Genomic DNA, 126,161 nt, shown 5'->3' on the forward strand with positions numbered 1-126,161 from the left:
ACGTGTGGGAAGGCGTCGAGAACAAGCCCAGGCGGCCGGCGCCGAGGGAATCCCGGGACACCGGCACGGTGGCCTCACAAACTCGAGGAGGAGGTGCTGCGGCTCGTGCCCAGCAGTCCAGCCCATCCGGACTGCCCAGGGATTCCCCGCGGCCTCGCCTCTTGCGGGCCACACAGCTGGCATCCTGCCAGCCACCTGTCGGGGGTCCCTGAGTGTAGGGACCGCAGTGTTGGGGAGGAGTGGTGGTGCACCCGCTTCCTCCGAATTCGTTCACTGAAAAGCTGGGTGCGTCGAGAGTGAAGAGAAATGCCGGGAATAAAGCTCCGGTCTGCTTGGGTAGAATCCGGGACAAGGGAAGGCGGAGACCCGCGGGTTTCAGGTCCCTTCTCCTCCGGCTCTTTTTCGTGGAACAAGCGTGGGAGGGAAGATGTCTGTCCGTCCATCTTCAATATAGTCTCCCTGCTTCCCGGGGGTTGATGCACGTGCACTCGCGCACCCCACCACACACTCCCGCGCGCGCGCACGCGGCCGCACTTCCGAGCCCGCGCGCAGGCTTCCCGCGCGTCGCTGCGCTGTGGAGCAGGTTCCCTGATCCAGCTCAAACACCCCTCAAGGTCCCTGCCTTGACTTTCCCTCCGTCTTCTTGACCCCAACAGCCTTGAGTGCTCGCTAAGTGTGTCGGGCTCTCGGGCTCACACTTGCTTACTGCCTCCCACCCCGTCTAGCACAGACATCCATTAGAAGTTACCAGAGACTCCCGCTCGCACACTTTTGTGACGTCCTGGGAGAATTCCCCTTTCTTCGAGGATTCCCCCTCTGCGCTTAAAATGGATATTTTTTTTCTTCATTGTAGTAAAAGGGGGTAAAAGTTTGCTTTAGAGAGTAGAAAAACAGATTGTGAAACACCAACCCCGGCACCTGTCCCCAGCTTCCTGATTCGGTTCCTTTCAGCCAGCTGAAACTAGACAATTCTGCCAGGAAGGCATTTGCTGTCCTTTTGGGTCCTTCAACAAGCACGATTTTGGAAATAGGCGACAGCTCGGCGCTGAATCCCCTCCCCCCGTTATCATTGCTGCTCCCTCGGACCCTGCGGTGTAGACGTGACCTTAAAGGGCCTCGGAGGAAGTCGGCTTTTTTAAAAGCCCAGCTCCGGGTTCCTGGGGCAGCGTTTGACAGGTCAGCCCTCACTCTTCTCCTTCCACCACCCCACCCCCATCCCCACCCCACCCCCGGCCGGTCCTCCTCTCCGCCCTCCCTTCGGCATGGGACTCAGACACCGATCCTGGGGCGGGGACGGGGCTGACAGTTAAATTGCAGTGTAAGCCGGGGGTGGGGGGGTGGGTAGGGGGGAAGGGACCGTGTCTCTTTAACCGGCGCTCGAGACAAAGCGTCTCCCCTCGGAGCAAGCGGAGCCGGGCGCAGCCGCGCGCAGACCTGTCAGCGCGTCTCCCGCGCTTGGGAGAGAGTTTGCAAAGTCATAATTATATCTCTTAACCTGTCTTGCTCTCTGCAGAAGAAGGTCCCATTATATTGAAATGAGATTATTAGCCATCAAATACTTTCTTTCTCCCTAGTTTTTTTTTTTTTTTTTTAATTCAAATACCTTAACGACTTGGCAATTGCATTTTGATCAGTTTTAGTTGGCGCCCCATCCTGGCGCGGGAGCCGGGGCGGGAGGGTAGCTCGTTGGGGAAGGAAAAGGAGGCCAAAAGAATTTGCAAAAAAAAAGAAGCAACCCCTCCTTTATCTTTCTCCTAAGAGACCTCTAGGCCTGGGGAGGGAACGTGATAAAGGAAAGTTGGGGTATTGAAGACGAGGGAGGTAGATGTCTTAGATGTCTCCAGATCAACGGCTTAAGCCACTTCTCTGAAAAAGAAGTGCATTTCAGGCGGAGCGGACGTGGATCGTGGGGCCTGGAGCAGGATGCAGAAGTTGGAGGGGCGGCAAGAGTAGGGGTGGGTCTGGGATGCCAGGTAAGGCTGGGGCTGGGGGTCGTATGGTCTTAGCTGCTTCCTTTCGAGGTTGGTTCAAGGCTTGCGCCAGGTTCCTGGCGGATGGAATTTCAGTACGTAATAAATGGGGTTTTGCTCACGCCCAGGGTCTGTCTGGTTTTTACTGAAGATTGTGAGCCCCTTGAGAGTGAAGCCCACCTTGTTTTCCAGGAACCCTTGTCCCTACTGCCAGCAGAAGCCCCCATCTCCTCCGGACATGGGGGGGGGGGGCGGGAAGGGGGAGAGTTGAAGGATGTGAAGTGGAAGATTTTCCAGACTCTAATTGTAAAGCCCCTCACCCTGACTTCCCCCTAGTGGGGGGAGGAGCCAGTCTTGTGTTTTCCTTGGCTTTAGCCCAGACTCAAGGAAAATACTGGGAGCAAGACTGCTTGCTAGTCCAACGCCCCCCCCCCCCAACACACACACACACACACGCACACACACGGTCATAGTGGGTGGGTCTGCCCCATCATGGGCCAGATGAACACATCTCCTCAGGTACTCAAAAAGTGAAATGCAAGGGTGCACGAGTAGTTTAGTGGTTAGAATGCCCACTCCATGCAGGAGACCCGGGTTCGATTCCCGGACCATGCACAAAAAAACCAGGTGAAATCCAGAGTCCAGAGCCTTGGTTTCCAGGCCAGGCTGGAACCACACCAACTCCCACCAGTCAACTCTTGTCTTGGAGCCTCAGTTTCCTGCACAGTGAAAGGCTTGGACTTCAGATTTGTAGTCTCTTTCAGCTCTGATCATCTTTATTTTCCTGTAATGAAGTTTCTTAGGACAGACTTTTTCATCTTAAAGATTTCAGAGAGATCATACCACCCCTCTCCTCCCATCTCAGAAAAGCAACTCAGAGAAAAGAAAATCAATTATGGTTTTAAAAGCCTTTAAATAACAAAATCTTTGGGAAACTGACTTCCTACTAAAGCTGAGCCAATGCATACCCTAATCCCAGAAGTCCTACTTGGAGGCATTTCCTCAAAGAAATGCACGTGTGTTCACCAAAGACATGTTCACAGCAGGACTCTTTTTAACAGCCCCAAACCGGAAGCTACCAAATATCCATTAATAGTAGAATGAATAAATAAACTGTGGTGTAGTCTCACAATGGAAAACTCTAGAGAAGAGAGCAAATGAACTATTGTTCCGTATAAAAATGAATGGCTCTTCAAGACAATGTTGAGCAAAAGAAGTCAGTCACAAAAGAGAGCATACTCTAGGCTTCCATTAACATCAATTATAAACCCAGGCAAAATGTGTCTAAGCTATTAGAAGGCAGTATGATGGTTACTTCTAGAGGGGAAGATGAAGGAAGCTTGAGGAAGTCTTCTGGGGTGATAATGGTCATTTGATTTTTGATCTGGTTGCACAAGTGTGCTTGGTTTGTGAAAATTCATTGAGATATATACCTATGTTAAGTTCATTTGTGAATAGATATTATATGTATACCTCAAATTAGGAATTCCATCTCCCCATCCTCAATTTTACATTCTCACAAATCCTAATGCCCCAGATGCCATAATGGTGGGAAATCAATAAATAACGATGTATTGACACCTACCTACCCAGCACTGTGAATATTCACAAATGCATTGCAGTCCCTCACCCAGTGGACTTGCAGTTGAGTTTGGGAAGCAAATGAACAGACAGAAAACAGTTGAGGGCACATCTATCAGGGGAGAGTGAGTGATTTATACTGTGGGAGCCAGACAGCCTGGTTCCAATCCCAGCTCCACTGCTTACTAGCTGTGTGACCTTGCCCAAGTGACTGCACCTCTCTGGGCACCAATCCTCATCTGAAATATGGGGAGAATAGTATGAGTATCCAATCACAGATTTGTTTTGAGGATTATATAAGATAGAATAAGTGCTCTGGAAGTGTTAGCTACCATAATCATCACATGGTGTGGCAGCTCCGGCATGGGCTGCTCAGAGTTCAGAGAATAAAGTGAGGTGAACAGGTTGGGGGGAGATGGGAAAGGCCTAAGGAAGGAGTGGCAATTTGAGCTGAGCATGGAAGGGTTGACAAAGAAAAGATTTTAGGAAGATCCTTGGAGCAGCAGTTCTCAATCAGGGGCAATTTTGTCCCCCAGGAGACATTGGGTGATGTCTGGAAACATTTTTGATTGTCACAAGTCGTGGGGTGGGGAGACAGCAAGGGGGGGTATGTGTTTTTAACACCTAGAGGGTATAGAGGCCAGGGATGCTGATAAATATCCTACTATGTACAGGACACCCAACCCCCAACACCCCCCCCCACACACACACACACATACACATACACACACCCAAACAATTATCCAGCACAAAATATCAATAGAGCTGAGGCTGAGAAATCTGACTGGAGGATAGAGGGGATTTGGTGGCAAGGGGAGGAATCCCAGGAGGGGAGAAGGGTTCTGGAAGTTCTGATATGAACTGAAGTGGGGGTGGTGTTGGGAGTGCCATAGTACCCTGTTCTGGTCTTTATCCTTCAGACTGCAAACTCTTCACTCATCTCCCTAATTCTGGAACTTTCTGGAGTTTAGAAAGCTCATCCCAGGGCTGCCTTCTTTGCTGCTGTCAGACTGGGATAAAGCAGAGAAGATTATCAGGAGATTTGCGACGCCACTGCATCTCACTGGAAACACAGCTGGAGAAAACCCTTAGGGTTGTGGGGTTCAGCCCTCCCCAGGGTGCTCGGGAGGAACACCTCGCCCACAGTGGTGCAGTGGTGCTGGGGATGCGGAGACTAGGCCCAGGGAGCTCGGCTCCTAAAGTACACAAATTAAAGGAGAAGGGACTGTAGTTCTTGACTTAAATAATATAGAAGGAGAAAATATGACTTTTTTTTTAAGTCAAAAGGAATGAGAACACTGAACTACGGAAGTGCCCAAGAGGACACAGGGAAAAGCTATGGGCAAGTGTAATTCGAGGTTCCAGGCCCTGAAGCCATGTTTCATGACCACAGGGTTCCAAGAAAGAGGAAAGTGACTTTGAGTAAACAACAACAGCAAAAAATTTCCAAAGGCAATTTCTGACAGGCACTGTTCTAAACACTGGGAATACAGCAATGAACGAAAGATGCAAAGCAAACCCTCATGGGGCACATATACTGGGAATGAAGTGATCAATAAAGCAATATATAATGTCACAGCAGGTACTTAATTGAGCAGCTACTATGAGTTGGGTGTTCTTCATAAGTATTCTCAATTTCACAAGAAGCTTTAAGTTAGAAGTTCCTTCCCCTCATTTAAGATAGAGAAATGGAAACTCAGGAAGGTAAGTATCTTTCCCAAGGTTGAATGACTATTAAGTGACGGATTTAGGATTTGAATTTAAATGACCCATTCATAATAAAAGCACTTAGTAAACTAAGAATAAAGGGAATTTCCTTAATCTGATAAAATCTAGCTACAAACAAACCCTACAGCAATGGTTATATTTAGTGATGATTGAGATAGTGAGATAGAGACAAGACATGGGTATCAACATTTCTGTCAATATTCTAGTAGACATCCTCACCAGGACAATGAGAAGAACTAATTAAGGATTGGAAAGGAAAAAGTAGAAATATTAGTGTTCATAGAGGGCATGACTGTGCACATAGAAAATCCAAAAGAATCTACAACCTACTAGAGTTGATAAGTAAATTTAGCCTAGTCGCTGAACACAAGGTCAATATCCTAAAATAAATTATATTCTCTATACCAGCAACAAAAAAAAAGTAGAAAATACAATTATCACAAACAATATAATTCACAATGGCAGAAAAGAGCATCACATGCCGAGGAATAAATCTAATGAAAAATGTGCAAGATCTCTACACTAAAGCTATAAAACATTACTGCGAAAATTTAAAGACCCAAGGAAGTGGAGAGAGCATACCATGTTCGTGAATGGAAGATCCATAAAGTTCTCACCAAATGATCTATTGATTCAATATAAGTCCAATCAAAACCCCAGTATGTCTTTCTCTTGGGGACAATGAGATTATGTAAAATTGAGAATGTTGATGGACTGTGGAGTTTGGGCATTATACATGATGCCTAATGAATGCAGGTGGCTGAAGGATGCCCTGACTGAGAAGTAGATTGGCGAACAATGGTGTATACATATGATTGAATATTGTGCTGCTACAAAAGGAACAAAGTCCTGAGGTATAGAACGATGGGAATGAAACTGTGGGACAATTGGTGAGGCAAAATAAGCCAGAAACGAAAGAACAATTATTGTATGGTTTCCTTTAGAAAATGCTTATAAGAAGACAGGGGCCTAAATTGTAAGTTCTTGTAGCAGACACACTTAGTCCGGAGGGGTGATTATTATTTCTGGATTTTGAGGGGATGTTTTATATATCTATAACCTGATATTTAGAGATAAGAATGAAGCCAATCAGGTCAGGATTAAGGTAATTCAGAGCACAGGGGTAAGGAAGATATTGTCTATATACCTACTCTTTGAGACCAAAGGAAGAAAGGTTTATTTTGTCTGGAACCTAAATTTTCTGTAGCACATAATCTAACTCAACCTATCTGGATAGCTCATTTGAACAACTGAAACACAGGGAGCCCAAAATAAGAAAGAGGGCCTTTAATCTTGTGTAGTTTAATGCAATACCTGGATACATCCTAGAACATAGTAAGCAGATAATCAAAAAGTATTGGCAAAGTGCCTTGAGGGATGGGAAAAAATAGATGGAACTATTAAACCTTACTATAAGGGAATCCCCTGATACTGTGTCAAACATTAGGGACACCCAAGTGAATAGGCCAAGCCCTTGATCTTGAGGCTTACTCTTGTGAAGCTTATATAGGTAGCGGAGAAACTTAGACTACCTATACGTATGCCTTAGAATTACTTCTGGAGGACCTCTTTGGTTGCTCAGATGTGGCCTCTCTCTAAACCCAACTCTGCAAGTGAAATCATTGCCCTCTCCACTACATGGGACATGACATCCATGGGTGAAAGTCTCCCTGGCAACATGGGAGATCACTCCCAGGGATGAGTCTGGCCCTGGCACCATGGGATCAACAATTTCATTCTGACCAAAAGGGGGAAAAGAAATGTAAGTAATAAAGTATCAGCGGCTGAGAGAGTTCAAATAGAGTCAAGAGGCTACTCTGGAAGTTACATTTACACAAGCTTCAGTTTGACATTGCTATCTATCATAACTTGTCAAACCCCAACCAAAACCATTCCAGCCAATCCTAAAGAACACTTCAGGCAATATTTAAGATCCTACAAAGGTTCCATGATTAGGGTAACTTTCCAGAAGCCTACAACCTCCAGATGGGTCCCTGGATCAGATAAATCCTGAAACCTAGAGAGCCCAGCCTCTCCAGAACATCAGCTAGTTCCATCTCCCTACCCCATATTATTGACAGCCCCTTCCAACATGAAAAAGTTAGAATGGCCATAGACCAAATACCCCTAAAGAGTGGGATGGAAAGATCAGAGGTGATGGTGGAGTTATATAGAGAAGGTAGGGTTTAACAAGTGAATGTCATTGCTGAATCATTAAATTGATACTTCTTTTAGTCTCCAGTATCTTAGAGCAGCTAGAAGTAACCTAAAATTGTGGAATTGTAACCCATACCAAACTCTGAACTCTGTTCTACAACTAATTGTGCTGTGCTTTGAAATTTCTTGCTGCTTTGAATATATGTTATTTTTCACAAAAAAAAGGGGGGGGGAGTTGATTGTGATGATAAAAAATATATATTTATTCCTTCTAACTTCTTATATTCTGGAGCAACTAGAAGGGAAAATCTGAAATGATGGTATGGTTGCCCACAACAAACTCTGGATCTGTCCTGTAACTACTTGTTGAAGAGTGCTCTGAAAATTATTGTTTTTCTTTTTTCTTTGTTTTGTATATATGTTATGTTATACAATAAAAAAAAGTTAAAAAAAATCCCAGCAGGTTTACCTGCAAATATTGAAATAAGGTGTGTCTGACTCAATGGCCCTCTTTCCATGATACCACTGGATTGTAGATACTATAGATAAAGATCCAAGGGTCACAGAGTACCCCATACACATGGTTATAGGCAGCCATAAATGAAAGACTATAAACCACAAGAACAGGGCCATGTAAAAGCCAAATGGAGTAGATGAGATGAAATATATTCTGAGTTAAAATAAATCCTTACCATATTTTTAGTAGATGCAACAGAAAGAACATAATTGATCAAATATGTTTTAATTTAATCAAGAGTGGTAGATTAAATTAAATCTAATTTAATTTAAATTAAATTAAAATTAGTGGGGAGAGGAGGCCAGAGAGCCAGGAGAGGCAGGGGTATGGTCCTTCCCAGGGCACATGGGACCTGACTCGGGAGCCCTCGCTGGGTCATGCCGCCCATCTGCGGATTAACCTTCACACCTCAGGTGGTCCGAGACTGGTCAGAAGTGGAAGGTTGAGTTAGATTATGTGCTACAGAAAATTTAGGTTCCAGACAAAATAAACCTTTCTTCCTTTGGTCTCAAAGAGTAGGTATATAGACAATATCTTCCTTACCCCTGTGCTCTGAATTACCTTAATCCTGACCTGATTGGCTTCATTCTTATCTCTAAATATCAGGTTATAGATATATAAAACATCCCCTCAAAATCCAGAAATAATAATCACCCCTCCGGACTAAGTGTGTCTGCTACAAGAACTTACAATGTCACCCACTGCGAAGGGCTGGGTGAGAAGAAGGTGCAGGTAAGGGCTGGCAGAGAGGTCTCTAAATGGAGACGTTTCCTGGGAAGCTCTGCCATTGCTCAAATACAGAGGAAAGCCAATGCCCTCCCAGGTTTAGTCATCAGATCCACTGCCACTTAGAAACGTGGAAAGAGCGTGAACATTTGTTTCTGAACACCTAGGTTTAACTTGCTGCCTTTAACCGGCTTTAGACAAGTCCTTTAAAATCTGTGAGCCTCGTGGAGAGGTTATCCTGGAGGTTATTCATATGCATTATACAGACATCTCTTTTTAGTTAGTGGTGTATTGGAGTGGCTGGAGGGAAGTACCTGACACTCTTGAGCTGTGTTCCAGTAGCCTGGATTCTTGAAGAGAATTGTATAAAGATTTAACTTTTACAATGTGGCTGTGTGATTGTGAAAGCCTTGTGTCTGGTGCTCATTTTATCCAGAGTAAAAAAAAATATGGATAAAAAATAAATAACCAATATGGGGGATGAGGGGTGAAATAAATTGAATAGATAGAAATACTAGTGATCAGTGAAAGGAAGGGGTAAGGAGTAGAGGATGTATGAGCCTTTTCTTTTGTCTTTTTATTTCTTTTTCTGGAGTGATGCAAATGTTCTAAAAGATGACCATGGTGATGAATACACAACTATGTGATGATATTGTGAGCCACTGATTGGACACCATGTATATACTGTATGTGTGTAAAGATTTGTCAATAAAAATATTTTTTTAAAAATCTCTGAGCCTCCACATGGGACAGAAATCCTAGAATTACCTAGGTCTCAGCATCAAAGGATCGAGAAAACCTCCTCGGCCAAAAGGGGGAAGAGAGAAATGAGACAAAATAAAGTGTCAATGGCTGAGAGATTCCAGAGTCAAGAGGTTATCCTGGAGGTTATTCTTATGCATTAAATAGATATCACCTTGTTAGTCAAGATGTAGTGGAGAGGCTGGAGGGAACTGCCTGAAAATGTACAGCTGTGTTCCAGTAGCCATATTTCTTGATGATGATTGTATAATGATATAGCTTTCACAGTGTGACTGTGTGATCGTGAAAACCTTGTGTCTGATGCTCCTTTTATCTACCTCATCAATGAGTAAAACATATGGATTAAAAATAAATAAATAATAGGGGGAACAAATGTTAAAATAAATTTAGTAGATTGAAATGCTAGTGATCAATGAAAGGGAGTGGTAAGGGGTATGGTAGGTATGAATTTTTTCCTCTTTTCTTTTTATTTCTTTTTCTGAGTTGATGCAAGTGTTCTAAGAAATTATCATGATGATGAATATACAACTATGTGATGATATTGTGAGTTATTGATTATATATCAAGAATGGAATGATCATATGGTAAGAACGTTTGTGTTTGCATGTTGTTATGTTTAATAAATAAATAAATTTTTTTTTAAAGTTTCATGGGGGCTAGCCCCAAGACGGAGGGTTCGACCTATGGCATTGGTTGTCCCCGCTGCGTGTGAGAATACCAGGAATTCCCCAGTCCCCAGGAATGTCCACATTTTGCCCCAGTCCCTCAGGGAGGCTTTGCAGATACTGATTTTATTCTCCGTCCAGGTTGCTCTGGGATGTATCGGGGCATCACACTAACCCGTACAGTGTTTTGAGCCTTATTCGAGGTTCCATGTGGTTGTAGTGTTCGAATAAATTGGTCATACAACTTCAATTAGATGGTGTGCTACAGGAAACATAATGTTTGCACCAAATAGACAGCTCTTCCTAGGTCTCGCACAGAAGTTGAAGTTTTAAACACAGTCAATAGCATCTGAGAAGAATGCCTTTGATTCACTCTAAAGTTCCGAGGTCCTGACAGTGGCATTGGATTAGCTATCCTACCGTCATGTGGCACAGTAACAGATACATATTACAGCTGCCCTCCGGCGAGCCTGTCTACGTACTTCAGAACCCCTGGGGGCCTTTATCTTTTCTCAGCAAAGTGCCTTTTCTCCTGAGGGCACACTGGAACCTCTGGATAGTGCCCATCCTTCCCACCCCCTTAGAAAAAGAGGATTTAGGGGTGTCCAAAGGGGGGAAACCTAGATCACACTCATTCACGCTTTTTGCTTTGATTCCTGCAAACCTCTAAAACAAGAGAAGATTCTGAGATGCTATAAGATTTTAGCCGAATTTTAAGCCTTTAAAAATCTATCTGTAACATATGCTTCTTAGGCCCAATAAGCCCTGAAACCCTGAGTCAGCAGTCTCTCCAAGAGCATCAACCAACTGCATCCCATAATGTCGACACCCCTTTTCAACACGAAGGCATTAGAGTGGCCCTAGCCCAAATGTCCCGAAAGAGCGGGAGAAGGATCAGAGGAGAAAGAGGAGTTGTATCAAAAAAGATCGGATTTAACAAATGAGGATGACTACTGAATCATTATATTGACATTTCTTTTTAGTCTCAATGTCTTGGAGCAGCTAGAAGGATAAACCTGAAATTGCGGAACAGTAATCCACACCAAACTTTGAAATCTGCTCTATAACAACTTATTAAAATGCACTTTGAAATTTATTTCTTTTTTATACATGTTATATTTCACAATAAAAAAATGTTTTAAAAAATCTATCTGCAATATAATGAACAAGGTAAGATGATATGATATCAGAGATTTGTTTCAAAATCTCTGTGGCAAAGATGGCGTAAATGGGCAGGGGTACAGATGAGATGAGATGGGCCGTGAGTTGTAATTATTGAAACTGAGTGATGGAAACATAGGGGTTTATTACACAATTTTCTCTTCTTTTGTATATTATAAAATTTTCCAGAATAAAAAGTTAAGAAATGAAAAAAAAGATCTCAGAGCCTCAACTTCCTTTCTGCAAATAAGGAAGTCCACCTAACAGGGTTGCTGTAAGGAGAAGATGAGAAAATTCACATTTGCTCTTTGATAATTGCAAAGTCAAGAACAATGGTAGTTATTGTCTGCTTACTATCTGCACTTCCTCATCTCCCACTCTCGAATTCACCTCAATTATTCCCTCAAAACTGGGCTAGTCAAGGTCACCAGTAAGCTCCACATAGCCAAGTCCAGTGATGAGTTCTCGGTTCTCATTGTTACCAATGGAGTATTTTAGGCAGTCTGTCACTTTCTTCTGGAAATACTTTCTGCATGTTAGCTCTGGGCATCACACTCTCCTGGTTCTCCTCCAACCTCCTTGCTTGTGCCTTTTCAGCCTGTCCTGCAGGAACTTCTTTCTCTTTCTGACTTCTAAAGGCTGGAGTTTCCCAGAGCTCCATTCCCTGAACTCTTCTGCCCACTCTCTGCCCTCACACCCTTGGTGATTTCACCTGATCTTATCGCTTTAAATATCATCTATGCACTATTGATCTTAAATGTATATCTAGCTCCAGCCCAGACTTCCCTCCTGCTCCCTGCCTCATATATCCACATGCCTGGGCATCATCTTAGACCTAATGTGCTCTGAATGAAGTTTTGTTCTACTACCATGGACCCCCTCTTCTCTGTAAAGGGCACCACTTTTCAAACAATTGGTCGGACCAAAAACCCTGGGGTTTTCCTCTCCTTCCCTACAACTCCTCCCCTCATGCAATCCATCAGCATATTACATTGGCTCTACTTTCTAAATATATCCAAAATCCAACTCTCTCTTACCACCTCCACTTCTACCATCCCAGTCCTAACTACCACTAACCGAGGCTGTGGGAGCCTCTGACCTCATCTCTCCCACTCCCCTCATTGATGGGATGAAGACCAGGTTTGCACGAAGTCCTACCAGTTAACAGTCTGAACTTATTATCGTGGAGAACTGCACTGCCTCTGACATCACATTTAAGGGACTCACTAAGAATCATGTCATTCAGTCCTCCGGAGAATTATGTTCTCCGGGTTTTTTCTGCTCTTGGAGTGCTTTATTCCCTCGTCATCCAGGCGCATTTATGGGGCACCTGCCTTGTGCCAGATTTCCTCCAAGACGTTAATACAATAAGAATGAATAAGAAATAGTCTCTAGTCTGGATGTGCTCCTAATCTAGTAGGAAAATAAACAGGTAAAAGCATTTTCTTCTCGAGCCCCAGCAAAACGGACACCTAAACCAGCTCCTTGAGATGTCAGAGAAAATGGCCCCAACCCCTCCCAGGGAGGCTCCATCACGTCCCCCCATTCTCTCCTCTTTCCCGCTCTCAGCTACCCAGCGTTTCCTTCCTTCCTCTTCCCTTCTTTCTTTCATTCTTTCTTTCCTTTCTTTCTTTCTTTCTTTTTTATATTTCTATTGAGATATCGTCACGCAGCATGCAGTCCATCCAAAGTACACCATCAGTGGCCTACAATATCATCACATAATTGCGTATTCATCACTATGATCATTTTTAGAACATTTGCATCACTCCAGAAAAAGAAGGGAAAAAAACCCATATATCCCATACCCCTTACTCCTCCCTCTCATTGACCACTAGTATTGCAATCTACCCAATTTTTTTTTATTCCTTATCCTCACTCCCCCATTATTTATTTATTTATTGTCCTTATTTTTTACTCATCTGTCCATAGCCTGGATAAAGGGAGTGCCAGAGCTTCTTTCAATCCAAACACACCTCTGCTGAGATTGTGTGTGTCCTACCTAGTGATAAGGATTACTGTATATTTCTTAAAATGTACCCATACAATTAATATTAAATTTCTATTCAACAGAAATGTAGTGAGATACTGGGAATAAAACAGTGAAGAAGCAAAGTTCCTGTCTTCACGGAACTTTCATTCCTGTGGGAAAGGTAGATAATTAACATATAAGCAAATCTGATTTTAGTGAGATGAATGTTATACAGAAAAAGAAAGCCAGGAATGATGAGAGTTGCTATCTTAAATGAAGAAGACTGTAAAGTCCCACTAAGAAAATGACATTTGAATAGAGTCCTGAATAAAGGGGAGATCACCGTTTACTGGGAGGAAAAGTTTCCAGACAGCACAGGAAGGACCAGCAAGGAGACAGGGGGCTGGAGTGATGGACCTGATGAAGTCAGAGCGGGGAGCAAGGCTCAAATCACAGAAGGCCTTGAGGGTTGAGTGAGGACTTGGATGTTTTATTTAAGCTGAGGTGTCATCTGATTTGACTTATCTTTTAAAGGGACTACAGAGAGGCCAAAGTGGAAATTGAGAGATGGGTTATTAGACCCTACGGTTGTCCATGTGGGAGCCCAAGGTGACGTGGACACAACCCTGAGGAGCTCTAACTTCATCCTGAAGGCTGTGGAGGTCACTGCAGTATTTTGAGCAATGGAGTAACATGACTAGGTTTCTACTTCAAAATAGCTACTCAAAGAATGGAAAATTGACTGAGGAAATCAATATTGTACAGGGCTAGCCATGTAATTTGCAAGGCTCAGTGCAAGATAAAATGTGGGGACCTGAATTCAAAAATAAGTAAGAATTTCAAGATGGCAGCAGCAGAGCATTAAACCAAGCACAGAACTTCCAGATGTTGCCTCCTCTTCCTCTTGAAGATCATCCCAAAGTATAAAGGAAAACAAGAAACACAACTCCACCTAGTTTTTAACAGAACGAGGGGACACCTAAACCACAGAATCACAGTAAGAAATACAGAAAACAGATGACAGAATGGCATATGACCTAGCAAAGTGGAGGAAAGTCAAGCCCCAATGTCTGTGGAAGGTATCAAGGCGAGGAAAACCTATTGGCTGCAGAAAATCTTCCCTAATACCCAGACATGGGAAATACCAGATACTGCAGAAATCAGAGGGGACAGAGAAGGCTAAACACAGGGGGGTTGTGCGAAACCCTATAGAAGGGGTAGAAAGCCCTCCCCAGGGCTCCTTCCCCCACAGCCAGGCAATCACATCTCCCCACCCTGAAGGAGACCTTTAGTTTGTTCTGGAGATAATGAGTTATGAAAAAAGTGAATCACAGAGACTCCAAATTGAGGACATTAAATGTAGAGGAGGACATCAGAGGGCTCTGGAAAATCAAAGAACGGTTCATGCTAGAGAGCTCTTTGCTGGTTTGAATCTGTGGTATATCCCAGAAAAGCCAAGTCCTTTAATTCTCATTCAATATTGCTGGGTGGGAGCTTTTTGATTATCCATGGAGATGTGACCCACCCAATTGTGGGTGGTAACTTTGGATTAGAAGGTTTCCATGGAGATATGTCTCCACCCATTCAAGGTGGGGTTGCTTACTGGAGTCCTTTCAGAGGGAACCACAAGAGCCCAAGCAGCCAGAGATCTTTGGAGATGAAGAAGGAAAACACTCCCAGGGGAGCTTCATGAAACAAGAAGCCCGAAGAGAAAGTTAGCAGACACCGCCATGTTGGTCATGTGCCTTTTCAGTTGAGAGAGAAACCCTGAATGTCACCAGCCTTCTTGAACCAAGGTATCTTTCCCAGGATGCCTTAGATTGGACATTTCTATAGCCTTGCTTTAATTTGGACATTTTCATAGCCTTAGAGCTGTAAATTTGCAACTTAATAAATTCCCCTTTATAAAAGGCATTCCATTTCTGGTATATTGCATTACAGCAGCTTGCAAACTAGAGCAAGCTCCCTAGCCTTTTCCCCACCAATAGGTGGACGGGAGATGGGAGAATCCTCTGGAGAAAAAGACTAACCAATACTGGCATTTGGAAATCTCAATAAGAAAGCTGGCTGGTCAGGATGTGTTAGTCCACAAGCCCACGAGCCCACCCAATGCACTTTCCATTAGAACATTCAAGAAAATCAAGTACTTGAAGAAAGCCTCAACCTAAAAGAAAAAAATAAAACAAAAGCCGGTGAACAAGGAGGAGAAAGAGCTCATGGAAAAAAAGAGGCAATTCTAGAAAAAAGGACAATTCAAAGAAATTGTAATTAAAAGCCTCAGAGAGAAAACAGAAGACATTACATCCATGAAACAAAAACAGGATGCCTTATTTTAAAAATGAAAAGGAACAGAGAGCAAATTTTAAATACCAGCAAAATTTCAAAGTCAGCAGTAGGGTTGGAAGATAACACCGATGCAATCTCCTTGGAAGTAAACAAAAAGATAAAGTGAGGGACAATAAAAGACAATAGATATGAAAATGAGAGGGTTAATCCAAACAAAATGACTATTAGAATTATTTTTAAAAGAAGTGAAAGGAAGAGGAAAATGTGGCAGATTGTATTTTCCAAAGATGACTGCAACAATATCTCCTAGATATCTTTGTAGAACCTTGCCGTACCTTCATCAAGAGGTGGTGTCCAATTCTCTTACTCTTGAATCTTGGAAGATTTTTTTTACTGTTTTTACCAACGCAGTATGATGGAAAGGAGACTATGTAACTTCTGAAGCTTGGCCATCAAAGGCAATGCTTCTTCTGCCTTGCTTGCTGGAAGACTTGCCCTAGAACCCTGAAACACCATGTAAACAAGCTCACTGCCCTAAGGCCATGATATTGAGAAAGGCCAAACTAGCCCACATGGAGAGACCATGTGGAGTTGGCCTTGACACTACGTGAAGACAAAGAAGGAGAAATACACAATGAGCCACCAGCTACCCCAGCCCCACTGTTCCAAATCCAGCTACCGTCTAACTCATAAGAGACACCCCCACCCCCAGCCAGAACTGCCTAGCTGAGCTTCTCCCAGATCCATGAGAGTTAATAAAATGAATGTTGTGGTTTTAAGTCATTACATTTGGGGTGATTTGTTGCTCAGCAATAGCTAACCAGAACTTTGCCTCATAGGTAAAAAGAAAATTCCCAGATTGAAAGGTATGGGTCTCCAGATTAAGAAGACCCACTGAGGGCCCAGCAAAATATATGGAGAAAAGACCCACTCTAGAGCACCACATGTGAAATTTCAGAACAAGAGGATATAATAAAGATCCTAAAAAAATTGGTAGAGATAGAGGAGACATAAAGCTGGGAAATTATATGGAAAGAACAAATGTCAGAATGACACTAGACTTTTCAAAAGTAACAACAAAAGCTACAAATCAATGGATCAAGTCTTTGCATCAGGTGGGATAGGCCGTGGTAACAATAAATCCACAATGAACACAACAGAAGTGTATTGCTTGCTCATGTAATGGTCCTGCATGGATTTTCCAGTCGCTGGGCAGGCTCTCCTCCGTGGGGCCCAGGCTCTTTCTTCCTTGGAGGTCAGCCACACCACAGGGCTGGGACCCCCTCACAACTTTTTTTGTGCCCTGGACCCCTTTGACAATCTGATGAAGCCTGCTGACCCTGTGTTAGTTTGCTAGGCTACTATGGCAAATACCACACAATAGGTTGGCTTAAACGATGGAGATTCATTGCCTCTCAGACTTGAAGGCTGGAAGTCCAAAATCAAGGCATTGGCAAGGCTGTGCTTTCTCCTCAAAGTCTGCAGCATTCTAGAGCCGGCTTGCTGCAATCCTTGGGGTTCCTTGGCTTGCATTACGGTCTCCTGTTGCACGGTGATTCTCTCTTGAGTCTGCTCCTCTGGTTTCTGCTGACTTGCAACTTCTGGTTTCTGGCTCCTTTTGTGGCTTTCTCTGACTTCTCTTTACGAGGCTTCCACTAATAAGGATTAAAGGCCACCTTGATTCAGTGAGCCACACCTAACCAGGGTCTTAGAAGATCCTATTCACAAAGGAGCACCTAGTGCTCCTGATCACACATCCTCAATGGGTCCTATTCACAAATGGTTGCACCCTTGGGATTGCAAATTAAGATTAAGAACATGTCTTTTGTTGGGTCCATGAGTCAATCTACCATGGTCCCTTTTCAGAATATTTTTAAATCTAGAAAATAAAGCACATAGAAGTACAAAGCAAGTGAATTATACCAACATAGCTCTCAAAATATAAAAAGATAATTTATGACATGGTAATATGTGTATTGCTTTATTATTACAACAGATAACAAGACAATACATTTAAAGCATCGGTGGCTTAAAGTTACATTTATTTTTTTAAAGACTTAGCGTGAAGACTGACTAAACTTGTGGGTTGCCTGCCTCTCAATGGTAAGGAGGTTTAGCTTTCGTATTTGAACCATCCAATTTTGCAATCCTTTAACAAACAATGAAAATGACTTCCCTACCTCCACAATATTAATCAACCAACAAATGGTGCAGGGATTACTGGGAAGCAACACAGATGTCTGGTTCACCGATGTGAGGCCATGTGACTTCACCATTTGGTGACTGAATGTCTCCTCTGCTCACGGTTGGCCAGTTGCCTTGCATGCCTGTCTGTCAACAAGAAGCCTGCAATTATGTGCAATCTAGTGGCAGGTCTAATAACTGCCATAATTTCCAAGTAGTGATGAATGTAATGATATTTTGAGATATCTGCAACAACTGTAATGTGATATGAAAATATCTGGGATTTCTATCAGTGACAAAGTCACAGGTACTGCTAATACCACTGTGCTTTGTTGTCTACATTCATAATAGAAAGAAATGTTAAATTTCAGTCTGAGGTTAGGGAAAACAAAGACGTGCTTTTCCTAGTCAAGGTCATAGACTCTCCTGAATTTTTCCCTTGGACTCCCATGGGGTCTACTGGACCCCAGGTTAGGACACTTGCTTTGGAGGTTAGGAACTTGTCAACATCCGCAGCCAGCTGGTAGAAGGGTAAGAGCACAGAGGATGGCTCAGGGGAAGTCTTCAGGAGTTAAGCCTGAAATTGGCACACATCCATTTCTGTTCACATTCCACTGGAGATAATTTATCGGGGGAAGCTGGGGAAAATAACTTATCTGTGTACAGAATTTGGTACCCAGCTTGTCCATTATCTCCTGTGGTCACATCTGAAGTGGTTATTGGGAGTATGCTCTTCTTTGGGGTCCCACAGCTTTCACAGCCCACTTCCTATTGGTGGAAACTTGGGGAGCCAAATGTTGTTTTAAAGTTAACATTGGTAGATTTCTGATCTGCTTGCTTCCCACAAGTTACATGTGCCAGTTACAACATCCACAATTTCCAAAACATGGCCCTTAAGTCTGTATGTTTGTTTGTTGTTTGCTTTTTGTCCAATGCCAATCTCTTTATGTCAAATTAATGCCAGCTACTGCAAGGCCATGTGTAACAAGAGGCTGATTGGGAGCTTAAATCCTTACCCTGGTCTTTGCTGCAGGGCTGAGCCACTTTGTTTAACAGAGAAGACAATTGGTCTTTGTGACTCAGAGAATTATTCCGTCTTACCTTCTCCTCTTCAGGGTCCAAAAACAGTTTGCTTCTTTGACTCAATCTCTGCTTGCAAAAAGCCCAGTTCTTTCCTGAGTTCATCTATTTCTTGTGACAATCTGTTAAATGAAGCAACAGCCAACAAACACTGTTCTGCAACTTTTTCACTACAGGTACAGTCTCCATAAGAACTTAAGTCACTTCAGGTACCAGTTTTACCAAATGCTTCTGTCCCAATGTAATGGGCATTTCCAGCTCTCCAGCCCAGTTTATGTTTCCTTACTATCTACTCCTAAGCCAATGCCACTTATTTTAGTTTTTTGTGAAGGCATCACCACACTCCTGGAATCAATTTCTGTATTATTTAGGGGAGGCTAAACTGTATAACAAATAGACCCCAACATTTCAATGGCTTTACATAATATGTTCATTTTTAGTTCACATAACATTCCTGGTTGGTTGTTCAGGGCAGAACTATTATTCTCCTTGTAGTCATCCAGGAACTGAGTCTCCTTTCATCCCACGGCCCTGCCAACCTCTAGGATTTCACTGTCATTGTCTGCATCCATCTTGACAGAAGGAGAGAAAGCATGAGGGAGCAGGCATAGGAAGTTTTAATGGTCCAGGTCTGGAATTTTAATTTCCATTAAAGATAATGCAATGATAAGGCCAAATCTTACTGCAAGGGACACTTGGACATGCAGTCTGGCTGTGTGCCCCAAATTGTGGTGGACAACTATTGGTCTCTGCCATGTTTATTTTCAACCCAATCTTCTATACCCAACCAATTAATCAATCAAATATGAGGATGATAAAAAGACTTTTTCAGATGTGCAAAATCTCAAAAATGTATCTTCCCTTGACCCTTTCTCTAAAAGCTACTAAGGTGTGCTTCACCTAAAAGAAGAATTAAACCAAAAAAGAAAGAAACATGGGATCCAGAAAGCAAGGAATAACAATTGTGAAGATCTAGAGAACCTCCATTCCATATTTGAGCAGACACTTGGAAGATGCCAGAAAAGTTCTCTCAAAGAAAAAAGAAAGAGTGGAACTTATAAATTACATGACTGTATAACAGAGTAGGAAATGGTAATGAGGTGAATTTTATAGAGAGTTGTTGAAGGATAAGGAGAATTTAGCCAGAATATCAAAGAAAACTAAGTAGGTTTTAAAAATGAAATAATTGATAAATAAATCCAGAAAAATAAACAAATTTACAATAAAGGAGATTTTTGCATAAAGCACTACATGGCCCAGCACTGAGCAATCTTTACATAATCATAAAATTTGAAAATCATGATGGCAGAATCTTTTTAACAAAAAAAAAATTGAGATGGAATTATGAGGGGTTTGGAGAAAAGCATAAGGGAACTAAAGTCCTCATATGAAAATATATATATGTTAGGCTGGACTAAGTTATTGTAGAGTAACAACCCCAAAAGCTAAATGGTTTAATGTGACAGAAGTTTATTTGTTACACACGCTGCACACTGTACGTGGGCTCACCTCACTTGAGCTGTCCCATTTGGGAGGCCCGGCACCCTCAGTCCCATGGCAGAGACAAGAGAAGCCCACACCATGGCTTTTATGGTCTCATCTTAGAAGTGAGACTCACCAGTGACCAGAAGCAGTCACTCATCCCTGGCTAACTGGAAGGGAATTCAGAAATACAGTCTTCCTTGTGCTCAGAAGGGGAGGGAGACCACGGGAAGTTTACAAAAACAGTCTTAAATGAATGAGTCAAGAGGCAGTAGTATATGCATATTATTTTAAATTATGAGGTGAGTACCAGAAGACATTGAAAAAGCTAAAAACAAAAACATTGAAAAATGTGGCCTCCATTGAGCCTCCACAGAACAAGAGACTGCTAGCGTTTGCTATAAGCTTTTCAGCATTGTTTGACTTTTTAAACTATCTGCGTGTATTATTTTGGTTAAATTCAGTGCAACTTACTTTTTTAAGACACTTGAAAAATAAAGACTGGAGCCAGGGACATTATCACAAGCATATTTCCAGTAACTCCATCTGGAATCAAAACTGAGATGGATGTTAGAGAAGCTGGTCAGCAGTTTGCAGAATCCTCAACCTCCCTCATTGCTCCAAGGCCACGGGCAGGTGCGTTGGGGGAGCTTCTTCCTTAGTCCGCTCCCTGCTCCTGGTGTGGGTGACGTGAATTTGCATGGAGAACCTAGACGCTGTCTTACAGCCTCTGAGCCTTTCTCAGGCTGCAGTTCCCTCCCAGCCAGGTCTACCTTAAACTAGTCAATTCAAAGATCCTTCTCCTTATGAAGACAAATGCAAAATATCCATCAAAAGCTCTGGTTCTGGCTATTAACTATTAGTAAAACTCCATCAGTCTTTAACTTTCCTTCTGAAAACTTTACTTAAGTCAGGGCTCTGGCTTTTGACCTGTTATGCATTTTTCTTACCACCTTTTGTAAATGTCCTTTAAAAGTCAGAGCATTCCTAGAGGCTTCTTATGCGAGTTATTTAGATATCTCCTCCTTCCCCTCCTCCACAAAGGTCCAGAGTGAGTGTCAATGACACACCTAGGTCCCTTACAATCTGTCCTTACCCCACTCTTCCACCCTTTCCCTTCCTTGCTCCCTATGTGTTTCATGCTCCAGCCACAGCCCCATATTGCTGTTTCTTGGCTGCCAAGAATCTCGGGACTCCATGTTGGTTCCTGCTGGGCCTCCTGCCTGGAATACCACCTCCTGCTGGGAGCATCTCACTCAGATGTCAGCTCCTTTAGGAACCTTCCCAGATTCCTGGCAGCAGTGGAGTAAGGGAAAAGAGGCCTGTTAGAATGAGCAGTGAGAGTTCAGCATCACTCAGTAACTCTATCACTGGAAAAGTCATTCATCCTCTTTCTTAGTTGATGTATTAGGTTAGGTCTAGATTATCTTTAACATCTCTTTCAGGTTTTATAGTAGGCACCTCCTTCCCATGAACATATACTGAATTTGTTAAATTAATTTTTTAAATAATTTTTAAACATTTTATTGTGAAATACATATGCAAAAAAAAAAAAAAGCAATACATTTCAAAGTACTTTTTTTTTGCATGAGCAGGCAGCGGGAATTGAACCCAGGTCTCCAGTATTGCAGGTGAGAATTCTGCCACTGAGCCACCATCTCACCACCCTCTAAGTATATTTTAACAAGGAGTTATAGAACAGATTTCAAGGTTTCATAAGGGTTACAGTTCCACAATTTCAGGTGTTCCTTCTAGCTGCTCCAAAAGACTAGAGACTAAAAAGAAATATCAATAAATGATTCGAGTCCTAACTTCTCTACTATAATTCCTTCTTCTCCTTTGGTCTTTCTCCCAATCCTTAGGGATATTTGGGTTATGCCTATTAACATTTTTTATGTTGAAAAGGGGTGTCAACAATATGGGATGAGGGGTGGAACTGGTTGATGTCCTCGGAGAGGCTGGCCCCTCTGGGTTTCAGAACTTATCTGACCTAGGAACCATCCGAGGGTTTTAGGTTTCTGAAAGGCAAACTCTGTACGTACAATTTTTATAGGATCTCAGGCAGAGCCCTGGGTGTTCTTTAGGGTTAACAAGAATGATGTTGGTTGGGGTTTGACAAAGAACGGCAATTAACAATATCTAGCTGAAGCTTGCATAAAAGTAGCCTCCAGATTAGCTTCTCTAATCTGGACTCTATTTGAACTCTTAGCCACTGATACCTTATTTTGTTACATTTCTCTTCCCCCTTTTGGTCAGGGGCATTGTCAATCCCACGGTGCCAGGGCCAGGCTCATCCCCTAGGAGTCGTGCCCCACATTGCCACAGAGACTCGCACCCCTGGATATCTTGTCCTCCGGAAAAGGGAGGGCAATGAATTTACTTGTAGAGAGATGCCACATCTGAGCAGCAAAAGAGATCCTCTGGAAGTAACTCCTAGGTGTAACTACAGGTAGGCTTAGCTTCTCCACTACAGAAGTAAGTTTCATCAGAGCAAGCCTCAAGATCAAAGTCTTAGCCTATTAACTTGGGAGTCCCTAGTGTTTGAGAGAGTATCAGAAGCTTCCCAGGTAGGAGAATTTAATAGTTCCATATTTTTTTCTCCAGTCCCTCAAGGGACTTTGCCAATACTTTTTAACTATCTGTCCAACATGCTCTGGGATATATCTGGGTACTACATTAAGCTATACAGAATTACAAGCCCTCATTCCTATTCTGGGCTCCATGTGGTTGGGTTGTTTAAATGAACTATCCAGACAGGTTGAGTGTGCTACAGAAAATTTAGGTTTTGGACAAAATAATACTCTCTTCCTTTGGTCTCATACCATGGGTGAAGTACTAAAATACAGATACTGTCATCCTTTACCCTGTTGTAAATTAATTTTTAAGAATTAATTTTTAAGAACACAGATTCTGGAGCTAGAATCCAACAACCTGGGCTCAAATTTCAGCCCTATCTCTTACTAGCTGTGTGACACTGAACACGTTACTTAACTTTTCTGTGCTTCCGTCTCCTCACTACTCATTGGGGAAACAGTATTTGTCTCACAGGGTTGATGTGAAAACTAAATGAGTTAATACATATAAAATGCCCTATAAATGGTGGCTGTTATTCATTATTACCATCGGCCTCCACTACCAAACTGAGCAATTTGAGAGTCAGGGCCACATCCTTCTCTCTAAACCCGCAGTGCCTAAAACTTTGCCCAGCTTGAAATAAAAACCCAATGAATGTTTCCCGGTGATAGAAGGAGAGAACTGAGAATTGTAATTGTATCGTCTGAGTTAGGTTTTCAAGAGCTTTACCCAGCCTCCTTGAGCTGTCTTCCTTTTCAGAACATTATTCAATGAAATCATGCTTAGCCTTGCACTCAACTTCTCTCTTGAGGGTAGAAATGGGGGAACTTCAGTAGGGGGAGGATGGAGTTTGTTCCTAAAGTCTAGGCATAGTCTCTACTTCTGCAACCTACAGGTATGAAAGTCTACAAATAAAAGAGACTACAAATATAAGGCACCTGCTGTTCCAGAGACCCGGGTTCGATTTCTAGTGCCTGCCATGCAAAAAAAAAAAAAGTCTATAAATATAAGAGAACAAAGAAGGTACATTCTTGGAGGGCTGGGGGGGGCTTGAGCATTTAGGACGGATACCCCAGAGCTGTGCGAAAAATAAGATCCCACTTTGGGGAGATCCAGATTGCACTGGGCCACCGTGAAATGTACAAAAGGCAGGTTGCTTCTTCACTTCAGGCTTATGGCAGAGACGGAGGACGTGGGAAGGGAGATGGGGAGAGGAGAGAGTCTCTGCACTCCCCATGGTCTGTCTGAAGTGCCTTATCCAGGCTGGGACTGATAGGGCCACCCAATTCCAGGTCAGAGCCAAGGAGGATGTGTGACCAAAGGGATAGTGAAGGAATGGGGAATTGGTCCTTGAAGATTCAGTGTAGAAGCAAAGAGAAGGGACAGCTTCCGGGAAAGGCTGGTGAGTAATCCAAACTGAGATGCATACCTCTGCCCATTTCATCCACTGCAGTTTCTTTAATAAAGACCTGACAAAGTGACTGCTATTTAACTGTCAATGTACTAAAGCCTTGCAATTCTGCCTCTTAACCTCATTGCTGGGGCTTGGCGGGAGGGGAGCCCTACCCACCATCAACTCCCCAGCCCAGTGGCCCCCTGCAGCCACTATGGTGGAGCATCTCATTTTTCTAGAATGTCATTCATTTACCAAAGGACAGGATTAGCCATCCCCCCTCCACTTCCAGAAGGCACAGCCCTCCTCTTTCTAATTTCAACTTGGCGACAGCTTAAGTTATTAACCTACTGAAATATCCTCCAGGGTCTTCCTCTCACACCATGCTGCTTCCCCGCATGTTTTCCCAGCATTCACTTCCTAACTCTTCTTCTCTAGGGTTGTGGTACTTAAACTTTTTCCCTCTTTAGAGCTTTACATATGGATAAAAGACAGCCCCTCCCCATTCACCCCAAGGTTGGGGGACGGGGGTGAGCTGATTTGCTGAGGGATTCGGGAAGGGGAAGAAGATGTTGCATTTTTTTAAATTCAGCCTTCATTTTACTCAAGGTAGCATGAAGCCTCAGAGATGACGCACTTTTAATGAGATGTCAAGAAAAGAAGGAGGTGAGGTGGAAGGAGCTTTGAGTCAGGAGTCAGGAAACCTGGATTTAGGACCTCACTGTCACTCACTTAAACTCTGACCTTGGATAGATCAACTTCTCCTTTCTGGAACTCAGTTTCACACAGAAGGACAAATAAGACCCAGGGGTTTGAGGACTCCAACCTCCAAGGGTAGGTCAGGTGGGCGACCCAAATGAGTGAATTGGCCAGTGTAAGATAAAAGTGGTAGGTCCTGTTGCAAATTGGAAGGTACATGTACAGACAAGAGGCATTCAAATTTTTAAATGAATTTCACCAAACATAGATCTGCTAGACAAATTAAGCCCATGAATCACCAGTTTGTGGCCTCTGGAGAGTCATCCGAGGTCCCTTTCCACTGCAGCATCCTGTGATCCAATCACTCTACAGGCGCAGGGCCCAGTGTAAAAGCACACTCAGTAAACACGGTGTGAATTCAGGAAACAGGTCTCCAGCCCACCCACCTCCAACCTCCAACAGACACCTGACTTACCGATATCTGAAATTCCTTGAATAAGTGTGGTGGTTTTAAAACACGCCTACAAATTACTTGACAATCCTGCCTTCAAAAGGTAAAAACTATTCCCTCTCTCCTTGAGTGTGGGCTGGCTTACTGACCCACTTCTAACAAATAGAATATGGTGAACGTGAGAACATGTGACTTCTGAGACTGAATCATAAAGGACATGAGGCTTCTTTCTTATTCTCTCTGTCTCTCTGTCTCTTTCCCACTCTCTTCCCTCTTAGATCATGCTCTCTAGGGGAAGCCAGCTGCCATGCTGGGAGGACATAAAAGCAGCCCTATGGAAGGGCCCACATGCTGAGGAGCTGAGGCCTCTTGCCAGCGGCCGTGGGAGCCATCTTGGAAGTGGAGCCACCAGCCCCAGTCAAGTCCCAGTTGATCTCTTTTTTTTTTTTTGCATGGGCAGGCACCGGGGGATCGAACCCAGATCTCCAGCACAGCAGGCAAGAACTCCCCAGTTGATCTCTTGATCTCTTGACTGCAGCCTCCCATGAGACCCTAAGCCAGAATGACCCAGCGGAGCCACTCCCAGATTCTTGACCCTCAAAAACTGTGATGTTTCTTGGTTTTAAGCTGCTAAATCTAGGGAAAATTTGTTACATAGCAATAGATAATGTACACATGAATGGAACCTTGAATAGGACATGAGATTTTGTAGGTCTGTCCAGGTTAGTATGATGCGCCAATGAATCCCAGAGTGATTTGAACTGTGAATACAGAAGTATTTGCAAAGTCCCCTTGGGGAAATGGGGAGAAAGAGGGAAAATTCAACTTTCCCGTGTGGAGAATTCCTAATATTCTCACAAGCAATGGGGACAAGCAAATCAATAGGCTGAACCCTCAATCTTGGGGCTTGTTCATATGAAACTTATTCCTGCAAAGGACAGGCTAAGTCTACTAAAAATTAGGCCTAAGAGTCACCCCCAGAGAACCTCTTTTGTTGATTAGTTGTGGCCTCTCTCTCTCAGCCACCTCAGCATGGCTCACTGCCCTCCCCACCTACATGTAAACCTCCCTGGCAGTGCGGGACAAAAAGCCTGGGATAAGCCAGGACTGACATCAAGAGATCGAGAAAGCCTTCTTGACCAAAAGGGAGAAGATATAAATGAGACAAAATAAAGTTTCAGTGGCTGAGAGATTTCAAACAGAGCTGAGAGGTTATTCTTTTGCACTATATAGATATTCCTTTTTAGTTTATGGTATATTGAAGTGGCTGGAGGGAAGTATCTGAAATTGTTGAGCTGTGTTCCAGTAGCCTAGATTCTTGAAGACAATTGTATAAAGGTATAATGTTTACAATGTGACTGTGTGATCATGGGAACCTTAGATCTGATGCTCTTTATATCCAGGGTATGGACAAATGAGTAAAAAGTATGGATAACAATAAATGAATAAATAATGGAGGGAACAAAGGGTAAAATAAATTGGGCAGATGGAAACACTACTGGTCAATGAGAGGGTGGGGTGAGGGGTATGGTATGTATGAGTTTTTTCTTTTTATTTCTTTTGCTGGAGTGATGCAAACGTTCAAAAAATGACCATGGTGATGAATATACAACTGTGATGATATTGTGAGCCATTGATTATACACCATTTATGGAATGTTCTTATGTCAAGAATATATGCTAGAGTCCCCTAGGGGGAATGGTGAGAAAGGGGGAAAATTCAATTTCCCCAAGTGGAGAATTCTTGATATTCTCACAAGTAGTAGGGACAGCCAAAGCAACAGGCCAAGCCTCCAATCTTGGGATTTGTTCATATGAAACTTAATCCCGCAAAGGATAGGCTAAGCCTACTTAAAATTAGGCCTAAGAGTCACCCCCAAGAGAACCTCTTCTGTTGCTCAGATATGGCCTCTCTCTCTCTCTCTCTCTCTCTCTATCTCCCAACACAGCAAGTAAACTCACCGCCCTCCCCTTCTCTACATGGGACATGACTCCCAGGGGTATGGACATTCCTGGAAACATGGGACAGAAATCCTAGAATGAGCTGGAATTTAGCATAAAGGGATTGAGAAAACCTACCCCACTGAAAGGGGGAAGAGAGAAATGAGACAAAATAAAGTGTCAGTGGCTGAGAGATTTCAAACAGAGTCAAGAGGTTATCCTAGAGGTTATTCTTACGCATTAAATAGATATCATATTGTTAGTCAAGATGTAATGGAGAGGCTGGAGGGAAGTACCTGAAAATATGGAGCTGTGCTCCGGTGGCCATGTTTCTTGAAGATGATTGTACGATGATATGGCTGTTGCAGTGTGACTGTGTGGTTGTAAGAGCCTTGTATCTGATGCTCCTTTTGTCTACCTTGTCAACAGACAAGTAAAACATATGGATTAAAAATAAATAAATAATAGGGGAACAAATGTTAAAATAAATTTAGTAGATTGAAATGCTGGTGATGGGTGAAGGGGAGGGGTAAGGGATATGGTATGTATGAATTTTTTTCTGTTTTCTTTTTATTGCTTTTTCTGAATTGATGCAGATGTTCTAAGAAATGATCATGATGATGAATATACAACTATGTGATGATATTGTGAATTACTGATTATATACATGGAACGGGATGATCATATGTTAAGAATGTTTGTGTTTCTTTGTTGTCATATTTTTTAAAAAATTTTTTAAAAAAGAACATACACTGTTTTTACAATAAAAATATTTTTAAAAAATAGATAATGTACACATGAAGAAACAAACTTTCAATTTTACAATGACAGGTGAGACTTAATTACATATTCCCTTAGGAGAGCAGATGACCACGAGTGGACACTAAAACATGAGGAGAAAAGGACGACGGATAGTAAACATACTGAAGACGAAATTCACAGTTTTATAATTTGCTCCAAACCAATACTAAAAGCATCAGAAGTAAATCCAGTTAGGAGGTGAGGTGTATCATAAATCGTAACTCAGCTCCACCTAACCCAGCCTGCCTGCTGGACACCTTAGCCCAGATGACCAAATGTCACCTCGACTTTAACTTGTCTCATCTCAGCCAACCCTCCAGCCCAGCCTCCGGCTCTCAGGGAGCGGGTCCACACCTGTGAGGTGGTCCCATGAAGGCAAACAGTGAGCCACGTCAACTCCAACTTCACCAAGAACTACAGATTTTACATCAAATATGCCACCAGGTTGACAGCAAAGAAAATTCTGGAGAATGCTTCTATTTGTTCAAGGACATTGTGCTGGTTTGAAAGTATTCCGTACCCCAGAAAAGCCATGTTTTATTCCGATTCAATCTTGTCAGGATACTTGTTTCTTTTAATCCTGATTCAATAGTGTAAGGTGGAAACTTTGATTAGAGGGAGATGTGACTCCACCTATTCAAGGTGGGTCCTAAGTAGTTTACTAGAGACCTTTAAAAGAGGAAACATTTTGGAGATAGTTCAGAAATGACAGAGCCAACAGAAACTTCAGAGCAGAGCTGACACAGAGGCCAACCCTTACAGAACAGAGACACGGATGTTTGGAGATGCGACATTGCCATGAGATATTAAGCAAGCCAGGACCTGGAGAGAGGCAAGGGAAGCCGAGAGATGAAAGCCAGCCCCAGAGAAGCAAAGTGAGGAACCCCCCACAGGAACAGAGGCTGAAAGCAATGGAGTCCAGGAGCAAGGGACCAGCAAGGCACCAGCTTAACCTCCTATCCAACAGAGGTATTCAGATGCATTGGCCTTTCTTGAATTAAGATATCTTTCCCTGGATGTCTTAGTTTGGACATTTTCATAGGCTTAGAGCTATAAACTTATAACTTACTAAATTCCCTTTATAAAAGTCATTCCGTTTCTGGTATATCGCAATCTGGCAGCTTACAAACTAGTAACAGACATGTGTACACATCTTCCCACACATTCTGGTTATTTACTGCTGTGTGTCAAACCACCCCAAAACTCAGTGGCCCAGAACAATTTTTTTTGCTCATGAATATGCAATTTATTTTGCTCATGAATATGCAATTTGGGCAAGGCTCATGCAGGACAAATCTCTGCTGCACAATATCTGCTGTCTCAGCAGGTTCATATGGCCGAGGCGGGTCAGATGAAGGCTAGCCAAGGTGGTGTGCTGAAGCCTGCCACACCTAGTATTCCTGCAAATATACAGTTTGGTCTATTTTGAGACAAAGACCAGGACATCACCCTCTGTTGTGTTGGACTTGTCTGCTGGACGCAAGTGCTGTTATGACAGGATGCTGGTGGGGTAACTGGCTTCTCTCTTTCTGTTTCTTGACCCAGTGAAGCATTTCACCCAGGCAGCAGTTAGGCATTTGCCAAGAGGTCTGTGGAGAGAGGAAGAGATCAGCTGCTGCCCTTGGCAGGTGCCCAGATGTCTGGCCTTCCTGGAGCTTGACTCTGAAGGGGCAACTCCAGCTGTTTATACTTTCCTCTCCTGCAGTTGGTCAGCACAGGGTGGGAGAGGTGAAGGCAGTAGAAGTGCTGGTGCCTGGACCTCCATCTTCTCAGCCCCAAAGGGCCTTGTCTGGAAGAGGCAGCTTCATGGACACAGCTTGACACTCGAGGGTCAGCCTAGAGTGCGAAGATGTCTGGGGATTCTGGAGCTGTTCAAAATCCTTTTTTCTTTTTTTATTTTTAAGAGGAAATTTTGAAGCATATGTAATACTTAGACTTTAAGTGCCCTTTACAATGTCAAATTACTTTGTCAGTTTAGGAGTGGAAAAAATGTTTTATCTGTAACTTGGTTTGCCCATAAAATCTTCATTTGGGTATATTTAGGGATGAGAGGCCAGAGAAAGGGAAGTTAAAATGTGAGGGAAAACCTCCAGCCCCATGACTTGAAAGAAGAAAACAAATAGACCATTTATAGTATTGGGGCTGGATCCAACCAGGAGATGGTCAGAACTATATGGGCAGGGATTGGGGTTATAGTTCCTGATAGAGTTATTGTGCAGAATGAGGGCAAAGAGTTTAGGAAGAGACATTTAGATAGTAAGCACCCACTGCAATCTTTGCAGGAAAGGCAGTATAAACTGGAGGCTCAAGGTGCTAGAGTCACTGGGTCCTGGGTTCGAATTCTGACTCTCAACCTTACCAGCTGTGTCCTCGGGTATTTTATCTTCTCTCCTTAACCCTCAGCATCCTCATCTGTAAAACAGAGATGGTAAAGTAATAATAATAATGGTGCCTACATCATGGGTTTGCTGCGAAATTTGGATATAATAAGGTGGGTAGAAGGATCAACACAGAGCTTGACATTTAATAAGGGCTCAACAAATGCTACAGTCATTATTATTACTCCCATGGTTTGTGATCCCTTGGAATGATAAGAAGTAAACAAGTCTCTAAACCAGCATCTGCCTTCCTGCCCATAGGACTTCACCTCTGTCACAGAGCTATGTCCAGATCACTGCACCTGACGGAAGCCTCAGCAGCGTCATCCGGGCACTCCCTCCCCCTGGCCACCCACAGCCCTTTCCAGGGCACGGAGTCCTCCGGTTACCAGCGTCCAATGGGTCTCCTTCCCTCATCCCAACTCAGCTTAGGGGGTAAGGATGCTGGCCAGAACCCCAAAAACCTGTCCACAGCTCCCAGCTCCAAGAAAGGGGGTGCCAACAAGGGGGAGCAATAATGAGATGGAAGATTTGGGCTAATCCTGAGCCAAATGAGGGTCTAATTCCCGCTGTAAAAATCTGTCAGCTGCTAGTTAACAGCTCCTCTGGCCCCGGGCTTGCCGGGGAGGAGGCCTCTGCTTGCAGGAGCAGTTGGGCCTGTACCTGGGGTGTTGTTTTTCTCCCTTTTCCTTGTTTTTCGTTTTTTGGAATGTGAATAAAAACTTTATGGAGGGGCCTGGTCTCTGTTCACACCGGGTGCTAATAACCCACAGCTGAGAGCGGAGGTGCAGAGGAAAACGGAATGGCCGAGCGACCAGAGGGCTACAGGAACCCAGAGGGCCGGGAGGTGGTGGAAGGATATTTAATATTGAATTTGCTTTTTTTTTTATAATGTGGAAACTTTTAGACACAAACCGGCCCCTGTGTTTAAAGTCATTAAAACATCTTAAAGCATTTTCTGGTTTGAGTTTGCTCCACAGCCGTCCTGGTTCCTGGAATGTATTTTATTTTTCTTTTAAGTTGGTGAAAAGAGGAGGAGGGGGGGGGGGTGGGGGAAAAAGTGCATTTCCAACAGATTTTTCTTTTTCTTGTTCCTGGGGTGGGGGAAGAGGGCGGAAAAGGAGAGAACAGGGCTCCCAGTGTCTGATCTGTAAGCCCCAGAGGATCGCTCGGCCTTTCATGGCCGCTGCACTTGCGGACACGACACATCCTCCGTCGGGGTCGGGGGCGTTGCCGTTGCCGCCCCGCGGCGGGAATTGTTACAAGCTCGGTTTAAAGTCGTCCCGTGGGGCGCAGCGGCCGCGCGTACCGTCCACGCCGCCCCGCTAGGCGATCCCGGGCCTCGGGTGTCCCACGGCCCAGTAGTGGAAACTCGTGCTTCCTCTCCGTCAGGGCACACCCGGAGGTCCCCGCAGCGAAATCTCCCCGCTTCCGCTTGGCACCCAAACCCGGCATCTGCCTCGGCCGTCTGGGCCGGGCGCCACCCATGGCGGGGTCGGTGACTAATGCAGTCACTCGAGGCCCCGCACAGAATGCGCACGCGGCAGCCAGGGCCTCAGCCCGCGCGCTTGGTACCGGCTCTCTAGGCCCCAAGGCGAAGCAGCAACAGTCCTGCCGTCTTAAAGGAGGCCTAGAAATCGGATTCCTAGGCGGCGGCGATCTAAGCCAGGTCTCAAAAGAGCCGCAGCATGCAGACTGGCCCGGGATATCCACACAGAAACTGCTTTGGCTGGAGACGCCCAGACCAGGAGCTGAGCTGGCACTTAAATGGGGTCCCCAGGCCACGTCTGAAAATTGAGGCAATTATTAGATCTTGGCACTGCTCTGCCCTCGTGACTGGGCCAACATCCCCACGATGGAACCCTAAACAGGGTGGGCAGTAGGCGTCCCATAAGTGACAGATGGGAGTTATCCCATCAGTGACCATCAGAACGGCATGGCCCCGTCAGAATCCCAGTCCCATTCCCAGCTTTTCTGGGAAGACTGCCGCTGCTGAGCCTCTGGGGGTTGTTTGTTTGTTTGTTTTTGTTGTTGTTTTTTTATTGCATGGGCAGGCACAGGGAATCGAACCGGGTCTCGGGAACGGCAGGCAAAAATCTCTGCCTGCTGAGCCACCGTGGCTGCCTTTGAGTTTCTGTTTTTTAGAGTCAACAGGAGGTCTAGACACCTTTTGGGGAAAGGAGGAATGTGTGTCCCACAAGGGGTTCTTTATCACAGGATTAGGACACGGATGAGGGAGCATCTAAGAGATGAGAACTGGACTGATGGAAAGACAGTGATGCACAGCTCAAGGGTGTGATGGTCTGTGTGTGTCTGTCTGTGAGTGAGTACATGTGCTTTGAGAGACAGAGACTTGTCACATTAGGGAAACTCTTCACCTGGGAAAATGCTCTTGTAAGGTGATCCGTCTCGCCCCGGAGTGGCAGAGGGGCGCGGGGAGTGCGCAGACTGCCAGTTTTCCTGCTCAGGAGGGGACTCCGCCCCACCGCAGTCCTCTGCGACCTTCTGGCTCACGGGTCAGGTATGGTCCGGGGGCAAAGAGACGTGTGAGATTGTCGGGGGAGGCGTTCGCACCCAACCTAGGGCGGTGCACATCAGATCCTCCTGGCGCTGCGCTCTGAGCTGCAGAGAAGGAGCGGATCTTGGGGAGGCCGCAAAGTGGGGTGGGAAGGTCGGTTGCGGTGGGCAGAGGGCTTGAAAGACTAGCCCGGGACTGGATCCATTTCTCATTCACCCAACCCAGCAGTCTTCCAAGGTGCCTTCCGCTGCGCTAGGGGCGGGAGGGCGAACTCCTCCAGTTTGCAGCCCAAGCGGGAGGGGGAGGGAAGAGGAAAGAGAGGAGGCAAGCGAGTGGCTCGAAGAACTCGTTGGGAATCTTGACTATGCCATGGCCCGGACTTACCTATGGCCTTATGAGGACCGAACCCATGCTTTGGGGGGTTAAAATTAGAAGGCCTTTATGGCCAGGAAATGGTCAGGGTATGAGCACAGGCCCAGTGCATCTTCGCACCTCCAGCTTGCAGTCAGTTTTTGGGCCTCATCACCTCTCGCCCAGTGCCTGGGCGCATGGCGAGCGTTCCTGTGCGCCCAGCAGAAGGATAGGGCCAACTCGCATTGCTTCGTTCCAAAAAAGAAGAAAAGAAAAATGTCCAAGACCACTTTCCATCTGTGGGGCGCCTTACTCCCTAAAAGACTCCCTCTTGCTCACCTCTCCGGTGGTAGGGAGCGGAGGAGTGAGACCTTGCAGTATGCGCAGGGCCGATGAGTGAAGCCTGGGCGCTCCCTCTGCAGTGTGCCGTAGGTCCCCGGAGCTGGGCCGTGGGACCCGTGAGCGCTTCCCGCAAGGCTGAGGGCGTCCCTCCCGGGAAGGGCGGACCCAGCCCCCGCGCTGTGCGCTGCGCTCGGCGGCTACTTCCGGAAACCCTGGAGGCGCGAACTGCTCTGCCTTCGGGACGCAGCTCTATCCTGCAGACAGGCGGGCCCTGGCAGTAATTTGGCTCTGAAAATTGGTGCCACAGGAACAGCTGAGATCTGGCAAGACCGGCGCACCCGCGGGTCAGCTGCTGTCAGTCCACATTAAGATATGCAAAGCCGAGGCGTCCGCGCAGCCGCCGTCGCCTCTCTGCCCGGTGCGTAATTGGTGTCAACTGTTTGATTGCGATAATTGCTACTGTCTGGGGTAGTGGCTTCCAGGCCCGGGTGGGATGGAGCCCAATCTGCAGGCGGCTGGGTCAGCGACTCGTCCCCCAGGGCCTCCCTGACCCCGCTCTCTTCTGCGGATTGCGCCCAGGAGACCAGGAGGTTGGCAGGCCCCGGATTCCGGTGAGACTCCCCATTTCTCCCTCCCTCTCCCCGCACCAACACCAATTACATCTTATTATGGAGGAAGGAATAAACAAGCTTAGGCCTGCAGGATACACCCTAAATCCCACCGTTTCCCACCCCATAATTGTCACAGTAGTAATTACCTTTGTGGCCATTATCTCAAAGCTTGTGAAGTCCATATGAAACCCTACTTTAGAGATAAGAAAACTGTGGCTCAGGGGGATTAGGTAGCATGCCCTCTGTCGTGTACCTGGTAAGAGGCAGAGGCAGGAAGTTAGAACTTGGTTCCCCAAAGTTCTACTCTTCTTTCCCGGGCAACACACAGCCCATTCAACAGATGAGGAGCTCAGCAGCCTGCTACATTCGGCAATTTGTAGTACATGCACTAGGCACCTTGACTGTGTTGGATATTCTGGGCCAGGGAGGCAGGGCTATTTTGGGGAGCCAGGCCAGCCTCCCCAGCCTCCTATCATTCTTTTAAAGACTTGGGAAAGGAAAGTGGGCATCCAGGGCCTCTCATGATGGAGCTCAGCCTTGAGCTGAGTTTCTCAACCATGAATGGATAATTCTTTGGATTGGCGGTTGACATGTGCAATGTAGGATGTTTAGCAGCATCCTGGCCTCTCATTAGATATCTGTACCACACCCCTCCCACCATCCCCCAGTTATGACAACCAGAAATCCCTCCAGAAATTGCCAGAGCTTCCCAGGGGTGGCTAGGGGATCAAATCAACCCCAGTTGAAAACCACTGGTCCAGCTGGGTCCCTGGTGTCAGGAGCCAGGCGTATGGCATCTGGCAGATGAGCTCAGTTAATTTCATTCTAAGAAAACTTTCCACACACCTACCACCTATTAGAAAGACACTAAGTCCAGGTTCATCAGGTCTACAGAAAAAACCTAAGGAACCCTCTCCCCTCCCCCACCCCATCCCGGCCCCCACACCCAAGCTTAGCTTGGAGGTTAAGTGCATGGAGATGGCACCCAGACTGCCTGGGTTTGAATCTCAGTTCTGCTATTTACAAACCAAATGAATGAAAATCTGTGCTTCGGTTTCTCCATGTGTAAAATGCAGGTAATAAGAGTAACTACCTCACATGAGCTTGTGGTGCCATTTAAAGGAGCTGATGCTTGAAAGTTATTTAGAACAGGCCTGGCACATGGTAAGTGTTCCATAAGTGTTTGTTAAATAAAATAAATATAAATAACGTCCTCACCCCTGTTAGGGGAGAGGACGGAAGAGGGGTTCTTTGGGGTCTGCTCATGAGTATAAAGCAGGAAAGAGTGAGGTAAGGGTTAACCAGAAGTAGGAGCCATGGAGGAAGCAGTGACTGCCTGGGAGACTCCAGGTGGCCTTGCAGAGGGGAAACTGAGTCCTCAGAGAGAAGAAAGAGGTCAGGCCTGAGGCCCACTTAGACTAGGAGCCTACCCGGGGCTGTCACCAAGGCAAAGTGGGTTTCATCTGGAGGAAGAGGTAGGAGGGGGGAGGGTGATGGTGTTCCTGAAGGGGGCCTGCTTTAAAGCCTCAGTCAAGACCTCCCTCCTCCAGGGAGTCCTCTCTGACTCCTTCAGCCAGGCTGAAGTGATCTACTGTCCTCTGAGTGTCTGCAGGGATCACTGCCCTACTCACTGGAGGTGTAATCAAATAAGGCCTTGCATTGTTATTCTTATTAGCTACCTCCTTTGTGCCAGGAATATGCTAAGTACTTCATACTTGTTATTATATTAGCAGAATGGTTATATCCTTTAGAATTATAATAATATTTATTATGCGCAAGACTATATGCCATTAACTTATATGTAGCATCTCATTTAATCCTTGCACAATTCAGTATGTCCATTGGGCAGTGGTTAAGAACCTAGGCTTTGGAATTTCAATCCCAGCTCTGACACTTAACAGCTATATAAGCTGGGTATGTGCAACTTCTCTGTCATGGTCAGGTTCGTGTGTTAACTTGGCCAGATGATGGTGCCCAGCTGTCTGGTCAGGCAAGCACAGTCCTGTCTGTTGCTATGGGGACATTTCATGGACTTAAATCATGATCACGTTGGCAGTATCCACAGCTGATTGCATTTGCAATCACCTAAAGGGAGTGTCTTCTGCAATGAGTGTTGCTTAATCTAATCACTGGAAGGCCTTTAAGGAGGACTCAGAAGAGACAATCACTCTTCCTACTTCAGCCAGCCAGCCTCTCCTGAGAGTTCATTGAGGGCCTTCATTGGAGCTGCCAGCCTGTGGCCTGCCCTACAGACCTTGGACTCTGCATCCCTACGGTTATGTGAGACATTTTTATAAATTTTATATTTATAGATATCTCCTGCTGATTCTGTTTCTCTAGAGAACCCTAGCTAAGACACCCTCCAAGCCTTGATTTCCTCATCTCTAAAATGGGTCCCCAAAATGGTTGTGAGCATAATGGATGTGAAGCACTGAGCATAATATCTAGGCCATGTATGGGTACTCTTATTAAATGATAATAACAATAATAACGATTAAAATGAATGGCTGATTACCTCTGTTTTCTTTACTTGCCCAGATTTGATTGGGAAGAGTTGGAGCTAAGATTTCTGTAGTATGAGGCTGCAAATGTGCAAACCTCAGTGGAGAACCAAGGGCAAGGCAGTGGGAGAAATCTACTTTGGGCACAGGCCAATGTGAGGGTTCATTGTCTGCAGAGAATTTAAAAATAATAATAAAATCGACTAACAGTCTTTCAGCTTTCTTATTATCACCATGCAATAGCAATTCTGTGTCAGGGATAAAATACTATGTTGTCCTATGTTCTAAGCAATTACTGTGGTTACTGTTGAGTTTCAATAGTATATCTGTGAGTTTCAAATCAGCATATCTGTATTGCTTAACCTTTTAGAAAAAAGATTATTAATTTGAAAAACTCTTATGTCTGTGAATCATTAATTGTGCACTTTGGATGATTATATGCTATGTGAATATATCTCAATAAAATTGCATTAAAAATAAAAATAATTTTTAAAATCTCTGTATATGGTCAGCCAGGAACACACAGAACTCGGCTAACTCTTCATTTCATGAATTCTGTGTCATTAGAGAGGCTTTCAGTCACAGTTCTTCTGCAACTCTAATCCTTTAGTTTTACATAATTCTGTTTAAATGATAGATTCAAAAATAAACAATAACAAAACCACAGAGACGGTAAAAAGATCAGTGGCTGCCATGGGTTTTGGGGGGTGGGGGCAGAGGGGTGGGGAACGAACAGGTGCAGCCCAGGGCAGTTTTAGGTCAGTGGAACAATGTTGTGTGATGCCATAATGGCAGATATATGACATTGCACCTTTGTCAAAACCCAGAGGACTGTACAACCTAGGAGAGAACCCTAATGCAAACTATGGGCTTTAGTTTCTATATACCAATAGGGGTTCATCAATTGGAACAAATGTTCCACACTAATGCAAAATGTTTTTACTCGGGGAAACTGTGGGTGGAGTGTGGGGTATATGGCAACTCTCTGCACCTTCTGTGCAATTTTTCAGTAAACCTACAACTACTCTAAACACAGAGTTTATTGTTAAAATAATAAATAATAATAAACAGTGACAGCACAGTGACTGCAAAGGCAAAGAAACAAACTCTGAGCTATTTCAATTGTCATTCTCTTTGCAAATCATTCTCTGAAACTTGTGAAGTTCATTCTTTTGGGAGTGTTCCTTCATGCCTCTACCCCTTCCCCCACCACACATGAATATGATTTTGAAGTATTAATCCATTACTTTTATCTGTGTTGTACTTTAATATTTATAATTTATTTACTAATATATGAAGTTTTTTAAAAACATGGTTTTTTTGTTAAATATGACATATGTACAAAGAAAAGAAAGAAAAAGCAATGATTTTCAAAGTATACTTCAACAGGTAGAAACAGAACAGATTTCAGAGTTTGTTATGGGTTACCATTCATATTTCAGATTTTTGCTTCTAGCTGCTCCAAAACACTGGAGGCTAGAAGAAATTTTTTTTTCTTTTTTACAAAAAGTAACATAAACAAAAAAATTTCAAAGCACATTGCAATAATCAGTTGTAGAACAGATTTCAGAGTTTGATATGGGTTACAATTCCACTATTTTAGGTTTTTACTTCTAGCTGCTCTAAGATACTGAGGCCTAAAAGAAATATCACTACAATGATTCAGCAATCATACTCGTTTGTTAAAGCCTATCGTCTCGTTATAACTCTACCATCACCTCTGATCTTTCTCCCACTCTTTAGGGGTATTTGGCCTATGCCCATTCTAACTTTTTCATGTTGGAAAAATATGTGATAGGAGGATGGAACTAGTTGATGTTCTAGAGAGGCTGGCCCCTCTGCATTTCAGGGCTTATCTGGTCCCGAGACCCATCCGGAAGTTGTAGGTTTCTGGAAATGTTACCCTAGTGTATGGAACCCTTGTGGAATCTTAATTGCCCTAGGTGTTCTTTAGGATTGTCTGGAATAGTTTTGATTGGGGATTGGCAAGTTATGATAGGTAGCAATGTCTAACAGAACTTTACATAAGAGCGACCTCCAGGGTAGCCCCTCGACTCTATTTGAACTCTCTCAGCTACTGATACCTTATTTGTTACCCTTCTTTGCCCCCATTTGGTCAGGATGGAATTGTTGATCCCATGGTGCCAGGGCCAGACTCAGCCTGGGAGTCATCTCCCATGCCGCCAGGGAGATTTTCACCCCTGGATGTCACGTCCCATGTAGGAGGGAGGACAATTGTTTCACTTGCAGAGTTGGGTTTAGAGAGAGCGAGGCCACATCTGAGCAGCAAAAGAGGTCCTCCAGAAGCAACTCATAGGCATACCTATAGGTAGGCTAAGCTTCTTCACTACTACATAAGCTTCACAAGAGCAAGCCTCAAGATCAAGGGCTTGGCCGAATGTTTGACACAGTATTAGGGGTTTCCCCAGTGGTAGAGTTTAATAGTTCCATAATTTTTCTCCCATCCCTCAAGGGACTTTGCCCATACTGTTTGATTATCTGCTTAATATACTCTGGGATATATGAAGTTTTAAGAAAGAACATGATTTCCTTTTCTGGTCATCATTATTATTTGTTATTTATGATTTATTATGACAATTTTGTTATATGAGGGGGTGTTAAAAATGATTCACTCAGGTGTCACATACAGTAGGTGTCCCAGACTCAGAGCTCCCCACGAGACCACCACTGCCCAGACCCTCATTGCTGGTGCCCCAGCCTAGGTGCCCCTCCGAACCCAGGGTCCTCACGGAGCCCAGTGGACAGCCTTGTCCAGGGCCTCCCTCCCCCTGCCTTCCCAAAACTCCCACCCCACTGGCTCCCTCCTGTCCCCTGTCCTCTAAGCCCAGTCTAGGTTGCAGCTCTGTAGGGAAGGCTCCCTGGGGAGACACACATCAGGGTTAAGCACATATCAACCTAGGCCACAGTCTCCCAGCATCCTGTTCAGATCCTCAGCACATGGGGGAAACTGAGGCCCACAGAGAGAAGGTGCCCGGCCTGAGGTCTCCCAGTTAGTTGGTGGGTCGGGGTGGAACTACAGCTGAACATTCCTGAATGTTGTACCAGGCCAGGCTCCTTCCACTACACTCTCAGCCTTAAGCTAATGGAGCATGTGCTGTTGGTGGGCCTCGGTGGATGTCTGCTCTGGCCCGGAGGGTTGTCTTACAACCACTTTCAGAGTCCTCAGCAACCAAACCTCCAGCTTTGGGCTGCTGCTGGTGTTGCTCTTGCACATGAGAAGCAGCTGATGGGGGGCATTTTTTTTTTTATTATTAATTAACGGAAAAAAGAAAAAAAAGAAATTAACCCAACATTTAGAAATCATACCATTCTACATATGCAATCAGTAATTCTTAACATCATCACATAGATGCATGATCATCGTTTCTTAGTACATTTGCATCGGTTTAGAAGAACTAGCAACACAACAGAAAAAGATATACAATGTTAATATAGAGAAAAAAATAAAAGTAATAATAATAGTAAAAAACAAACAAACAAACAAAAAAAAACCTATAGCTCAGATGCAGCTTCATTCAGTGTTTTAACATGATTACTTTACAATTAGGTATTATTGTGTTGTCCATTTTAGAGTTTTTGTATCTAGTCCTGCTGCACAGTCTGTATCCCTTCAGCTCCAATTACCCATTATCTTACCCTGTTTCTAACTCCTGCTGGACTCTGTTACCAATGACATATTCCAAGTTTATTCTCGAATGTCGGTTCACATCAGTGGGACCATACAGTATTTGTCTTTTAGTTTTTGACTAGACTCACTCAGCATAATGTTCTCTAGGTCCATCCATGTTATTACATGCTTCATAAGTTTATCCTGTCTTAAAGCTGCATAATATTCCATCGTATGTATATACCACAGTTTGTTTAGCCACTCGACTGTTGATGGACATTTTGGCTGTTTCCATCTCTTTGCAATTGTAAATAACGCTACTATAAACATTGGTGTGCAAATGTCCGTTTGTGTCTTTGCCCGTAAGTCCTTTGAGTAGATTCCCAGCAATGGTATTGCTGGGTCGTATGGCAATTCTATATTCAGCTTTTTGAGGAACTGCCAAACTGCCTTCCACAGTGGTTGCACCATTTGACATTCCCACCAACAGTGGATAAGTGTGCCTCTTTCTCCGCATCCTCTCCAGCACTTGTCATTTTCTGTTTTGTTGATAATGGCCATTCTGGTGGGTGTGAGATGATATCTCATTGTGGTTTTGATTTGCATTTCTCTAATGGCCAGGGACATTGAGCATCTCTTCATGTGCCTTTTGGCCATTTGTATTTCCTCTTCTGAGAGGTGTCTGTTCAAGTCTTTTTCCCATTTTGTAATTGGGTTGGCTGTCTTTTTATTGTTGAGTTGAACAATCTCTTTATAAATTCTGGATACTAGACCTTTATCTGATATGTCGTTTCCAAATATTGTCTCCCATTGTGTAGGCTGTCTTTCTACTTTCTTGATGAAGTTCTTTGATGCACAAAAGTGTTTAATTTTGAGGAGCTCCCATTTATTTATTTCCTTCTTCAGTGCTCTTGCTTTAGGTTTAAGGTCCATAAAACCGCCTCCAATTGTAAGTTTCATAAGATATCTCCCAACATTTTCCTCTAACTGTTTTATGGTCTTAGACCTAATGTTTAGATCTTTAATCCATTCTGAGTTAACTTTTGTATAGGGTGTGAGAGATGGGTCTTCTTTCATTCTTTTGCATATGGATATCCAGTTCTCTAGGCACCATTTATTGAAGAGACTGCTCTGTCCCAGGTGAGTTGGCTTGACTGCCTTATCAAAGATCAAATGTCCGTAGATGAGAGGGTCTATATCTGAGCACTCTATTCGATTCCATTGGTCAATATATCTATCTTTATGCCAATACCATGCTGTTTTGACCACTGTGGCTTCATAATATGCCTTAAAGTCAGGCAGTGCGAGACCTCCAGCTTCGTTTTTTTTCCTCAAGATGTTTTTAGCAATTCGGGGCACCCTGCCCTTCCAGATAAATTTGCTTATTGGTTTTTCTATTTCTGAAAAATAAGTTGTTGGGATTTTGATTGGTATTGCATTGAATCTGTAAATCAATTTAGGTAGGATTGACATCTTAACTACATTTAGTCTTCTAATCCATGAACACGGTATGCCCTTCCATCTATTTAGGTCTTCTGTGATTTCTTTTAACAGTTTTTTGTAGTTTTCTTTATATAGGTTTTTTGTCTCTTTAGTTAAATTTATTCCTAGGTATTTTATTCTTTTAGTTACAATTGTAAATGGGATTCGTTTCTTGATTTCCCTGATGGGGGGCATTTTTAATGCCATTCACTCATCAAACACATACTGACCCCCTGCTACATGCCTGGCCATGGGCTAGACTCTGGGGACAGAGATAAAAGCAAGACAGGGTCTCTGCCTTCAAGAGAAAACAGACAGACAGGGTTTAAAGAAGATGCCATGTCAGAAGCAGCACAGAATGTTTGGGGGACCCAGAGCAGAGCTTCTGAATCAGGCTGCAGGTAGTCAAGGAGTGCTTCCCAGAGGAGGTGGTGCTTGAGCTCGACTAATAGTTGGCTAAGGGAAGGGCTGGGAGTGGGAATAGCTCCAAAAAAGGATATTACTCAGAGTGCCAGTTTCCTCTTGGAGCCTGTGGGGACCTAGTCACAGAGGGCACCTTCTGCCAAGACTTCCCCTCCCAAATGTAGTTCTAAACTCACCTCCAAGCAACCCAGCCTAGTTTTTCTGATGCCGTTGGTCCCCTTGTACATTTGTCAACAGCAGTGCATTCCTCTGCATGTGGCTGCACTCTGTCCCCTCTCCTAAGCCTCTGGGGTCCCGGCTGTTCTGTCTCTTCCTGCCTACCCCTCTAGCTCCATGCAGCTTAGTTCTGAGCTCAAGTGAACTTTCCTTCTTTCTCTCCTTCCTCTCCCTCCTTTCCCCTTCATTCTTCTCCCCCTAACCTTCTCCCTTGGCCCTGCCCTTCACTACTACCTTTTTGTTCTGCCAGGGCAAGCTAGGAGCATGGCCAGGTGTGCAATGGGATTTTCTAGAACAGGGGCCATGTGGCCTGCGGCCTGGAGGCACTGGCCTCTCCCTGGGGAGATGGGGTTGACTTCAAGTCAGGCCTCTGGGCTCTTGGCCTGGATCTGGAGAAGGGTAGATGGGGGGGGTACGACCCTGCACAATGAGGCCACCCCTGTTTTTCAGAAAGATCCAGATCTGGGTCCCTTCAAAGCAAAGACCTTTAGCTCTCTGCATCTGTGAGTTCTACTTCTCGGAAGCCCCCTCCTCAACCCCCAAGTTCTGCTGCTGCTGAAGCGGCTGCTGCTCCCATTTCAACCAGCACCAGATCCATTAATAGCATCAATTTTATTTGCACCAGCTCCGGCTCCCTCCCCGCTCCCCAGGGACACCCGATCCAGAATGCCAGGCCCTGCTTCCTTTTCTCCTGGAACATGCTGACTCCCTCCCTTGGGCACCCGGGGAGTTGGCAGGATAATAACCTGTGAGAGGAAAACTCTCTTCTCCCTGCCTTCTAATCTTCAGCACTCACCAAATTAGAAAAGGCATCAGAAGCCCATCAGGCCGACTGCCTGCCACAGGGACGTCATGCCATTAACCCCAGGCTGCCTCCTGCCGGGGCAGGCAACTGGGGGAGGATTTTCACGCACAAACCCCCAACCATTTGCAGCCCGTTGCCCTCTCCCAGCCTCTAAACAGGAACGGAACCCACCACCATCTCCATTTTCCTTTCCCCCATGTCCACCCCCACCCTCCTCATCCTCCCCGTCCGCCATGTCACCCTCGAATAGCCAGAAGGGCCCTCTGAGGTCATCTACTCTAGTCCAAGCGCTCATTTTACAGATGAGAAGACCGAGGCCCAGGGAAAGGATGGTTGTCATCCTGTTTCTCTTTTAGGACCTCGCTCGGCCGTTTTGGGTGGCTTGACTACTGGTTCTCCCAGGTGTAGTGCCAAGCCAGGACTGCACTCTAGTTCCAGCCCTGCCGTGACTCTCTGGGTGTCCTGGCACAAGTGCCCCCAGCCCCAAAATTCTGAGTTTGCTGGTAAACCTCAGTCCCCTTTATGGGTTTATGTCAAGCAGCATCTTCTTGCCAGATTCCGGGAAAGAACTATCTGCCGGGACAGGTTATCAAACAAGGGGCACCTGCAAAATGGCCTGAAGAGGACAGGTCACCTCAGAGAGGGCTTTAGGCAGCCTCCGGGAAGGGTCCCTGCGTGGGTTCTGGGAGGTGGGAACAAGGGACGGGAATACCGTGTGCCCCGCCCCACCCCGCTCTGGGTCAGGACCCGACGGGGCACCCTACGTGTTTTCACATATCTATCCTTGCAGGCTTCCCGAGGTGGGTGTTCTGCCCATTTTACAGATGAGGAAACTGCCGTTCCTCTCCCAGGTTGCCCAGCATGTGAGTGAGCCCCTGAGGGGGAACTGGGGAGGTCTGCCGTGGCACAGAGCTGTGTCTCCTGACTGCCCTGGCCTGCACGTGCCTGGACCTGCAAGCGGGGACGCGCGGGTGTGCTCCCCGAGGCAGGGAGGGCGTGGCCGTGCGGGACTGGAGAGCCACCATGCACACGTGCGTGTACATGTATCTGTGAAAGACAGCACAAGTGAGCTGGGGGAGATTGCGAACCCAGAGAGGAAAAAGAGGAAAGACCAGCTGAAAGGACAGAGGGAAGGAAGGGATGACACAGAATAACGAGGTGACAATAATAACAATAATAGTAACAAGGATGAAACCAACCTTGCCTTTTTTTCCAAGCCAAATGTGAGCAGGAGCAGGGCTGAGGGGATTAATCTCTTAAAAAATAAGTGCCGTGTGAGGAGACAGGCAGTGATTAAGGTTTTAACTGATCAGTCTGCTTCTGACAGTGAACCAGCTATTATCTTAACGGAATCAAACGAACATTCAAAGCCAGCGCTCAGCCCCAAACATGAAAGGAGATGTCAACTGCTGGCAGCTGGCAAGCCGAAGGGGGAGCCGAAGGGGAGAGAGGAATGGAGGGAGAGGAGCAGCAGCAGAGAGAGGAAAGAGTGTCATGGAGAGGGAGAGGGAAAGATGGAGAAAAAGAGGGAGTGGTGAGGGGTGGGAGGGATTTGGCAGTGCCCGGGTTTGGCCCTACATCCGTCCATCTCCCAGGCAGCACCCTCAGACTGCAGGAACCAAAGTACAGGTCCAATCGCGTCACTCTCCTGCTCAGAAACCTTCCGTGGCTCCCCATTTCCTGAAGGATAAAGACAGAACATGATGAATACAGAGATCAGGGGTATGGGGCTGTGAGGCTCGGGCTTAAATCTTGTTTCCTGGAGAGCTGAAGCCAGGACTCCTGCCTGTGTCTTTCTCCCACCGCTCCAAGCTTGGCACGTAGCAGTGAAGGATCAGTAAATATTTCTTAAGTGAATGAAAGAAAAAGGGAAAGAAACGAGATGAAAAAGAGAGAGGATATGCCTTGGGCATTGAGACTCCTCTTCCCATTTAATTCTCCCAATAACCCAGCAATAAAAGTTATGATTTCCGTTTGGTAGACCAGGAAATGGAAACCAGAGAGGTGAGGCCCCTCGCAGCAGATCCCACAGCTTTGAAGAAGCGGTGCTGGCATTTGAATCCAGATCCCTCTGACTCCAATTTCTCTGCTTTTCTCACCAGAGAAGGAGACAGAGGAGCAAAGATGAAAGTGGGAAGGGCAAGGACAAGCCAGAAAAGGGCTCTGAGGGGGATTTCCGTTCTTACCCTTAATGCCTTGACATTAAGAAAAGACAGTCCCATTTCCATCGGCTCTCCCGAAGCAAGGGAGCTGGACAAGGGATTCTAGTATCGACTTTACCCTGCGCCCCTGAGCCAGGCCCAGTGCCTGGCAGGCCGTCTGTGCTCGGGAAGTGCTTGTCAGAAATGGCCCCAGACCATGTTTTCTGCAGAGGTGGGTGGAGAGAGTCACCCCATCCGAGGGTCTGAGGGCGAACCCCACCGCCTACCCTGAGTCCAGCTCTGCCCCCAGGAGAGACCTGGGTGCGGGGACGGGACTGGCACTGCCGCCTCCGCTCGGGCCAGCCCGACCTCCAGGACCCTCGGACAGAGGAGCACCCAGGCCCACGGCCAGGCACGCGTGGGCGAGAGCACGGGGGTGGGGTGTGAGGACAGCATAAGCGAGAGAAAGGGGAAAAAACGCATTGGAAGAGGAAAAGGAAATGTTCAGAGAGAGAATGAAGGGAAAGGATCTGAAAAGCCAGAAAAAATGACTCACGCACAGGCACCCTGTGCTCAGGACAATTTATTTTCTAGTGTGGGGCTGACCCTCTCACCCCACTTCCCTTCTCCTCTTCCTGATGGCCTCACCCTCTTGAGGAGACATCTGTTTCTCAGAGAAAATAGGCATATGGTCCTCCCTCTTTCCTCTTTGTCACACACTCTCAGGCACTCTCACACACATGCAATCTCACACACACACGCATGCACTCTGTCACACACACACTGTTTCTCTCACACCCAGTTTCTCTCTCACACTCACACACACTGACTTCCTCTCACACACATACTCTCACATGAATGCAGTCTCTCACGCATACACACTGTTTTTCCCTCTCGCACACACATACGTCCTCTCTCTCTCTGACACACACACACACGCGCGCGCGTGCACACACAGCAAGAACAGGTTCTGGGCCCTGCTCCTAGGCCATGGCTCTGGGCCTCAGGCCTGAGTTGGCCCACAGCTAGCTTGCAGAATTGCTCCTTTTTGGTCCAGATCCACGCCTTGAGACCCGGTGGGACCCAGTCAGTCTCAGGAGTGGAGTCCGGCCTGCGCCCCCCCCCCCAGGTCTCTGCACCTCCTTGAATGCAACCTTCACGCCCTGCCTAGGAGGAAGAGGGCAGGCCGGAAGCCAGCGTCCGTCAGGTCCTCGGCGTCCATGGTCAGTCCACAGGGCCGGCGGCAGGCTCCCCTAGAGCCTGCAGGAATCGCCTCATCCAAATGCATCTCTGGGCCCTGCCCTCTGTCTTGACCCTGGTCAGGCCTGGGTTGGGGCAATGGCCTCCTAAGCCGCCTCCCTGCCTGTAATCCACCTGCGCACGATGACCAGGGAGGGGTCTCTTTCCAGGGCCCAGCTCTGATGGCTTCCCTTCTTTGTTAGAAACCTTAGAAACCGTCAGCAGCTCCTCTCTTCCCGGAACTACCATGTCCACACTTCTCCAGCTGGGCTTGGCGCCCTCCGTGGTCGGCCTACTCCCTCCTTTCAGAGGCACCTCCCCAGGGGCCTCTGTCCTGGGGCAGGGGCACTCTCAGTCTGCCCCCAGCACCACGTCTGCATCTCCTGCTCCACACACGCAGTCTGGTCTGTTCCTTCTCTTCACCTAGCCAAAGCCTCCTCTCTTTAGGGTCAGGAGGCTAACCTTTGTTGAGCACTTACCATATGCCAAACACTCTTCTAGGACCTTTACAGGAAATGCATCACTTAATCTTTCCTTGAGTCTTATGAGATAGACATACAGAAGAAAAACTGAGCAAAGAGAGGTTGAGCATCTTACTAAGGTCACACAGGCACATCCAGAAAGTGGCAGAGATAGTATTCAAAATCAGGGAGTTTCACTCCAGAGTCTGCATTCTCGACCACTAGGCCACCCGGCCCTCGCCCTCCAGGAGGAATCACTGGCCACCCAGGGCCCCTCTCCTCGGCCAATCTTCTTGCCCTTCTCTTCCTCAGATAGTGTCATCTGCACCTCTCACAGGCTCCTTAATTACACGATGCCTGGAATTAGTAATTTGAGACTGCATGTGTTAATTTTATCCCATGAACTAGATTATTTATTATCAAGGGTGGAAAGTGTGTTTGTCATCACTCTGGTCAGGCTTGGCCCCCAGTTTCCTAGCAAAGTGCTGGGCACATAGCTTAAAAATAAAGATAGCTCCTGCTAACACGGACCAAGTGCTTACCATGTGCCAGGCACTGTTCTAAGCATTTTCCGTGAATTAATTTATCCCTCACAAATGGAAAATTAGAAAGATTAAGTGATTTCCCCGCTCAAGGTCACACAGAGTGTGGTGGATTAAAGAAGACTACAAATTCCTTTGTCATTTCATTATCAGAAGGTGGAGTGTATTTCTCTTCCCCTTGAATGAATCTTTAACCAAACGAAATGTGGCAGAAGTGAGATTGAGCCTGTTCTGGGCCCAAGCTTATGAAGGTCTGGAAGCTTCCAACAGGGTGCTTTGGGGAGTTCCTAGCCGCTGTGGAAGTGGTTGGTTGCCCTGCTGGAGAGACCATGCGGAAAGCAGAGGCCCTGAGAGTGCAGAGAGTGAGAGGTCTGTCCTTCCCAGCCTCTCTGTCAGTCCTCCCGGTGACCGCTATCGGACTACAACTGCAGGAGAGAAAGACCAGCAGAAGAACCACACAGCTGAGCCCAGTCAGCTTTACTGGACCCAGTACTGGCTAGGAGAGGTAGTACAAAGGTTAAGTCACTAAGTGCTTGGGTAGTTTGTTGCACAATAGAACACTGAAACTGGTAGATCCTGTTATTATTTCCACTTTTCAGAGGAGGAAAGAGGTGGAAGGGTATAATTGCTACATGATTGACTTGCCCCAAGTCATGCAGCTCGGTGAACGGTGAAGGGGAGCTGAGGTTAGGGCCCAGGCCTTGGGAAGAATCGGATGTAGCAATAGTAAATCCTTGGTCAGTGACTAAAGGTAATGAGTTCTCTGGGACTGGGTGTCTGGAAACAAACTCCAACCAACAGGACATTCTGATCTATAACCTGGGAGGAGTGGGGACAGGGGAGGGCAGTAGTTTCCCAACTGTACTTGGAGATTCCAGGGCAGGGGCTCGCGGGGAATGGAGTGGGGCTGGGAAGGCAGGGCTCTGAACACCACCCCTGAACATTGGTCTGATTTCTCTATAGAACGTGCACAGAAGCTTTTCTTTGAAAAATGTGTTCTGGTTTAAGAACCACTGGACCAGATCATCTCTAAGGCCCCTTCTGGCACTGACATTCCAGGACTCCACAAATGAATGATGGGAATTAATGGATGGGTGGATGATCATAATGCTGTGGTTCCCACCTCGGGATGAGTGATGTAACAGTGCACAGTGAGGGAAAGGCCCTGTGAAGCACTGAGGGACTCAGAAAGCAGGGGAGTTCTGGAACCTGGCAGCAGGGGGTAGGGAGGAGGGATGACACCAGAGATGTCTTCAGGGATGAGAAGGGGTGAGGAAGGGAAGATCCGGGTGGGCATGGAGCTGGGGAGGCAAGCTGGGTGCCTTGCACTCACCATAGGAAGGCAAGGTGGCATCAAGGGTCAAGCACGTGTGCTGGGTTTAAATTCCAGCTCTCGCTTTACTGAGTGCAGACCCGTGCACTGTATTGAACCTCTCTAGGCCTCCGTGTTCTCATCTATAAAATAGAAATGATATAGTGTCTACCTTATAGGGCTGACATAGGGTAAATACAACGCACGTGGAAAGTACAAGCGGTGCCTGGCTCTGAGTGGGCACTTGATAAATACGAGCTGTCACCTCTTTTGTGGAGCCCCTGAGGGATTTGGATTAGCTGTAGTCCCCATATCACACCTAAACCCTGATGGCCCAGGAAAGTGGCCTCCACGTGTCCTAGGCCCAGGTATATATGGTGTGAGTGCTGGGAGTGAGGAGGTGATAGGGGTGAAGCAGAGTCTAAAGCAGATGGGGCTTGAGGGATCAGGCAAGGAGACAGCAGGGACATGTGGCAGGTAACCAGCTACCTCCAGGCTCCCAGGAGCTGGGAACCAAATGACAGTGGTGTGGGCCTCTTGAAAGCTGAGGACGAACCTTGGAACTCAGATGCCATCCCAACTGAAGGTACACCAGGGAGAGTCATCTTTTTGGCTTGTGATGGCCACAGTGTAAGACAAACATGATCTATAAGGATTTGACAGCTCACAGGTGTTGGGACCAAGCCCATTAGTGACATAGAGAATGGTCCATAGTGGCCGAAAGCTCTGGAGGCAGGCACCTGAAGTCGAAATCTTGACTCTGCTGTTTTCTGGTTGCATGACTATGAGCAGGCTATTTAAGTGCTCTGTGCTAGGTGCTGTGGCAGGAGTCACAGTTTCTAGTCTCACTGCATTTGCAGTCTAGCTGGGAGGACAGATACTCAGGAAAAGTTTACCAACACTGTAGGTGGCATGAGAAACTGCTCTTCATGATGGAGGGTCTGTGCTGTGAGTTGGAGCCAAGCTAAGAGGTAAGTCAATGTGGGTTTCCAGAGAGGCCCTTATGGACCATGAAATGCCAGTCTGGGTTTGGAGAGATTAAGAGGAAGGCATTCTGAGAGAGGAGAGTTTGGGGAAAGAGCTGTCTGCAGGAATAGTGAAGGGGCCAGGGCTCATGGGGTGGGACTCAAGGCTGGAGGGACCCCAGGGAGCCAGGCATCTTGGATGGAGATGGGGAAGTTTGATGCTCCCAGCTACACCTGCTCTTTCTGGGCTGAGGCAGGGGTAGGGGGCATGAAGATGAGTCAGGAGGACAGTGGGGCTCACAAGTGGCTCTGTCAAAGCTGTGTCCACTCTGGCAGTCTCTGCCAGCTGCCCCAGCCTTCCTGGGTCCCCAGGGTCAGACCATTAAAGGGCGAGATTTATCACGGGCAGGTGTGCTCCAAGACGGTATATTATCCAGGATTATGAACTGTAACAGGATAATCTCTCTAATGTAATTCAAGCTCTCGACATGGCTTATGGCTCCTTAATGTACCTCAGACTGAAGAATTACAAGAACATCCCCCCCTCCTCAACTCCTCCAAGCCCCCTCCCTCGCTTCCCTGTCAACCCCTAAATGATTTAGGCAATTGCCTGAAGCCAGATCTTGGCATGTAGTCATAATTCAGTGCAGTTCAGTAAACATGATGGGCAAGGAGTTTCCCTGCCTGCTCCTCTTCCACGATGGCCTCTCTTTCCTCAAATTCACCCAAACCTGCTCCTCCCCCCCAGGGACAGGATGGATACAGGACAATTCATGACCCTCAGTATCCCAGGCCTCACCTCAAGATGCCCTCTGGCTTGAACTGCCAGGTTTGGGTTCAGGGCTCCAGCCTTGCAGCGTGACACTGCCTTGGTCTTCTTTGCTCTCTAGACTGGAAAGATAACCCAGAGCCAGAGGGATCTTAGGAGTGTTCTCATCCTGGGCACCAACCTCATAAACTCATGTCCCTTGGGAGAAGCATTCAAATCTTGTCGCACCAGAGAATGCTTTACCAAGTTCTACTTTCTATAATCGTGCCCCTTCTTGCAAATTCTGATATGTACCTCCCCCAGGGAGCTATGCCTATCCCTACCTCCCAACAGAAAAGCACTCATCTAACCCAACTCAGAAGAGTCTTTCCTAAAAATAGCTAATATTTATTGAGTTTTTACTATGTGCCAGGCATTTTCCTAAGTACTTTAAATAATTAGTTCGTTTAATGCTTCCAACATTCCCCATTTTACTGATAAGAAAATTGAGGCTCAGAATGGTGATGTCAAGGTCACAGGTCTATTAAATGGGGAAGCTGGGATGTGAACGCAGGCAGCCTGACTCCCAAACCTGCAGTCCCTACCACTGCTCTATACTGAGAAGGGTCATACAGCACTAGAACCCAGAATCCAGCACCTCCACTTCCTTTCCCAGTCTCTCCTCAATCTACTGAGCGCCACTGCTGATATATCAGTGGGACAAAGCCACAGGATCTTCTCATGGCTCCTAGATATTACTAGTACATTTTCACAGTGGCCCTGGAGCTTTGCCTTCCAAACCCTGGTGCAGTTTTGCTTTGTGATCCTGGGGCGATCAGAACAGGTGTCCCATCAGCTAGCCAGGGGGGAAGGGGTGGCTATTTGGAAGACCCTCAGTAACTCAGGCAAGCAGCCCCTTCTTCTGGCTACCCCATCACTGCTCCCCTCTTCCTCTGCTGCACTTTGCTCTCACACCCGACCTCCCCCATTCTACCCCTTACCTTAAACTAGAGTCAGAGTCCCCTCTAGGCTGCCAAGATCCCAAGAAGGTAGGAGAAATATCCTCCATGGTGGGAAAGGACCTCAGGTTGGGGTCCCCTAAAATCAGGTCAATAAAGCAAGGCAGTCTCCTGGGCAGGCAATAATACCTATTGAGGAAATATTTCTTTGTGTATTGCATTGGTCTCTCCCTAATGTAGTTCTGGTCCTGGGCAAGTCACTTGGTCCCTTGATGACTCATTGATCCCATCTCTAAAATGGGCTAATAATAGCAGCAAAGATTAAATCAGAAGAGGCATAGGAGAGGCCACTGGATAATAAAAGACTCCACATTCATACATAGAACACACATACACACATACACACATCTTTGGCTGAGTTGGTCTCTTTGGATCTCCGTGTGGGACTGGACTGTATTTAGCTGTGCACCCACTTTAACTCCTGCACTCTCAAACCTTAAAAAGATTTTTTCTTAAAAAGAAAAAAAATCCAGATTAGTTGCCTAACCCTGATCTCTGACCCAAAAATAGCTTAAAGCTGAGGTTATACCAGCCAATCTGGATGCAGTCTTTGACCATTGGGAGTCTTTGCCCTGGGAGAAACTGCTGCATGCTCAGAGATCTCAGGGATGCAGCTGCCGAATGGAGAGGGAATTTGTAATCTATACTGCCTTTCACTGGATGACATAAGTGTATATGATATACAATGTAATGGGACGCCTGAGTTATGATCCTACCTCTATCTTCCCTTTCCCCGAACCTCAGCTTCCTCATCTATAAAATGGGGTGGGGGGAGGTCCAAGACCCCTTCCAGTCTAACATTCTATTTTAGAATTTACTTCCTTTATGGATTTGCCCTGCTCACTCTTACGGTCTCTTCCTGCTCTCTTTTTGTGGTCAACCAGGTCCTATCTATTCCCGTTCTGGAGGTGTTGAGACTTGTCATTCCGGGCAGTGTCACAAGGGGGAGCCTGTACCTGGATGTCTGGGGTCAGAAAGGAAGCCAACTCCAGCGCAGGGCTGGGGAACCGGTCAGTCCCCAGGGGCCCCACCAAGACCCAGACTAAAACAGAAGGTAAGTGGCATTCCACGTGGCTCTGTGACCTAGGGAGGGGACTCTGAGATACACAGAGAATATTCTCAGCTTTTGAAAGACGGAGACCTTGCCATATGCGTCATTTCCTGCCCCTCTTTCATACACTTTTGAAAGTGTATGGGTGATGGATGAGCCTTGAGGACGCTGTGAAATAAGCCAGTCAAAAAAAGTCAAATACCGTATGATCTCATTTATATGAAATAGGCAGAATATACCTATTTTAAAAGTCAGAAATGAGAACACCAGGGGCAGAGTGGGGGAGGGCAAGAGGATTAGTGTTTAATGGTATGGTGTTTCTGTTTGTGGTGATGGAAAAGTTTGGCAATGGATGATGAGGTGGAGGCACAATTTTGTGTGCGTAACTAACACCAGTGAATATCTGAAATGGGATAAAAGGGAAATTTTATGTTGTATATAACACACAGCAAAACCCCATAAAGCTGTACAACACAGTTGAAGCCTAATGTAAATGGTGGGCTAAAATTAATAGCATAATTGCTATAATATTGTTTCATGAACTGTAACAACGGTACTACACTGATGCAAAATGTTAAGATAAGGGAAAACTGAGAGAAGGGCGTATGGGAACTCTCTACTTTCTGCATGTTTCTGCAAAACCACAACTGCTCTAATTAAAAAAAAAAATGTATGGGTGAAAAGATCTCATCTGACCTTCAGTCTAGTCCGTGAGTCATGCAGAGTAGATAGAATAATCTCTTACCTCTTTACAGATGGAAGAAGTGAGGCCCCAGGCTCACCCAGAGTCACAAGCCAACCTGGAGCAGAGCTATCGACAACCCACGTCTCCTGATTGCTCGCACCTGCCCTCCCCCCTCACAACTCCCATCCTAAAGCCTAGCTCCAGGCTGGGCACAACAGCAACCTTGAGGGACGCTTCCTGAAGGAACAGACATGCTCTCCAACTGGAATGTAATCATCTCCCCAGGGTAAGACTTCTCTGCTGTGAGCTGGTCTGGACCAGCGCAGACAGCAAGTGATGCCTTGATTCCATTTTCTACTTCTTGCTCTCACCTTCCCCGTGCTTATCTCTTAACATATCACCCCACAAACAGAAAGAAAAACGCTGGTGCTGCGGTCCTGTCCTTTCCCAGAAGGCCCTGTGCCCTCCCTTGTTCCATCTTTCAAAGCTTGCTCAGGATGTCGCCTCCTCCAGGAGGCCTTCTTGGACATCCTCTCCCTTTACAGGAAGAGTTGGGATCATCTCCCTCTCTGCTCCCAAATGTATTGCCTGGTTATAACACTTTATGTCACTTTTTTTTTTAACCATTAGATACTAGGCTGTGAGTTTCTCCAAGGTGGGAACCAAGTCTTATCCATCTTGGACTCCCAGTGTTAGTCAAAACTCAGCTGAGTCATCGAAGATCCATCCTGCACACTCCCCCACCCCCTTCTCCCTGCAGCATTAAGAGTCCCCATGTCTCTGCCCTGGGGACTGTCATGTCAAGGCATTTTAAGCATAAGCAGCCTGAATAAATGATTGATTGGGGCCCCCTCGCCCTTAACTTCTCCTGATCCCTTAATGATGAAGTGAAGTGACAACTGGCATTTCTGGGATCCTAGTCTCTTTAGAACCTTTCCTCTCCCACACTCAGCCCCTCTAAACCACCAGCTTCCCACATCTCGTGGGAGAATTTTGCACAGCAGTATTCCCCAGGCTGGGCTTCTCCAAGTGATCAAGGGGCTCCTGGTCTGAGGGGAGGGTGGACCATGAGGGTGAAAGGAATGAGGCCAGTCCCTTAATGGGGGAGGATGGTCCTCTTCCATCCCCTCCCACTGACCAACCTTACAAAGCAAACCTGGCCTCGGATCATTCCTCCCACAAAACCCAGACTACACTTTCCCAGTCCCTCTTCTCCCCACCCCACCAGACAAATTGCAGAAGGCCTAGGTCTAGACATTTAGCAGGTGAGATTTAGAAGGAGCCATTGGACTCTCAAAGCTGAAGGAGATTTTCATTCCAACTCACTTGTACATATGAGGAACTTAAGGTCCAAGAAGGAAAAGTGACTAGCTCCTTGCTGCACTATTCATTCCTTCAACAAATATTTACCGAGTACCTACTATGTGTCAAGCCAGTTCTAGGGGCAGAGGGAGGAGATAAACTAATTAGAAGGCAGTCTGTAGCATGCTAGAAGGTGATAAATGCTACTGAAAAGAGTAAAACAGGGGAAGGGTGGGGGGGTTGTGTGTCGAGGGCATAGAATGTTGGTCAGAGAAAGCCTCAGCAAGGTGAGAGAAGGAGCCACGGAGGAATCTGTGAAAGATTATTCCAGGCAGAGGGAATAGCAAGTGCAAAGGCCCTAAGGCAGGAGAGCATTATCCTACCTGAGGAGCAAGGAGGAGGCCAGTGTGGCTGGAGCAGAGTGAAGAGATCAGCGGTTGGAGGAGAGGACAGAGAGGCAGTCAGATCACCTGCGACCTTCTAAAGAGCTTTCACTCTAAGTGAAATTATCCCTATTGGGGGATTTTGAGCAGAAAAAAGGGCATGATCTGATTTTGTATTTAGAAAGATAATCGCAGTTGCTCTAAGAACAGACTGATTGGAGGCAAGGGCAGATGCAGAGGGGACAAGTTAGATGATATTGCAATACTCTAGGTAAGAGAAGCTGGTGGCTCAGAACAGATGGGTAAGTGCAAGGTGGTGAAAAGTAGCAGATTCTGGACATATTTTGATTTGCTAAATACATTTAGATGAATGATGAGAGTAAAAGAAAGGAGTTGTGAGCAAGTAGAAGGATGGAGCTGCCATTTTCTGAGATGGAGGAGATTGTGGGAAGGGTCTGTCTGGACGGAAAGATCAGGATGTGGAAGTTGAATGAACTGAGCCTCAGATTCCTGCTATCTAGATGATCAGGTGGAAAGAGGAAACTAGATTTCAGGTCTGCTGGTCAGGGGAGAGGGTAACAGTAGAGGTAAAGAAAAGAAAGAAACCGAGTCTCAGGACTTCCGGAAGAGTTCTTTCTACAGTATGGAGAGGACTCGCCCAAGACAACCAACCCGTAGGGTGGAGAAGTGAAATACCTGCGTTCAAAACCGACCGCGCAGGGAGAGGAAATACGGTAACTCTGCGCGCACATCCGCCTCCCCCTCTCCCCCCACCGGAGGGCGGTCGCACGCCCCCAGCCCCAATCTTTCAAGCGCGAGGGCTGGGGGAGGTCCCAAGAGAGGGGTCGCGCCGAGAGGGGGCTGGCTATCTAGGGGAGCTTGGGCGAGGCCCGAGGGGGGCCGAGGGCTGGGCACGCATCAGGGGCGGAGCGGGGGCTGCTGGAGCTTGGGGGCGGATCTCCACCGACGTCTGGGTTTCTTCTCTCCGCAATGGTCTTGACTCGTTTCCTTGAGCCACTGTCAGATATTTATTTAACCTCGCAGTTCAGCCTCCCGGGGGCCGCCAGGGAGGGATGGAGGCAGGGCAGAGGGAGGCTGGCGGAGCTGTGGAGCCAAAGAGGAAACATGTTCCTCCCCCAGCACAGGCCAGGACTGCTTCATTCATGCGTGGGGTCCCACCCCGGGTCCCCATACCTTAAAGACTCAGCCAGTCCCTTGGATTCCAAGTGAGAATTCAGGGAGCACTCTAGCCCTCCCCCTCGATTTAAGAACCAGGAAACAGAGGACGTGTAACGTGGCCAAGGTCACCAGCGAGTCCGGGCGGTGCCAGTCTCTGAGATCGTCACCTTAAGTGAGCACCAGAAGTCCCGGGGTGCCGTGGCAGGGGGAAGACCGAGCTCTGGACCGAGCCAATTTACCGGCCTTGTGCCTTTGAGCTGGAACCTTCGCCTCCCCGTGCCTCAGTTTCTTCATCTGTATAAAGGGAATCCTCATCGTGCCCTGTTGCACACTTAGCTGCCAACTGCTGAGCCCCGGCGAGCCTGGCACTGTCCTGGGCGCTTCGCACAAGTTTTATAAACCCCACGGCTTACTCCAGTCAACGAGTGTGGGAGTTAGACGGAGGCCTGGGGGGAGGCCAGATCCGGCCTCGTAGGACAGAAAGGGGCACCCCCAACCTGAAGCCGTGGCGCCCGCCACTGGGCCCAGGGCTCAGCTCCGAGGGCTCTGGGGGAGGGGAAGCTAGAGGTCAAGGCGAGCGGAAGTCCCTGCTCCGAGGCCCCGTTTCCCCCCTCCCCCGTCCCTCCACCCCACCCCGGCCGGCCCCGAGGCAGGTGAAGAGGGGACCGGGCTCCGCTCCAGGTGGCGGGCCAGCCCCGGGGGTGGGGAAAGGCCAGGCAACAATAGCACTTTTATTTGGGACTGTTTGGTTCAGAGCGGGTGGGCGGAGGAGGAGGCGGCCGACGGGCTGCGGAGGAGGGGGGTGGTCAGCGGCATCTGGCTACACACCTGCTCCTGCTTAACCCTGTGCGTGCTGGAGCGGGACGCTCGGCTGGGGAGGGAGAGCAGACCGCGGAGAGGAGACCCAGGGCAGCGGCAGAGAGCGCGGCAGCCAGGACTGCCAGCCGCTCGGGTCCCTGGTCGGGCCTGGCAGTCTTGGGAACACCCGGGAATGGGACTCCCTGGCTGGACAGCGCTCCGCTGGCCCCTGGCTGTGCAGCCGGGCCTGCACGGGCCCCCTGGGCGCCACCCGCGGCTCCCGGGTCTGCCTCGGCGCGCCAACGAGGCCCGGGCTGGAAACGGAAAGCGAGGGGTGGCTACGGGGCTTCGACGCGGATTCCCCGCCGCCCTCCGGCCGTTCCGGGAAGCCAGCCTTCCGGAGGCGGCGCGGCAGCCACGGCCATGCCAAGGGCGCGGGGCGCGGGCCAGGCCCAGCGGGCGACCGCCGGGCGGGGGAGCCAGCGCTGGGCGCGCCCTCTCGCGCTAAACTCTTCCAGGCACAGCGCTGCAGGTGAGCCGCGGCGCCCAGCGCACCCCACCCTGGGGCCGGGGCCTCTCGGACGCTCCCGTTGGCCGGGCGCCGGGGCTGCCGAACCCTGCGCTGCACCTGCCCGCGCCGGGACTCTTCCCCCCACCCCCGCCCCCGCCCCACCTCCCACTTCCCCCCACCTCCCTCCCCACCGCTGGCGCGCTCGCCCGCCGCACAATTGGAGCTTGTTGTGGGCGGAGGAGCCGGGCCGGGTGCGGGGGCCCCGCGCCAGCCCACTGATCCCATAAAATATTATTTGTGTTTAAAAATTCCAGTAATTGGCTATGCAGCCGCTTTTTCCGAGTCCCGTGCCAAACGCAGTAAAATCGCAGTCGGGGCTGGGGTTATTTTCATCATGCAAATTCCCATTTCTGTAAACAGAATAAAAGCCCCTGGAAGGGGCCGGCTGGAACCAAAGGACAAGGAAGGCAGAGGGACATGTTCTCACAGGTTGGGAGTTAGCCAAACCGGGTCTACGTTTCTGCAATTACCCGGGTAATCGAAGGGGAGTTATTCAGATAATTCCCCCAATCACTTTGTCTTGAAGACCAGCGCCCTGAGTCTGGTAATATTCCTGGTTTCCTTCATTTTTCCTTTCCCTTTTCCCATCGGAATGACTTACATCATTAAATCATGGGATTGTAATTCTTATCTCCATTTTCAGCACGGGGACAAACTGAGGCCCAGCGAGGGAAAAGGTCTTAAGGGAGAGCACACAGCAAGTCTGTGCTGGAGCCCAGACTAGCACATTGCCCTGTCAGGCCAAAGGGACCCCCCCTCCCCCCACTGGGGCTTGGAGGCAGGAGGAAGGAAAGCCTGGAAGCAGGTGCCCGTACAGGCCAGGAGTTGGGGTGGGGTGGGGAGCAGGCAGGATGCTGACTGTGAGCACAAGCGCTGGGGGAGATTCCCTCCCTCTCCAAACAACACATTTCCTGTCCCTCGGGAGCCCGGAGCCCCGCCTGGAGAGGAGGAGGAGGGAGTCCCTGGCAGGGCCTCGGAAACCCTGAGTAATGGGCATGGGAGCCTCTGCCCTGCTCCACACCCAGCTATGGCTGCTGTCTGCGGCCAGAGCCACTAAGAGGGTGAGCCACCCACGTGGGAGAGACGGATTTCTTAAACAGATGCAGAACTGGGAGCTGAGATTCTGAAGCTGGAAAGAGAGCCGGAGCTCAGAAAAGAGTAAATAATGATTCATTGTCTCATATAATAATATATTATATATAGTGTTATAGAATACTTAGAATGTGCCAGGCCACCTCTTTTCAATTTATCCCATTTAACTCCCAAAACAAGCCTAGGAGGTGAGTAGTCGTATTATACCCCCTTTCCAGATGAATATACTGAGGTTCTGGGAGGTTAAGCAACTTGCTTAGGGAGAGCCCTTTCACTGGGGAGAATGGAAGTCCTCTAGTTTTCCTTTTTCCCCTCACCAACGCCAAGTTTTCGTTTCAGCCAAGTTTTCATTTCAGCCGATCCTCATCCTCTCTCCCGCCATGTCCCTCTGCAACCCTTTGTACAGGTTACTTCTTCACCTCCATCGTTCTTCTTCCGTCCTAGTCTCAGGCTGTCCTGACTTTGCTCCTCTGAAACCTAGGCTTCTCGGCCTCAGAGCTGAGGGATGTCTAGAAGAATAATCTCTGTGTGATGCTGGACCTAGAGCGGTAACTCAAGCAGGTTCCAGAAAAGCAGGCAATGGGACTCTTTGCAAAAAAAGTTTCTTTTCCCAAGAAAAGTGCTTGTGTATTTAATAGTGTCTCCTCCATGCCCATCCAAAAGTAGAAGCAAAACCCAGCAACACACCAAAAACAGGAGTCTGGGTTGCCGCTCAACAGAAGGAAGACATTTCTAGAGGTTGAACAGTCACTTAGAGCAGAGCGGGCAGCCTCATGAAGTACTACAAGTGACAACACAGGCTGGAGGCCTCCCGTGCAAAGGAGGTGCCAAAGAGATTCCGTTATGCTCTTTAGCTTACTTGCTCAGAAATCAGTTCCAACGCTAGGGTTCCAGATAAAGGGCAGATACAGGTCCTAGCTCCAATCAAGTTGAATTCAGAGTCAGTGTGCAAATTTCTCATCAATCTATGAATAAAAGTACCATCGAGGGGGCTGATATTACAGGGAGGAGAAGGGACCTTCACCTGGGCCTTCACCAGGAAGCTGGAGAGCAGCTTCCAGGGATAGGGCAAGGGGGAGACACACTCGGTGGTAAGGAGGGTCCTGGCTATGGAAATAGAATCCGGTACATTCTGCAGGAGTCTCTAGCAGGTGTGGGGTTAAGAGGAAGCCAGTACCCAAAGTCCTAAGGGCCTGGTAGCATCCCCAGGTTTCTCACCTGCCCCTTGGGGCTCATCTCTGGGTTTCCTACTTTCAGCCTTGCTTCCTGCTCCAGTGGGACCCAGAGTGTGTATGTTCAAATGAGGGGCAAACCCTTCCCTTCCAGCATGGCACAGTGAGCAGCTTCCAGGGCTGAGGCCTGCAGTGTGGGTTCTGGAGGTGGGGGGAGGAATGCCTGTACCTAACTCCAGGTCCTGGCACCTATCCCTTACCAGATCCCATCAGAAGAATTAGGAAATGGGGCAGCTTCCTGTTCACCCCTCAGCACAGGTAAGAGTCCCCCATGAGCTGAAAGCTCTGAGTGTAAGGCCAGCTTTGGCACAGAGGATCCTGGGAGAGATTAGGGTACAGCCGACTTCCAGAGAGTTCACCCAGGCCAGGCTTGGTGAAGCCACAATGGGTCTTTGGGACTGTGACCCATAGCTATGATGTCACAAAGGGACCCAGAGTCGGGGGGGGGAGCTGACACTTTTGAGTTCATTTCTTTTTAGATCTTTAAAGACAGATTCAAGGGCACCTCTTTCCTCAAAACCCCTTTTCCCCTTCTTCTACCCCAGAGAGTATGGGGTGGGTTCCATGACATTTCATCCATTTGGCAAGTGAATTTGGAGATCCTGCTCCAGGGAAGACATGATCAAAGAGGACCATGACAAGTCTCAGCCCATTGGGAAATGCCAGTTAGAGAGAAAGACATATATATATATATATAAAGGAAGATAAAACCCTATAGTGTGGTAAGGATTGCAATAAACGTGCTTTACATACAAGCTGCAGACTATGTGGTCACTCATCAGAGAGAGGCGAGTAGCCAAGGACACCAAGCAAGGAAATCCTCAAGGTGAAGAAGAATCAAGGCCCTGGGTGGGTGGGGGGGGTGTGCTTTGAAGAATTGGTGGCATTTTCATCCGACTGACAGGGGGCTGCTGGCAAATCTTTCTGCCTGAAGGGAACAGCATTCAAATGGCCCTGGAGTAGGCAAACCTAAAACATGAGTTTGGAATCAGGGGTTTAGCTGGGAGATCCAGGAGGAGATGGAAGATTTCGAGATGACTCCCCCCATCCCACCTCCACCCAGGATCTGCTCTCAATCCTGGGTGCCCTTCCAAGTTTGAAGAAACTCCCTCTTCTCTCTCTCTCTTTAATTTTTAGAGGAAAAGTGGGTGAACTCCTCCAAAGCTGAGTCTGAGATCCTACCTACAGAGGACTTCAGTGGCGAAGAAAAGGAAGAGGAAGAAATAGGGTGTGTCTTCTGCCTTCCCTGCTGTCTGTCCGTCTCCGGCTCCCCCGGGGGTGTCCTGGTCCCCCCCCTGTTTTGCCTCTACAGGTGTCCTCTCAGCATCTCCCTGTCTCTGCCTCTTAATGCCCATCTGCCACGGCCTCTTCTCTCTGTGTCCCTCCCCACTCTGATCTGACCCTCCCTCCCCGCCGCTGCTCAGAAACAAGACGCTCCTCCGAGTGCCCAGGCAGGAGTCGGCTTCGGGGCTGGTGGCCTGGCCCAGGTCCTCGCGGCAGCAGGCGCTGTGGTGGGAAGACGACATGTATTTCTCCCTGCCCCCATCTCTGGGCCTTGCCTCTGTGGGTGCAGCCTGAGGACAAAGGTGATGCACCCCCCCCCCGGGCCACACCTCCCTCTCACCTCACCCCTCAAACCCTCCCCTCCTTGACACCTAAGGAGGAGTCTGCCTATCTGGGGGACCAGCCCCAGGCGGAGCCCCAGACAGCTTCCCACAGCACCTCTCTCAAGGTAGGGCTAAGGTTTCCTCCCAAGGCCAGGCTGCGGACCTTCCCACCGGGGTCCTCCCAGGGCTCCACTGCCTCGCAGCCCCTGCGGCAGCTGCTCTCCAGGACCGTTTGGCCCATGGTTATCATCCAACCCCAGCTAGAAGCTCACTTCTCAAGGGCTGACGAGCCCCCTCTGATGCAGAAGGCCCGCTGCTCCCCAGGGGGACGTGATGGCCCCTTACCCCACCTTTTTCCACAATAAATATTTTTGTTAGATTAATAATTCTCTGCTTTTTTCTTCTATCCAGAGAGAGAGAAGAAAGACGCTTTATTAAGGGCTTACTGACATTCTAGTCCCTTGCAGATACATTATTTCATTTCATCCCCACAGTGGCCCTGAAAGGAGGGAAACTGAGGTCCAGAGAGGTTAACTTACTTGCCAAAGGGGCAGAGCAGAGATTTGAGCTCAAAAATCCAGGTCCCTTTCTCTGAGCCCCATAACAGGCATCATCCCGAAGGCAGAGCAATGACAATCCAGTGGACGAGAGACAGGGAATTTGGGAGACTGAGCCCCATCAATTGGAACCCGTTGTCATCTGTCCGCTTTCCTTTGACCAGCTGCCCCCATGTCCCCACCCTGAAATCTCCTTCTCCCATATTATTCTCAGACCAGACAAGCAAACGTCCCTACCTTCCCACCCTGTTCCTCTGCCCAAGACAAGTATCATACCAGTGGGCCTCTTCCCCTTAGCACTTCCAGCTCCTCCTTCAAAGTTCAGTCCGTAACCTATTGCCATGCGTGGGCTTAATTTGAATCCTAATTCAAACAAGCTAAGGGGAAATATATTTGTGAGACAGCTAGAAATTTTAACAGTGACTGTACATTTGGTGATATTAAAGACAATTATTTTAAATAATGAACTTTATTTTTTAGACAATTTTAGATCTACAGAAAATTTGAGAAGATAGCACAGCGAGTTCCCATATACCTCCCACCCAGTTTCCCCTGTCATTAGCATCTTACATCAGTGTGCTGCATTTGTTACAATTAACAAACCCATATTGATGCATTATTATGAACTGAAGTCCATAATTTATTCACATTTCATATAGGGTTTTTTTTTGTTTTTGTTTTTTGCCTAGTATCCTTTTTCTGTTCAAGGATGATATCCAGGATACAACATTACATGTAGTTGTCACACCTCCTTCGGCTCCTCCTGGCTGTGACAGTCTCTCAGACCTGCCTTGTTTTTGATGACCTTGACAGTTTGAAGGAGTACTAAGCAGGTATTTTATAGGATGCTCCTCCATCAGAAGTTGTCAGATGTTTTTCTCATGATTAGCCTGGGGATATGGGTTTTGGGAGGGAAGATCACAGGGTTGAAATGCCACTTTTATCACTTTATATCAAGGGCACACACTATCAACACACATCACTTTGGAGGCTGACCTTGATCACCTGGTGGAGGTCATGTTTGTTGGGTCCCTCCACTGTAAACATTCTCTTTTGTTTCCCCCTTTCCCTACTGTACACCCTGGAAGTAAGTCACTAGAAGAGTCTATCTAAATTCTTTGAGATTCCTCTGCATGAAAGAGTTGTCTCTTTTCCTTCATTCACTCATATCAGTATGGGATCATGGATATTTATTTTATATTCTGGGCTATAATGCAATATTTATTTTGCTGCTCAAATTGTTCCAGCTCTGGCCATTGGGAGCTCCTTCAAATGGCTCCTGTACCCCTTTGACATGTCCTCGTCATGTGGGTTTTGCTTTTGTTTTGTTTTGAGCACTCTCTCACTTTCAGGTGCTATTGGGTGCTCCAGGCTCCTCTTATGTATTTCCTGTCCCCAACCTAGAACCAGCCATCTTTCCAAACGGCCCTGGTTCCTTTTAGCAGAGAATGGTTTGGAAACCAAGGCCTGAGTGCTGCATGTGTACTTGCTACTACCAGAGTTAAAGATTTAATTTTAAATTTTTATTTGATCATGATATGGAGTTTGTTTTTCAAAGAGTCTTTAGCCTTTTAAGATAACATGTGAAATATTTACGGCTAAAATATGTCTGTGATTTGCTTAAAAATAATATGGAGAGGAGAGTGGGGGACTCTAGATGAAACAAGGTTGGCCATGAATTGATTGTTATTGAGGCTGGTTGATGGGCTCCATATGTCTGAAATTGTCTAGAGTAAAACTTTTAAAATAAAACAACACTGTCCTGATTGCCTTCTCTAGAACGTGTTCTTGTCTAATCTCACAGGGCTTGGTATCTGCTCCTTGCAGTGGGGCATTTCCTTCCTTTCTGTTTTGGAGCGCTGCTCTCTGGGTTTTGCAGGCTCTGTGCACTGCCAGCCTGAGGGGGTGTCTCCCAGCAGCACCCCACTGCAGCATTCCCCTTCTGGGGACGGGGGGTGGGGGCTCAGCACCCGAGAGGGAGAAAAAGCTCCCCCCAACCCCAACCAAGTGTCACAGTAAGGTAGGTGCTGCGCCAGGCCTTCTCAGCCTGTCCCTGAGGCCAGTCCCTGGGCGCACAGATGAGGAAACTGAGGCCAAGAGAGGCATAGAACACCCATGGGACCTCACGAGCTACGTGGTCTCCATTTGCCCCTCTGCACCCTTCTACCCCAAGTCTGCACCCAGAGACTGACCACTTCACCCCACTCCATTCTCTGCCTTCCCATTCGGGCGCCAGCAGCAGGTCAGAGGTCAGAGGACCAGAGAGAAGAGTGGGAATACCCCTCCCCCACCCCCAGCGTCCTCACTGCCGTCCCGGCGTGGCAGTGGCCGTGTCTCCCTGCAGACGGCCGCGGGTCCGGTCAGGCAGCCCTCTCCTGCAGCTACAGCCCTCGCTGCCTTCCGGGAACTACTACCTCCTCTTGCCCTTCCAGTTGGGTGCTGGCACCAGGCATCGACAGCCCTCACTGGTTCCGTCAGCCCTGCCCACCCTTCTTGAGTGGTCCCTGAATTGAACTCTCCTTAGCCCCCTGGAGTGAGGGCTGCGTGCCCAGCTAGTTCCATGGAGAAGGCTCTACTCCCAGACCTAGCCATACTCACAGGCACTGTGAGGAAGAGGAGGCAGGGAAGCCCAGAGCCCAGCGCTGGAGGCTGAAGGAGCTTTCTTTGGTTTAAGGCTAAGATCTTTTGATTAAATAAATACGCTGTTTCTTTCCTTCCCTTTTCTATGATGCTGATCCCAAGGGTCCTTCTGTCACTGGGCCTCTGGCTCTTTTAGCCCCCTTTCTTGTTCTCTCTGTTTGCCCCAAATTCCTGCTAGTTTCTGTCAGCTTGAGAGTCTGTCTCATCTTTTGTCACTTTTAGCTTCTCAGTATCAGCCCTTTCTTTTGGTGTCTTCTGGATTTCCCTGCCTCTCATACCCTCATCTGTCTGTCTGTCTCTCCCTTCAATGCTGTATCTACCTCTTGGTCTGTCTCTGCCTGCTCCATCTCTGTCCACCACTGCCTTTGCCATTTCTCTCTGTGTTCCTGCCCTTTTGCCTCTGTTTTGCCCTGTGTCTGCCCGCCTGGCAGGCCTGCCTCTACCCAAACAGAACACCAGTTTCACCCCCTGTTCGTTCAAAGAATGAGACTTAAAGCAGGGGATATTTCCAGAGTTAAGAGGAGGAACCAGGAATGTTGAGGCACCAGATACTACCAACATGAGATGCCATCAGCACCCTAGAGCTGAAGGGGCAAGTAGCAAAAGTGCCCTGTGAGTCCGGTGAGGGCTGGAGCCCTGGCAGAAGCCACCCTGTAGGCGCTGCTGCCTTGGAGAGATGCAGCTTCTCCAGAGGCGTGCGGCTGAGTCTCTCTCCTACCATCCATACTCCTGCTGGTTATTCTCATTGGCTGAACCCAACTGGGAGCCAGAGGGGTCGGCCTCCATGGGCAAAGGACAGGGTAGAAAAGGGTGGCGAGCAGGCTGGGCGGGAGTAGGAGGCAAAGAGGATAACCCGTATGTTGGTTGCCTTCCTCAGAGCCCTGACTGAGCAAAGCCTTTGGTCATTGTGCCAGTTTGAAAGGATTATGCACCCTAGAAAAGCCATGTTTTAATCCTGATCCATCTTGCAGAGGCAGCCATTTCTTTTAATTCCTATTCAGCACTGTAGGTTGGAAACTTGATTAGATTATCTCCGCAGAGATGTGGCACGCCCAATTCTGGGTATTAACCTTTGATTAGAAGGAGATGTGACTCCATCCATTCCAGGTGGTCTTGATTAGTTTACTGAAATCCTTTAAAAGAGAAAACATTTTGGAAAAAGCTTAAGAGCCACGAGAGCCAGGAGCATCCACACAGCCAGAGACCTTTGGAAATGAAGAAGGAAAATGTCCACAGGGGAGCTTCATGAAACAAGACGCCTAGAGAGAAAGCTGGCAGACATCGCCATGTTCGCCATGTGCCTCTACAGTTCAGAGAGAAATCCTGAACTTCATTGACTTTTCTTGAGTGAAAGTAATCTCTTGTTGGTGCCTTAATTTGGATATTTTTATAGACTTGCTTTAATTTGGACATTTTCACAGCCTTAGAACTGTAAACTTTCAACTTAATAAATTCCCCCTTTTAAAAGCCATTCTCTTTCTGGTATATCGCATTCTGGCAACTAGCAAACTGGAAAGTCATCAGCTCCCATGATGAGCTCTCCCAAAGCCCTCCTAAGCCCTCTGGAAAACCATTGTCTAAGGAGCTGAGGAAGGAGGGCTCAGCCCTACTCTTTATAGACAAGGCCGTGTGTTTCTCAATGCTTGAATGAGCGGATGCTGTGGCCCTCTGGCTCCTCCGTTCCCAGACAATCCCCGGGGATTATGTTTCTACAAGTGTCAGAAAGTCCAATATAAAAGTTGCTTATAAAAGGCAAAATTTTATTGCTCTCACACACACAGGAATTCCATTTATAGGAATCTCAACATTGAGTGGGTAAACTCACAAAGTCATCAGGGACCTAGCCTCCTTATATTCCATTGCTCTGCCTTCCTTAGTACATGACTTCTAACTCATTGTCCATTAAAGCTGCTCAAGGTGCAGTCGTCAGGCCTATGTTCCAGTAAACTGCAAAAAGGAACTGCAAAGAAGGACTCCACTTTTGTTTAAGATTTCCTGAAGCCCTCCCTACACATTTCCACTGACATGCGCTAGGCCAGGGCCCTATCTCATAGTCATGCTGAGCTTCAGGGAAGACTGGTTGCTGGACTCTTCTCTCTGCAGCCTCTAACTTATTCTCATCCTCCCGGCCTAGGTCCAAAAACTTTTTTCTTCTCCTGCTAGTCACTTTTGCCTGGCCACGCTTTTGCCAGGCGGTCTCATCCAGGACCATGAATTTCAATACTCTCTGTCACGTAAGATCTAAAATTTTGTCTCCAGCCCTAAGCTTCCCTCCTGATTCATTTCTCTCCATGGCCAACAGCATTCTGCTTATATAGTGTGCTGTCTCTCCCATCAGTCTCCTCCCATTCCCTGGACTCTTACTTCTTGTTTCACCAAATTTTCCCAGTTCTACAAACAGGCCAAGATCTTTCCTGCCTCCTTACCTCTAAAAATTCTGTACCTTCTGACTGTCATACTTTCCCCCAGATCCTTCTCATCCATGTTGGACACCTGCATTAGCCCTTTGTTAATTTTCTTTATTTCAATTGTAGTTATTTGCAATTATTTGGTTGTTGTTTTATATATGTCAATTTCCTTGCTTTTTGTCTGTCACCCCACTAGACCATAACCACCATGAGGGCAGAAAATGTGTTCATCTTCCCTAGCACAGTTGGTCCAGCAAAGACTTTGGCACATAGGAGATTTTAATATACATTAACATCTCCATTTGCCCCTCTGCAAATATATATATATAGATCATTAAATGCTCTCTATACTCCATCATGCCTAACTCACTGACAAGGAAATGCCTGGAACTTGGTCAAGATGCTGTTGACCATTTAGTTATCATCTCAAACTCACCCAACATCTTCAGTCTTTCAAAGCCTCAGCTCCAGGGATTCCTTTGAGTTTGCTCTAGGCTGCCTCCTACCTGGCAAACTTTGCCTTCTCTCTGCCTTCTGCTCTCCACACCCACACACACACATTTGCCAGCTAGCCTGGATTAAAGGATCACTTTAAAGCACCCACGGCGTGCCAGGCATAGCTAGTCCCCACAGTCAACCCCATAAAATAGGTACCTTCCAGAAGAAAAACATGGCTCAGAAGTGAGTCGCAATGTTGGCATTCAAATCCAGGATTAACTTAAGCCCATCAGAAGAGGGAGAAGGTTTCTAAACTTTTTCTCCCTGAGCATGCCCAGCCCCAGCCTTGACACCCATCTTGTCCTTCAGCCTGGGAGGCATTACTGTCCCCCGCCCCCCCCGCACCCCAGACAGATGGAGACTTGCCCTGGGAAATGGTTCTACTCATCTCTGGGAGGGGGGGATCCAAAGCCAGAAAGAGGGGACGGGAAGGGCACAGAAAACATTGGAGGTGGGCAACCTGGGCATGGCGGCGGGGGGTGTGGCCCATCAGTCTGACAGGTGAGGAGGCACTCTGGCAAGGGAGGCAGGGCCTAAAAGGGAGAATTGTCAGGGGAGGTAGATCTCCTCCCTCTTCTCTGCCAAAGTGCATTCCTGCTTTTCCCACCCATCCATGCCCAGCCTGGGAAAGGGGGTGGGAAGGGACTCTGCCACCAGGAGACCCTTCATGCTGCCAGATTTTTGCAGCAGAACAAGCTCTCCTCTACCCACAGCCTCCAACCTCCAGCTCTGGTAGGAACTACCCACCCTCTCCGCCCCCACTTGGATCTCAGGCCTGTAGAAGGGACAGCAGAAGGGGAGGATGTCGGAAGTTCACCCTGAAGGTCAGCTGGGGCTCCAGACTCCTGCCCAAACCTCACACCCAGTTCCCAGCCCAGCCTGGGAGGGGGACAGTGAGGACAACAGGGCAGCCAGGATCAAAGGGTGAGGTCAGGCCGGTCCCTGGAATCCCTAAGAGCTTTCTCAGCCGGCTGCCGGGCCCCCACCTGCCCTGTGGGTGGGTTTGCTATCCGACTCCCACACTCTCCTGTGTGCCCCCTGCTTCCCTTCACACATCCTACTCCTATCATGCAACAGGGGAAAGGTCATGGATGCTGGACTCAGAAGACAGTTCACATCCCAACCTTTGCTTCTCAGAAGCTATGTGGCCTTGGGCAGGTGGCGCAGCCTCTCAGACCCTCTGCTTCCTTATCTCTAAAATGCTCACAATCAAAACTGTAAAGGGCAAAATGAGGCCGTGAAATCTGAGTGAGGACCAGTGACAGCAGTCTGGGAAGCCAAAGCCTGTCATGCACATCCTCTGCAGGGCTCTTTTCCAGGGGTGGGAATCCCTAGTGCACTTCTTGGAGGAGGCGGCTAGGCCAGGGCTGAGGGGCCAGCAGGGGTCACTGCAAGCTCACTGGGGCCCTGGGGAGGGCTGCCCAGTCCACAGAGGACAAAGTGCTGCCTGTGTTCTGACACCCGTCCTCCCAAACACACACCTCCCCACCCCACCTCGCGCCCCTTTCAGCCCCAAGGCCTCTCCCACCCTCAAGGCCCCTACTGGTCCCCCAGGGTGGGCTGGTTTTCCCTCGGGGGGTGGGGGGCGGAGGAGATGGAGGCCAAGAATGGGCACTTCAACTGGGGCAAATTAACACGTAGGAAAACACCCCAGCACCTGGAGAAACAGGAGCTGGGGCTGGGGGAGGGCCTCAGAGCCTTGAAAGTCAGAACCCGAAAGGAGCAAAGGAGCGATAATTCAGCCAAGTGTCCCGCGGCCTCCCGCCTGCTCCCCGCCCCCGCCTCCCGGCCTCTGGTTTCAAAGGCCCACAAACAGCGCACTGTGCAGGTCCGCTAAATCTTCCTGTCTTCAAGTTCTTGTAACTTGAGCTGACAGAGCTGACCCTCCCTCGGAGGCCTTAAGGGTACAAGACTAGGGGAGAGGCTGAAAGGCGGGGAAGGAGGAGAGAAGGGGGTGGGGAGGAGAGAGGGCGAGGGAAGGTCCTGACCAGTCCCGCTGGGGCCTCAGCCCCTCCCCCCAACCCCCCCCCCCCCACCGGCCACCTAGTCCTTCTGTGTTGGGCAGCATTTGGGCCCCCACCCCTGGCCAGCTGCTCCCTTCCCTCCATTTTAGGGGTCCTTCTGGGGGCAGAAGCTTTAGAGGAAGCCTCTGCTTTCACATGCACCCACAGGTTTGGAGTGTGGTTGTGACTCTGGTGGTTCTTCCTAGAGTGAGCACAGTGTGAATGTGTACGTGTGTGCGTCTGTGTGTGTAGGGATCCGGGACACTGTCCTGTGTGGGAATGTGTGTGTGTGTGTGTGTGTGTGTGTGTGTGAAGGGCTCAGGGACACTGTCCGGAGGCTGTGGTGAGCTCACACCTCTGCATGTGGAAAAGTTATCTTGGGGCTTGAATTGGGAGCACACAGAGCCCTAGAGGAAGAGACCCAAGGAGAAAGTGCAGTCTGCAGTCTGGGCCATTCCTGGCCTGAGGCAGTGCAGAAGCTTTTCCTGGCTGCCCAGAACCCTCCTCTGTAGCTCCTCTAATACCTGAGCATGCCCGGAAGCCAGGTGTTGAGGAAGGAACAGAGGGTCCCGAGCCCCATCCGCTCCTCCCAGAAGTAAGGGGGCAGCTTCACTTGGAGGCCTGGCAGGGCAGCCCCTGGAGAGGGGTTGGGGGGGAGGGCCTCCTCCCTGCCAGGGTTTGCCCAAGGCCCAGTGTGGGAGTGGGATCAATGAACAAATGGGAGCTTGAGGTTTCCAGGGAGGGCAAAGGACATTTGATTAAGAATGAGCTGACCCAGTGGAGGAAGAGGTCATGACTTTCCTGGTGGGAGTAAGAGTGACAACAGAGATGAGGGGCAGGGCTAGGGCTACAGTTGAGTGGGGGTAAGAGTGTAAGAGTTAGATCTGAGGGTAGAGAAGCAGCATTATGAGCGAAGAGCTGGGATGCTAGTAGGCGTCCTGTTAGGGGCAGACATAGAATTGGGATTGCGGTTTGGATTCAATGTTGGGAAGTGTGTTGAGACCAGACGTAACATGAACTACAGAGTTCCTTCATTCATTTATTAATCAATAAACATTAACTGAGGACCCACCATATGCCAGGCGTATGGATATAGAGCAGTGAGCAGAACCTAAAACCTGTCCCCTTGGAAGTTACCTTCCAGTGGTACATGCAAAATAAGAACTAAGCAGACAAGTGGTATGCTAAACGGTGGTAGATGAAGTCGGGAAGTGGGGTGGGGAGTGGTGGAGGTGTGTATCGCCATTTTAAATATAGCCTCACTCGGAAGGTGACATTTGGGTAAAAACCTCAAGGAAGTGAGGAAGCGAGTTGAGGAAGTATCTTGGTGAAGGGCATTCATTTTAAGCAGATGGAACAGTAAATACAAAATCTGTAAAATGGAACTATGCCAGCATGTTCAAGCAACAGCAAGGGCACCAGTGAGGCTGGCAGGGTGAGGGAAAGTGGGGGGACTGAGCAGAGAGGAGGCCAGAGAGGCCAGGAGGAGGCAGATCCTACACAGGCCTCGCAGGCTGAGAACTGTATCATCTCCACCTTTCCCCGGAGAGGAAGGGGAACTGTGATGCCTGTAAGCGTCGGCAGCCAGCATGGAGGGAACGGATGGAGGCGGAGGGCCATGGCAGGGCCAGTGAAGCAAGTCCACCCTTCAGAACTTCAAGGTCCTGACCACGGGCGGGGAGGTTCGGGCCTGGGGCATCTAATTGGGGCCGTCCGCTTGCCTTATCCCGTGTCTCCCCGTCCAAGCATGACACACCACTTCACTTGGAGCTTATCTGGGAGAACTTTGTCACCTGTACCCCTCCCCATTTGTTTGCTAATAAAAATATGTTAGGTGGCGGGGGTGGGGGGCCTGTCTGTTTTTCTTTTCCTCCTCCACTCCTTCGATCGCCAGCGTTCTTCCCTCCTCTCTCCTGCCTGCTTCCTCTCCCTCTTCCTTTCTCTCCCTGAGAGCTGATGCAGTTAATTGGAGCGTCTTGAAAGTGCACATTAACACACAAAGAGCCAAGGAGACGTCTTGGCAGCGAAATATCATTATCACTTCTTGAGCTCCAGCCAAAATCCCCTCGCGGTCAAAACACAATTCTTTAAACTAAACAATTAAAGATTTGTGCAAGTGTGGCTGCCACGAGGTATCAGGCTGGGAGCGGCTGCCCTGCCAGTGTCAGCAGAAGTTAACAATCTGCTCCAGCTCCGAGCCAGGTGACGGGCCGGAGATTCCCGGGAAGGAGAGAAAACAGCGGCCCGCCGCGGGGAACCAGCTGTCCTCATCCCCAGACCCCAGCAGCTGTACCTTAGAGATCCCGGAGGAAATCATGGCAGGCCCTGACCCTCCATTTTGAAAATTGGGGTTCAACCTCGCTCTCATCGGTACTCTACCAGCAGGGGGTCCAGTCCCCTCCAGAAGGCTGAGGATTCTGAAATGCCAGATCCCTAACCCCTTTCAAGGCCAGAAGCCCCATGCCTGTACGTGGAGTTTCCACCCTGCCCAGACTGCAGAGAGGACCCCACATGTGGTCATGGGATGAGACCTGGGGTACAGCCCCCACCCACTAGTGTGCACAGAGTAACTATGGTGTTCTCAGACAAGTCCCTCCCAGTTCAAAAATTCCAAAGTTCTATGATAGCTGCACCAAATCCTGAGGCTGGGGCATGCCTGTGGCGGGATGCGGTGGTGTGTTTGGGCAGCACTTTCAGAAAGCCCTCTCCTTCTATACTTGGATGTTTCACCTTTTTGTTGTGTGTTTATGCAAACTAATTCAATCAGAAATACTCACCATGCCCTGGGCAGACCAGGGTAGGGTCCGTCCATCTCCAACTGTTTCAGAAAAGAGTGTCTCTCTCTGGACTGCCAAGGACACTTGAGTCTAGTGAAACAAAGTCTCTAGAGCCAGACATACTGAGTTCAAATCCCTGATTCCTACTCTTTAGCCAGATGACCTTGGGCAAGATGCTTAACCTCTCTCTGCCTCAGATTCCGCATCTGTAAAATGGGTTTAACAATAGTGCCCATCTCATAGGGTGATATGAAGAGTTAAAATATAGAAAGCGCTTGAAACACTGCCTGGCCCATAGAAAACTCCCAATGACTATCAGCTATCATTATTTTCTGTGACTTTTCTAGTGGGAACTTGTGTAGCTGGTCTCCAAAGGTGGTCGGTCTCGCAGTTAACCATGCTTCCCCATATCCTTGTGTCATCCCCTCTCATATTAAATCTACACTGGCCCAAGTAACCAACAGAGTGGGGCAAAAGTGATGCTGTATGACTTCCAAAGGCTAGGTCAGAAAGAGCTTCACAGCTTCTGCCTGGGCAACTTGACAGGTTCACTCTAGAAGAAATCAGGTACCACGTAAGAAGTCCAACTACCCTTAGCCCACCATGCCGTGAGCTAAGTGGAGAGAGAGAAAGAGAGGCTTCGCCAAGCACTGGTCTGACACGTCCACCCCAGCTGAGTTGCTGGGTGAGAAGCCACCTGGACATCACCCAGTCCAGCCTTCAGAGGACCCCAGACCCACCTGCCATCTGATCAAACCACACAAGAGATCACAAGCAAGAACCACCCAGCTGAACCCAACCCACTCGCAGAACAATGAGAGAGAATGATACATTTTTTAATTAATTTTTTAAATACCAAAAAACACCAAACAAACGCAAATATTCGTAACTTTTGATCATTCCATTCTACATATATAATCAGTAATTCACAATGTTATCACATAGTTGCATATTCATCATCATGATCATTTCTTAGAACATTTGCATGTAGAGAATAATACATTTTTATTTTAAGCAACCAAGTCTTGGGGTATTTTGTTCCAACAGGAATAGACCTTCCAGTCAGGGTTGAAAAGACCCACGGCAATCTGAATGTGAGTCTAATTCTAATCGGGTCATGATGTCACTCTCCTTCTCTAAACTCTACAATGGTTTCCCACCACATTTTGAATAAAATTTAAAATTAAATTTTAAATAAATTTAAATATCGCTCTAATAAATTTAAAAATCGCTCTAAGACCTACCATGCCTTATCTTCCTTCCCTCCCTCTGCTCCAGCTGCTGTGGTCTCTTTGCCATGCCTTGAACATGCCAAATAGGTGCCTGCCACAGGGCCTTTGCACTTGCTCTCCTCTCTTATTTTCTCCCAGCTCACATCCTTGCTTTATTCAGGTCCCTGTTCAAATGCCACCCCGTTTTGAAAGGTCTTTCCTGGGACAGCAGCTCCAGTCTTTCCAATGTCCCTTCCTCTCCCCTTACTCTGCTTTAATTCCCTTCAGGTGCTTCACGGCTTGCTGGCATTAGATTATGTAGCTGTTTATGCATTCAATCATTGCCTTTCTTCCTCCCACTAGAATGGAAGCTCCATGAGGGCAAGAATTTTGTCTACTTGGTTGACTGCTATAGCTCCAGAGCCTACAATAACGCTTGCTTGATAAGTATCTGTAGAGCAAATGAAACCTCTTTGTCACAGAGAAGAGAGCTGAGGCCTAGAGACAGGACAGAGACTTGCCCAAGGTCACACAGCTGCATAGCCTGGCTCTGTTCCAGTCACCGCCCTGCACACACACAGCTGCCCGGAGGCCCCTTCTCTCCCTCGCCTACCAAACAGCAGCGGCTGCTCCTCTCTGTCACTCAGGCAGGCCAATAGCCCACAGCTCTTCCAGTTGTTTCTGTCAAACAGTATTTACAATAAACTTTGTTTGAACTTTTGTCTAAGTGATAATAATAATAACATGATAATTATACGGAGTATAACGTACAGCCAGCTGTATTTAATTAAAGCTGTAATTTCACTAAGGGTTTCTGGAAACAAAGTAAACCGCAAGCGTTGAACCACCCATACCCCTATGTGGGGATTACATCCGCATGGGAGCAGGACAGCTGGTGCAGAGGCCCCAGAAGCCGGAGGCCACTGAGGGCCCCGTTTCCGGAGTCTTGAGAGCTCTCATCTTGGAGCCCTGTGCAGGGTGGGGCTGGGGTGGCCTCAGGCCAGAGACGGAGCCTGGAGCTCTCAGGACATGTGCATAGATTTCTTCTGACCTTTGCTAGCTCTCAGGAAAGTAGTTTGTTTGAAGATTCTAGAAGAGAAGGCTAAGGAGCCTAGGAGATGCCATACAGGAACAAGGAAAGTGGCTCAGAGGGGCTGGCTGACCCTGCAGTCAAGATGCCTGTGGGATGGGACAAGTTGAAGGAATTGGGCCAGCTGAGGAGCAGACCGCTCAGGCATGGATTCATTCAGCAAATTTTTTCTTGAGTTCATATCAGATGCCTGGCACTGAGCAGGGCACAGGGGTTGAGGAGACACAGGCTTTGCCCTCCTGAGCACTTACTGGGCTCAGCGAGGAGACTGCCTTATATACCACCTAGCACAGAGCTCTCCAAGAGATGCTGGGCAGCCGAGAGGTTAAAGCCCAGGCTCTGGGGCCAGAGGGTTAGGGTTCAGTTCCTGACTCTGTGCTTCCGAGCCCGGCATTTTACTTTACTTCTCCTTGCCTCTCACAGAGGGTTAATATGAGGATTAAATGAAGGACTCCATGTCAAGGGCTTAGGACAACAGTGCCTGACCTGTAGAGAGGGCCAGTGAGTGTTAGCTCATCTCACTGGATAGTTCCGGGAGCACAGAAAAAGGAGGGATTATTTTTGACATGGAAACAGGTGACCCAACTGTCCTGGTTTGTAGGGGACTGAGGGTTTGCCTGGGATGCAGGACCTTTAGTGTGAAAACTGGGGCAGTCACAGGAAAACTGGGACAATTGGTCCCCCGACCTGGAAAGTCAGAGCTGGATCTCATGGAGAAGGTGACACTCAAGCCGGGCACAGGCTGAGGATGATGAGGATTTCATCCAGCAGAAGGGAGACAACACATGGAAACATGCGGAGCCTGGGGACTCCATGTCCATCAGTCGTGAGCACGGTGCGTGACCATGAGCCAGTCACGCCTTCTGACCCCCAGTTGCCCTATCTGTTGCCTAAGGAGTTGAACTGATTGCTCTCTAGGGCCTCTTCCAAGTCGGCCCTCGGAGAAGACTGGAGCTGCAGGGAGAGCCTGATGGGGAGGCCTCATGGGTTATCCCACCAGCTCCAGGTGTGCATACACACATATGCACACACATGCACACGCGCACACACATGTGCACATACGCATGCACACAACACATGCGTGGACACACGTGCACACGCACTCACACACTGACAGGAAAAGGGTGCGGAGTCAGCCACACAGGATATGGGAGACACTTGCCTCCATATAAAATCCTTTCTTTGGGGCCCGTGGCAGGGCGGGATCAGTAGGGTTAACCAGAGAGGACGTTTTAATTGTCTAAAGAGGCTTGCTGCTGGGGGTGGGGGTTGAGCAAGAAGATTTCTAAAGAGATGCAGAAATATTCCTGGGTAATAAAATATCCCCTTTTCAGTGTCAAAGTTAATGTTCCAGGCTGCAGGTAAAACCGGCTTCTTATCAGCCACACTCTCCCTGGAGAGGGCAGACGGCGGGCGGGGGAGGGAAGTGGGCAGCTTGGACTCCCCCCACTCCCAGAGGGGCTGGGGTGGGGCTTGGTGCTCAGAGGAGGCTGAGGTCCCCTGAGAGGCTGAGCTCCCTTCCAGACTCCCCACATGCTGCCCACTTGTCACTGGGTCTTTTTGGCTCTGTTTGTCCCCAGAGCTCTATCTGCCTCCTGTCTTTTCTGGGGATGCTTGCTCATTCTCCATCACCTGCCCCTTCCCTCTTTCCCTTGCTCCTTTCTCCTCCCTTCCTCACTCTCAGCTTGTTCTTTCCACCTGCCTGCCCCATCCGTCCTGCATGTGCCTGTCTGTGATGGTGTTTATGTCTGGCTGTCCTGCCGAGGTTCTGTCCCCTGAGGCTGGGACAGGAGGCCACACACAGTGTCTGGGAAAACTAAGCTCACCGCATACCCATGCACCCCGGTACAGCTCTGCACAAGCAAGGGCGGGGTCGTCAAGGGCCTCACCCGCATGCCCAGAGATGCCTCTTGCACCCCCTGTGTCAGCACCGGGCCCCAAAGCTGCTGGCATGTGCCGGCGGTGCCGCGCCGGGACTCTGACAGGCCGCTGGTTAAATATAGAGTTGCGTATGCAAGACGGGGCTAATTTTAGCAGGAATGTGCTGGAAACTTTCTGAGGGCTCAGTTCTCTGGCTGTCTCCCCTGTGCTCATCGCTGAGGTCTGGAAGTAAAACTGCTGTTCCTCTACTCTGCACCTTCCTGCTTCCCTCTCCCTGTCACTCCTTTTCCCAACTCAGAACCTGGGGCACTGACCCTGCTCCTCTGCTCCTTGTTTTTAGCAGCACTCTGTTTCCAGGGGACCTTGAGCTCTCCCATAGGCCCGAGTTTCTAAATCCCTTGGGTTCCTTCTCCCCAGCACCCCAGACCCCCAGCTCAACCTCCTTTGCAATGCCAAAGCCAGTCAGCCCCGGAGGAAAATGATAAGCCAAGCAAAAATTTCTTTCAGCGTGTCTCACCCAAATGACTTGTCCCACCAGGGGAGAATACATCCACCTGGTTCACATAGTGACATAGCCCACCGTCCACTGAGTGGTCCCTGTGTGCCAGGAGCCGAGCTGAGTGCTTTCCAATGAGTGGCTCATTTAATACCCACAGCCACCCTGAGGTAGGTGTAACAAATAGCCCCACTTTATAGAGCAGGACCACTGATGGCTAGAAAACTTCAAGGATTTTCCCAGGGTCACTACATACCACAAGGTCGGTTACCAAATACATTGTCTTTTACAGGGAGCAAATTTGCCTCTTAAATCAGAACCCAGACGAGGTCATGTTTAGCACAAAGGAATGAATGTGGAATGGTGGAATCTCAAAGTCTTTGATTCCTGAAGAGCAGAGACCTTTGGGGTTGGGGATGGAGTAGCTCCTCATCTCTCAACCTTCCCAGCCACAGGCCGCGGGCCACAGGCCATGCTTCTCCCTCACTGCATTCTGCATTTATTCTTCTTCTGATCTTGTCCTGCTTTCCCCTTACCCATTTGAGCAGGATTTATTGAGCAACTACTGTGTGTCCAGCACCAGTGCAGGGTGCTGGGCTACAAAGATAAATAAGGCAAAGGCCAGGTCTCAGCTCTGAAGTCTTCATGGACTAGCCGGTGGCAGGCTGGAGCCCAGAGTAAACAATTAGCTGAATTCTCATTGGCAAGGATGATAACAGGAGATAGGAGTACAGAGAGGAGAGAAAAACTTGACACCCCGAAGGGGCTGTCCCCCTCCTCCCCCCAACAAGAAACTCCAGAAGGCATTAATTCTTCCTCGCTGCGCAGCTCTGACTGTTCTCGCCGGCAGCTCCAGGAAAATGCCCTGTCTCCCCACGGGGCTGTGTTACAGCGCTGCGTGGTTGTTGTGTTTGAGTGCGAGGACGTTTCCCTGTAATGAGGATTAGAATAGTAACGAGGAGGATGACATGCTGCAGTTAGAGAGCAACAGATCTCAGAGGAGTGTGGGCCCACCCTGCCACCGCGCTGCAGCTGCCAGGGACAGTGACAGGGGCCACACCCAGTCGGCCCGTCCAGCAGCCCCCGGGCAAATACCCCACTCGGGCCACTGTCCCAGAGGGTGCTGGGACGGGACCCCAGGGCGTCTAGTTCACACCCCATCTTGGAGGTGAGGGGGTGGGGGAGGAGACCCTAGAAAGGAGCGGAGAACGCATTTAAAATTGCAACATCCCCACACTCCCATTTCCTGCTTCATTTTTTCCCACAGCACTGGGTTTCTTCTAAAAACCTGAGATTCCTTAGAAGGAACCCAGTGCTATGTACTGAGGCAGGTGCTGTTGGTACAGGTGGGAAACTGAGGTCTGCTTTTTCACTTTCTTACTGTCTGTCTCCCTGACTAAAATGTGAGTTCTCTGAGGACAAGGGTTTGGGGGTCTGTTTTGCCCCCGTTGTGTCTCCCCTGACTAGAACAGTGCCTCATGCATAATAGAAGTTCAAGAAAGATCTGTTCGTGTACAAATGCACTAGGGCTCTTGTGTGCCATGTGGACTCTTGGTAACAGTGGGATTGGAGGTAGGTTTCCAGGTGGCTGAAGCCCATGTCTGTGTACATTTGCGGGAAGGTGTTTGTGAGTTGTGTGTATATGTGAGCTGTGTGGGGGAGTTGTGTGTGTGTGTGAGGTATGGATGTGAAAGTTGTGGGTGAGTCATGGAGAGGTTGCATGTGTGAGTTGTGTATCTGTGAATTGTGAGTGTGAGTTGTATGTGTGCCTCTGAGTTGTGTGTGAGTTATGTATGTCTGTGAAGTGTGTGTGTGTGTGTGTGTGTGAGTTGTGTTTGTCTGCGAGTTCCGTGTGCGTGCTTTCAGCCCGGTCACTCCCTTCACACACTTCAGCTGCCGAAGGGTCCCACCGACTCCCAGATGCCGGCCCAGCTCTCCTTTCTGTGCGTGAACACACCCGGGGTGAGCTGGAGGGTGGGAGCACGTGTGAGCCCGCTGGCTTAGCATCTGAGTGCAGGTCCCTGCTCATGCCCTCCTCCCACTCCCACGTCTCTGGGACAGACTCCACCAGGGCCGTGCCCATGTCAAGTCCTGCCCCTTTGGCACCCGGGTGGCTGAGACAACTTCTGGAACAGAGGCCGCTATCCACAGGAGTGGACACCACCCCTGGGGTGGCATTCCCAAATGGAGTTGCCAGCCGCTCCTGATGGAAAAGCCAAGACTCCCAGAAAACAATAAAAACGGCCAATCCCTTGAATAGTACTGCTATGTGCCAGGCGTTGTTCTGCATGCTTCACAATTCCCCAGCTCTGTGAGGTAGGTACTGCTGGTGCACATGGGACACTGAGGCACTGGGGGATGAAGTGCACAGGCACCCAGAGACTGCTTCATGCCTATTTCTTCTCGCCACAAATCCTCCTCCTCTCCCCATATCCCGAGGGCTTCACCCAGATGAGACAGTGGGCCCCTTCCCTCCCCCATCACCGCCTTCCCTTGACCTACCACCCCATATTGCAGGAGAAGGAATGGCTGGGGCTGGGCGGGCAGGAGCTGTCTGCACTCTCAGAGTCCGGCATGCAGGCTCATCACAGCTGTACTGACAGCCTTCCCTGCCCTTGGCAGACTCCCCCCATCCAGTGCAAAAGGACACACACATACACGCAGGCATTTAGGTACACAATGACTTAGACTCACAATTTGGTCCAGGCCCACACGAGCCCACACTGCGTGGGTGCCACTGGGTCCCCGGCAGGGTGCTCCTGCTCGCAGCTGCCCCCGGTAGCACGCATGCCTACAGGCCGCTTGATGGGCTTTGCCTCCTCTGGGCCCACCAGGAACCCTCAGGGGAAGCGTCCAGGAGGAGAGAAAGCCCTCCAAACTCCTGGGGCTTTCTCCCCAGCCTCCCCTCCTGTTCACTTCCCAGCCCACATGTCCCGGTCCTCCTTCCCACCTCTCTCCCTCCCTCCGTCCTTCCTTCCTGCCTCCCTCCCTCCTTCCTCTCTCTCCCCCTCTGTCTCTTTTTCTTTCCCTTTGAGTAAACATGGCCCTGTTGCCGAGGCCGACCATGTTCCTGGGGAGCTGCACATTGCCACCTGTTGCTATGGAGAAGCCTCTTTATCGCAAACACTGGGTAAACAGCTGCTGCTGGGAGCCCCTTTCTGCCGGCCAGGGGTTTATTTGGAGAAAGTCAATAAGGAAAAATAAACATTCCCTTCCCTGTGTATATACAGCCTTGGGACTGGTCCTCCCAGCACAGGCGTCTCGGGCCTGCCAGCTCCCCAGAGGGTCCCGCAGGCTGAGCCCCACCCCGGCCTCTGATCCCAGAGTTGAGGGGTAGGAGTGAGGCAGCACCTCACTCTGGTCACCCTGTGGCTGCACCCACCCCGACCTGGCCCAGACTAAGACCTCCACTTCTTCCTTCCAGGAGAAGTTCTGAGGCACACACCTGTACTCCCATTCGGGCCCCTCTGGCTGCTTTGCTCTAGGGAAGCTCCCTCCATCCGGGCTTCCACAGGGTGCTGGAGCCCTGGGGAGAACCACGGTCAAGCTGGCTTGATTGGGATTCTCTCCTTGACACCTTAGTTTCTGCTGAATTCAAGTGAAGTGTTTCGTTATACAGCGGTCCACGCATTCAGCACATATTTATTTAGTTGCTCTGACCATACGGAGGAATTCTGCTGGGCTCTGCTGGCTCCTGTCCTCACGGCGCTTACAGCCCAGCGGGACTTCCGTCCGCCCTGGGGACACAGTCAGTGAGATATTCACAGGTGTGCGAAGCACAGAGGAGAAGTGCAGGGCGCTACAAGGGTGCATGAAGCACTTTACATCTTGCCACTATCTATTACAGGCATTAGCTCAGTTAATCCTCAGAACAATGCTATGAGGTGGTTACTATTTTTATTCCAATTTTACAGATGGGGCAATAACTTACCTAGTCAATTAGCTACAAGTGGGAGGCTCAGGATTTAAATCCAAAACTACCCAAGGCAGAAGTCTCAGGCTGTAAGCCACCGTGGAATGGTGTCATTTTTTTATGTTCCCAGGTTTACAGCAGAAAAGCCCCAGACCCTTCTCTCAAGATGCTCCTTAAGAAAAGCCCTCGTGAAAAGTTTCCGCGACAATGGGGGCAGGCAGTGATCAGAAAGCTTGATGAGGAACACCCAGAGTCCTTCAGAGGGCCTCAGTGTGACGTATGGTTGAGAACTGGGAGGCAGGGGTTGGGTTGGGGCTTCAAAGAGGGGTAGCATTTAGATAGTGCCAGAGGGACAGAGTTGGGCTCAGCCTGGCTGGGGTGGACAGGCATGTGGGAGCAGTAAGACACATTTTGGAAAATGGAGAGGAGGCCACTTAGCTTCTTGCTCCTAACTCCCTATGCCTCTCCCAGAAACTCACCTCTATCCACACCTGCTTTGGGCCAAAGCCTCATCCTCTCTTGCCTGAATGTCTACACAGCCTCTTTCCTGGTCTTCCTGTCCCCAGTCTTGCCTGGCTCCAATCCACTATCCTCCAGACATCAGGATTGTCCAGAAGTGTAAATCTAATATCCAAGCCTGTCACTACTCTCTTCTTCACCCTTTCTGTAAAAATTAAATTAGGGTGCCCGGGTGGTTAGACGTGCACGGGTGGCTGGGAGGGCGTTGGTGGTTCCGTGTTGGAATGCTCGTCTTCCATGCAGAAGACCCAGGTTCCATTCCTGGACCCTGCACCCAAAAACCAACCAAACAAAAACAATGACAACAACAACAACAACCCACGCTGGCCTTAGACTCGTTTCCGAACGTGGCGAGTAGAACTACTCAAGTCCCAAATGCCCAAGGCCCTCCCAGGCCTCTGTGCTTTGTATTCCTTCTGGGAATTTCCACCTGACCAGGCAATATTCAGTCACGAGCATTTAATGAGCACCTACTATGTACCTGACTTTGTTGTGGGCCCTGGGAACAAGGCAGACAAAGACCCCTGCCCCCAAGTAGCTGACATCCTAGAGACGGTTATCGTCAAAATACACCACAAAGAATAAACTCTAAACTATATGAGATGGTGCTGAGGGCCACGGAAGGAAATACAGCAGAGAAGGGGAACAGGTAAGGCCTTGAGGCCACTCAAATGATTCTGAGTGAGCTGGGGAGCCATGGCGGGTATTAAACAGAGGATCACATGAGCTTTCTTAGGTTTGACAAGGATCCCTTTGGCTGCTGTGTCGAGACTAGAAAGAAGGGGGACAGGGTGGAAGCAGGGAAAACAGCAGGCCCCATTGTTTGTCCTTTCAAGCTCTGTCTTGGGCCTCTTGTCTGGGTGAGGGTGCTCTGCCCTGATTCCTGGAACGCTTTTTGCCTATTTATGTGATAGTTCTGTCCACACCCTCCCAGACAGGCTGTGGAAATCATTTTCTCCCTCTCTGCCTGTGATCTCTGCCACCTTGACCCAGAATCTATCCCAGAGCAAACACCCAGAGCCATTGGTAGAATAATTAGGAATGACTGGCTAGGTTACCCACGAGGTTCTTTCCACATTCCCAAAGGCGTGTCACTTCATTGTCACTACCTCCCTGTTTCCCGGAGGGAAAAGCAATGCAGCCAGCCCATTTGAAAGATGGGGAGAGGGAGCTTTGGGGGTACTGATGAAGCTCACAGATGTGATACAGGCTCCTCAGGGTTCCCACTGCCCCCAGGATGTCAGGGTCTCCTTCCTGGGTGTCCACCTCCTCCAGCCCCAGCCACCCTGGCCCTTCCCCTTGGGGTAGAGCCGCTGATATGCTTCCTGGCCCTCTCCTGGGAGCAGCCAGGCATGAGAGGGCACCCCCTCCAGGATCACCCAGCTCCACGGGTCTTGCCTGGGGGGTCTTCATTTATCAGAGCATCCCTGCTAGCCTCCAGGCCTAGCATTGCCTCCCATCCCAACAACCTCCAGGCCACCTGCCCATCTCCCCTAGCAAAGGCTCTGAGGAGGACAGGAGCCCCCTAAGGCAGCGATCCACACATCAAGAGCAAGGGAATTATAATTCCCAAGCTGTAATTATCCCTTCCGCAGGTGACACCTAAGGAAGCATCTTTTTATAAAAGCAGGTAAATTGGAGGCTTATGGGATTGTGGGGAATGAGTGTATTTTTAGCACACTCCCCCCACTGCCTGCCATTGCCAGAACTCTGGTTATCACCCTGGCACTGGTGGCCTGAACTGAGGCAGGGGACTCAGGGTGATGTTTCAGAGGTCATTGACAAGGGAATCTAGGAGGCATTGAGAACTTGGGCCAAGTGAGAATATCAGAAAAAAGCCTGAGAAACTCCCTTTAGTAGGGGAATTACGGGGAGGAGTCATTCATGATCAGCCAGGGCATGAATTTTTAAAATTATATATAGCAATAGTAATAATAGTAATGATAGCTGATCCTTATATGGTATTTATTAAGTGCCTGGCACTGTTCTAGGTGCTTTCTATGTATTAACTCATTGTGATGGTTAAAATCATGTGTCAACTTGACCAAGTTGTGGTGTCCAGTTGTTTGGTCAAGCAAATAGTGGCCTGATTGTTACTGTGAGGATATTTCGTGGATTTAAATCATCAATCAGTTGATTGCATCTACAGCTGATTATATCTACAATCAACAACGGAAATTGCCCTCGGCAATGAAAAGAAACTCATCCAATCAGTTGAAGACCTTAAAAGAGAACGGATGGGCAGGCCACCGTGACTCAGCAGGCAGATTTCTAGCCTGCCATGTTGGAGATCTGGGTTCAATTCCCGGTGCTTGCCCATGCAAAAAAAAAAAAAAAAAAAGAACTGATGATTTTAGCAAACAGAAGGAAGAATTTCCATCTCTACTTCAGCCAACCAGCTTCGAACTTTATCCAAGTTCCCAACTTGCAGCCTGCCAATCCCCATGGTCCCATGAGCCAATTCCTACAGGAAATCTCATAACATTTACATGTACATATTCTACTGATCTATTTCCCTGCAGAACCCTGATAATACACTCAATCCTCACAATCATCCTATGAAGTGGATATTGCTATAATCCCCATTTTACAGATGAGAAAACTAAAGCATAGAAAATTTAACTGTAATTTTGAATTAGGTATTGGAGACACATATATGTATCTGAATACACATAAAAGTTGGTTGACTTAATGAGTGCCTGAATGAATTCCCTCACTTTGTATTCCCCAAATGTTATAAAGGGGCCTAAAGTTTGGTCAGTCACAAAGCTCAAACAGTTAGGACGCCCCTCCCATTCAGGGTGGGGCCCTGATCACGCATCCTGTTCCTTTCCAAGAGCCTGACTTCCCGCTTGGGGTAAAGTCAGCCATTTTAGTTGGTGGGCAGCTTCCCCATGTTCTTAGGCATAGAAAACCAGAGCAAGAGGCTGGAATGAGGGTGGTGCAACGGTGGCTCAGTGGCAGCATTCTCACCTACCATGCCAAAGACCCGGGTTCAATTCTCAGAGCCTGCCCATGCAAAAAAAAAAGAAAGAGGATGAGATGCTTGAGGTGTGGAGAGCAGGTTCCCTGGAGCTTCCAGGGTCTTCTGCCCAATTAGGGAACTGGCTGGAAAATAGATATTGAGAAAATGTGGAGGGAGAGGAGAAGGAGGAAATAGGGTCTCCCACTGGTAGCTGCTGTCTGGGGACGCCCCTTCTCCCGGCAAGAACGTCAGCATAGAGAAAGCATCAGAGAGAGAGCCAGGGGAAAAATGTGATTTTTAATGCAAGCCTCGGTAATCAGCTATTTGTGATGGAATTTTATCTGTCCTGGTCTCTAAGGGACGAGAAGCGGGAGTGAGGGAAGAGGGGTCAGAAATTAGTATGCAGAAATATCTGATCAGCCAAAGTAATTTTCTTTAATAATCGTATTCATACTGCCTGCTCTCTGCTCACTAGAAGAATTAAGTGTTTAATAGTAATATATTTCATCTGGCAGTGGTTCCATTTCGTTAGGAACCATGATGCCTTGTTGGGGTACATGGGTGGGTGGAAGCTTTGGTGGGGGGGGCAGGGTAGGAGGTGTCAAAGCGAAAAGAAAAAGAGATAAGTGAGCAGGGGGGAAGTGGGCATGTATGGGCAAGAAAGGAAGCACAAGTGGAAGCTGTGTGCCAGGGTGAGGCCAACATACTTCTGAGATGCCACTCAAGTGCCTTCACTGCCTGAGCTGGGCTTTCCCCACTCTATCCTCTTGCTTGTAGCTCAGAGGTCCTACTTCTTACCCAGTTCCTCAAACCTTATCTGTAACCTTCAAAGACAGGTCCTCTTTCCCCATCTCTGGTCTATCCCTTGCCCCCAGCCCTGAGACCCTTTCCAAAAGACTTCTGGAGGAGGTGGGTGGCCAGTCCTGCTGGGGAAACATTACACCGTGAACTCCAGATTTTTCTCTGGCCTCTATACCCAAGTTTCCAGAGCTCTGTGGGAAAATTCCTGGAGCTGCCCGCATATGTTTCCCAGGCTTGAGGTGAGCATGCAATCCTTGGCCCATGCCTCAGCGGGGCTGGTAGAGAGAGAAGTAGCTTTTGTTGGCCAGAGGACTGACAGCTGCCTCTCTGCCCTGAGGCTGTAGGAACACTGTGCATTAGCTATTACATGATTTTAATAGTTAAAAAGCAGGCCCAGCACGTGTCAGGGACATAACTGATGACACCCAGCATTTGGGACCCCGACCTCCATTGGAGACACATGGAGAGGCTCTTCGCCTCCTTGGCCAGGCTCCCTGAGCTCAGCTGCCCCTGTGGAAAACAGCAGTACAGAAGATACAACCACATTTGCCCTACAAGATGGAGACAAAGGAGAGAGAGGGCTGAGCTGCAGATAGCATAGTTCAGCGTCTTGCTGCTCTTTTAAGAGCAAACTCCACAAACTGATGTGCAGTGTTATAGCATTTCCAGGTGCCTGACAGGCTGGAATTAAACACCTGTCCATTAAACTGACAGCCTTAGGAAGGAAAGGGGGCAGGGAGGAGGAAGGGAGAGAGGGATGGGAACCCAACCGCAGACTGGCTCCTTCCCTGCAGGAAGCAACGTGACTGCCCAAGAGAGAGAACCCAGAGTAGGATACAGGGCCTGCACACAGCATATCTGGGTCCCTGCCCTGTAGTTTCTGCAACAGAAAAGTAGATGGCAATCTAATATTCCGACCTAGACATGGGGATGGTTGGGGCGGGTGGGTGGAGGAAGACTATGTGATGCCTCCAGGAGGCTGGACCAAGGAAAAGCTGGGAGATTTATCCTCATTTGCCCAAAACTCTAGTTCATCATGCCCTGGCAGCTTCATCATGCCCTGGCAGCTTCCTTTGCCCCCCACATCCAGTATCCTTGTCTGCTGTGAACCCTTAGCCGTGTACCAGGCACTAGGCAACACATCCAGCCCTGAGACATCTCTTGGGCTCTTATTTAACATCTAAGTGGGTCTAACCTGGCTCCCCAACTCAAGTGTAAACTCCTGGAGAGAAGGAAGCTTGTCTTGTACTTCATGGATGCTCCCCAACAGGTGGGCTAGGGTGAAAAGACAGATGTATGAATAGATGAGGTTCAAGGATCAATGGACAGATGGACAAATGGATGGGTGACCAGATGGATGGGTGCAGTGCTACTTGTCAGGTATTATATACCAGTGTGCCTGTACTAGTTGTTAAACACTGAAAAATTTCAGTACTGATTAGTAAATTGCTTTTGCCTTTAGTCCACCAACTGCCCCACCTCTCACTCTCCTAGCTACCTTGGGACTTTCTGAACCTCCCCTTGATCCAACAACTAAAGGGTTAGCACCTGGCCCAGCAGGGGGCCTCAGGACCCTGTTTCATTGCTATGGCTATCATCCATTCTGATGGGTCAGTATATAACTTATTTTAACCAGCACCCCTGGGTGGGTAGTGCACACTGGCCAGGACTAAGGAAGGGAAGGAATATTGAGATTAGGTGATTTTAGGAAAAGAAGTAAATAGGGACAAAGGGAACAAATAGCTGTCAGGAGGCCAGGGTTTTTTGTTTTTGTTTTTGTTTTGTTTTGATTTTTACACTCCCCACCCCCTGAGACAGTTGACTGCCTAAGCCTCAGTTTGCTCACCTCTTCAATGGGGATAGTTATCTGCCCTGCCTAACTGGGAGGGTGTTTGTGCCCAGTGGAACCTACCACTGGACTTCTGGAAGTTCTTCTTTGCTGTAAGCATGTGCAATTCTCAAATAGATGATGAGCCCCTTGAAAACAAGGATGATGTGTGAAACATCTTTATGGCCCAGAGCGTGCTCACTAAGTGCTTGTTGAACGGATGGATGCAGGAGTAATGGAGGGGTGAATGAAAGTAGGAACAGACTCTGAAGAGTATAATGGGAGGTTGCAGATGGAGAAGTTATTATAAGATGGACAGGGGTGAAGGGGAGGGCGATGTGGGAAGGACACTGCCAGGGATCAGGAGGGAGCTTCTCCCAGCCCTGGCCAACTCCTCACATGCCATACTTCCTGCCCTGGTGATGTCTAAGCTTCGGGGACACCAGGCAAACATATGCTCTTGGCAAAGAAGAGGCCTGTGATGCCATAGGGCAGATCCAAATGTCAGTAATGCCACCCTACCCAGTTTCCCAGGGTGCAAATCTGCAATCTCGGGATTCTTCAAGGTATGAAACAGTGGGGTGGGGGGTGGGGAGTGCATCCCAGAGGAAGAGAAGAGGAAGCATCAAAGTGAGACAGGGCGCCAGAGAGACTACGGAAAGCAAGGTCAAACCTAGAGGAGCTCAGGGGAACCTCTAGCCTTGAGTTCAAACCCTGTCCCTCCACTCTTATCCCACCATTCAGCCTGCCCCTTTTTACTTCCTCAATCCTGGCTCTGCCCACCAGCTGTGCCTGCTCAGGTCTCTCTCAGCTCCCCTCTTTCCCATTCCCAGAACCATTTGGAAGGAGTCTCAAGCCCCACGCTCTGGAGAAGTGCTTCCACATGATCTTGGCCTCTTCCCAGCTCAGTACCACACAATTTAGCACTTAATTATTTCCCATCTTGTATGAGTCTCCATTTGCCCGTGTGAGTGTGCGCTGCATGTGGGGGTGATCTCCCACGACATCTGTCACCCGCCGATTGCCAGCGTTGATACAGCTGCTCTGTCTGTCTGGGCCGGAATTCTTTTCCTCAGGACTTCCAGCATGCCATCTGAAAGCTGCCACAAGCGGAGGGCAGCTGGCTTGAGCCAAAGTGCGCGAGTCTCTGCACCCTCTACTAGAAGACATGATGTGTGAGCCGGGATTTTAGAACCAGAATGGCCTGGGTTCAAATTCCAGCCCTCTTAGAGCCTGTGTGACTTTGGACAAGTTATTTAACCTCTCTGAATCTCACTCATTTGACCTGCCACCCTTTCAAGGACTGCTTTGAGGATTAAATTATAGCAGAGGTGTGAAAGGTCTTTACAAACTAAAGTGATACACAAAGATATGAGAGCTTCATTATTGTTGTTATTATTATTATTATTAATTATTATTATTATTGGTATCATCACCATGATCATTATTGGTTTAGTGCAGCTGAGAAAGCAGGAAGGGGCAAGGGCCGGATCTTATTAAAGTCCTGCCATGGAATGGAGTGATAATGTGCAGACATCCAGGGGAGGAAAATTCTTCACCATCTGTTTGTGTTATAACAGAGCCCTTTGAAGCTCCTCCAGCCCACACTGGCCTCTCTGAACCCATCCTGAACCCCTCGGGGCTCGGCATTGGCACCACTTGTCTGGACACTCAGCTGTACGTTGTCTTGAAGTCTTCTCAGTCTCCGAGGTCTATGTCTCATCTCCACAGCCAGCTTGTAAATGCTCCTTGTTTCTAGTGTATCCCTGTAGCACTTGGCACTGGGGAGTGGGGGGTGGGGAGGTGGACACAATGTGTGAAAGAAAAAGAGAAGGAAGGAAAGGAGAGAAAGAGAGATGGGGAGGAAGAAAGGAAGGGGGGGGGGGAGGAAGGAAAAAAGGAAGAAAGGGAGAAAGGAAAGAAGGGGGAAACTAGTACTGGATTTGGAACCAATCCTGGATCTATCTCTCTAATTTGGCCTCCACCAAATTGTTTAACCTCTTAGTGCCTCATCTGATAACGAAACTCCCAGCACCTTCAGCCAAGAGTCAGAGAACCAGAGACTTTCAGACCCCATTTCCAGCCAACAGTACCCACCAGCAGACCCACCTATACAGGGAGTCAGCCCTCTGATGCTTAGTTTCCGGACCCCTGGGTCTCCACGATCTTCCTCTCCCACTGCCCCCCACCTATATCCTCACAGGGGCACCCCAGCTCAAGCCTGTGTTTGTGAGCTCACAAGGAACCGCGGGACACGGGCCTTTCTCTCTGCCGTAATGAAACCCTTTAATCATATTCAAATAGGTTACTGTTCAGGGGGAAAATAGAAATATGGATTTGATAGCAATAAATTTCCCTGGCTGGCTAAGCCCAGTTCTTAATTGTCCTGTCCCAGGGCTCGCACATTTCATTGTTCGTTAGGTGCTTAAGTCCCCACTCTCATTTTGTGCCGGTGACATTACCGTTGATGGCTCTAATACTCTCATAATTTGAAAGGGGATTTGCATGATAGAACGCAGAGTATTAAAAGAAAAAAGAAAAAAGGGAGCGAGAAAAATGGGGGGGTAAGATGGGAGGAGGAGCTGGGGAAGGGAAGGGGGGCAGCAAGGGGGAGGGGGCGGGGAGGAACTCAATCCAGCTTTCACTTTAAAAAAGTCACTTTCTTCAAAGTCAAATCATTGTTTTCATTAAAGTAAAAAAAAAAGGAAGAAAGAAAAAAGCCGAGGCTGCACATTGGGCTGAGTGGGCACTGGTATTCTCCTTATTGTTCCTAATGGTTATTAATTATTATTATCCGGCTGTGCAGGGCTCTGTGGATGTGATGTCCCCAATGTCCTTGGGTTGGAGCTGGGGGGGGAGGGCATCAGGGGAGGGACTGACTCCGGATGGGGAGGTTTGCTCCTGGGCCACAGGACGATGCATTTGCCTGCTTTGTGGCAGATGCCAGTAAGAACCGGCTTCGGTAGGGAGAGGTGAGAGGGGGCGCTTTTCTAGAAAGAAGGCCTCTGCGGGAGGAATCCAAGCCTCCTGGGTCCTGACCAAGTCTTCCTGGGTTTCTTAGAAGTCTCCTCTTTCCAAAAGCAGTGACTTGGACATAACCAGCCTTGCTGGGCTGACCAGAAGTGTCTGGTCACTGGTGGGGTCTTCCAAGTCCTTTTTTGCAAAGCGGATCCCCCACCTCACCCTTACCCCAGTCAGGACTGGAAGGCCCACACAAGTTTGGTTGGTTTCCCCAAGGTCCTCTGCTAGCTCTGTCATCAAGCATGCAGGGCCCAGCTGCCCTTCCCTCCCGGCTGGGGGAGTCGCAGGGTCTCAAGCATATCCCACTCCCCTCCTTAGCATCTCTCTCCTTTATGTCTAGAAGTGTCGGAAATCACTGCAGTCCTCACTTTCTGGAGTTTGGGGGATTGCTAATGCAGCTTTCACTTGGGTGATGGGTCTGTGCCCCATGCAGGGCTCCTCCCAGGATTTCTTGGATCTCCTCAGACATGGAGAATGTGAGTGGTTTGGTCTCCTTGGTGGGTGGTGTTAATCTACATGGGCATGCTGGAGGGAGCAGGGATGTGCGGGTTAGGGGATGCTGCCCAGGAGCAAGTGAGGTGTATTGCCTGTCTAGGCTCATGAGTTCAGGGGGATCAGGTCCCACCCTCCATGCAGCCCTCCTGTCCTGTCACCCTCTAACCATCATCCACTGGCCCGACCCCTGTACCCTCTCCCATGGGAAAGAGATGAACCTCACTGAGAGCAGAGCAGGGCCAGGCTGTGAGCTGCCCACGTGCCTGTGGCATATCTCATCCCTGCACCCCTCATGCTTCTGCCACTTTTAAGCACCTCCTTGCTAAGCCTCATCCCTCTCTACTTCTTGGGGACTCTCTTCTGGATTAGAATTTTAAATAAAATAAAATCTGGGATTGGGAAAAAAGTTGTCTGCAGAGAGCCTGCTCACACTCCTCCTTCCCCTTCTTTCTGGGCCTGGAATTCAGGATGTTGGGAAAGTGCATCCTCAGGGCCTCCTTAGCCCCATGCACTCCTTCAGCCTTCCTGGTCGGTTTTGTTCCATCTGCTAGGCCCCTCTGTTGTCCCGCGCCACCAACTCCTAATCTTTTAGAGCCCAGCTGCTCCAAGAACCACCATCATCACTGTGGACACCCAGTTCCTAAGGAGTGCGGCTGGAACTGTCTTTCCTGGCCCCGGGGGTGAGGGAGGAAGGTACAAAGGAATAGTAGGAGGTAATCAAGAAAACTGTAGGACAAAAACCTGTCTCTCCTAGATCATAAATTCTAGGTGCCAACACATTCCTTAATAATTGTTTGCTATGAGGGTTCGGGGGAGGATGGGTAAGTGGCAGTCCTGTCCTCATCTTCCTGCACATAAGGGTGATGGAAGTGCCACAGGGCAGGCCCCTCTGCTCCCCAGCCGGACTCCTGGATTCATAACATTTTAACCATAAAGGGTCTTCAGAGGTGCAGTCTGAAGCCTTGGGGAAACAAGCTTCATGCTGTCTCCCATTCAGCCCACCCCCAAGACCCCCAAGGAGAAGCTGTCTGCAGGGCAGGGGGTGGGGGGGAGCCAGAGAGACAAAGTGATTCTTAAATATTTTCCTTCTCTGCAGTCATTCAAGGAGGAGGGGGCGAGGGGTGAGGGAGGCTGGGGGGGGGGGGGGACAAAGGGGGTTTAATAGGCTCCTGTGACAGCACAGTGTCCACATTGGGAAAAGATTAATGACGAAAATTAATCGCCTGACCTTTCTTTCCAGGAGCTGGAGGTGAGGCAGGCCATTAAAGCCTCTTATGTTGTAATTAACGTTGGAGGGGAGAAGAGAGCTGCCTTCAGAATGGATGTGATCATTTAATTAGGCTTAGGCGTAGGTGCCACAACAGGTCCGGAGAAGTCATAATTTAACTACAGCTTTAAATTACACACGCAGAGTGGGGATGGCAGAGTTTAACGGCAGGAGAACCTGCCGCGGAGCTCCGGGAAACAATTAAATAAACACCTCGAGTGAGGAAGAGAGACCGTGGCAGAGAGACAGACAGACAGACAGATAGTGGTAGGCGCTGACAGCGAGACAAATGGGGAAGTCAGAAGAATGCAGAGGAAAGCGCACCGAACAGGGGCAAAATTAGGAGTCAAGTGAGGGAGAGTAAAGTGGAGATCCCCAAGAGTTAGCGGGGTCAGGGAGAGGGGTGTGTGTGTATGTGTGCGCGCGCGCTCTCGTTCTGGGGCGAACGCCCAACGGGAGATGCGAACTGAATTCCACAAATACATCAGGACCTCGAGTTCCTGCAGACACTGATCTAGAATGCAGAGGGGGGCAAACATTTCGCTGCGTCCTCGTCTTCCCGGGCGCCCCTCTCCCCACAGTCTCCCTAGCTGAGCTTGGGGTAAACTGGATGCCCTCCTTTCCTAACTCGGAGAGACTAGGGGCTCCCGAGAGCCCCGCGGCGCCCGCGTCCTAGGGGCCGACAGGGGCGCAGGGAGCCGTATGTGGGAGGGCTGTGGACCACTGAGGCTGGCGACGGGCCGGGGAAGTTCAAGGCTGGGGCACTGCGCCGCGCCTAGGGGTAATGACCCGTCGTCTCCCGGGCGCCCCAGCCAGCTTGTTGCTCAACCTGTGGGATTAGTCACTCGGCGGGAGGACAGCGCTGCAGGAAAACGCGTGCGGAGCGCTGCGGTGCAGAGGGGAGAGGAGAGGACTGAAGAGCAACGTAGGAAGCGGAGAGGAGGAGCCGGCGGCCCAGTCGAGGCCGAATGAAAGGGCATCTGGGCGGCCGAAGCCAGAAGGGGCGGGTAGAACCCCGCCGGGCCTTGGGGGAGCGTTTTCTTAGAAGCGCCGCCGCCAGCCTAGGGCAGCCGAGCCGGGGCGGGGGTGGGGGTGGGGGCGGAGGCGCGGGTGCGAGGGGCCGCCTCTGGCGCGGGGTCCGGCACACGGTGAGGTGCCAGGAGGATCAAGGAAAGCTCACGGTGGAGCCTCGGGACACCTGTGTTCCCGCTCTGCGTTCAGCCTCTGGCCACTGTTGGGGGTTTTCCTGCGATGACCTGAGTCCCCTCCCGCTCTAGGGCAGGCCGATGCCTTTGGGACGCTGGGAGGACGGAGCACGGAGGCCGGGAGACCGAGAAAGAGTTGCTGCTATGTTGGGGGCAGTCAGGGCTGGACTACACTTATCGTCCGCTGGACTCCCGGTCCTCTAGGAGTCCCAAGGAACCCAAGTCGCCAGCTGTTACGGCCGAGTCCCAGAGTTGCGACCCTCTCCCTAATTTGGGTTGGAAAAAGAGAGGTTGGGAAGACAGCCCGTCCTCCACCCCACCCCCATCTTCCCATTCATGGACACTTACCAGCCCCAGACCACCGGGTCACCGGTCCCTGACGCTTGCCCTTCCCCCTCAGGAAAACACCAAAGCTACCAAAAGCTTACAGTAGGCCACTTTTTATCCCCAAGTCAGGCAGAGTTTTCATTTTGATTAAACATCCGTAAATTCTCCAAATTAGTGAACCTCCTCAATTGGAGGTTTGTCCTTGCCCGGCTGGTTAATTGATTGCTGATTGATTGTCTAATGAATCTCTCTGATCTCTCCTACAACTCAGGACTCCGCCCCGGGGACACCCCTACCTACACTGAGGAAAAAGTGGCCTGGAACTGCCTGGAGAGTTGGGGGCTGGACTAGGATAGGTGCAGGCGATGCCTGCAGTGGGGTGGGGCTAGCTCCTCAGACCTGGGCTCCTCCTGGGGTCAAGTCTTGGTTGTGCCTTGGGCTGCCTCGGGTTGTGGCTGTGGAAAGGGTCCCAAAGCCGAGATCCAGAACTCCCCAGGGCCTGACCCGATTCCCAAGGGGAGGTAAAGGCTGCTCGGTGCCTGGATGGCCAGAGGAGGAGTGTGGGAAGTGGGGCAAGGAGTGGGGGAAGGTAATTGATGAGTGTTGAGGAAAAGGAGGGGAATGGGAGCAGAGGAGAGGAGGAGGGTGGAAAGAGGGGCATGAGGGGAATCCCAGACCGGTCCTATGGTTGAGTGCCATCCTCTCTGAGGAGGTGACATTTGCTGGAGAGGCCCTCCCTAATCATCTGCCCTTCCCCCCTCACCACCTAATCCCCTTTTATATCATGGCCTTAGCTCTTACCACTTCCTGACATTATCCTGACTATCAATTATTTATGTGTTTTCGGCCTCCCTCCCCCAACCTGAATTTCAGCGCTGCCGAACTGAACTGTCTAGTTCACCTGTTATTCACGTGCCTAGAATGGTGCCTGGCCACAGTCGACACCCAGAAATGTTTGTTGACCACATGAGTGTCCTGCAAGCCTGTGTTTCTGCAAGCTCCTCTCCCACCACCACCGGCAACAGAGAAGTCCCCTCCCCATATGGGCCTCTTATATCTTGCTTGGCTTTTCCTACTTTCTGTAGTGTTTCCTTCTCTGCAGAGACTGGAGTTTAGTGTTTCTGGGAGAGTTCCATAGAGGGGCCACCAAATTACTCTGAAGTACAAATAAAGCAGTCCACTTGCGCTCTCTAACCCATGTGGCCAGCTTGGAGGGCTCACCTTACCAGCAAGGACCCTGCTCCAATGCCCTGCCAGTACAGTCCTGGAAAACAGTGAGGAAAAACAATTGAGGGACACAGCTTTTCAAAGTGGGCGGAAGGGTCGTGTCCCCTTTGGAAAAGATGAACAAGGCCCTGGGGGCCCTGCCTGGAGGAATTTGATTAGGAGGAGCCTGGGAGGGGGGAAGGGGGAGGGAGGAGGGGGTTCTCCCTCTCGTGAGAACAGCCCACAGCTGACCTGTTTGTTTTTCTGTTTGTTGGATGGGGGTGGGGGAGATAAGGACATGGAAACAACCTTAAAATAACCTCCACAGTTCCCTAGGCACTGACAGGACTGGGCACTTCTGGGCTTGCGAATTTGTCATGGTAGCATAGCTGAGGGGGATGGGACTATGGGCCAATTCTGGGATGTCTGTCTGTCTGATGTGCTGCACTATTGCCATGTCTCCAGCCCACTGGGTACTCTGGGTTAGCTGAAGTCAATTTCAGCCCTCTCAGCTAACACCAGAGGAATAAATAATCCCATGAATGGAGGTAGGAGGCAGGACCCCAAGGAGGCATCACTGCATAAACCCTGAAGAGATGGGCTCAGGTCGGTCCCACAGAGCCCCCAGGCCACTCCCTGGAAGCTATGACTCCTTAATTCAACACCTGCTTCCTTCTCCTTTATCCCTACCCAGTTGTACCCTAGTCAGGAAAGCTTAATCCTAGAGCCCTGCCTCTGTGCCCCAGGTGGGTCCCCAGCCTTCCCTGCAGAATGGGATGGGGCCACAGAGATCCCTGGATCTCTTATTCTCAGACGCCCTCTCCCCCTCATTCCTCTCCTCATCTCCCTTTCGGGTTCCTCTCTCAGTACCTCCCAGCCCCACCACATAGGGTGAAGCCAAGGAAGCAGGTCTCTTCTGTGCTGAGATCACCCAAGGCCCTACCCCTATGCTGTACCATGAGGGAGTGTGCAAGCAGGCTTAGGAATCCACAAGGAGGCTCAAGACAGTCTATCCTTCCATAGCTGGACCTATGTCCCAGGGAATGGATGACATTTGTCTTGAAGCCTGTGCCCTTTAATTGCCCTCGTCTGGTCTTTCTCTGGACCTGGATTGGAGCTCACACTCTACTACCTGCCCAGCTCTGGGAGCTTGACCTTGAGCAAATACCTTCTTCTCTGCCTGTTGTTTGTCACATTACCCAACCAAGTTCCTTAGCATTTGGTTGTGTGAACTTACCTTGTCAGAGTGTCTGAGTTTTAAAAGAGGGGCTTTTTAACCCCAGGGTTTTTGTCATTTGATAGATGAGAGTGGGAGAAATTTCTGAACAGAGGGACTTTCTAATGTATATCCCCTTGCCCACCCTAGCCCCTTTTAAACAACAGACATTTGCCAGTTGGCTCCTTCGATTTCTGCCATTATCACCCCAAACCCAAAATGGTTATTGGTGGCATTTTACCTGTTTCCAAACTGAGGGAGATTGGACCCCAAAACTGCCAAATATAAAATAATTTTCCATTCAAGCCTTAAAAGTCTATTGCTCATTCATTCCTTTAGACATCAAACATTTATTTAGCACCTATGATATGCAAAGCACTGGCACTCATAATGAGATGAAACGTAAGATATGTAAGATACAAACTAGATTCTAACTGTGTGAACTATAGTTCACAGTCTAGGAAGTCATTATAGCTATTCAGTGAGAAAAAGACGGAGATAGGCAAAGAAATAGGATCAGAATAGAGAAGGTACAAGCAGAGAGTTAGGGCTTTCATCCTTCTACTCTCCATGGCCCCACAGGGCAGATATGTCATCTCTCTTGCCAGGTGATGCTCACTGCCTTTTTCTCCACTACAATTGTAACTTCTAGGCTGGACCTGAAACTATACTTGCAAATCATAATTTCAAGGAAGTTGGGTATTCTGCAGCTCAACAAAAGTTCATGAGCCACCAACAAGCAAAGCACATCACGGTTCATTTGGAAAGATCAAACTGATGGCAGTTTTGGTGTTCAGAGCCCTGTGATAGCTGTCAGGGCTCAGCAGAGCGAGCTTGTGCTGGGGTGGGGCAGGGCTAGGCAGTTAAGGAAGGCTTCCAAGGGGTGATGGTACTTGAGTTGTCTTTTTTTTTTTTTTGAGAAATATCTACACACATACAGCCCAACCATATTATACAACCAATGGCTCACAATATCACCACATAGTTGTATATTATTCTTCATCGTGATCATTTTTAGAACATTTGCATCACTCCAGAAAAAGAAATAAAAAGAAAAGAAAAAAGAACTCATTCATCCCATAACCTTACCCCTCCCTCTCATTGACCACTAGTATTTCAATCTACCCAAGTTTACCCTTATCTCCCCCTATTATTTATTTATTATCCTATTTTTTTTTTACTCATCTGTCCATATCCTGGATAAAAGAAGGAACAGATACAAGGTTTTCACAATCACACAGTCACATTGTAAAAACTATATAGTTATACAGTCTTCTTCAAGAATCAAGGCTACTGGAATACAGTTCAACAGTTTCAAGTACTTCCCTCCAGCCACTCCAATATACCATAAACTAAAAAGAGATAACTATATAATGTGTGAGAATAACATCTAGGATAATGTCCTGACTCTGTTTGAAATCTCTCAGCCACTGACACTTTATTTTGTTTCATTTCTCTCTCCCCCTTTTGGTTAAGAAGGCTATCTCATTCCCATTATGCCAGGTCCTGGCACATCCCCAGGAGTCAGATCCCAGTTTACCAGGGAGATTTACACCCCTGGTAGTCATGTCTCACGTCGGGGGAAGGGCAGTTAGTTCACTTTCCAAGTTGGCTTAGAGAAAGAGGCCACATATAAGCAACAAAAGAGGTTCTCTGGGGATGACTCAGGCATAATTATTAGTAGGTAGCTTCTCCTTTGCAGGAATAAGCTTCATAGGGGTGAGTCCCAAGATTGAGGGCTTAGCTTATTGAACTGATTGTCCCCATGCTTATGAGACTATCAGGAATTCTCCAGATGGAGAAATGAATATTTCCTCCTTTCTCCCCAGTCTCTCAAGGGGATATTGATTGAATTGTCTTTAAAGGATGGATAGACTGGAATAGACTGAGTGAAAGGAGAAAATTTGGGACATTCAAGAGAGAAAGAAAATGGGCACATTAAGTAAGGCAAGTGGTAGTGAGAAGAAATGCTAGGTCTCATAGCATGTTGAGTGGACTGGTTTGACTGGAGCTGATTGTTGGAACTGGGGCTGGGGAAGTAGGTGGTTGGAGACTACTTGGAGACAACTTGAGGCTATATTAGTCAGCCATACCACAGTAATGCTGCAGAGAAAGCCATATGAACACTCCAGGGTTTACAACAAAAAGCATTTGTTTTCTCACTCACAGACTGTGGGTTGGGTTCAGGACTGCCCTACACATCTCTACATTCTCGTTGGACCAGGATGGCAGTCACAGGAGCTCAGGAGACCAAGCCAAACAGCACAAACACTTTAAAGTCTGTGCCCTCATCATGAACACTGACATCTTGTTGGCCAAAGCCCAACTTCAGTGTGGCAGGAAAGTCGAGTCACATGGCAAAAGCTGTAGCTTTTACTCTCAGTTCTATTACTGGGAGTAAAAATCTGGGGCCAATAATCCAATCAAGCTCAGTCGCTATGCAGTAGCCATTGAAAGTTCCCAGAAATTGGGTGGTATGAGTGGCATCCTGTGGTTGCTGAATTCCTCCGTGTCTGAGCCCCGTCACAGGCACCATTCCATTGTACCTCCAGTGAGCTGGGACGGAGGACATCATCTGACATCCCTTCCCCATCAGCCCAGGTTGTCTTTCATGGCCTGCATTGATGGGGATTCTCGTGTTTGAAAGAGACATACTTTTTAATAAATGAGGTCCGTAAATAGAAGCTAACTGCTGCTTTGTCTGGACTGACACGAAGATCTAGTCCAGAATGGAGAGAACACTAGAGTAGAGGAGTCACAAGAGAACACTGAGCCTTCCTAACATGTTCAATCGTTATTCTCACTCCTCCATCTTCCACAATGACTTTAGATCCCCAGCCCAATTAAAAAGAAAGTAGCGGGGGTGCAAGTGTAGCTCAGTGGTAGCATTGTCACCTGCCATGCAGGAAATCCAGGTTTGATTCCCAGCCCATGGGCTTCCAAAAACAAACAAACAAAACAAAACAAAAATTTCAACAAATGGTGCTGCAATAAGGGGATACACACATGGAAAAATAATGAAATGTGACCCCACCATACAGCACAAAAAAAAAAGTAGCTCCTTGCACTCCAAATGCAGGACAGCAGAGAGACATCCAGAAAGTCCTTGGAGTAGGTGAAACCTATCTTCTATATAGTGGTGCCCTTGATACCTGCCCAGCCTCCTTGCCCTCTCTCACCACCACCACCCACCCTACCAGTATTGCCTTGCAAAAAAAGGACTTTGGGCAGTTGCAAATCCCAACTGCCCCATGTCCTTCAACCTGGAATGCCCTCCATCACCTTCTAATGAGCCCAAGCACTCATTTCCTGAGTCCCCTTCCCAGACCCATTCCCCCTCCAGCTGCAGTTAGAGGCCTTCTGGGCTCTCAGCTCTGCCCACCCCCATCTTGTGCCTACCCCCTAACAGCTCTCTTCTCTCTGATTGCCATAGTACATTTCCCCTCTAAACAGGTTGCTTCTTGAAAGCAGGTTCTGTGTCTTATTCACCTTCATGTATTTGGCACATGGCACATGGGAAGTGATCAATATCTATTTCCTGAAGAAAGGGAAGGAGGAACTTTCCCCTACAGACAAATTGCAAGGATTCTGCTAAACTCACTTACACGAAGATGATAAGCAATTAAATTCCAGGGATAACTAAATAGGGGACACATATCTTAACCCAAAGACCTGAAGTGGTGAAATATCAGGCATTAATCATGGACTGAGGAGGAAAAATATATTCTAGCTAGGCTCTCTCCCAGTGGTGATCAAATGTTACCAGTTGGTGATCTGTCTCTGCACAAGACCTGTCCTCCACACCCATCACCATATTATCAACTCTGTTGCCAGTGGCACCCCAGGCACTGAGCCAAGTGTGTTTCTGTTTAATCCTCGCAATGACCCAGTGAGGTAGCTACTATCATCATCCCCATTTTGCAGATAAGGAAACTGAGGTCCCAAGAGGTTAAGTAACTTGCCCAGACTCACAGAACTGCCAAGCAGCAGAGCAGGGATTTGACCTGGGACCAACTGGCTCCCAAGCTGAGGTGCTGATCACTCAGCTCTGCTGCCTCCTGTGAGCCATGGGAACCATCCCCACCAATGGACGTCTGCAGGGTGACTTCAGAGGTCAGAGCCCAGATCCCAGCCTGCATGTCAGAGCCCAGGTCCCAGCCTGCATGTCAGAGCCCAGGTCTCAGCCCTGCATGGGCTCTTAGAGTTTAAGAAAAGCCCACCTAAGTCAATAGGAAAATATATATGAAGGTGGAGAGAGGTGGAATTAGGCCAGCAGCAGCCTTGTGTGCTCTTAAGTGCATGTGTGTGAGTGTGTATGCCTGTGCTTGTGCATACATGTGTAGGTGTGCATGCATGTGTCCATGTGTATGCATGTGTATGTCTGCTGGGAAGAGGAGTTTGCCAATTAGGAGAAGGTAACCAATGTAATGGTTCCTCATGTGGTTGGCACACAGTAAATATTTGTAGAATTGAATTGAAATGCTAAAGAGATTGCTCAACAAATCTGAGGTGGTATTATTGCTATTATCTCCAGATTGCAGGCCGTTAGAATACAGGTAGGTGGAGAGTTGGTGACAGGGTTGGTTAGCTTTGTCTCACCTCCAGAACTCTTGGCACTGACACCCTTATGTGGCCTCTCTGGGCAATTGTCCTGCTTCGCTGGCTGAAGCGGGGATCTTGCAAACTGTGAGAGTGGTGGTGGTAAGAAAAGTAGCAACTAATACGCAAGGAACCCTCTATGAGGGCTGACCTTCCATAACTTTTCTCCACCACTCTTCCCAAAGCGGCCAGCCAGGTGGGGCATTATTTATGCCCCATTCGCAGAGGAGAAAAGTGAGGCCCAGGGGGGTTATCTAAGTGAATATCTACATCAGTACTGAGAACTGCTAGAGGACCAGGTGTATCCTGAGTCCTCCCGCACGATGCTAGTATACAACAGGTTAGCAGGTGGTTAGTGCAAAGTGAAGGATTAAGCAATGCAGAGTGATAGGTTCGAGAGCCGGTCAGCCCTGAGTTCGAATCCTGAACTAGGTACTTCATCTCCCTATAGCTCAGTTTCTTCACTGGTGAAATGGGGATAAATAAATGTGACATCAGCAAGTTGATGCGATGAGAAAATGTTTATAAAATGCCTAGTTTACACAGTGAATGCACAAACAGGTTAGCTGTTGTAAATGTGCTGATTCTTACTTGAATTTAACATTCGCTCCTTTTCTCACAAGGTAATGAAATTAGACTCAGAGAATTGGCACGAGTTTAGAGATTATCTAGTCCAACCCTCTTGGGTAACTAGTAAGAAAAGCAAGGCCCAAAGAACAGGACTTGCTCAAGGTCACACAGCTTGCAAGCGGCAGGGCCTGGAATGCCTCCACAGATATTCTGCTCCCCAGGCTGTGTCTGATGGGGCTCTTACCATTCTCATACAGGTTGCCTGAAGGGACAGAGAGGCACAGGGGATGTGGAGAGCATGCCACCCCAAAGCCACAGCCTCCAGAACAGGGGTGGCAGCAAAACCTGGGGGAGGGCTGGTGCCACATCCTCCCACGGTAGACGCCAGCCAGAGAGGTTGGCGATCCTGAGGGGTCACACCCTGGCTCAGAGGATTATGGGAGACGGTTCATTCATGAGGTCCCAGACCCCAGGCCCCCTCAAGCCTCCTAGCCTCACAGGGGAAATCACCTTTCCTCTCCTGGCTCACCCCGTACCTGCTCCAGTGAAGGGGAATCTTATGGTTTCCAAAAGTCTAAGAGCCACTTCCCAGGTCATAGAGAGATGTCCTGAGCCCCGGGCTGGCCCCCACCCTTCTCCCTTGCCCCAACCTGCCACTTTCTAAGGCCTCTGCCCCCATCCTCAGCCCCAATCAGTCTCCCTTCCGACTGCCACATAAACTAAGAGCCCAAGAAACCCCCAGGCCAACACGCCTCCTTCCCGGAGGTCCAAGGCCTTAAAACTTAATAGTCTTTCAAATGCTGTAACGCTAGAGGGGGCTTTTATGGACTCAACTGGGATAATATTATGAAGGGGCATTAGCTGCCTGAAGTTGGCTGTTCACAGTGGGGGACCCACCCCAGCCCTTCGCACACCTCAGGGGCCTCTGAGGACCCCTCCCCTCATGGGCCGCTACACCCCCACTCCCAGTCCCTCAGCCCCTCTGCATTCTAACCAGGTTCTTACTGAACAGTTCGCTGCAAACAGGGGCCTAGTGGGAGGTGGGACCCCGCTGGCCCTGGCTCGATTGAAGCAAGACGATCGGGAGGGGGGTCCAGGGGAAATTTCTTGGTGACTAATGAGCGGGCAATTGAGAGCTCCATCGTGTCAATGGGGAGCAGATGGGGAAGGAGGGGAATTCCTGTGGCCTGGCCTCAGAGGTGTGGGCGGCTGGGCGGGAGAACGCGGGGTGGGGGGGGCGATGGAGGGAAGCAGTGTGGGGTCAGCAGGTGGGGGAGGGAGGGCGGAGCGCCGGGAGGCCAGCCCCGCTGCCGCTGCCGCTGCCAGAGGAACCCAGCTCTGGGGCCCAGGCCCAGGCCCAGGGAATGCGGCCACAGCAGGACAGGGCCCAGGAGGTGGGCTGCAGACGAGGCCCCGGGTGTTTTCTGGGCCACTCTTTCATGGTCGCTTTTTCTTGTCCTCTTCCAAGGTCCATATTTTTCTGCCGTTCCCTTCTTCCCCTTTTGTCCCCTTTCTTTCCTCTTGGTATCTCCTTGCCCTGCTCGCGTCCCCTCTCTTCCTCCCTGTTCCCCTTTCTCAACCCCCCTTTCCCTTTATTCCTCAAGTTCAGCATGTCTGGGAAACCAGGAACAGGGATTCTTCCGGGTCTTCAGTAGAGGTGGGAGTCCTCCCCATGTAAATAAGATACTAAATAGCACCAAATAAAATACCCTGGCTTATTTGCCAACAGACACACACACACACACATTCTCACACACACAGTCACACCTCAGACACACACGTGCACATACACACAGACACACTTAGCCTAGATACACATGTGCACACGCACACACCCCAGGCACACGTGTGCACATGCAACACAGGCACACACGCATTCCCTGTTACCCCAGACACATATATACAGACACAGAGACACACTTAGCCCAGACACGCGTATGCACACACAGGCACACACTCACACATATTTTCTTCATTACCTCCTCTAATACTGTCTTTCTTCCATCTTGAGTTCAATGTTGTTTTTTGTCTCTTTCGACCCTCCCCCTCCACTTCCCCTCAATTTATTCCAGCTGTGAAAACCTTTTTCCCATCTCCTCTGTCACCCCAGCAGATAGGTGAGTGGCAGGCAGAGGAGTCCATTCCACAGCCACTGTTGGTAATCGATGCCAGATGTCAAGTTGGCCCCCCGCCCAGCCCCGGGCAGGGCTCCCGCACCCAGCTCCTGCATCTGGGTGTGAAATGCGAGCTGCGGCCCAGGCCTGGGTCTCTGGAGGATCTGGAGGATCGGGAGCCCTGAATCAGGGGACCTGGGTGGGGAGGGCTGGGTCCAAGGGCTACAGGAGGGAAGAAGGCTGAAGCCACCCAACAGGGAGGCTAGGATGTTGGGCTGGGATGAGAAAAGCCAGGACAGCACAGAACTGAGAGGCTGTAGGCTAGGCCTTCCCTCATCCCTTTGTCAGCCATTTTTACTTCTTGAGGATACAAGGTATGCCACTGCTGTTGTTTGTAAGTACATGCATTTGTGGAGTATTTTAGGTGCTTTCAGAGTCACCCTATGTGAATTTGCTCATTTGATTTTCACAACAATCCTGAGAGATATGGACTATAATTGTCCCCATTTTACAAATGCAACAAAAGAGGCCCAGAGCATCTAACTAACCCAGCCAGAAAGTGGTGCTGCCAGGAGCCTGAACCCAAAAAATCTAATTCCACAAACCATGTTAGGCTCTGAGAGAAGACTTTAAAATCTTAAAATGTTGGAGCTGGAAGGAACCTGGTCCAAATCTTTTTTCCTTCTAAAGAAAGAAGTGAGGTCTAGAGGGAAGAGGTGACTCGCCCAAGGACACACAGTGCATTGGACCCAGAGCAGGGCTCCATCCAGAGCTCCTGGGTCCTGTTCAGAGCCCTTCCTGTGATACCTCAATTCTGACTCTGGTCCCCACGACCTTGGCAAAGAGGCAGTCTTCCTGGAGGAAGAGCCTTTCACAGGGCTTAGAATGAGATGAGGATCACAGACCATCAGGTAGGCAGGAAGAAGCACTGCTAGTGGGGGGAGAATTCCATTTAAAATGGTGCGTGGAAGGCAGAATCCAGGTAGGGCTGGCAACAGCACTGACTGTGTCTCTACTGCATGCCAGGCACTGGGATTACAGAGGGAACTTGGAGAGGGACAAACAAAAAAAAGAAAAAGAAAAACCAAGTAAAGAGAATATGAGTGCTGTTGGGGGGGTGGGGTGGAGGAGGCAGCAGTATCCTATTTGAGATATAATTGCAGATGATGTTTGAGCAGACCCCTGAAGGAGGGAGGGAGGGAGCCATGTGGCCATCTGAAGGAAGAATGTCCCAGGCAAGGGAACGACAAGTGCAAAGGCCCTGAGGCAGGAGTGTGCTTAGCCTGCTGAGTCTGGAATACAGGGAGCAAGGGAGAGAGTGAGAGGAGATATGTCAGAGAAGGGGTAGGGGTCAGATCATGCAAGACCCCATGGTCAGCCTGGATTTTACTCCAAATGCAGTAAGGAGCCTTTGGGCAGGGGTCTGAGCAGGAGTGACATGGTCTGACACGTTTTAAAGGATCTCTCTGCTACTGTGTGAAGATTATCCTGTAGAGGGCATGTGGGAAATAGGAAGACCAGAGAGGAGGCTTTTACATCTGCCCAGGTGAGAGTAGACGAAGGTTGGGACGAGAGTGGCCACAGTGGAGGACGTGGGAGGTGGTTGGATTCTGGATGTATTTTGAAGGTAGAACCAACATGACTTCTTGAAAGTTGGGCACGGGGTGTCAAAAAGGGAAAAGAATGAAGTGTGGCTCCAAATTTTCTGGGTTGACCCAACTGGAAGGATGGAATTGCCTTTCCTGAGATGGAAGATGGCAGAAGTTGCAGGTGTTCGGGGGCCAATCAGGGATTTGCTTTTGAACCTGCTGACGTGGAAGTACCTGCTATCACTGCCGTCTGGTGGGCCATATTGGAGATTGAGTCAACGGGAAAAATCAGGGGGACTGAATCCTGTCTTTATTTAAAATTCTGATATTTTGTTCATCATGGATTTTTTGCACTAATTTAGATTTTTTTAGTTGCATTAAAATATTATTGATTTTCATTGCATTTCATTGAAATTTTTGATGCCCCCTTAAATTTTGCACCCTACTTCTGGCCCTACCTGTTACAGACATCGACATGGAGGCAGTGCTGGGGGTGGAATGGTCTCTTAGTTTCTGGCCATTCTCTCTGTCCACAGTGAGCCAGTGGCCAGCTGAGTGGGATCTGTGGCAGCAACGTAAGCTAAGAGTGGCCACACACAGCGGGGAGGTCCTGAAGGGGGAACATGGCCCAGAGGGTGGGCCAGGAGAGGGACGGTTTCAGATGTGTGACTGGTTGTAGGGTGTGAGTCCATCAGCTCCCAGCGCCCCACCCGGGGGCCCCGTGATGGATGGCATCTGTCTTCTGCTTTATTAAACACACACCGCTCAGTTCAGCCCTGGATTTGCAAACAGCTTAATAAGCATTTGGAAGGAATCGGGGTGGGGAGGGAGGCTGGGATTTCAGGGGGTTACCAAGACCCAGACAGGAAACGGCTTGCGCCCTGAGTGGGCCCCAAGAGGGAGTCAGGTGTCCGGGTGGGCGATTGGGGGTAGTATTTAGTTTCACAGAAGGCACTTGAGGCCCCAGAGGAGGGGGCATGCACAGGAATTGGTGCCACCCCTCCCCCGGCACTGTTGTTGGTGCACACTGGGAATGGGCTATACCTAGGCGGGTGTTTCAGGCACTGCAGCGGACAAAGCATACAAGGTCCAGGGATGAGAAGAACAGATCTGGAGAAGAAGAGGTGGTCCCCATCATTTAGAAGTTCCCAGCAGCAACGGACAGGAATGCCTACAAAACAGATATTCCCCAGCCAGCCCCCACCACTCCCTCCCACTTCTGAACTTCTGCAAACTCCATTGCATGTGCTGTTGGTCTGGATCCTTCCATCCAGTGCCTGGTATTGGCATTGACTGTGGGTCCCAGGGTCCCTTCTCTCCTGAATAAGGCTAGAAGCTCCCAGGGGGGAAATGGGAGTGTGCAGACATCTTGCGCCCCACCTAATCAGAGGTGTGCTGGAGCCAGCTCACAGCAGCTCTCTTTCCAACTCCGTGCCCATCACTGTCACGTTGGTAGCATGAAGTCAGCCACGGTGGGAATATTTACACCATGGAAATTGGCAGAGGCTACCAATCAGGGCTTCTCCACTGTCCCCCATCCTGTAGCCCACCAATGAGAGCCAATTGTTGAACACTGACCAGCATACTTACTGCCTCACCAACTCTTCCACCAGCAGAAAGAGCAAGCCCCTTGGAGTACAGGAAAAGGATCTTCTCTGTGGAGCTCCTTTTGGAGAATGGACACTGGGATTACATATCTCTTGTTAATAAGGACAGAACCCAGTGTGAGAGGCAGTAGTGATTAAGCCTCAACTTTCTAGATTCAAACCATGGCTCCACCGCTTGACAGCTTTGTGATTTAGAATATTCTTCAGTAATTTCTCAGAGGGGTTTTTCTGAGACTGAAATGAAATAGTATTTGAAAAGTGCCTTGGAACAGGGTCTGCAAACAGTAATTAACCAGTTAGCCCTTCCTCTGAGTCACTGATGTCCAAATATCTTACTTTAATTGGAACCTTACAATTCCTTGCAGACAATACTATCTTATTCCCATTCTTTAGTTGGGAAAAGTGAGGCTAAGACGTGTTAGGTCATTTATCAAAAGTCACACAGTGGCAGAGCTGGATTTGAACCCAGGATTTTCTAACAGTAAACTAATTGTTTAACACTACAATTCTCTCATTACTATGCCATTGGGCCTCTCCAGATGGGGATAGGATAAGGGATTGTCATAACAATGGCAGCAGCCCCTGGCTTTCCTCCTCTCTCCATCCTAACAGCAACAAGAGTGATGGATACTCTTTCAACTTAGCCCTGAGCACTTCACCTCCACACCTGTTCATTCCCAGAAGCTGAGAGCTACATTGTCAAAAAATTCACATTTCCTGCTGGCATTTTCCGTCCATCTTTTCTCCAAATCACTGCCTTTGTGTCTGGTTTCCCAGTTTGTCTCTCTTTCCCTCTCTCTGCCATGTCTTCCTCTGCCAATGCTCTATTCGTCTTCACTCCATGTCCTCCAAAACTGTGAAAATGCCCACACCAAAGCTTTTGGACTCCATTAGGAGCCCAAGGCCAGGGTCAGCAAAGCCAGCCCCAGGAAGTTTAAAGGTGCAGCAACCTTCCTGCAACTTTCCTTCTAAGTCTCTTTTTTTTTTTCTTCCTACTTTTTCCCAATTTTCTCCTTCCTCTTTTTTTTCCTCCATTTCCTTTCCTCTCCTCACCCTGGTTTGCTTCTTTTGGTGTCTCTGTCTTTTTGTCTTTCTCTCCCCCCAGCTCTTTTTCTGCCTTTGTCTCTTTCTGGGTCAGTCTGCTTGGTGGCAAGTATGTATACGTTTCTCCGCCTCTTTGTTCTTTGTGGGTATCTGTGTGTGCCTCCTTGTCTCTCCCCCACACATGCCAACATCCTGAAGCATGTGTGCATGTCGGGCTCCCAGTCTAAGCAACCGACTCTACCTCCATGCCTTTCCCGCTGTGTGTCTGTTTGTCTGTCTGTCTGCCACCGACTCTGCGCATCGGTCTGTGGGGCTGTCTCCAGCGGGCGTTTGTCAGGGCTGCACTTTGGAGGCTCCCTCTGAAGACCCCCACTCACCCCTCCCAAAGTTCACTGCCTTGTCAAACGGAGCTAATCTCCTGCGGGAGGAAAAAGCCTCATTCAAACTGGGTGGGGGGGGGGGGGGGGGGCAGAGGGGGAAGGGGAGGTCTCCTTGGCTGCAGCCTGAAAACACCCCGGCCCATAATACCCCTTTTGTTCTAGGCTGGTGGGAGGGGGTGGGCGGTGGAATGAAAGAGGGGGGATATTAAAGGAGCAGGTGAAAGACATGTGTCTTCAGCAGCCATAGATAAGCGCTTACCCCCTTCTAATCTGACTGAGGCCTATTATCTTCCCGCCACAGTCATTACTATTAATATTAAACACCCCCCAATCCAGCTTGAAAACAACCCAAAGGGGCTGAGTCCCAGGCCCAGCCATTGCTGAGGTGAGACCCTGCCCTGAAACTTGCTCCTGCAGCACTTGACTCCCACCCCCCCACCCCTGTTCTCCAAGGCTCCAGGTCCCCTTGAACTCCCCTACAACCTTCGACCTTCAGTCCCCAAGAGCCCCGCTGCTCTTCCCCCTTGCCTAGCCCCACCCAGGAGCTTCTCTGACTGCTAGCCCTTTCTCTCTCTAGCAGAACCCCAATTTCAGCTTTATTTCTGGGGGTTTCTTCGCATCCCAGCCCTCTTCTCTCCACATCTCAGTATAATCTGGGAAGGAAGACAGGTGCACACCGAGGTTTACTCCCCTGACTTTGACATCTGACAGAATGGGATTTGCATTCCACTGCTGCAGCTGATGAGATGGGCGCCTGTGGGTGGTGGGCGAGTTCCTAACCCTCTGGGCCTCAATGGCTCTTCTCTAAAATGGAGACAAATGACAGTGGCTATGACAGAGGGTTCTCTTAAAGGTGACATGGAAGAATGAACGAAAAAGCTCATAGTATGTGCCTGGTGCATTTTAGTAGCTCAGTAAATAGTGGCGGTGCCTTGTTAGCCAGACAGGCTGTGGGAAGCGACCCAGAGCTGTGGATCCATCCACTCATTCCTTCATTCAGCCATCAGTCACTGGGTTCTTAATACCATCTTTCATGTCGAACAATGGAAGTGTAGAGGTGAAGACACAATTCCTGCCTCCAAAACTTATAAGCTGGTGGCAACAAGAGCTATATAGGAGGCATGCATCACTGTAGTGCTTGGTAATACATACTGTGGGAGAAATAAGTGCAAAGGGTGCTGGGAACAGGGAACAGTGAAATCCCCCTGGGTGGGTGATATGTTTATACTAGTAAAGGATTAATTTGCTTATTCAATGTCCTCTTGGTGGCAGAGCCAGTTATCACCGATGCCCATGACTATGGTTATAGCCCCCAAGAGGAGATGCTCATAAAGCTACTGCCAGGAGCAGAGGGGTGTTGGTTTAACTGAGGTCCTGTTGGGTGGTGGGCAGGAGAGTGGGGGTGTCCTGACAGTTACCAAGCATCTTCCTTGGAGCCAGGCACTGGGCTGGGACTTCACCACCCATTCTGCAGAGAAGCAAACAGGGTCAGAGATAGGACTAAAAAGTTGCAGAGCAAGATTTTATGTCGCATTTCTCTGGCACAAAAAGCTATGTTATCGCCATTCCCTGGGCTTCCTAACTTTTCAACCCTACCTACACCTCCACCCAAGTGTCTTTAACATCAGGGGAGCATGAAAAAATAAACAGGGGTTGTGAGAGGGGTGCTGAATAGGAAAACAGCCTGCTGCAAGCCCAAATTTTTTTTGGTGCACTGTTTTATTTATCTTAAAAGTCTATAAGGGGCGGGCAATGGTGGCTCAGTGACAGAGTTCTTGCCTGCCATGCCGGAGACCCGGGTTCAGTTCCCAGTGTCTGCCCATGAAAAAAACAAAACTCTACAAGAACTTCGAATTTTACTCCATAATACAACCATGTGTGTTATAAAATAAAAACAATGTTCTAAAATGTCGTAAAATAAACCTTTCCCAAAGAATATTGGACTAAAATTGAGGCTCCAAGAAGCTAAAATTGAGGTGCCGAGTTTATTCCATTGCTTCCTCTGCCCTGTGTGTGGGACATTTGTTGTTTGCGTGTCTGCCCAGCAGTCTTGTCCACTTTTGGTGACTGCACCCCTTTCCTTCACAGGATGGCTGCTCCCCCATTCCATGTGGTTCTGTGTTCACAGTCCACAGCTCCTCTGGCCTCAGGGTGGGTCCAGGAAATAGGTCTGGCTAATGATAATGGACCATCCCCCTAGCCATCTGATTTGTCCAAAGAGGTGGGCAAGTGACCCAAGCTAGGGTTTCATAGACAGTGGATATTGGGTATGGTAAATGCTCTTTCTTCTGAGATGTGAGCTTGAAGTCTGTCTGATGCCATGAGTTCCTTCCCACCCTCTTCTCACCCCACCATGTAAAGAAGACCTGACCACCACCCCTTACCCACCCCTACTCTACCGCTGTTGAGAGGAAGCTCAGCTGCATTTTGGGGGAAAAAAAAAATGACACTATCACTCACCAAAAAAACAGAGCCAAAATATGGATGAGATCAAGAAAAATTCACAAGAGGAGAAACTGATAGTGTCTTTGGGGGCAGTCGCTAAACTGCCCCACCACACACAATTCTTACTGATCATTTGAGCCAAAAAATCCCTTCCTTTTGCTTAAACTACTTGGAGGTGGTTTTCCATCACTTGCTCCCCCAGCAATACCTTCTGGCACACTCAGTGCTTCCTGGCTCGTCAGCACACACAGGTAAGAGAAGGAGTAGGGTGCCCAACAGGCTTCGGTATTAGGGAAGGGCAGGGCCCTATGTGGCAACCTCCTGAGGGCTCTTCCTCACAGAGATTTGGGCTGGAAGGGACCTCAAACCATCACCTACCTCCAGGAGGATGACAGAGACTCTACCCAATCAGTAGCTGTCGGCTGTCTTCAAGAAGACCCTCCAGCCTTGGAAACACATCCCAGTTCCCCCTGCTCTGAGGTACTCCAAGTCCTTCCAGCTGCAAGTCAAGCCTATTTCCCTTGTCCTGCCCTAGAGGAAGCTGAATAATAGCCGATCTCTCCCCTCCTGTACTCTTCCTTTAGAGGCTTACTCCAAACTTCTTTTTGCTATCCCTTTGCCCTTGTTGGTGTAGGATCATGCATGCTGTGCTAACTATATAGTGGTTAAGAGCTTGGGCTCTAGAAAGACTGCCAAAGATCAAATCCTGGCTCCCTTACTTATTAGCTGTGCTTAACTTCTCTGTGCTTCAGTTTCTTCATCTTCAAAATGAGAATGATCTTATGAATTAATACATGTAAAGTGATTAGAACCAGCACATAGTAAGTATTCAATCTTTATTAACTGTAGTTACTACAGGTTAATACTGTAGGTGTGTATGCCCAACCTCCCTCATTTTACTAGGAGTTTCCTGAGGGGAGGAGATGTACCTTGTTCATCTTTGCAGGTCCAGGGCTGCAGAATGCTTAATTTAGAGTGTAAGCTCAACTAATGTTTAACCGAATGAATGGTTAGTGAATGAATGTTACTTGGCCGAATACACTGAGAATCTGAATCCTCTGAATTCTCTCCTCAGATTCCTTAATAGTTCCGCATAAGTAGCCATCACTTCTGCCTGCTACTCCTGCTCCCAAGGGAGGGATCTTAGAGCCAGAGTCACAAAAGAAACATAACCAGCCAACTCTGCCCTGTGTATAGTTCTTGACCGTGTCAAAGACTCTGTCACAACACTGGGAGGTAAGCAGGGCAAGAGTCACCCTTATTCCATTTTACAAGTGAGTAAACTAAGATTCAGGACAGTTATGTGACTTTCCCAAGGACAGACACAGCTCACTAGTGCCCTAGTTGAGACCAGACCCCAATCACCAGACTCGGTTGGGTGCTCTGACAACCATATCCTATAACCACACACTCTCCTGGCCAGGGGATATAATAAGGCAGGGAGCATGCAACACCTATCACACCATCCAGCAAAAGCAGAGGAGTGCAAAAGCAAATGAACACAACTGCATCTTCTGCACATCTGGATATCTGAACAGCCTAGCTGGAGGGGCTGGGGGGTGGGAATGGGGAGGGAGAGGAGCCCAGAGGCTAGGAGTGAACACAGCTCCAGAGCACACAATGTCCCATTGTGTCCCCCATGTCCTCCTCCACCTCCCCACCACACCCAGCACACAGCATCCTGTTTACCTGCCTCCAGGACCTGGCTAAGGCTCAGGTGCCGCTCCAACTGTGCCCACGCACAGGTATTGCCAAACCTCTGCCCACAAGCCCTAGGCTTGGCAGTGGAGCATCTCCTTAGGGACTCCCCCAGCCATTGTCCTAACCCTATTCCCTTCTACCCCAACACAGACACCTCCTCTTGGCTCCGAGCACAGTACCTGGAACATAGTAGGCTCTCCGGAAATGGTTCCTGATAATAATAAAGGGCTCCTGGGTGACAGTAACAGCATCCAGGCACATGGGGCTCTGTAAAGAGATTCTCCTAGCTTCCGAGGTGAGAGATGGCTCTGGGGAGGAGGTGGGCTTGTGGGCTGAGTGTCAACTAGCCTTAGAAAAGGCTTCCCTTCCTCCCCCTTCCCTAAGTCTAGGACACTGGGGGGAGGGTAGCGTGGGAATACAGAGTCTGCCAGTCTCTGGGGACAGAAGAACCATATTAGGCACTCTCTTGGTCCAGCTGGGATGCCACTCTCCCACTCTCGCAGAAGTCAGAGGTCAAGGGTCAGGGCTTCCAGCCAAGAGGACAGATGGAGAGGCCCAGCTCTTCAGCCCCAGGTTCTGACTGGAGGTCAAGCAGATGGTATAGGTGGGAGCAGGAAGGCAAGAAGAGAGGAAGAGAGAAGAGAGGGGAGCAAGAAGGGAGAAAGAGGAGGACAACACAGAGAAAAGCCAAAAGGCAGGCAAGAAATAGGAGAGCAGAGAATCACACCTCCAGAGGAAAAGGCTCCAGAAAGAAAAATGAGGTCCCCCTGCTCAGAAAAGAATCAGACATAGGGGGGTGCAAGGGTAGTTCAGTGGTAGAATTCTCTCCTGCCATGTGGGAGATCTGGGTTCGATTCCCAGCCCATGAACTTTCCCCCAAAAACAAACAAACGAATCAAGAAAAATAAACAAACAAAAACTCAACAAATGGTGCTGTGATAAGGGGAGACTCAAATGGAAAAAGAGTGAAATATGACCCCTGCCACAGAGCATACAAAGAAAAAAAAGAAAGAAAGAAAGACAGTGAATCAGACATTAACTGTTAAGGCTGCAAAGAAGTCTGGAGAGCATCTGGTCCAACCCATTCATTTTACCTACTAAGAGTCCAAGGCCCAGAGAGGGGTTATGTCTTGCCCAAGGACACACAGCAAGTCAGGATTTAGCCCAAACCAGAGTCAAGGAATAGTGGCTCCAGGCCAGAAAACGCATCTTGACTTTCTGCTGAATAGGGCAAAAGGGGCTTTGGGGGGGGGGGGGGGGGCATGCTGATTGGCTTCCAGAGACCTGAGAGTAGGAAGATTAGCCATCAAGGCCCCCCTGGCCTGTGGCCAGGCATCAGGGCGAAGAAATATCACCTTCAGGCCCATCACCCACCAGGCACAGTGCTGCCTACCTAGTGTCACACGAGCCAAGTTTTTTGTTTGTTTGCTTTTGGCATGGGCAGGCTCCAGTAATTGAACCCAGGTCTCCAGCTCAGCAGGTGAGAACTCTGCCACTGAGCCACCATTGCAATGCCCAAATGAGCCAAGTTTTGACAAACTTTCTTTTTTATCTATCCATTTATTCCACCACTTACTCCACAAATCCGGTATTATAGCAATTCTGAGAGTAGAGGGTGGGTACAGAGGGAGGATGGCAAGGAAGTTACAAGGTAGTGTGTCCATATCCTTTGGGAGAAAGAGAAAGTGGACATTCATTTAAAGCTACCTATAAGCCGGCTGCTTTCCCCATATTATAGCATCGGATCCTCATAAGGAAGGTACTATTTTTATTCTCACTTGTCAGATGATTAAACTGAGACTCAAAGAGGTTAGGAAGGAGTAGACCATGTCGCTGAGGTAGGAGAGCAGGAAGTTGAACAACCAGGTCACCTGGCTCCAGGGTTCTTGTCTTAAACACAAGGCTGCAGTGCCCCCAGGATGGGTTTTAAGAACTGGATCCCGATGAGGCCCCACTCTCACCACCCTCAGCTCCTTCCCAGCCACAGTGAGTCAATTCCTGCTCTGGGCATACTCTGAAGCTTTTGTAAATACCTCATTGAGGCCCTTATATTCTACCTTGTCTTGGAATTAATTGTTGGCTTGTCACCTACCTCCCTGGCAAGTTTGAGGGCAGAAATATTCTTTCATCGTCTCTGAACCCCCAATGCCTAGCACAGTGCCTGGCTATGGAGGGTGCTCAATGATTGCTTATTGGACAAATATGGGCAATATGACATCTCCATATCCACCAAAAAGAAGGCCTGGTGGAGGCTCAAGCCCCCAAAAGCAGGGAGCGAGTATCATCCAGCTCCATATCCCTAGTCTAGCATGCTGCCTAGTACATAGTAGGTTCTCATTAAATGCCTGTTGACCTGAGCACAGTCTATATGAAAGATGCTTCAGACATGAGACTTCCATGGCCCCTGAGGGATGGGGTTGGGGGGCTCGAGGCTACTTCTGGATTGGGGCCAGAGCTCAGAGCCCCTCTCCAAGAAGTTTGAGACCCAGCCAGACCATCTTGAGTGTGTGCAGAGAACTGGGGTCCAGGGAGCCTATTTGAGGAGAATAGGCCATTCCTAGGGGTCCTGCAAGGACCCTTAAAGCTGGGGACTGGGGCAGATGGGCTCAGAGTGAAGAGGAACAGGCAGGTTGGGGTTTGGACACATCCTCCAGCCTCTTTTGTTGCAGGTATCTGAGGACAGTACACTAGCCTCCAAACTTCAGTGCTGGTTGTAGAACCATCTCTAATCCCAGGGGATCAAAACCACAAAAAGCTGTGCCTTAAGCCCCAAAATTCAGAAGACAAGCCACTGAGTCAGAATGGACCAAGAGAGAGGAGGAGAGGGACACACAGAGGCCTCTGGGGAGGAGACGGGAAGGTGGCTGAGGAAGGAAATCTGCACTCTGGGCCAGCCCTACCCTTGGCACCAGCCCCACTGGGCCAGGGTCCCAGGGATTTATTGACTAATTCTCAAATGATACACTCTCCCTGATTTATTCTCTCTCCTGCTCAGCACCCTCACAAGATCCCATTGTCTCAGAACACAGCCGGCCCGGGGCCTCCACCTTTGGCCTCCTGCCTCCCATCCACTTCCGGCGGGAATGGAGGCTCCCCGTGGCTCTGCGCCAAGACACACCGCGGGCGCTCGCCCCACCCAGGGGTCAAGCTGCCAGGCCCCCAGGCAGTGCCAGGCACGACGCTGGGCAGCACCTAGTCTACCTGAGGAGAAGCCGGTGAGCGGGTGACGGCCTGGAGCCGCTGGCATTAGGTGCCCGCTGATGCCATTGCTCCACCGAGTCTGCGGGGGGTGGGGGGGGTGGGGACAGCTGACGGGCGGTGAGGGGCGTGGCCGCCAAGGAAGTGGGTGTCCGGGTGCTGGGCGAGAGGGCAAAGGAAGGTCAGAGTCGAGGTTTTCTCTGACCCGAGTGGGCGGGTTAAAGGGAATTCGTAAAAAGTTTCTTTCTTCTTTAATGGTCTCCTTTCCCTATCCGAGGGCCCAGGCGCGGGAGGGAGGGAAGACGGGCGGGGGAAGGGCAGGCGCTCCACCAGTGACACTTAATTCCCGGGCTGGACGGGGCCGGCGCTTGAAAGCAGCTAAATTAGCAAAACAGAAGTCAACTGTCGATTGCTTCATTGGAGGATTAAGTGTGATAAATGGGGGGTTTGTTCGCTCCCCAGTCCAGATGTTGTGTCTAAGTGAGGTTTTTTTTTTTTCAGGATTTTTTTTTAACATTCTTGGCCCATAGCCCATATATATTTTGGATACTGCTGGGAGTATATAATATCATTGGAAAATGATGCGGTCTGCTAACCTTTTAAATAACATTTCCTCCCTCCTCTATTTTCTAATAGTTTGTTTTTCTTTCCATGTTTGCCTTTTATTGGGGGAAATTTTTTTTGGAAATTAATGAGGCTCAAGTTTGGAGACCAAAATTAAAAAAAAGAGAGAGAGAGAGAGAGTGAGAGGTGGAGGGGTGTGGAATGAGGCTGGGATGGGGAGGAGGGCTGCTCTTTGTGTCTTTTAAAGCAGTCCTGGTTTGGGTTTGTTTTTTCCTCGGCGGACGCTGCCCGTGGCCCTGCGGCGGGGCTGCGTCGTGGCGCGCGTGGGCAGCGAGCCCAGGACTCTCCGCGGCGCCCGGCGCCCGTTCGCCGTGCCCAGGGCCGCGGGGCTGCGCGCCTCCGGCCTCCGGCCTCCGGGAAGAACCTGCCATTCCCCCGGCAGCCGGGCCTGAAGTGAGAGGGGGTGGGGTGGGGGCGCCTCCTTCCTGAGTGAAACCTACGGAATCCGGCAGGAATTCGGGCCTCCCAGATTTAAGAAAACAAACAAAGGAAAGATTGTCAGAGAGGGGCCTCCAAGAGCCGCCGGGCTGCCGCACTGCCCTCCGCGCTCACCCTCGGGGCGCCCGGGCCTCCCGGCGGGGGCGGAACACCGGGCCGGGGAGTGGGAGGGGGTGGGGTCTTCCCCGGGTGGTCCCCGGTGGGCTTCTCTGCCCCGGGCCTTGGCTAACTCGTCATCCCCCTGCCTGCGGGGTTGAGAAGGGTCCCAGCGCGCATGGGGAAGGTGGGTGCCGCCGAGGTGTGGCTGCTTGACTGAAAAGGGACCCCGCAGGAATCACCCGAGACAACCCCCTCCCTCTAGGCAAGGTCCCGCAGAGTCCCTCCCCGCGCCCGCCCGCAGCGTCCAAGGCGAGTTCCCATCTCCAAGCTCAGGTTTGGGGGTGAAATTTCGACGGTTCGGGTTCCTCAGGGAGCGAGGGCTCCTCCTCCGCGCAGCCATCCAGGTTCCCCTAGGCCAGGACTAGGTAACCGCAAGGGCAGAGGGACTCAGTCTAAGGAGATATAAAAAGTGAGAATGCGGGAGAGAGGGGTGCTATAGACAAAAGGGGAGGACACCATCAGTCAGCAACACCATCAGCGACCGAGAGATAAATATCTGGGTCTCATGAGCCCCACCGCCTCTAGGATCCTCCCCAGCCGGATCTGCGTTTCCTTCCCGTTGTCTTTGTGTCTCTTGATTCGGCTCCTTATGTGTCTGTCGGCCCTGCCTCTATTTCTCTGTCTTTCCATCTCTCTGTGTCTCATTTCCCCTTTTCTTCCGACTCTGTCTTCATCTAAGTCGGAATATATTTCAGTGTTCCTGGTTCTCTCTTCGTCTCTGTGGCTCCCTGTTTCTTTTTGGAAAAGTCTCCTTTTCTCTGCCTCTCTTAGTGTCTCCCACTCTCTGCGTGTCTTCCTCCCGCTGCCTCTCATTCTTGTCTCTTTCTCTCTCTTCCCTCTCTCCCCATCCCCTCAGACTCCCCAGCCCACCCCCGCTTTAGGTAGCCCAACCGGCGGGCTCTGAGCCAAGGCCGCCCCCGGGAGGGCCTTGCCCGCGCTGACAGAGCCTCGCGCCCGCGGCCCAATTAGCGCGCGGCGCGAGGGACGCGGCATCTGGAATTGCGCTGCGCTCACGGCCAAGGCCGATTGTTTAGTCTGCGCGGCGGGGCGGGCGGCCCGCGCGGTGGCCCCACATCTGGAGCCGCGGCCAGACGGCCCTGCTGGCGGCTGGCCGGGGTGCGTGTGCATTTTTAACTCAGGGATTTGCTGACAAGTTAAGAAGTCAGAAAGTCAGCGGCGGCGGGAACTGGCGAGGCGCGCAAAGAAGGGAGGGGCAGGCCGAGGCCCGGGCGCACACGCCAAGGCGGAGACACGCTCCGGGGGCGCGCACAGCCCCTCGGCGCTTTGGCCCAGCGTGGCTTTCCACCAACCCATCCCCACCTGCAGCTGTCGCGCGCCACGAAAGTGTTGATTTTTCTTTGAGAATTACTTCTCCTCACCCCACCCCCCAGCCCCGCCTTTATCCTCTCCCGCTTCTCCTTACTCTTCAAGAATTAAGTAGCTGAATTGTCCCGAAATTTCACATTCCCCAGCCGACCGGAGCTCCCTGGAGGCCAGCCTCTAAGGGGAAGCCCCGGAATCTCAGGGCTCCCACGCTCTGGAGGAGGCACATAGTGGCCCAGAGAGATCCAGGGATTTGCACGAAGTTGCTCAGCAGTAAGCCAGAAGAGTAGGGTCAGACGCCAACTCCCTTGACCCCTAGTACAGCTCTTGACACAGCTCTGGGTCCCTCTTGGGGCTAGTCCAGGTTCATGAGCATTCTCACATTGTCAGAGTTCCTTCCCATCCTTAAAAACATGCTTTTACACTTCCACTAATTTATTTAACAAATATCTATTGAATGCTGTGTGCCAGGCCTGGGTAGTACAGCTGTAAACAAGACAGGCGTGTCTTTACCCCTCAGAGCTTTCATTTCAGTGGAAAAGACAGACAGACAGGTAGAGGAGATAGAGACTTCGTAAGTGAACAAATAAACTATCCAGGGAATAGGAACGAAATAGCTCATGTTTATTGAGCACTTGTTATGTGCCAGGCACCATTCTAAGTAATTTCATTTGTAGTAACTCATCAAATCTTCATAATGTCCCCATCAAGTAGGTGTGTATCCCCTTTTGCAGGGACGTTACTTGATTTGTCCAAGGGCACAAATATTCACAAGCAGTGCAGCAGGAGTGTACATTCAGTTTTGACTCCAAAACCAAGGCTCTACCGGGGCATCAGGCTGCAAGGGCCTGAAGGAGAATTTCACAGTTGTCCAGAATTGGGTAACTGGCATCCAGGTGATACACAATTTCCTCTCAGCAGCAAGAGGAGGATTTACCAGGCCTCTGGTTACTAATAATTATTAGTACATTTGTGCACAGCTTTCTTTTTTATAAGCCATTTTCACACTCACTTGGTCTCCTTTCACCGTCACCACAATTTAGACGTGTAAGCATTGTTAACTCCTCTGTTTCCACATCTGGAAACTGAGGCTTGCCAGTGTGCCAAAGGTCTCAGCCGGTAAGTAGCAAAGCAGAGTTTTAACTCAAATTTCATCTTCCCTGGCCCAGCACGCAGTAACAGAAAGTTCCTTTTCTTTCCAAAGTGGGTCTGTTTTTCTCTTGTTCTGTTTTCCATGGAAATAGACCTCAGGGTCCACCTTCATCCCCAGGGAATAATGACTCTATGCGTCTTTGAGATGTTTCCCCAGGAACAAAGAGGGGTCATACCATGTGGTGGGCTCTAGGCATGGCCTCCTGGTGAGCAGAACTGACTTTCTGGCTGTGCAGCCCTTCAGACCTAACTGACCCACACAACTGCACAGGCTCACAGTACCAGGAGGAAGGGGCCTTGAGTTTTATCCCACTCTTAATGCATGGCCTGGCAGGTCTCTTCCCCTTTGTGGGCCTCAGTGACCTCCCCTTTGAGATGGGAGATGTGGGCTAGAGCAAATCTACTTTCCTTGAGTCACAGACTCCTTTGAAAATTTTCTGGAAGCTGCAGACCACCAACCTAGAGCAGTTCACGTGTGCACGTATACTCACATGCTTAATTTTGCATATATTTCCAAGGGATTTAGGAACTTTTTAAGACTTATCCATGAGCCTCCTCGTGATTCCAAGACCCCCAAATTAAGAAAATCTGAATGAAATGGTTTCTGTATTCACCAGCCATTGGCAAAACCCACTACTGACCTCAAAATCAGGAGCCACAGAGTATCCCTGGTAGGCAGGGAAATTTGCAATTCCACTGAAGATTAATCAGTCCAAAGTCCCTTGCCCTTTTCTTTCTTTCTGGCCTTTGAGGCTGTTACAGGGTAGAAAGAGGCAAGAGGCATCCTGATTGGGCCTGGGGAACACAACTTTGTGTTTTCACCAGAATGTAAGTGAATAAAGTGCTACCATTCACCTCTTCCTTGGGCAACATCAGATGGGGAAACCTGCCCCCAGTACTACATCACAGCCACTTCTTAACTGAGCACCCCCGAAAGACAAGGCTCTGAGATAGGCAAAGAAGATAGAAAGTCACATTTTTACAGAAGAAGAAGTTTGGTCCCAGAGTAGTCATGTGTTTTGCCCAGGATCACACAATGAGCAGTGAGATTTTCCCAGCTTTTAGCCCAAGCCTCCTTTTGATCCATGAATAATTATGGTGTGCCTACTGTGTGCAAGCGCTGAAATCTGAGAGATTAGAAAAGCAAAGACTCCACAGAGGATGCTATCCATACCTGACCCTATATCCCCTAGGCCCACCTCTCAGCTCATCTACAGCTCTAGTGGTAAAGGAATTGTTTACCCCAAAGAGCCTTTCTGCTGCCCACCTGCAGGGTTTGTCCAGCATTGGCTCTGTGGCAGCTTTACTCAATCAGGGATTTAATGCCTCAGGGAAACCTCAACTAATAAAAGACAGGAGGCATGAATGAATACCCACCCCCCGGATGCCTGGACACTCCATGGGACAGTTTTGTGGCATGTCTCAGTTTCTCAGTGAACCCCATTTGTCTACAGTGTAACTTGCTTATTAACCACCCTTGATTGGCTTTGCTCTCCTCCCTTCCCCATCTCACTTCCCCGTTCCCTCACTTGAGCTTGCTGGGATGACCTCTCCAATAACCTGCATTTATCTCAGAGTCTCCTTCCAGGGTACCCCAAAAAGGACACACACACAAGTGCACCTCTGTGAAAAGAAGCACACAGAGACATGTGCTGCCTGGTCATGACCAGGTGACGCCAATAACAAATGCTGACACATACAGAGCTCTTAGACTGTGGCCCTTGCTTTGCCAAGCACATTCTACACCCCACTTAATACTCACAACCATCCCATGAGGTAGGCATCATAATTATGCGTATTTTACAGTTAGAAACTGAGGTTGAGAGAGTAATTGGCCTCAGATCTCTTGACTAAGTCCCAGATCTGTCCTTTGAAATAATGGTTTCACGGCAGGCTCTCAGTGGCCGGTGCTATAGGAAGGGAACTGAGAGAGGTTTTCATGGGCACTAATGTGTTGGGGAGACTTCCTGGAAGAGGTGGGGCCTGGCCTGGGCTTGAAAGACAGGGGAGGCTTCAACTGGATGGGAAGGTGGGAACATTCTAGGCAGGGAGCAAAGCATTTCAGAAACTGGTGAGGAGCTGGGTCTGGCTGCTGAGGGTGTGTGTCTAGGAATTGGAGCAGGCTGGAGCCAGGCTGTGAAAGCTGGAATGTCAGCCCAGGGGTCCAGCTCTTTCCCTTACCCATCCCCCATCCCTAACCAGCCTGCATCTGAACAAGCTCACCATGAGAATCAGGGACTGGGGAGGGTGTGGATTGGCCAGAGGCATCCTGCTCAGGTCTGGGGGACAGAGGGTTACCACCTGCACTGTCCCCCATTTACTGGCTAGGCACCCCTGCTCTCAATCATCACTCCTTCCATGTCCAAGTAGTAAATAGATGTATAAAGCAACCATTTCCATTTAAAGCGCTGCAGACCTTAGGGAAGAGGGCCTGCAGGCCATCTGGGCCCTTGTTTGGCAATGTTTGTGCTCACAACAAACCTGATAGACAGAGATTTATCACCGTTTTCATTAGCTGGCGTTGGTTTGGTTTGCTGGTTTCTACCACAGGTTCCCTGCCCCCTCCTTCCAAGTTACAGATTTATGGTGGGTGGGAGGGCCAGGGAAAAGGGGAAAAGGGAGGGAGGAAGGGGTGAGTGGGAGGGCCAGGGGCTCCCGGGGAGAGGGGATGGAGGAGCTGGTGAGCAAGGCCTGGGCTTGAAGCAACGAGTGTGGGAAGGAAATCAAGGACTCTGAGGGTGGGGGTAGCCAGGAGTGCTCTAGCTCCAGAGATGGATGAGGGGGGAGCGTGTATACAGACAGAGAGATTGAAAGACCACTGCAGCAACATCCCTCCCAATACCAACACACACACACCTCCTAATCACCCCAGTCGTTGAGCATAGAAGTTGATGTAATTCTAAGCCGTCACTACCACCCCTAGGCCGGATGCCAGGAAGGACAGAGAACTCTGGCAACTGCAGGGGCCATTCTGTACTGAATGTATTTGACAAATGCTTATGTAGCATTTTTTGGGTCCTAGGTGCTGTTCTAGGGGCTTTAGATATATTAAGTCATTTAATCCTTGAAACAATCTTATGAGGTAGGTACTATTATTATTATTTCTCATTGCTGGTTCTTTCCTCTCCCATCCCCCCACCCCCACAGCAAGGTGTATCACAGCCTCCTCTGTAGGAATGCAGCCTGGATGTGTGCTCCCAGGTATTGCAGATATAATTTTTACCCATGATCCCTGTGAAGGATCCTGTGAGGCACCATCTGAGAAACCCTCATTGCTTAGGCTCTTTCTACCTCATCTCCTTAAGGGCGCCTCAGTTCCAGCCAGGCAGGCTCTTTGTTACAGCAGACCTTGCCCTTTCCTGTCTCAGGTAGTGCCTCCTGCCTGGTGTGCCCTTCCTACACCTTCACTCAACAGAATCCTTCTAGCCTTAAGGTCACCTTGACTTCCTCCATCAGGCCATCCCTGAGGTTGGTCAATGTGGTTCAGGCCTTAGAAATCAGCCAAAAAGAAGAAGGGGAACACAGAGAAGTTGGCATTCCACTTCTCATAAGCAGAGCAGCTCTGTTTTTTGTAACAGGGTACAGGGTTGGATTTCGTTAGCACTAAGGATTCTATAGCTAACCCAGTGATTGATTCTAACATGCTCGTTTATGGATAAGAAATCAAGATCAGACAGGGTAAGTGACTTGCCCACTGTCACACAGTACATTCATGTCAGGGTCAGTATCGACTGATGCTCTTTCCACATGATGCTCCCCCAGGATGTATGAACAGCTTCCTATGAGATTGTAAGCTCCCAGAGGGCAAGGACTAGAGTTAAACGGCTCTGCCTCCATTCAACAAGTGAATAATGGCTGAGTATCAATTAACAGGCTTTTAGATTCCCAAGTCTGATAGCTTTCCAAGGAGCCCAGGTCAGCAACTTGTTTCCCTGGGGACAGACCATGGGGCTGTGACAGGGTTTGGGTGAGGAAGGAGCAACTCCTTGTCCCTCTAGAGTCCCTCCGTCTGCAACCCTCACAGTCACAAAGAGTGCTGCCTCAGAACATCCAAGACACAAGGTGCCTTCTTCTCCAGACACCCCCGTAGCCCAGTCCTTAAAAAAAAGGTTGTTTGGTTGGTTGGTTGGTTACCCAGAAGGCCTTCAGCTGTCATCTGAGAGAAACCCAGAGAACTTCCTCTCCCCTTCAAATGAGAACATCAACCCACCAGCAACTGTCTATGATGCCTAAAATCCCTCCTTCAAAGTGCTCCCTTGGGAAGGGCCTTGTCCCTAGAAGATCTACAACCTGTCAGGTAGGACTGTGTCAGTCACTCTGGATAGGGCCGTAAAGCGAGTGAACTCTCGTAGCTGTGCATGCTTGGGTTCTAGTCCTAGTTCCGTAGCTTACCGGCAGAGAAGTCCTGGGCTAGTTACTTAACCTGTCTGTGCTGTAGTCTCATCTGTGACTTAAGGGTGAGTTTCTGGAAGAGTGTTCATAGGATTATTAAAAGGATTAAATGAGATAATGTGGTGAGAGCACTTCGCGCAAGGCTGGGTCTGTTGCCACTCACCCACATCTTCTGTAAGTTTCTCAAGACGTAGCAAGGTGCTTGGAAGACCCACAGGGAGCAGGACAATGAGGACAGTGGACCATTGAAGAGGAAGCAAAGCAGACCAGGAGGGAGTTACTGCAGGAAGCAGACAACCCTGGAAGAGGAGGGGTCCCAGTAGGGGACAAAGTGGGGATGCCCGGGAGGTTTCCTCCTCACCCCATCCCCATTCTCAATGGAGAACTCTGGGAGAAGAAATTTCAGACACCAAAACCAACTCCAATTCCTTTGCTTTTGCCAGGAGTTTCCCCTTAAGCTTGGCTTAAAAGTTCCCTTTGAAGGGGTCATTTCATGTGACGGGTGATAACAAATGTTTTATAACACTTACTACATGCCAGACACTCACTTTGACTTCCTTCCCCCAATACCCTAGCACATAGGGATAATTATAGATTATCATTATTCTCCATACCAAGGAATAAACAACCTCCCCAGGGCCACAGGATCCTAAAGAGCACAGCTAGGCCAAACCCCAACCAAAACCATTCCAGCCAATCCTAAAGAACACCTAGGGCATTATATAAGATTCTACAAAGATTCCATGCACTAGGGTAACTTTCCAGAAGACTACAACCTCCAGATGGGTCCCTGGTCCAGATAAATCCTGAAACCTAGAGGGGCCAACCTCTCCAGAACATCAACTAGTTCCATCTCCCTACCCCATATTAGTGACAGTCCCTTCCAACATGAAAAAGTTAGAATGGCCATAGCCCAAACAGCCCTAAAGAGAGGGATGGAAAGATCAAAGGTGATGGTGGAGTTATACAAAGAAGGTAAGGTTTAACAAATGAGTATGATTGCTGAATCATTATATTGATATTTCTTTTAGTCTCCAGTATCTTAGAGCAGCTAGAAGTAAAAACCTAAATGTGTGGAATTGTCACCCATACCAAACTCTGATTTCTGCTCTACAACCAATGGTTGTGCTATGCTTTGAAATGTACTGCTTTTTTGCATATATGTTATTTTTCACAAAAAAAAAAAAAGAAAGAAAAAATCTATTGTGATGATAAAAAGTGTTTATTCCTTCTAGCCTCCAATGTTCGGGAGCAGCTAGAAGGAAAAATCTGAGATGGTAGTATGGCAGCCCATGACAAACTCTGGGATCTGTCCTATAACTACTAGTTGAAGAGTGCGAAAACTATTGCTTTGGATATATGTTATATTATATAATAAAAAAAAAAGTTAAAAAAAAAACCCAAAACCTGGGCAGTCTAGGGTTGGGTTCTGTGCTCTTAGCCCTCTGGACACAAGGCCTTGCCTTCTTCCCAGCTGCTGGCCTAGGCCACACCTCAATCCTTAGAACCTCATCCTGCCCAGCTGCCCTCTGAGGCCTCTGCAGTTGCCAGGCTAACCTCAAGTCTACATTTCTCACTATCAGGCTTAAATCTGATTCTCTTTCCAATTCGATGGAAATGACCAGGGCTGAGGGGCCCGGGGCTAGTGAAGGGGTGAACAAGGCAAATAAGACATAATCTTGGCCTGCGGGGAGTTTCCACTCATCCCTCCTGGACCAGGCAAAGTACAAATGGAGACCTACCTTCCTTCCATATGCCTAAATATTTAAAAGTCATAAATCAAGTTAACAAGCTGTTAAATAAAATATATTCTATTCTCCTATGCTGACACATCTACCTTCAAAAGATGTGTAAGGCTAGTTTCAAATTTAGACTCCTCAGGCTTCTTGGAGTTCTGTATGTGACAATATAGGAGAAACTGTCTCTGCACACCCCCAGCCCCTGTCCAAGCCTCCTCTTCCTCACCCCTACCCCAGCTTCACCTTGAACTATGAAGGGCTTTAGGTGCACATATGTGGACAAACATCTGCACACTCAAGCTCTGTCCGCCTTGCCCTCCACACACATACACTCCCGCCTCAGCAGTGGCACGGTCCACCCTCTGGAGGATGGGCCTCAGGGAGCACCTGCACAGGCCCTAGACTCGGGCTACAGCCCCTTTTAGCAGGGAATTCCAAGGCCCCTGGAGAGTGGTCTAGAAAGAGGGGTAGCTCTGGGGAGCCCTCAGACTCCTCACCCAGTAAGGATGGGCTGTGGCCAAAGAAGGGTCTGGGATCTCTCAGACCACCTGGTCTAAGGGCGCTGGAACCGACACAGGTCACTCTTTATTCCTTCCGCTTTCTAATCCTTTTTGTCCAATTGGTCAATGGCTGAAATTTCCGGTGACTTTTCTTTCCAACAGTTCTCTAAGCCCCATCCTGGCCCTTGGGGTCCAGGCTGCCCACGCACTCGCCAGGTCACGACAACAGCCCTCTAAGCAGTCTCCAGTTCTGTCTCCTCCCCTGCCTTCTCCACAGCCAGAGTAATCTCTCCCAACACAGACTGGACTGGATCGTGACAAAGCCTGGCTTAAAATCCTTCCGTGACTCCCTGCTGCACTGAAAAGAAAGTCCGAACTCCTCAACTCAGTTTAGGGTCTGTGCTGGTTTGAAAGGATGTATGGACCCTAGAAAAGCCATGTTTTAATCCTAATCCCATTTTGTAAAGGCAACCGTTTCTTCTAATCCCTATTCAGTATTGTGTGTTTGAAACTGTAATTAGATCATTTCCCTGGAGATGTGATTTAATCAAG

The 126,161-nt window shown here is 48.8% G+C and overlaps 2 protein-coding genes and 2 long non-coding RNA genes across 7 annotated transcripts in view; 3 read left to right on the forward strand and 1 right to left on the reverse strand.

Annotated features, from left to right (window-relative positions):
• The window catches only part of LOC143683255 (uncharacterized), a 3,431-nt gene extending 2,965 nt beyond the window's left edge, over nt 1-466 (forward strand). Inside the window, exon 4 of the mRNA XM_077159417.1 lies at nt 1-466. This exon is cut by the window's left edge and continues 88 nt beyond it. Coding sequence (XP_077015532.1) covers nt 1-277 — 277 coding nt within the window. The 3' untranslated portion in view covers nt 278-466.
• Nucleotides 467-34,286: 33,820 nt separating this feature from the next.
• LOC143684633 (uncharacterized) lies at nt 34,287-54,561 on the forward strand. The gene is made up of 3 exons (XR_013176119.1): nt 34,287-34,329; nt 52,696-52,865; nt 53,618-54,561. It is a non-coding gene; the product is annotated as an uncharacterized LOC143684633 (long non-coding RNA).
• Nucleotides 47,929-57,081, reverse strand: LOC143684632 (uncharacterized). Its single transcript, XR_013176118.1, has 5 exons — nt 56,427-57,081; nt 51,794-51,940; nt 50,844-50,935; nt 49,101-49,222; nt 47,929-48,192 (listed from the first exon to the last, which is right to left on the reverse strand). It is a non-coding gene; the product is annotated as an uncharacterized LOC143684632 (long non-coding RNA).
• A 600-nt stretch (nt 57,082-57,681) lies between these two features.
• LOC143684631 (uncharacterized) lies at nt 57,682-62,097 on the forward strand. 4 transcript variants are annotated; one of them, XR_013176116.1, is made up of 5 exons: nt 57,682-57,741; nt 58,141-58,938; nt 59,279-60,930; nt 61,242-61,332; nt 61,529-62,097. XR_013176116.1 is itself a non-coding variant. In XM_077161766.1 (5 exons), the coding sequence occupies exons 2-4, from the start codon at nt 60,870-60,872 to the stop codon at nt 61,680-61,682; spliced, it is 306 nt and encodes a 101-aa protein (XP_077017881.1). In that variant the 5' UTR covers nt 57,958-58,938; nt 59,279-60,869; the 3' UTR covers nt 61,683-61,690; nt 61,897-62,097. The 4 variants fall into 4 exon arrangements, 2 of the variants coding, with proteins under 2 accessions (XP_077017881.1, XP_077017879.1); XR_013176117.1 differs by lacking the exon at nt 57,682-57,741 and having other exon boundaries at nt 57,958-58,324; nt 58,424-58,938; XM_077161766.1 differs by lacking the exon at nt 57,682-57,741 and having other exon boundaries at nt 57,958-58,938; nt 61,529-61,690; nt 61,897-62,097.
• The last annotated feature ends 64,064 nt before the right edge of the window (nt 62,098-126,161 follow it).

This window comes from Tamandua tetradactyla, chromosome 5, assembly GCF_023851605.1.
Source record: "Tamandua tetradactyla isolate mTamTet1 chromosome 5, mTamTet1.pri, whole genome shotgun sequence".
Lineage (NCBI taxonomy): Eukaryota > Metazoa > Chordata > Mammalia > Pilosa > Myrmecophagidae > Tamandua > Tamandua tetradactyla.

Excerpts from the sequence above, each read along its gene's own strand:
- LOC143684631 (XM_077161764.1), top strand. The coding sequence starts at position 60,870 with ATGTGGTCACTCATCAGAGAGAGGCGAGTAGCCAAGGACACCAAGCAA. Across the intron at positions 60,931-61,241 it reads CAAGCAAGGAAATCCTCAAG|AGGAAAAGTGGGTGAACTCC; the intron begins GTGAAGAAGAAT and ends TTTAATTTTTAG. Across the intron at positions 61,333-61,528 it reads AAGGAAGAGGAAGAAATAGG|AAACAAGACGCTCCTCCGAG; the intron begins GTGTGTCTTCTG and ends GCCGCTGCTCAG.